We start from the raw sequence: 127,531 nt of genomic DNA, 5'->3' as shown, positions 1-127,531 counted from the left end.
ACTCCAATATTCCGATCATTATTGTCCCTTTGAGCTAACTGGCTATGAATGGCATGTAACAAACAATGTGAGAAAATGTTGCCTTAACATAACTAACATTTTTGTTCACTTTTACAGACTGCTCTCTTGTTTTTGGCAAACAAGTAAGCAAACAGTTGTCTGCTTATACAGAAGGCAAACATGGAGCAACATTAGTTTCATTTTGCTAAATATATGCCTGTGATCAGAAGCTAGTCCCTAATTTTCCCAATAGACTCTTTATTCCTGCAGCACGTGGTTTCATTAGAGTTTGTTTGTTGAAACGAAAGCTGCCTGCTGTAACTGGAGTTGAAACCAAAACAGTGAAGCTGTAGGCCCCAAAGGTCAATGAGCTGAAATATATATTTAAATTCCAGTATATAAGAAAGAAATTACCTTCAGGAGTCGTCAGGAACAACAGATTGGACTTATAATTCTCTACTCAATTAACTGCACTGACTTCAAATGACTCGCACTCAATAGTTAATATAAAAATATTGATTAATGCAGTTTTAATTTCTGCTCTGTTTGTGAAAACTTGTGTGCAGCAGAAAAAGGCTGCATTGCTTTTCCTGCCTCAGCACGATCACTTTCAGGCTCAGTCAGGCAGAAAAATGTTTGAGTCCCACAAAAACATAACCCTCACCCCCCAGGCCATGTGTCTGTGGTATTCTCATCACTAGCTGGCCTCCATCTACCCTACACCTCTCATTCCCATCTAATGACATCCTCTTAGGACACCCCCCCCTCCCCAAAACTCTCCCTACACATAAAAAGAGGTTTGCAAGGACCACCCCCTATTGCAGCCATACAGATTCCTGGCCTTCCCTTTCTGAATTGTTTCACCATGGGCTCTATTGTCCGAGCAAAGACAGAAAGTTGGGAGGAAGAAAGAGAGTGAAGAGAGGGGAAAATGTGCCCTCTCTATTCTTTGGGTTGGAGGCGTCCACCCACATCAGGGTGTGGAAATTCCGTTTCAGCTTCCTGCTTTCTCTCCAAGCCCTTTCCTTTTAGTCCCCTCACTCAGTCATCGCTGTCATGGGTTGTTTTTGGCTTTGTGGAACGTCCAGATTTTAATGCAAAGCGTTATCTGAGGATAACCCAGGAGCACTTTTACTCGTAGTAGGTATGAACATGTGGCAACATCATTCAAAGCTAAACAATCATAATAGAAAAACAACGCAGAGTTAAGCAAACTGAATACTTATAGGGAAACCTGTATTTTTCACACACGCACACACACACACGCGCTGCAGGTAATGAGTCAATGAGTAATAAGGGTGAAACAAACATTAAAGTTATGGTCAACAGAACCAATGAGCTGAAAGATGCTAAAATTTTCTATCCGGTTGTTCAGTCTGACGTCACTAGCCGTGTCTGGGTCTAAACTCCGCTGCAGGTCCATATATCAAACGATCACTATGGCATTATTGAGAGTTGAAAAACTGTCTAAAGTCTTTCATCTTTAATAAAATGATCAGCGTTCTGCTCTACCAGGTGTAACAATTGAGTTTAACATCCAGGCATCCATGAAAACGGAATTTATGACATTTAACGGAGTTAGAAGTTAGCAGGGAGTTAGCTCGCTAGCTTCTATCTAAATACAATATAGCATGTCCTGACTGCAGGGTTTTGAAAACAAATTAAAACGTACATCTCTGTTATCACTTCCAGCATAAATGAAGACAGAAAACTAAACAGCAGTGACGTTTGTAGGGTTACTGAAGTTGGGCTAGCTGGTATATAATGATGTGCTACGTGACCGCTAGCGACACAGCTGTGTTAGCATAATATAAACAAGCTAACTTTTTTTCCACTCGATAAAAGTTAACGTGAGTGTTCTCAGTGGTCAGAAACAAATGTAATCGCATGGCAGGATGCTGTAAAAGGACCAAACTTCAGCCAGGAGAACAACTGAGATAATCCATCCACAATACGAGGTTAGTCATTCATATACTGCTGCATGGGCTGGGCTGTAGTTACATCCTAAGGTTTTAAAAACTGAGCTTAAATAAATGATTAGCGGTAATAAAAGCCGAGGGAGGTCAGTGATCACTGACTTTTTTAGGAGCTTTTTGAGATCAAACAGAAGAAAATACATAACATTAAACATGTTAACAACACAAAAGCCATATTAAACGCAGACTACTTTAGACCCGGAAGTAGGAGTCGTCGCGTCATCACTGAACAACCGGATAGGCCTGAGGGGACTGGTGTAATGATCATATTTGTTGCTACTTTTGTGGTGCAAGTTGTGTTACTTAATCCATGATTAATTATGCCAAGAAAGCCGTGTTAAACAATATGAACCTTTATTTCCCATTCCTTAATTTCCATCAGTCTCACTCTCCCACCCAGGCCTTTCCAGCTTTCAAGATTCTTGAAGACTGTGATTTGCATTCACGCCATGCCCAAAGGATGTTATGGTTACTGTTACGATGTAAGACACCTGTCCTTATTAACCAATTACATACCAAGAACCAAGGACATTTGATGGGATCAGTCTTCCTCACTGGTATGGAAACCATGTGAAATCTCCAACCATACAGTCACTGATTACAGATACCCAGCAAACACTGAGTACAGCAAAAAAAAAAAAAAATTATCCATTTAAAGGTTTTTGCTTGTGTGTGTGTGTGTGTGTGTGTGTGTTTTCTTTTTTAAATCTGTAGACTATATTGTTAATTTATCTGCTGAAAAACTATAAAGTCAAAACCTTAACAGGAAATCTTCCAAATACTTGATACTACCTAATACCTAGTGTGAGGCAGTTGCTAATGATAGTGAGTTACATGAAGCTAAACTTGACCCCTATCAGCAGCCGTTACCTTTGAAAAGTAATCTCTCACTTTCCCCTCCTGTCCTGTCTTTCAGCCATTGTACGTTTGCCTAGCAGGCATACTGTGAGACAAGCTGCACCGAAACAGTTTGTGTTTGCTTATACTTTATATTACTTCACCACTTTAAAAACATACTCTGTTTATCTTCAGACAAGTTGTTAAGTGTTTGCTAACATTTGCTTTGTTGCAGTGCCTTCAAGTGTCCATAAAATCAGTTGTCATTAAATGTAAATTGAATTCTGGAATGGGTGCAACTGCATATGAATTCCAAAAGATTAAAAGTTGTGAACAGATGGCGCATGGAGCTATATGGCTCCAGGAGGAAAAGTAGTCTGGTTGATAATGACACTAAAATGGGAGAATTAAAAGTTCTGGAAACAGCCTGAATACAGACTGTATATAAAGAACTATGATAACAGCGACTACTGTTTTCAAGTATACAGTAAGCATCTTTGGTTGCTTCCATCTTGCACTTTTGAAACCAGATGGTGCATGAAAGAGTAGACCTGATTAGCTAATGCTAACACAAGCTAGATAGCTTAGCTAGCTGTCGCGTTAGTAGGGATTCAAGTTTTGGCTGGTAAAAATGAAACATACCCTGCTTAATGGGAAAACTGTAACCATGCAGAGAGCAAGCAAGGCTGAATCTGACTGACAAATCAGTAACACATAGCCTGCATTATTATCTATTTTACTTGTTACAAACTAAACATTTATCAACCCTTTAAGACCTACCATAGAACCAAGTCCGCCAGAGCTTATATTATATTTTTACATGTTGTTGTGCCATTTTTGGGAGCATTTCAAGTTGATATACATCAATACAACCATTATAGTCCAAATTCTAATAATATGTATGCATTAAGTGCATAATAATTACATAAATTGCAAAAAAGTGCAATAAACTACAAAACAATTGAAAATAGTTTTTGTTTTTTTAAACATATATTTCTAGTTAGAGGAATTTAAGAGGCTTAACCCTCAAAACTGTAAATACAAAAAAGTTGCACAAAATAGTTTCCCACCACAGGAAATTTATTTTAAGTGTCTTCATAGTTTTATTTTTGAAATACACCAATTTTTATATACTGCAGGAAAAACGAAAAATAAATATTATAATGCAAATTTGCAAAGAAAACAGCATATGCATCAAAATAAACTATTTCCAGCAGTGCAATATGAGTCCTAAGCATCCCAGAAACGACACAGAAAGTCATAAAGTCAAACATAACTTAAAAACTCAAAAGGCCATCAGGGCTCAAAAGGCCCTGATGGTAAAAAACTACATTTCCGCAAATTGACGTCACTTCCGGTTTCGGGCAGGTCATGGCGGACATGCGATAGTTCGTGCTGATGAACGTAGGAAGTGTTACAAACAGCTGCTCAGATCGGTAAAGCGTGTTTCTGGAATATTATTTTTTTTGTTGCTTCAAGTGCATTTTATGCAGTTTTTGCAAAGCTATATGTGGAAGGAAACCGTGACCTAGGACAAACTGATGGCATAAGATGTAAGTACAACTCCTCCGGTTTCATATGCAAAACAAATTATTGCGCTAGCTTATGTGGTTGCAGTGCTACCGGGATTTAAAAATAGTAACGCAAAATGGAGCGTGCCCGCTGCCACCGGCTTTAATAAAAAGAAAGAAAATAATGATTTTAGCAATATATGCAATGAGCACTTGGGGTATTTTCAAACTTCTATCCAGTCAACCTGATTACTGGTTTCACCTCCAATCCTTCGACTACATTAGTCTTTTGCAGATATCTATGTGATTGAGGTATCACACTGGCACAAATTGATTGCTAACTAGTCTGTCCCAACCAATTTGTTTACAATAATTACGTTTTTCATTTGCTTCACTTTAAGCGATCTTTAAATTGTTGATGTTCTTCTGATTGTCCCAAATGCTTTGCCAAGGGCATACATTATAACTCTGTGAGCGCTCCAGTGAAAGTGAAGATAACACATTATTTACCCCACAGGCTTGTAGCAAAGAGTGTTGATTTGTCCGCCAAGGTCATCTCCGATGCTCATCTAACAGCTCTAATCAGCCATATCAAATCTGGAGCAAAAACTGTGAACATCATAAGAACACACATGAGGATTGTACACACACCCACACCCACACAGAGAGCTTGATTATAGGTTGTATTGCATATTGGGCATCTTTATATTGGACTTTTCCCTCAGTCAGATTGTCTTTATGGATTATTTCAAAAGTTGTACTTCATCAAGACTCCCGCTATTCCCCACATTGTCTCTTTTTTTTTCAGCGAATTGCAGATCACAGTAAGAAAAATGTGAAGCATTATTATCAAAGACGGGGTAAAAACAAGCTAACAAAATACACATAAAACATTCTTTTAGCAAAATAAGCACAAGTTCAAAAATCTAAATTTAGTAATTGTTTATGTGACTAAAAGTTTAGGGAGCTTTAAGATCTTGATCTTGGCGTGTAAACACACCGAGGAACCTGGGCTGGGTCCGTGCAGATGGCAGAGCCTCTAAACTACTCAGAGTGTCAATTGTTTTCTTTTTTTACGAGACAAAGAAACTTTCTTTGACTCTCACAAATAGCTATTGTCTGGCACTTTCCGTCTGCTGGAGCCAGCAGACTGGTCAAGGAGAGGACCTCGGTTTGCAGTTACATGCATAACACGCTGAATTATAGGGTGTTTTTAAGACACAAGCTAGGCTTGGAAAGAGACAAACCAGTCCCTTTAACACACTAAAGGTCACTATCATTAGCACAGGAATATGTGTAAAAGTACATGATGCTGAGAGGTTATCTTAAATTGGAAAAGGAAGAGTATTTCGGTATCACAACAGGATACTGACAGACGCTTAAAGATGTAACAACAATGGACAAAGTAGGAATAAATAATCTGAGCTTACACAATTTTTATTGTTATTAATTTCTTTTAACAACAAATTTTCTGATTACAGTTAACTAGAAGCAAAATTGTAGAGTATGGTTAAGAATTCCTCTTAAAATTTCCAGGCAGCCAGAGAAACATCTTCACATCTTATACAAAATATGGTTTACGGTCATATTAATTTTGTGTTGGACCTCCTTTTGCCTTTGCTTGCTATAATTCTTTGTCATATATACAGGGAGTGCAGAATTATTAGGCAAATGAGTATTTTGTCCACATCATCCTCTTCATGCATGTTGTCTTACTCCAAGCTGTATAGGCTCGAAAGCCTACTACCAATTAAGCATATTAGGTGATGTGCATCTCTGTAATGAGAAGGGGTGTGGTCTAATGACATCAACACCCTATATCAGGTGTGCATAATTATTAGGCAACGTCCTTTCCTTTGGCAAAATGGGTCAAAAGAAGGACTTGACAGGCTCAGAAAAGTCAAAAATAGTGAAATATCTTGCAGGGGGATGCAGCAGTCTTAAAATTGCAAAGCTTCTGAAGCGTGATCATCGAACAATCAAGTGTTTCATTCAAAATAGTCAACAGGGTCACAAGAAGCATGTGGAAAAACCAAGGCGCAAAATAACTGCCCATGAAATGCCACGGTCCAGATAAAGGTCCCGGTACTTAGCCATTCCCCCTGGTTGGGCTCCAAGCCAGGAGAAGAAAACCAGAAGTGGACGAGAAGTGGACGAAGAATATGATTGTTTTTGGTAGGAGACAGATGTGTTTGACGGTGAATCTGAGAGGAGTGTAGAGGAGGCTTCTGCAGATGGTGAAACAGGGAACGTGGGGCAAAGAGCTGCAGAATCTTGAAAATTTTTGGCAAGACATTCTGTTTCGCAACCTGTACCAGTGAGTGGAGTGTAATAATAGGTTATGCCATTGCAGATCGTTTTGGCTATTAAATGTCGTCTGTTAACTTTATCCGACTTGGTTGCATCAGTCCTTATGAGGCTGAAAAAGAGGCCAGATTGAAACATGAATACTTTCCACAGTTCACCAGAGAAACATCACAGAACAACAGACTATAACATTCACTTGGCTAAGGATTTGCAAACATATCCTCAGAGGACCCAGAGAACTCAAAGACTGATTATTGTCATTATCTGTTGTGACTGTCACCACAAACAGTAATTCATGGAGAATTCTTTGAGGTTAAATTAACTTTAATTCCCATCGTAGGACTGAAATTATGGACAAACAAAATGACTATAATAAAGTCATCAGTATGGTTTTAAAGGAAGGAAGTTTATTTATTGTGCCAGATGGCCATTTGTTTAACTTCAATGTAAAATCATTTTACCTTATTTAATGCCATCATTTCCATTTTAATGACATTATTTTTACATAGCCTGTGAGTGCAGTGGTTCACATGATCAATTTTCCATGCATTAGACTCAACAGACTGTTTATTTACATGCGTTTTTAAAAGACTTAATTTATATTGGAAACATGTTTACTGTGTTAAGTTTTATTTCTAGATGATGATGTATATATTTATATTTTACCCTGTGGAGAACAGCAGGTTTCCCATTCTGAGAGACTTAGGTGTGTCCGTCTCCTCCTGGTATTCTGAAAAAAATTACTTCTGAGAGTCGTTTAGATCTGCTAAGGCGTTAGCAACGGATAACCCCGGATGTTTGACTGACAGTCAAGAGTCCGCCTCTCTTCCACCGGCTCTTGCCGCCCCTTTAACTCCCGCAGTCCTCCGTGAGCGGTTTCTTGTCCGCGTGCTGCAGTACGTCTGCTCGGTCCCATCAAACGAGCGGAAACAAAGCGCATAAAAGATCGCCTAAGACACAATGTGAAAGCAACAACTATTAGTGATGAATAATATAAGACGAGGTGTTCAATAAAAATTCTTGTTTGACCCTTTAACATCGGAACACGAAGGTATTTATAGCGTCAAGGGCTCAGTGCACCTGGATCCCGTGGCGATAACGCATGCCCTGGTCACACTGACCCGACAGGCTTCATGTGGCTAAATAGGGAAGCACAGAAATCCAATCCATGTTCTGACATACCAACCAGTTAACTCCAAAACGTCTGATGGGCCACGAGATGGAGCCAGAGAGCCACATAGATTTCAGAGAAACAACTTTGTGCTGATGCAGTGGGTGGCACTGACACGGCAAAAAGGTTGTATTATAGTATATTAAATATTCCCGGTAGCTTCATGTTGTGCACAGTTAGTTGTATGTGTGTGTCATGGTGTTAGTTTCCTGTTCGGGATTTCCTTGTTTAATTTTGCAATTCTTAGTCCATTTACACGCTTGCCAGTTTTGCTTCCTGTATTTGTTGTTCTTTCCCCCTTTTCTGATCGTTTGTCCTCAATACCTGTCACCTGAGTTTAGTCTCCCTCACCTGTTCCCTATCAGCTGATTGCTCACTTGGGAATAAATGTACTCCCAGTTTTAATTTGTTTACTGTGGAAAGTCCCCTCCCGTGTGTTAATTTGTGTTTGAGTGTGAACTCTGGACTATGTCAGGGACTTTAGCTTTTGCCTGCTCATCATTTTGATTGTTTGCTACATTATATGATTCCCCATGTATAACCTTTGCCTGCTTTTTGTTTTTTTAATTATAATTATTTCGACGTTAAACTTTAACTCTGTTCTCTGTGTGCCCTGCATTTCCATCCTCTTCCTCCATGTCTCTCAGAATAACCTGCTATATATGTTTATTATGTGTTGTCGTCTTTGCCTTTCTTTACGACAAATTGTTCTTACAGCAAAATCTAATTTTGTAGAGTTATTTTAGACAGTGGGGAATTCCAGAATCTAGAAAGCTATGCCAGCAACATGTTGATGTAATTCATCCTTTAAGAAGCTTCCAGATTAAAATTGTTACATCCTGCACAGTAAGACAGTATTAAATATGTTTTATCTACACAAAATATAACAGATATACCAAACTCAGGCATAAATACCTGAATTCAAAATTATGTAGAGTTCAAGAATCTGAGTCTATGTTCTTAACTTTAAGTTTACATTTGAGATCGTCTCAATGGGGATTCCAGAGAAAGTGAGCCATGGCTGTCCTCTGACAGTGCTTTATATGTAGGTAATTTTTTTTAAAATGTCACATGTATGATCAAATATTTCCAATCTGTTAGGCAGCAGAGTGAGTTTTAGGTAATTTCCTACAGTTATTACCCCATTAACACACACACACACACACACACACACACACACACACACACACACACACACACACACACCGCTACAACACCTTAAAATTTTCCAGGATATCTGCTTATGTTTGAAACCCTGGTTTGGGTGTGTTTACTTGTGGATTACTCCAATATTCCGATCATTATTGTCCCTTTGAGCTAACTGGCTATGAATGGCATGTAACAAACAATGTGAGAAAATGTTGCCTTAACATAACTGTAACCAGTCAGTGCAGGGTGGTAAATATAGTCCATGTAAATAGAAAACAAATTCATTCATCCTCAATGACTGGAATAACTTCCAGAATGGCAGAAACACCAGAAATCTATTCAATATCAAAAATATAAACACACTCAACTAAATACCTGAGTTTCTCATCTGATGGAAAAATAATAATATAATACATAAGATTTTTGTTCACTTTTACAGACTGCTCTCTTGTTTTTGGCAAACAAGTAAGCAAACAGTTGTCTGCTTATACAGAAGGCAAACATGGAGCAACATTAGTTTCATTTTGCTAAATATATGCCTGTGATCAGAAGCTAGTCCCTAATTTTCCCAATAGACTCTTTATTCCTGCAGCACGTGGTTTCATTAGAGTTTGTTTGTTGAAACGAAAGCTGCCTGCTGTAACTGGAGTTGAAACCAAAACAGTGAAGCTGTAGGCCCCAAAGGTCAATGAGCTGAAATATATATTTAAATTCCAGTATATAAGAAAGAAATTACCTTCAGGAGTCGTCAGGAACAACAGATTGGACTTATAATTCTCTACTCAATTAACTGCACTGACTTCAAATGACTCGCACTCAATAGTTAATATAAAAATATTGATTAATGCAGTTTTAATTTCTGCTCTGTTTGTGAAAACTTGTGTACAGCAGAAAAAGGCTGCATTGCTTTTCCTGCCTCAGCACGATCACTTTCAGGCTCAGTCAGGCAGAAAAATGTTTGAGTCCCACAAAAACATAACCCTCACCCCCCAGGCCATGTGTCTGTGGTATTCTCATCACTAGCTGGCCTCCATCTACCCTACACCTCTCATTCCCATCTAATGACATCCTCTTAGGACACCCCCCCCTCCCCAAAACTCTCCCTACACATAAAAAGAGGTTTGCAAGGACCACCCCCTATTGCAGCCATACAGATTCCTGGCCTTCCCTTTCTGAATTGTTTCACCATGGGCTCTATTGTCCGAGCAAAGACAGAAAGTTGGGAGGAAGAAAGAGAGTGAAGAGAGGGGAAAATGTGCCCTCTCTATTCTTTGGGTTGGAGGCGTCCACCCACATCAGGGTGTGGAAATTCCGTTTCAGCTTCCTGCTTTCTCTCCAAGCCCTTTCCTTTTAGTCCCCTCACTCAGTCATCGCTGTCATGGGTTGTTTTTGGCTTTGTGGAACGTCCAGATTTTAATGCAAAGCGTTATCTGAGGATAACCCAGGAGCACTTTTACTCGTAGTAGGTATGAACATGTGGCAACATCATTCAAAGCTAAACAATCATAATAGAAAAACAACGCAGAGTTAAGCAAACTGAATACTTATAGGGAAACCTGTATTTTTCACACACGCACACACACACACGCGCTGCAGGTAATGAGTCAATGAGTAATAAGGGTGAAACAAACATTAAAGTTATGGTCAACAGAACCAATGAGCTGAAAGATGCTAAAATTTTCTATCCGGTTGTTCAGTCTGACGTCACTAGCCGTGTCTGGGTCTAAACTCCGCTGCAGGTCCATATATCAAACGATCACTATGGCATTATTGAGAGTTGAAAAACTGTCTAAAGTCTTTCATCTTTAATAAAATGATCAGCGTTCTGCTCTACCAGGTGTAACAATTGAGTTTAACATCCAGGCATCCATGAAAACGGAATTTATGACATTTAACGGAGTTAGAAGTTAGCAGGGAGTTAGCTCGCTAGCTTCTATCTAAATACAATATAGCATGTCCTGACTGCAGGGTTTTGAAAACAAATTAAAACGTACATCTCTGTTATCACTTCCAGCATAAATGAAGACAGAAAACTAAACAGCAGTGACGTTTGTAGGGTTACTGAAGTTGGGCTAGCTGATATATAATGATGTGCTACGTGACCGCTAGCGACACAGCTGTGTTAGCATAATATAAACAAGCTAACTTTTTTTCCACTCGATAAAAGTTAACGTGAGTGTTCTCAGTGGTCAGAAACAAATGTAATCGCATGGCAGGATGCTGTAAAAGGACCAAACTTCAGCCAGGAGAACAACTGAGATAATCCATCCACAATACGAGGTTAGTCATTCATATACTGCTGCATGGGCTGGGCTGTAGTTACATCCTAAGGTTTTAAAAACTGAGCTTAAATAAATGATTAGCGGTAATAAAAGCCGAGGGAGGTCAGTGATCACTGACTTTTTTAGGAGCTTTTTGAGATCAAACAGAAGAAAATACATAACATTAAACATGTTAACAACACAAAAGCCATATTAAACGCAGACTACTTTAGACCCGGAAGTAGGAGTCGTCGCGTCATCACTGAACAACCGGATAGGCCTGAGGGGACTGGTGTAATGATCATATTTGTTGCTACTTTTGTGGTGCAAGTTGTGTTACTTAATCCATGATTAATTATGCCAAGAAAGCCGTGTTAAACAATATGAACCTTTATTTCCCATTCCTTAATTTCCATCAGTCTCACTCTCCCACCCAGGCCTTTCCAGCTTTCAAGATTCTTGAAGACTGTGATTTGCATTCACGCCATGCCCAAAGGATGTTATGGTTACTGTTACGATGTAAGACACCTGTCCTTATTAACCAATTACATACCAAGAACCAAGGACATTTGATGGGATCAGTCTTCCTCACTGGTATGGAAACCATGTGAAATCTCCAACCATACAGTCACTGATTACAGATACCCAGCAAACACTGAGTACAGCAAAAAAAAAAAAAAATTATCCATTTAAAGGTTTTTGCTTGTGTGTGTGTGTGTGTGTGTGTGTGTTTTCTTTTTTAAATCTGTAGACTATATTGTTAATTTATCTGCTGAAAAACTATAAAGTCAAAACCTTAACAGGAAATCTTCCAAATACTTGATACTACCTAATACCTAGTGTGAGGCAGTTGCTAATGATAGTGAGTTACATGAAGCTAAACTTGACCCCTATCAGCAGCCGTTACCTTTGAAAAGTAATCTCTCACTTTCCCCTCCTGTCCTGTCTTTCAGCCATTGTACGTTTGCCTAGCAGGCATACTGTGAGACAAGCTGCACCGAAACAGTTTGTGTTTGCTTATACTTTATATTACTTCACCACTTTAAAAACATACTCTGTTTATCTTCAGACAAGTTGTTAAGTGTTTGCTAACATTTGCTTTGTTGCAGTGCCTTCAAGTGTCCATAAAATCAGTTGTCATTAAATGTAAATTGAATTCTGGAATGGGTGCAACTGCATATGAATTCCAAAAGATTAAAAGTTGTGAACAGATGGCGCATGGAGCTATATGGCTCCAGGAGGAAAAGTAGTCTGGTTGATAATGACACTAAAATGGGAGAATTAAAAGTTCTGGAAACAGCCTGAATACAGACTGTATATAAAGAACTATGATAACAGCGACTACTGTTTTCAAGTATACAGTAAGCATCTTTGGTTGCTTCCATCTTGCACTTTTGAAACCAGATGGTGCATGAAAGAGTAGACCTGATTAGCTAATGCTAACACAAGCTAGATAGCTTAGCTAGCTGTCGCGTTAGTAGGGATTCAAGTTTTGGCTGGTAAAAATGAAACATACCCTGCTTAATGGGAAAACTGTAACCATGCAGAGAGCAAGCAAGGCTGAATCTGACTGACAAATCAGTAACACATAGCCTGCATTATTATCTATTTTACTTGTTACAAACTAAACATTTATCAACCCTTTAAGACCTACCATAGAACCAAGTCCGCCAGAGCTTATATTATATTTTTACATGTTGTTGTGCCATTTTTGGGAGCATTTCAAGTTGATATACATCAATACAACCATTATAGTCCAAATTCTAATAATATGTATGCATTAAGTGCATAATAATTACATAAATTGCAAAAAAGTGCAATAAACTACAAAACAATTGAAAATAGTTTTTGTTTTTTTAAACATATATTTCTAGTTAGAGGAATTTAAGAGGCTTAACCCTCAAAACTGTAAATACAAAAAAGTTGCACAAAATAGTTTCCCACCACAGGAAATTTATTTTAAGTGTCTTCATAGTTTTATTTTTGAAATACACCAATTTTTATATACTGCAGGAAAAACGAAAAATAAATATTATAATGCAAATTTGCAAAGAAAACAGCATATGCATCAAAATAAACTATTTCCAGCAGTGCAATATGAGTCCTAAGCATCCCAGAAACGACACAGAAAGTCATAAAGTCAAACATAACTTAAAAACTCAAAAGGCCATCAGGGCTCAAAAGGCCCTGATGGTAAAAAACTACATTTCCGCAAATTGACGTCACTTCCGGTTTCGGGCAGGTCATGGCGGACATGCGATAGTTCGTGCTGATGAACGTAGGAAGTGTTACAAACAGCTGCTCAGATCGGTAAAGCGTGTTTCTGGAATATTATTTTTTTTGTTGCTTCAAGTGCATTTTATGCAGTTTTTGCAAAGCTATATGTGGAAGGAAACCGTGACCTAGGACAAACTGATGGCATAAGATGTAAGTACAACTCCTCCGGTTTCATATGCAAAACAAATTATTGCGCTAGCTTATGTGGTTGCAGTGCTACCGGGATTTAAAAATAGTAACGCAAAATGGAGCGTGCCCGCTGCCACCGGCTTTAATAAAAAGAAAGAAAATAATGATTTTAGCAATATATGCAATGAGCACTTGGGGTATTTTCAAACTTCTATCCAGTCAACCTGATTACTGGTTTCACCTCCAATCCTTCGACTACATTAGTCTTTTGCAGATATCTATGTGATTGAGGTATCACACTGGCACAAATTGATTGCTAACTAGTCTGTCCCAACCAATTTGTTTACAATAATTACGTTTTTCATTTGCTTCACTTTAAGCGATCTTTAAATTGTTGATGTTCTTCTGATTGTCCCAAATGCTTTGCCAAGGGCATACATTATAACTCTGTGAGCGCTCCAGTGAAAGTGAAGATAACACATTATTTACCCCACAGGCTTGTAGCAAAGAGTGTTGATTTGTCCGCCAAGGTCATCTCCGATGCTCATCTAACAGCTCTAATCAGCCATATCAAATCTGGAGCAAAAACTGTGAACATCATAAGAACACACATGAGGATTGTACACACACCCACACCCACACAGAGAGCTTGATTATAGGTTGTATTGCATATTGGGCATCTTTATATTGGACTTTTCCCTCAGTCAGATTGTCTTTATGGATTATTTCAAAAGTTGTACTTCATCAAGACTCCCGCTGTTCCCCACATTGTCTCTTTTTTTTTATTTCAGCGAATTGCAGATCACAGTAAGAAAAATGTGAAGCATTATTATCAAAGACGGGGTAAAAACAAGCTAACAAAATACACATAAAACATTCTTTTAGCAAAATAAGCACAAGTTCAAAAATCTAAATTTAGTAATTGTTTATGTGACTAAAAGTTTAGGGAGCTTTAAGATCTTGATCTTGGCGTGTAAACACACCGAGGAACCTGGGCTGGGTCCGTGCAGATGGCAGAGCCTCTAAACTACTCAGAGTGTCAATTGTTTTCTTTTTTTACGAGACAAAGAAACTTTCTTTGACTCTCACAAATAGCTATTGTCCGGCACTTTCCGTCTGCTGGAGCCAGCAGACTGGTCAAGGAGAGGACCTCGGTTTGCGGTTACATGCATAACACGCTGAATTATAGGGTGTTTTTAAGACACAAGCTAGGCTTGGAAAGAGACAAACCAGTCCCTTTAACACACTAAAGGTCACTATCATTAGCACAGGAATATGTGTAAAAGTACATGATGCTGAGAGGTTATCTTAAATTGGAAAAGGAAGAGTATTTCGGTATCACAACAGGATACTGACAGACGCTTAAAGATGTAACAACAATGGACAAAGTAGGAATAAATAATCTGAGCTTACACAATTTTTATTGTTATTAATTTCTTTTAACAACAAATTTTCTGATTACAGTTAACTAGAAGCAAAATTGTAGAGTATGGTTAAGAATTCCTCTTAAAATTTCCAGGCAGCCAGAGAAACATCTTCACATCTTATACAAAATATGGTTTACGGTCATATTAATTTTGTGTTGGACCTCCTTTTGCCTTTGCTTGCTATAATTCTTTGTCATATATACAGGGAGTGCAGAATTATTAGGCAAATGAGTATTTTGTCCACATCATCCTCTTCATGCATGTTGTCTTACTCCAAGCTGTATAGGCTCGAAAGCCTACTACCAATTAAGCATATTAGGTGATGTGCATCTCTGTAATGAGAAGGGGTGTGGTCTAATGACATCAACACCCTATATCAGGTGTGCATAATTATTAGGCAACGTCCTTTCCTTTGGCAAAATGGGTCAAAAGAAGGACTTGACAGGCTCAGAAAAGTCAAAAATAGTGAAATATCTTGCAGAGGGATGCAGCAGTCTCAACATTGCAAAGCTTCTGAAGCGTGATCATCGAACAATCAAGTGTTTCATTCAAAATAGTCAACAGGGTCGCAAGAAGCGTGTGGAAAAACCAAGGCGCAAAATAACTGCCCATGAACTGAGAAAAGTCAAGCGTGCAGCTGCCAAGATGCAACTTGCCACCAGTTTGGCCATATTTCAGAGCTGCAACATCACTGGAGTGCCCAAAAGCACAAGGTGTGCAATACTCAGAGACATGGCCAAGGTAAGAAAGGCTGAAAGACGACCACCACTGAACAAGACGCACAAGCTGAAACGTCAAGACTGGGCCAAGAAATATCTCAAGACTGATTTTTCTAAGGTTTTATGGACTGATGAAATGAGAGTGAGTCTTGATGGGCCAGATGGATGGGCCCGTGGCTGGATTGGTAAAGGGCAGAGAGCTCCAGTCCGACTCAGACGCCAGCAAGGTGGAGGTGGAGTACTGGTTTGGGCTGGTATCATCAAAGATGAGCTTGTGGGGCCTTTTCGGGTTGAGGATGGAGTCAAGCTCAACTCCCAGTCCTACTGCCAGTTTCTGGAAGACACCTTCTTCAAGCAGTGGTACAGGAAGAAGTCTGCATCCTTCAAGAAAAACATGATTTTCATGCAGGACAATGCTCCATCACACGCGTCCAAGTACTCCACAGCGTGGCTGGCAAGAAAGGGTATAAAAGAAGAAAAACTAATGACATGGCCACCTTGTTCACCTGATCTGAACCCCATTGAGAACCTGTGGTCCATCATCAAATGTGAGATTTACAAGGAGGGAAAACAGTACACCTCTCTGAACAGTGTCTGGGAGGCTGTGGCAGACTGTGTCATTTAAATAATGCTCGGTTGTTTCTAAGGGGCCCAAAGTGAGCCAAGAAAATATTCTCCCTGCCCTTACATTACCACAACCAATTTAAACCATTGCTACACAACTTACTGTTCTTCGCTGACAGGACTGGTGCAGGTGTGGTCTTCTGCTGATGTAATTCATCTGCTTCGAGGTTTAATGTGATCCTACCTCACAAACCATCCTACCAGTTGTTTCTGCGCATGTGCTGTGTATGCGCACAACACAAAATTAGGTGGCAAACCGTCCTATCTTTGTGAGTATGAGCTCCAAGTATACTTTGAGGGGTAAAACTAAGTGGAAAACCATCCTGCCTTCATTAATATGAGCTAGAAGTATACTCTGATGGGTAAAGTTAAGTGGCAAACCATCCTGCATACTTAAATTTATGTTGGAATTATTGTGTGACAGCAGAAATGTGCATAAACTGTTGGACAGTTTGCCAAAATAGGATGGTTTCTGCAAACCTTGATTGCAATGAGTTTCTTTTTTTTTGTTTGTTTTTTTTTTGTTATTATTGTCTTGCTTTGAGCTCAAAGCTGTTTATTTGCATGATGTAAGAGAATTTAAAGGAGATAACACAACAACACAAAAATGTGAATGAATAAAGGCTGAAAAAAGAAAAACTATGTGTTAGAATGCACATACAAGCTTTTTTAAAGTTGCCCCAGACGGAGTATAAAAATCAACTTAAAGGAGAGATCGGACTTATGCATTCAACATTTTGGCTTCTTATTCACTTCAAACGTGCTGACCTCAACTTTTAAAGGTCCAACAGAAATGTCAGACAATTTCTGTGAAGCAAAACCTTAAACTGCACACTACATAGCACTAGCATCTACAGTGTTTACAAAATGATTAGATTGTATGACATGAACCCTTCTCAAAAGTGTGTATTAGTACTCAGTATACAGTGTGCTTCTTCTTCTTCAGTCCGGTTTAGCATGGAAGATGCATTTGCTTTGTCAGTTCATTATACACACAGTACAGTAGGCTAAAAGTATATGGTCAGGAGGTCAGAACAACAGAGTACAGAAAAAGATATTTGATATAAAAATAGAACAATGCAATTCTAAGTAGAGTAAGTACTTGTAAGGAAACTGGTCTTTGATCAAACCAGGGTAAAGTGAAGGTGGTTAAAAATAGCAAGGAGAGCCAAGGTCAGATATGCTATTAAGGCTTTCTTGCCAATGCTGGTGGGTGACACTGGGGATGGGGCTTCATCTCAGGCAGGTCTACTCAGAAACCGTTCAGGAAATTATGTTTCCTAGCTCTGGGACTGGGCAGATTGTTCCTATTTTTAGGTACTTCCTGGGGATCACTGAGGCAAAGATCTGGGGAATGATGTACCAAAGGTAATGCACAAGAGTAGCATCCTCTCTTTGGACACCATAGATGTCAATGGAGATTAAAAAAAAAGTGGAACCATTTCACAAAATGATGTGCTAAACTGGCTTAAAGGTCAAATCTAGTCAAGTCGTCAAGTCAAGTGCCTTTATTGTCATTTCAACCATATGTAGTGGTACAGTACACAATGAAGCGAGACAACATTCCTCCAAGACCATGGTGCTACATATAACATGTAACAGACAATTAGCAGAGGACTAAATAAAGTGCAAGCATGCAAAAATTGAAAAAACAAAACAAAATAAAGGGCTGCTGTCCCTTACCTTATGTAAGTGATGGTTATTGATAGAAATTATATATAAAAACTTAGATTTTAATGCAGAATTGCTGATATAATTTAGATTTAGTGATTCAGAGTTTTTGGGACCACCCTACTCTTTTCCAGCCTACCACACCCATACATAGAGCATAAATTTGCACTTATTATTTACTTTAAAGAAGTTGTAGATGGATAAAGACACACAAAACCACAAAAAGAAATTTACTGCAATGCCTGCAATTAATTAGCTGTTTTATAGATTTCAAGTAGCCAGGTTTGCCGTGTTAGTTATTCTCAATCGATATGTTAGTTCTTGCTCAGAGTATGAATGGGAATTTTTTAAAGTTTAAAGAGCTGCTCTGTCGGTATTCTTGCCCGGCTTGTAAGGTGGTAAGCTTTAATTTTTGGACCAGGTAGGCAGAGCTTGAGACACTTTTGTAAGGATGCATGAACCAAGACTGAGCTACGAGAGAGCTACTGCACACACTTAAGCTTTTTATAAAAGCTTCATCAGTTGAATGTCAAATCACCTGAGGGTGCTGAAGCCCTACACTGATTAAAATGGACACAGCATAAAACACAGGTTAGTGCTCTCTAGGCAGGTAGCTTGCAAAGGGGCTTGTAGAGCTAGCACCAATTGTAGGTATGCTAAAGCTAACTAAAATAGCAGACCCTATCTGAGATTTTTGAAAGGATGTGTAGAATCTGACTGAGAGCTAAGCTTGACTTATATCACTAACACTACACATCTGTTTTTGGCAGTCTACAAATTGTGGGCGTTGCATCAATATGAGACAATGATGTACTTTAGGACTGATGTCCAATGACAGCATGCACTCCCAAAAAGACCTGCAACAAAATTTAATTAAAACAGTAAACATCTGTTTTACTCTTTTAGTTAACACAAACAGAATCTTTCAAAGTGCATATATTAAAAGAGTCTTTGGACCTAAACATGTGATTACAAGCCAAATCAATTGCTGAGGTATGTGGCTGGAAATGTGGCAATGCTGGGGGAGAAAAAAGGCAGGGAAACGAACAGATGTGAGAGTTCTGTTGGCATTTACAGCTCACAAATGTCGGGTAGAAAATAGTGGCAACTTCAAAAACGTTTGAGGAAAATGTGGTAAACTGTTCGACTTGTTTACAATTTGTATCCGCCTTTCTCGTGTTTCTGCACAAGTTGTATTTTGTTAAAGCAGTGTGATTGTGTAACCAGTTAGTTTATCCTGCCAAGAAATTATATAATACTAAAATATCATTAAATACACACGTTGACATTAAAGTGTCAATAGAGAGCAAAAGAGGAGGAGGAGGAGGTCAAAGTGGATGAATGGGTCAAGCTGTTACAAAGGAGACTGCTGTAATCCCGCTCACACCTTAAACCTCCTCACACCTTAGTTACAAGGACGTCAGATCACATTTGGGTTTTACTGGAGGACAGCTTGAGGACACTAAGAACTTAACATAATCTGAACACGTGCTTTGAGTCTGTGTGCTTGTGATTGTGAAAAAAACATCCTCATCAGCACCATCAGTGATATTAGTTCTGGCCTTAAAAACTGCTGCAACTGGATACCAGCAGCTTTTTGCCCGTGTGTGCGCATTCATGTTAAAGGCTGTGTCTGTCATTTTTAAGCATGTGTGTTTGTCCGTGGCTGCGGGTCATCTCCGCTGAACAATTTGCCCAGTGAGGTGTGACCACAGGCATTGTGATGGTGGCCACACAGTGGACTACAGATGCAAAGAGTGAGAGAGATAGAAAAATACAGAGAGGGAGAGAGAGGGAGAGAGAGGGAGCGAGAGCAAGTGGGAGGGAGGGTGGGAGACTGGAACTCTGTTCCACACAGGCAAACCTACATAGGCTCAGAAACACGATCTCGCCTGCAGCACTCACACTCGAACACCGCTGGCTGTGGATCTTATTTCATACATCTGCGGGTAAGCACCTGACATGTTTTCACCGTCCTTTTCCTCCCTCTGTCTCTCTCTGTATGTGTATTTTAATCAGGTGGTCTTGACCAATAATAAGGTGTGTGTGGATATGACTCCTATAATGCAGGCAGTTGCATGCTGGTATACACACTCTAGCTGCAGTTTTACACACTGATACACACAAACATACTGGATTTCATCAAACATATATAAGATGAAGGGTTGTGGTTGATGCTGGTGTGCAGATTCTTACTAACATCTGGATTTCAAAGCTGAGTAATGGCTAAATATATGTGTATGTGTGTTCCTGTCAGTGAGGCGTCTGGATAAATCTGACATATAAAGATGTTGGCATCTGCAATTTTCACTCTTGTGATTTCGTTTAGCAGTTGTATCTATTTTCACTCACTTTGTTTTAGAAGGGTGTGCAAATGTATGTATGTGCGCTTTGGAGTTAGCAAACCAGCAAATGCTCTTGCAAGAATCTATTGGGGTTTTTTTTTTGAGTGTGTGTGTTTGTGTGTCAGACTGCCCATTTACATGTGAGAGCAACACGCTCCAAGAAGCCAAACAGCGTAATCCAGAAGGTGTTCAAATTCCTGGGATTAACAAGACGTCTTTGGCTTCAGCTGTCACCATGGCAAAGGCAGCCTGTGGAAAGCCTGTGTTTGAAAGCGTCCTCTATAATAAGCGGGTTCACTGCATTCATCAGCTCTAGAGCTAACACAAGCATTAACCCACTACAATGTCATTCTCAATCAAGAGATTGATGAGATCTATCTCAGGGCTGGTCAAACTGGGATTTTTTTTTAAAGAGGTGGTATTTAGAATACATTAGAAAAATACATTAGAAAAATACATTAGAAAAATACATTAGAAAAAGAATGCCAGAACCAAAAGATAATGCCCTGGAGTGGAAGCCCTGCAGGTGAAAATAGCAAGGAATTAATCTTGTTTGTAAATACAGTGACTCAGGATGTTGTTTGGTTGTCAAGCCAACGGGACTCGGTTGGGAGTCCAGCTTATGATGCTGCCTATTTGGACACATGTGGATGGGTTTAGCTATTCTTAGACATGAGAACAGCTCTCATTATGGTCAATAATGTCCAGGCACTATTGACTGGTTGCACAATTCCATTTGTGCACATGTTGCTGCGAACACATTAGTTACAGTCTAGGACAACAGATGGAGAAATTATTTTTAAAATGATGACAAATGTGCAGCACGGTGGCACGGTGGTTAGCACTGTTGCCGCACAGCAAGAAGGTCCTGAGTTCAATTCCACCATCAGGCCGGGGTCTTTCTGTGTGGAGTTTGCATGTTCTCCCCGTGTTTGCGTGGGTTCTCTCCGGGTACTCCGGCTTCCTCCCACCATCCAAAGACATGCAGCTTGTGGGGATAGGTTAATTGGATAATCCAAATTGCCACTAGGTGTGAGTGTGAATGGTTGTCTGTCCCTATGTGTTAGCCCTGCGACAGACTGGCGACCTGTCCAGGGTGTACCCCGCCTTTCGCCCTATGACAGCTGGGATAGGCTCCAGCGCCCCCCGCGCCCCTGAAAAGGATAAGCGGAAGTGAATGGAAATGGATGATGACAAATGAAGAAAGCTTCAAATTAAACAGGGGCAACTGTAGCTCAGGAGATTTGATGGTTTGATCCCTAACTCCTGTAGTCTGTATGTCCTTGAGGAAGATACTGAAGCTCACATAAGCGCTTGCTTATAGATTTATCACTTCTCTCCCTGTGTTGTTGCAAATACTGAATGATTGTTTATAATATTAGGTTTATCACAAGGAAATTTGTCTTACTTCCCGATCTAATAGAAATAATGCAGATTTAATGCTGCTTCCCACTGTGTCTGACTTCTTTGTCTCCTCCAACAACAGTTCCTCTGGTTGCCGGAGCCTAGAGGCAACTAGTCACAACACGGGTGTTTTGTCACTATTCTATAGGCTCTGTGCAATCAGAAAATAGCAATTTAAGGCAAAAGGGTTGTGCAGTTAACGACAGTTCTTTTAAAAATTGTCTGGGAATCTTAATAAAATTCTCGCTTGTGCTCTTTTGTAAACATGACTACAGTCAGCAGGTGGTTGACCTAGGCTACTGTGAAGACAGAAACTTTGCTTTGCCTAAAAGGTTACTATTTCCTGGCCACAGTTATTAGCCAATCACTGCTAATTTGAATAAAAACACTGTATGGCATCATGGCGACGTAACCACACACAAGATGTTGAAACGCTACTATGGAAGCAGAATTGCAAGTTGAGTTAACTGAGTGATTTCCTTTTTTTTTAGTTTGCAGTATTGTTATGGCATTTAATGCCACAGAATTCTTATTACACACCATGAGCAAAGACAATATAGTAGTTGTGAAAGATAATAAAGAATAAAGGAGGGTAAAGTATCTGAATATTTGCATATGAGGCTCTAAAGCACAATAACACAAATTTTTGATAGTCACACATTCAAATCATCTTGGTTGTTCAGTGCCTGCTTGATATGGAAAGCCTTCTAATTCCCAAGATTTAAAAAAAAATCCTTTCAAATTTAATACTTAAGTTTGCTCTTTAGATGGGAGATGGAGTTACATTTGAAAAACAGAGGGCCCAAAGGCACGTGGGAGGACGCACGTGCACTTGTATGCTATTGCACCTACACATAACCATGGAAATAATACTAGAGTGAAAACTAGTGCTTGTGAATATGTACACCCACACAGCAGACTCAGAAAACAACAACGATCACACACAACAGTAGCCATTTGCAGGAAGGTAAATTACTCCATTATCCTGGACTATGTCATTGATCCTCAGACCTTCCCGCGCTCATAGAGGGTTTGTTAAATAGTAATGACGCTGGCTGCAGTCAATTCATCTCTATTCGCGACTGCCCTCGCCATTTCAGTCACTCTAGAAAGACCCAAGCCTCCACTTCAGTTACAAGGTTTATATTTCTTGTTTGATTAACTTAAACAAAATTTTGAGTGCACTGATAACAGAAGGGGTTGTCCTGCGATAGTTCCAATTAATTTAGAAACAGCATATGTTTCATGGAGAAACGTGCTGCACCACATTGAAAGCTGACTGCGTGTCAGGTAGCTAATGGTCCCAGAGAAAATATGAGGTATGTGCTTTCTTGTAAACACAGACACGCTGAGACTAAAATGAAAGCCAGGAGTCTGTTGACAGAGTTAATAAAAGAGGTTCTGGGCAGCAAACTAAAATGAGCATCAAGGAGACTGCCGCAGAGTTCGCTCTCTTGGACTAACAATGTCACAATCGAATGTCAACACGGTGTTGTTCTTCTCCTCGCCTGCCCTTGTCTCTTGTTCTCGGTCCATCTCTCTCTATCTCTGCTCCGTTGAGCACACTACAGTGCCAGGCTCCCCACCATCTTTGTCAGGAGCAGTGAGACAAAACGCCAGCAAAATAAGAGAAGGGACTTGCATATTCCCCACAGCCACTTTTTTATAGCTCCTTTCCACTTGCTCGACTGCCTGTCAAAGAAGACAATGCCTACAGCAGGCGTGTATTTGATGTGGGGAAGAATGGTAACAGGAATGTTAAAGGCAGTGGCATTAAAGCTCAAGCTGAGTAGGATTTTGGAATAATTGGTGGTTTGTAGTAAGATTATAAGATTGTTTAAATTTGACTCTGACAATTTGTGGTTGAACATTACTTGTAGGCTGCTTTGTTTACATTTTAAAGCTTCAGTTTGGCTTCGGTTTTTATAAGGTCATGTGAGAACATGCACATGAAATGTGTCACCCGCAAAGAAATACTACATGACTGAAGTTACCCTCACTGTAAACTGCTTTATGCTGTTAATTATCACCGCTCTCATCTTTTTTTCTTTTCTTTTTTTGGCTCTGACAAACCTATTTTCTCACCACAAACCAAATTTCCGATGAATGGAGCAGCCCATCTGCCTCATTGGTCCTTTAAACTTTAAGGCACTTTAAAACTTTGTTGGAAAGAAAATGTTTATTTTGAAATATAGTTAAAAATGAGGAAACACAGTTGCTAGAAACACACATTCAAACGCATGCAACCTTTGCTGTGTATCTCCTGGACATCCTCTGATATTATGACTTGAAAGGTAATTTTAAAATTTTTCGTATGTTAGATGCAAGAATAATCCTGATGTTGACGAATATGCATGAAAAATGTCTTAGTTGTTTAATCCAAGATCTAGCAAAGTATGCTTTGAATTGCTTAACTGCTTCCGGTGAATGGCCTGAAAAAACGATATCATAGTAAATATCATGATTATTCGAGAACTGTGCAATCGCTACGCTAAGGAAAGCGATCATTTTACACTCGACATGAGCCTACATGAGTTTCCCATTTACCACACTGCAGGATACTAAATGAAAGTGATACTGAAGTGAAATATGAGAATGTTAACCAAAATAAATTATATATACTAACCCGCTGTGTAAATAATTGATGATTTATACATCAAATCAACAAAAGGGCAACTAGGGATGAAAGATAATTTGCCCCATGCTTCAACTAGATGTTTTTCCCTTTCTCTAAGCCTTTAAAAACTGCTGTCAGAATGTCTTGAAGAATTCAGGAGAGTGCAAGCGTGGGTGTGTGGATCTACTACAGAACAGTACATGTAGGCGAACAAGTTGTACTTACATGCAGAGTCAGATCCATATTCATCTACAATCGTATCACTCATATCACTGCATGCATGAAATGCGACTGTCTGCAGGTTGGCTGGGGCAAGCTCGAACACACAGCCATCTAAAAACATTCTCACCTCCTTGGAATTGGATTTTCCTGCTGTTCAGTCAAAATGCTAAAAGTGGGGAGTGTGTGGGAAGCTTCATGTTTGCCCCCCCCCTTCCAGTTCTCAGTCTTCATATCTAAGCATCTGACTGTGTGCTCTGGCTGATTTCATTCCTTCAGGCAGGGAAGAGAAGGGTTGATGGCTGGACAAAGCCCTGCTTTCCTGATCAGTGGAAGTAATCCAGAGACATCGGGATAAGCAGTGGCTTATTGATCTAAATTGTATGCGTGCTAAAGAAAATGGCAACACTTGAGAGATCAAAGTTAACAGGCAATGCTTTGAAAAAAAAGAGGGATTTAAATAAACTTGTCATAGCGGAAAAGAAAAGCTGACAATGAAGAGGAAGTGTGACATGCCTGATAAAAACAACGAGAGCACGGTAGAGAAGCTTGACTGTGATAGCAGTTTTCTGTGAATATTGATGCTTTTTTTTAAACTCCCACACAAAAAGACCTTTCTCCACTGCTTTAAAGAACAAATAAATCTGAGATTGAAAGAGAGCAAGACCAAAGCTGGGAGTTATTGAGGAGGGAGTTAAGTAAGGCTATGCATACAGGTTGTTGTTCTCACAGGGGAAATTCCTTGGGTGCTCCAGTCTTTTCACTGAGGCAACAGGCTAGTGACTTTGAACTATTCAATGCTCCACAAAAGAATAAGTGGTCTTTCTATTCTTCTCAGAGTCTAACCTCCCCCCAACCCAACTCTTATACATTATTTCTCAACCACTCCTTATAGAGGAGGATGTATATGAAAGGAAGTTCCTTCTCGAATTCATCAGTCCATGTAACAGCCCAACTGCTGCGACACAGTGAGCATGCGAGCAACAGCATGACATAAATACTGACCACGGCATCTGACAGAATACCGCTAATTGTGGGGTGTCCATAATACTTAAGCTCTTGTTGTGATTTGTGGCGGCTGACGTATTTTTTAAGCCTGCTAACTTCAGCAGTCGTTTGTAATGAGTGGCATCGTTTCTATACTTTTTTTTTTCAAGAATTTGCTTTACAGTCTGGAAAAACAGATCAAAAGCAGGTCATGCTCTAAGAAAAGTCAGCCTTTCAAAAAGTGAACACATGCAAATTCTATCAAGTTTTCATCAACTCAAATTTAGCCGCCAAAGAGTGGATGAAAAGTGTGTCACTGATGTCCTCTGTGTTCTTGTCTTCTAGGCCATATTTGCTGGCAAGCCAGCCGGACCCATCTCAGGGAGCAGGAGAATGGAGAACAACATGTGACGGATCTGCACACCACTTGTCGAAAGCATGCTTCGCCTCCACTGGACCTTGGCATTCTTCTTTTGGTATTTTTTGTTACTTCACAGAGAGGCTGCGGCTGACGAAGAGGCCCCCTGGGGATCGACGGCATCAAGTGAAAAGCCACCTGAAGATAAAGTCAGCTCGTATTGGTGGGCCCCGGCTCTGTCGAAGCTCCCTTCCCTTCCCAAACTGCAGTTCGGTATTCCCTTTTATGGGAGTTCAGATAGTAAAGAAGAGGTAGCTGCAGTGACCACACCTGCCAAAGGGCTGACAGAATCAAATGATCAAGCCCAAGAAGGCTCAGGATCTGGAGACGAAAGCATTTTTGAAGCATCTCAGTCACCCACCACTTTGACTCAGGGGCTCCTAACCAGCGTGACTAAGATAAGAAGCGAATCACCTCCCACAGGAACATCAGATTCTCCACACAGCAGCATAGTTCTGAGCGACAATGATACTCTTGTTTCCGACTCCTACTCTCCCACAAGCGTCTCTATCAGAAACACTCTGTTCACCAACAGTCCCACCAGCACTAACGCTCCTGAACAGAATGCAACACATACCCACCCACCATGGGACACAACATGGGTAGCTGAGCCCAGCGCGAATGCCACCGCACAACACCTTCAAGAGAAACACAGTGTTCCTCTGGCAAATGAAGATTTTTCTCCAGAGATCCCTTCAACAATAGCACCAGAAACCACAGTTCCCACTGCCTTGACATGGGCAGTAGCTCAAACCACGACAACAAACCCAGGACTCGTGGAGACCGCACTGACCATGGGACACAATCTGGGGCCGGCTGCTCACACTGCTACCCCAGAAACAATATTTAGCAGAGAACCACAAGATGCATCTGTTAGCATTACCCTCCAAGCTGGAGACTTCACTACATCAGAAGTCCACACAACTCAAAGCAGAACTGAGGCCTGGTCGTGGGCCATGGCAGAGGAGCCAGGGGTAATGTCTAGTGCCCCGGGGATCGATCATAAACCAGTCCTGGAATCCACAACAAGCACAACTCAGATCCAAAAGGTTAACTTACCAATTGGAGGTAAGCAAAGTTAAATCAATAGTAGCTGGATTGACTTGAAAGATGTGATCAATCATGTGTTGACAGGTCTTTAGTGTTCAATAAATGGCTGTCAAAAAGGCTGCAGACAGATTGGCTTGATCGATGACATGTTTGACATGGCAAGAAGTCAAAGGTCAGAAATTTGCATAAAACCCAGATCCAGATGAATCCTTGTAAACAGTCACTGAATACGAGATGGGAATCAGCATTAAAATTATTACACGATATTCAGCATTTGATAAATGGATTGCATCTAACTGCCAGCGTGATGATGGTTTTGAGACGTGAGAGTTGCTTAATAAGTAAAGCAATCAAAAACACGTTGAAACCATTGACAAAATGACACGTCTTCATTATATTTCCAAAGCATCAAGGGAGAAGAAATGATCAGAATGTGTTGAGTAAAGTGTTGTGGGTGGTTAAAATGAGATTTCAAGTGTTGTGTTGTTGTTTACTGGTTAAATCTATACCCCAAGTTAATTTCACATTGCACAATTGCTTCCAGTGAGTAATTTGGGCCACCCTACTAAAAGAAACTATCTCTTTAACCACCTATAATGTGTTTTCATCAGCAGATCAACTCCAACATTGTCTATGCTAAAACCAGAAAAGGGAGGTTATTTTGTCTAAATGTTGTGGGGGTTGCTGTGTGAGGAAGGGGGAAGAGGAGTTGCTCTCCTCGTGCGTATAAAGCGAAAGATGTTAATCTGAAATAGCTTCTGGTAGCCTTTATGTCGCAGGAGACCCTGACACGACACCGAGGCAATACTTTCTTATCCCTGGCCCATCCCCCAACCACTGGTGGCAGTCTGGGGTGTGAATACTTAACGAGCCCTCAGAGGGAGATCCTCCTCCAAGTACAGACACATTCATCATGTGGGGTCAAAGGTCGGCCCTGAAAATGATGAGTCGATTATTCTCAGCAGTTGTTTGGTGGATGGGTACACACAGCAGTGTCCTAGCTTGTGTAGGACACAACTATTTTCTGTTTCTGCAAATAGACCAGATATATGTTAATGTTGGAATTTACTTCAAATATAATTTTTAAGTTGTTTATAAAGTACAATTCGGCAAAAAACTTAATCGGGATGAAATTGTGTTACTTGATGTTCTTATAGATTCACTGTCCTAATGTCATTTTTTGGATTTAGTTAATTTAAATCACTAACTGAATACATTTTAAACTTAACTTTAGATACTCACCAATTACAAATATATTTAAATGCTGCGGTGTTTATACTTACCTATTAAAAAAACATCAGACTTGCCATTTGAGTAGTTTTCCTCCAGTTTTTGTATTTTGTGTGTTTATCACAAAATTGTAAATGTCTTCATTTGTAATTTTCTGCGCACTTTGGTTCTTCAAGCTCAAAAGCTCAAGATCAGCCTTTGACCTTGAAATGCATTTGTTTTGCCTTGTGCTGTTTACAGATTTGAGAATAGATTTTTGAGCTTCATCAAGATGCTTGCAGTTTATAGTGTTGTTATGTTGAAATCTTGAGATTACAGTTCTTCCATGAATGTTTTTTTCCACAACAGCAGTGTTGGAATGCAACCATTCCCAATCCCATATCACCCAGTCTGCTTTGGCTGACAGTTATTATGTTTTGTCTGCTGTGATCAGTATTGTCTGCACTTGTTTTTCAGCTGTGCGTGGTGTGGTGGGATACAGCACAGAAGGTGGGTGGGGAGGGCTGCTGTGTTCATGTATCAGTATTCTAAGCGCACGCTCAGCGAAACCACCGCCTCTCCTGTGGGACCATCCGCTCGCCGTCGCTGTTCATGGATGCTGAACATGCTTCTTGCCATTTAGTCTCCTCCCTCCTCTCTTGTGGCCATGTATATTCTCTCTGTACAGACGCAAACCCCTGTCACCTCGTTTCATGGATAAAAATGTCGGCTGTTGCTTTAAAGGTTGAAAATGCCCTGACGAGAAGCTGAGAAGCTTCTGATCATTCACAAAGAAACGTAAACCAGTAACATAAGACTAATTGATGTGCTAGTGGACTGGAGTCATGCAGTGTTTAAATTATTACACGTTACCAAAGGACACAAGTGGAGATTAATAGGAAACTAACAGCATAGCAGCTCTGTGTTATCATACTTTATCCTGATGTGAGCATGCTATCTGTGTACTGTCATTTATTTGAAAGCTGCATGGGGTGAATTGTTTCAGGTGTTGGACACCTTCGCCACAAAAGGAAAAAAAACAGGGGGGGGGGGAGTTACATTGATCGAGGGAGCGTTGCCCTTGAGGAGGCTGTCAGGTGTAAAAATAAAACAGCAATGAAAACATGAAAACAGCCATAGCAAGGTCAATTATGAGAAGAGAAAGTGGGGGAAAGAGAACTGAGGGGTGAAAGTGTTGGTTTTCTCAAACCACTGCTGCTAATTTTCATCCAAAAATCTGTCTTTTACCCTGCTGTCTTTCCCTTCATCCCTGTTTCCATTACCGCACTAACAGTCATTGGTGAGTCTAGACCCTTAGCACACTCCATTAATACCTGCAAGGATATATTGTCTCTGTGATCCAAGCACTGTACCCAACTACTAAAGCGTGGCCAATGACAGAGTAATTGATTATGGAAATGGATACAGAGCATGTGACATGAATATCTGATGGCCTTTTATAGATTTTACATGGAAAATGGGCTTTAGTGCAAATAGAGAACACTGCTGGGGCTTACATATTATGCTAATCTTCTCAGGCTTTACCAGCCTGGTTTGTTTTTAGGATTTGACTCACAACTCTTAGGCTGAATAAACTCCATGAAAAGAACTGGCTGAGGAACACATATTAAGCAATGGGGGTGATTTATTACTCTAGCCCAGACTGATTTTAAAGTAAGAGATGCTCTGGGTTCCTGTGTAGCTGCCTTAAAGATGAACCAAATTAGCAACAACGTGATGCAATTTTGTGCAAGTAAGTCACATTAGAAGCAAAATTCAAGATGAGAAACTTTATTGCGCCACTGTTATGAAACTAATTATTAGTACATTTCTTACAAACCATTGCATTCATTCGTTTCATCAAGTCACACAAGGCTTTTATAGCTAAGGAGAGAGTAATGGAGTGCAACATCATCTCCTGTTTATCATTTCTGGTAGCTAAAGATAAAGGGAAGCTCCATCATCACTATACACTGTGTTATTGTGGTACACTTATTTTTATTTTGGGTGGCCATAAATGAATTGAATTATATGAAGCTATAGCCTGTGGTGAGGAAGGCACTGAGACATTCCTTTTCTGCTGTGACTGAAAAGCAACTGAATGAGACTTTAAGGTCACGGAGACCAAAGAAAATTATGGATGTACTAATTAGGTAGAGGCATACATGATAAGTCAGCAGAGGTGTGGAAAGTTGAGCTGTTCAATAAGAAAAGTGGAAAGTTAGCACATCCATAGTTAGCTCATACATCCCTGTCAACTGTCTACTGTTTTATTTTGCAATTTCAGCAGTCGCTTTAAAAAGCTGGTCATCAGTTTGTGATGAGCTACAGATATGAGTGAACTCTCTCGTCACTCTCTCTTCCTCGTTTTTAGCAGATCTTGTTTTGACATTGTTATTTACTCGCTGCCTGCACTGCAGATCTGTAGTGATTTAGATGTGGCGTACACACACATAGTATTAGCTCCCTAAAAAAATCAAAATTATGAGTTGAACTTAACTGTGAATATTTTTACAACAATCAGAATAATAACAAAATTGCAGTGAGAATATATTGCTTACATTTCTGGCAACACAAAGTAATTTCCCGCTAAACCTAATAACTGGTTGCATCACCTTTGGCAGAAAAAAACTGCAATCAAGCATTTGTGACAACTGGCAATGACTCTTTCACATCGCTGTGGAGGAATTTTGGCCCACTCGTCTCTGCAGAATTGTTTTAATTCAGCCACATTGGAAGGTTGTTGAACCTCATGCCAAATCACCTCAGTCGGATATCAGCCTGGACTTTGAGTAAGCCACTCCAAAACCTTTATTTTGTTTATATGAGGCATTCAGAGGTGGACTTGTTAGTGTGTAGGAAAATGAGGAAAAGTGAGGCCTGCAGTTCTTTAGATGTTTGTGACCTCCTAGATGAGTCACTGATGCAGTCCCTGAGCCTGGTTGTGCCTGGTTTCTTCCTGTTAAAAGACAGTTTTTCCTTTCCACTGTCGCCAAAGTACTTGCTCATAGGGGTTCATCTAATTGATGGAGTTTTCTCTGTTTTCTCTGGATCACTGCAGTGTCTTCACCTTAAAATCTAAAGCATCTTGAGGAAACTGTTGCAATGATTTTGCACCATATAAATAAAACTTAACTGAATTGATTTGCTGTCCCTTGCCTGGCTTCCACAAACAGAGCTAGACCAGAGAAAAGGCCCAGGACATACACAGAGTTTTATACTATTATTTTAAAACCTCATAATGTTAAACATTAACAAGCATAGCAAGCGTATGTAATGAAATAAAAAGGTAATGTGTAACATGTCCTCATCAAATACAATATTTTTTCCTACTAATCATTTGTTCAGATAGACCGCAATATAATAACATAAGCAAAGAAGACACTTAAAACTTAAAATACAAACTTGTAGTGTGAGATACTGCTGGGCGTACATGAGCTATATTGTCTCTCTTTTTTTTTCTTACTCTTTTTGGCTGAACTGTAGCTCTCGCTGTGTGAAACCGATTTATTGTAGGACTTTTTAAACTAACAGATGACTCGGGTACTATCTGCTTGACCTAGATTAGTCTCTAAGATAGAAGGCATTGCCTTGTAGCTGTTCTGATTTTTTTCACAACTCATTATCTTCCACTTTATTTGGTATTTATTTTTTCATTAATATTAATTCTGAACTTATAGCCTAAAACTGTACCTGGTATCCCTGGCTTCATTACATAGTCAGCTCATCCGGTTTTCCCAACAGGTTTATTCAGCGCTCTAAATCTTTTCTTCTGTCTTTGTGACTGTTGTAACACACAATTCCTGCGTGGGTGGCTAACTATGAAAATATTTTGTGATTCAACCATACTGAGCTAAAGGGTTGAATAATGCCATGTGTAGTAATAACTACACATGGCATTTTGTGTAGTTATTAACATTAGCACTCTCTCGCCGTCTTTCTTGCATCATTTTTCCTCTTTGTCTCCTTTATGGAACGCAGCAGCTCTAGACACAGTCTGGATTTGCAGTGGACCAGGATGTACACACCCATGCACATACACATAAGGATGTCAATGTAATTAGACCACACAGGCCTATTCCACTGTGCTATGCTATGGATGACTGAATACAACTAAGTGGGTGATAGGCCGATCCCTGACAGAACTGGGTTAAGAAATATAGTTCTTCCATTTGCTACAGTGTTAAACCTCAGATGTGCTTTGAGCAGAGAACAGAGAGGGTTAAGTTTTCTTTTGGGTATGCTAATCTCTTTAACTCAGACTACTTTAAAGATGCCAGTGCTATTTAAAATGCTATTTTAATTAAATTGATCACTTTGAGATCTCGCCTAGGTTAAACTGCACGTGTCTCCCCAGATCTGCCAGGCAAAGAGGATAAGGAGGATGAGAAAGGTGTGGTTCAGTCGACTGCAGACAATGATGGTGACATAAGTTTGGCAGGCATTTCCACGCCGTCCAATGAGCTGCAACAACAGACAGGTGAGCAAACACATCCCTCGAGATGTAAACAAACACTGTCTTCCTTCAAAAATCGAATCCATTTTAGAAGCATGTGTTTGCACTGTCATACTGTTAGGAGGACAAGCAAAAGTCTGCATGCTGTTACTTTCAGAAGCCATCCTCTAAATGTTTGCGTATGTGTAAATCTGTCAGAAGACTGGGAGAAACAATTACCTGCATCCATTGCCTGAGGCTACTAATTGCTTCCAATGGGAGGGGGGAAAGTGCTCATCCAACAGATAGGGAGCAATGCCCAACCACTGAACAGACTTCTAGGTACTACTTCTAAAATACACAATTATTGATCCAATGATAACAGTTTCTATTACAAAAATAAAACACACAGTAGTGCAAATCTTGCTGGCCAATGATTATCATCATTAGTCATCTTTTTGCATTATAACAAAGCAATATCCACTTTTGAATTAAATAAAGAGAATGAAAAAAATAGAAATAAATGCATTAATTCTACTTGGTCGATGTGGATTTTTTTTTTATGCTACAGTTGTCTGGAACCATGCTGTCAACAGTTTTTTAAAAAAGTAATTTAGAAGCATTTGCATCTACTTCAAACATTTCCACATGTCACTGGTTTTTATTAATAGCACGAATCTTTACAGCTCAAACAGGCAAAGTCTGATGGAAGCATTTTGGCAAGCGAGTACACATAGAATAGTACTCACTAGGAAATCCAACATTGTAGGTCACTGTGGTGCTAATAAATAATAATAATAGCAGCAATAACAATAAGAATGCCTAGGCTATACAAAGAACACGCTACAACTGGATCAAACCTCTTTTCATCGCCTCACTTCACATTAAAAAGAAAAAAATCAGATCAATTGTAAGAATGTGTTACAGTATAAATGTGAAATTCACATATTAGTCTAATTATTTGTGAATCATATACAGCTGATTTCTGATCAGATATCTGTTGAAGAGATTCACTTTCAGCCCACTTCACAGAAGCAGCTGTAACCCACATTACCTCACCCAGAATAGCCAATACTGTCAAGTGGTTTTCAAAAATAGACTTCAAATGTGCCACCTGCTGAATATGGCTCGCAAGTAAGTAAATGAAACAATAATATTACTAGTGTGCGTATCTGTTATTTAATAGTGTTCTCCCTAAAGCAAAACAAAAAAAAACAAGGAAGAAAAATAAAATAAAATAAATGTGCTGATGAGAATGTCTGCTCCGCATAAAGTTATCGTAAAATCAGGCCCGCTGCATTGTGTAGAACTGTTTAAGTGAGAGATAAAACCTCAGTCGTACAGGTCCCAGCACAACTGGCCCCTCCTTAGTATGCATCGGATTTCTCCATGAGCTCCCACGAAATTACTTTTTCTGAAGTGAGCCAAATTGAAGATGAAGGCGATCAGAAGAAAACTACATGGTTCCCTTAGTTTAGTGATACAGAATCAACATGCTGTGAGTTAAAGATGGGCGTGGGGTAGCTGGAGTCCACGTATCATCAGAAGAACCCTTCTACTTCATTATCTTAGCTGGTAGACATGTGAGGCACCTCAGGTGAGACCTTTGAAAAAATATTGCCGTAAACAGTTTATTTTGGGACACCACGAAACAAACGATAGCGTAAAATGAAACAATAGACGTTTTTATATCGTCATCTGATATATATCGTTATATCGAACAGCCCTAGCTACGGGAATGCCAGTTGGTGGATTGGTCGACTCCTGAATGAAATGCTACTAGTCTAAAAGGTAGAAATCTTCTAAACATTTGTGACTTTCCCCTACTTTTTTCCCAAGCCCCACCTAGAAGTTCACATCTGTGGATTTGGAACTCGACTGGATGATTTAAATACTTATGTTGCATAAAATCCTGAGTGTAAACCTCCCTCACTAGAGTTCTGGTTAGAGAATGGCAAATAAATCGGAAATCTCTTCTCCCTTGCGGCACTGTCTTGTGACAACCATAAGTAACCTGCACTGTTGCCAATTAACTATAACGACAAGCAGCTTGCTGCTGTCACATTTTCGAAATCTGTTGTTGCTACTGCAATGAAGGCAAATAATTATTGTTACATAAGCTGTCACATAAACAGGAGAAGATGCGAAAATTATCCATTCATTCAGATTCGATGCCTTGTCTTTGTGCGGAGGTTTTGTCTGAGCTCCAGAGGTGACACAGCTTTATTACTGAACGTTGCCATGCTAACACAAAAATGCTGAACATTGTGAAGTATGGGAGCACTGCCACTGTAAGCATTTTACAGTAGTGTGCTACCATTAACGGCGAGCTCAAAGCACCATCGTATGTCTCACAGAGCTGCTCATTTTACATCTGTGATCCCAACAAGCAGAACAATTCTCAAGTAATTAAAAGATTATACTTTGTTTTTTAATAGTTCTAACCCCTCAGAGTCCACAAAAGACCTCTTGAAGTCTTTCTGTGTAAAAGGTTCCCAGCATAAGAGGCGAGAGTGTGTCAGAGGCAAGAGTGAGCAGCCGCCGGCACATACCAAACCCTCCTGAGGCCGCTCAGTCGGCCAGCAGCTCAGATGGGACTCTTATTGACATGAGGAAACAAAACAGGGCGATCATTCAATACCCATCACGTTTTCCACTCGGCCTGCCTCAGTGGAATCCAAGTCATTGCCCTGGAAAGCAGACAAGTGGGCACACAGGTCATTGACATAATGCATATACTAAAACACACCTACTTTATCAGTGGCTGCCACATTCAGAATGTCTGCAGCCATGGGTTTGTTTAATACTCGAACCACATTCCCCACACAGCGACTGTGTTCTGTGATAAGATGACATAGTTGGAGTCAGTGCGAGTACATAGACTGTTTCTATGCTGCTAGTGCGATAACTTTTACAAGATTAAACATAATTTTATCTTATTTTTATTTGATAATAATGAGTGTGTAAGATTTGTTTGCTTGTTTTTTGCATTTTGCACTGATGCAACATGGAATTTGAATTAACCAGTTAACCAATTATCATTTCACTACACTGGAGAAAGGGTTACTGCTGACCTTGATTAATCTTTAGATATTTATTTATGCTTGCTGCATTGCACCAGTGCTTGTCAGCCCACCACATTTGTCCGGACTTGAATATCGTGTTACAGACATTACACATTCCCAGACAATGACTTCTAATGACACTAGTGAGCGCTGACTTTTCCTATAATGGCATCATGAGGTTGACTTTTGCAGCACTGAGTGCTGCACAACTAATATTGCATGTCTTTAGCATTCCCGTTTTGTCAGACTAGCAGTCCAAAAGTCAAGGGTACTGTAAATATAATGAGACAAAACAGGGACTGTTATGAAAGTAATAAATGTTTGACCACTTCGTGTTATATGTCAAAAAGGTGGTTTTATTTCTGTCCTTTTTCTAGGCAGATAATCAAGATTTCCTTGGAGCGCTTTCAAATTTAAAGCATGTCGCTGTTCCACACCCATCGGGGCTTGTGTTTATAATTCAGCCATTCTGAATTATGGCAAATTAAATGTCAGCATGGAACAGGATGTTTAGTTCTATTTTGCTTAGCAGACTTAATGGTTGCACAGAATGTGGTGTGAAAGTGCTGACTGCAGACTTGCACATCTAAATCTCTTTCCTGCTCTTAATAATCCAGCATCATCATGAGAGGGAGAGAGAGAGAGAGAGATGTGTAACAGAGCCACGTTGAATGCATCTTGCTATTAAAGCTTCATTAAGACTTAAGTGAAAAAAACAAAACAAAACAAAGCCACTCACAAAAATCGATCCTTGCGTTTCCGCCCGCTGCTCTGGATCAGCTCAGGGTGTGAAATAAAACTGCTGCATCACATTTAGAGATGCAGAAGTGAGCCTGCGGTGGGCTCGTATTTCCTCAGGCTCAATGTTTTCATCAGTACCTGGGGCTGTGACTCAGCACTGAGGTCAGGAGATAAATGTGAATAATGACAAAACAAACACAGGCAAACAGCAGAGAGGTGCTTTTGCTAAAGCGCTTGTGAAAGTCCTTTTCTGCTCATAGGGATCTGATGATGGCTTTGTTCACAAGTAGCTTACAAATCCATGTAAATGCAAGGATTCACACCCCAAAATGAACGCATATACAGACACAGGTTTTATGGAAAGCACAAAATAAAGGAGTTTTCACGTTGGAGCAAAAAAAAAAAACCCCAAAAACTGCTATTTCCATCTGGAGCTGCTGACATATTAAACGTAATAGAAACTGCAGCTGCCATACATTGAATCTATATACTTGGAAAAACACCAGGAAAAGCACAAAAATAAAGCATGGGAAGAGACTTGTAAAACTCAGGGCTGTCAAAGAGAAAAGTGGATTTGGTAAAGAAAACTGTCCCTGTTCAGAAATAACAAGCCCACCTATGGGAGTTTCCCTGTTTGCAGGCGGGAGTCGAAGGAAAATCAAAAACAAAAGAATGAATTAGGTGACCAGGACAGGGTGGGATGGGAAACGCAAGAATATAACCCATAAAAGACATGTGAGAAAGAGTTCAGAAAACCACATGAATTCCGCTTTTATTTTTACTCAGGAAACAAATTAGACATCTTCGGCCTATAGGCAAAGATTTGGGGGGGTTGCGGTTCTGAAGTCTACACATTCATGTTCTTAAACAGGCATTTAACATTACCACCGGATATAATGGATTCTCCAGTTAACGCTAGATGGGTTTCAATTACTGTTGCAGACAAAAGTAGTGGGAGTGCCTTTTATCTGCACTTGGGCAATATTTGAATCAATATTGAATCACTTTCTGACACGTAAATGATTCCAAAATATATCTATGAGTGTGCACTACATTAAATCTGCCTGCTGTGTGATTTAATAGGCTGTCAGTTTATCCTGCCCATTTGTCCCTGTCTCTGTGGTCTCTTTTAGCACCTGAATTTTTATGGTGGAGTTATTGTCTCTGATAAGCCTGCAGCAGAATGACTAATGATCCTGTGTGTGTGTGTGCAAATCCCTGATATGCAGTTAGAAGCTGTTTCTCTTCAGCTGCATTTGAATACATATTCTTTATAAGCTTCCATTGTTAGCATGGGTCCTTCTTTTTTTGTTGTTGTTTTGCTTTTTTTCATGGTGAACACAGTATCGGTTGTGCTTTATGAAAAAGAACAAGCACCAGTTTGTGGAGCTCAGTGATGCAGAGACTAGAAGGCTGAAAAAATGTTTGTCTGATTGCCCATCTGTGAGGCATTATGCTGTGTGAAGTCCCTTATGTACATCCTTTTCGAGTAATTGAAGTGCATAAACATGTACAGGGTAGATGAGCTTTGCAGACGTCTCTGCAAATTTTGTACAAACACACATATGCATGGCTACTCCTTAATTTACAAAGCCAAGCCACTTCCTTTGCAGTGCTAAAACATGTCTAACAAAATCACAATTAACTATAGCTGCATGGAAACTCCAGATGGCTTACGTAACGCAAGAACTAGCTCTTGTGGTTCGGAGTGGGCTGATCTCACTCACACACACTCACATCACACACCCACACTCAGCCACACATGCATACCTCTGCTTTTGGGCCTCGCTCGGTTTGAACAGCTTACAAGATTTTACACAGGATTAGCACATTAGGAGAACGTTCCCCATCCTGGGCCCGAGCCCATTTGTGTTCTGACTCTGATAGTTTTACTATTAAATGCTTCTGTGTATTCTCATTAGAACTCCATTAGTGCATTTTCAAGTGATATAAAAGTGTCCGTACATGTTTACAGCTACTGTCAATTCAAAGTTTATGCATTTTCTTTTTCTCTGTTTTTATGAAAACTCATTCAGTTAATAATGTTCCAGAATCATCTCTACTTTTTTCTTTTTATAGACCTTCCCCCTGAAACTCCCCATATACTTCTGTATACTGAAGACTGGATGTCCACCTCAACCAACGTCGCTAAAGAAGGCTGTAATCGCTCCACCACCACGTGGGATTCCACAACCTACATGGACATTAAGCCCACAGAAAACGCCACTGTCATCAACCAGTCAAGTAGCCCCTTTCTGATCCCAGCTCCACCGATGTTGGTGCCCTTGTACACGGACTGGAACAGCGCTATGGCCACGTGGGGCCTGGCCTGGGAGGCCCACATTTACGGCGCTGGTTGCGTCTTTGCGATGCTGACGATTGCCTCAGCACTGAATCTGCTCTGCTTACCACTGCGATGCCCAACTGGTTGTGGCTACTTTGCTCTGGTTAGCCTGTTCCTATTAGCTGCTGGTTGTACCAGGTCCTTCTCACTCCTGTATGATGCCTATGGCCACGAGGACCGCCTACCCTCCACAGAGGCCTCACTGATGCTCTACGAAGCACCGTTTCCCTGCCTCACTGCAGCTTTTGGTCTGGTTTTCCTTCTCCTGTCCATGCGCTCACGGATGCAGCTTTCCTACTCGGCCTTTCAGAGACCCTGTTTCCTGGCCTGCCTGGTTGTCCTGCATTTTGCAGCTGCGTTCGGTCCAGTTACATTTCTGAAGTTCTACCAGCAAAAGCCGCCTCTGTGCCTCTTTCTGTCACTCATCTCCCGGGGAACCTTTGTGGCACTGGCAACTTTTCTATCAGCTGCCTATTTTGTGTTCTATATCTACGTGCGGGCAGACTCGAAGCACATCTATCACCTGAATAACACATCTCCAACGCCTGCTGAGCGCTACAACCGCTGCCCTTTTGCTGAAAGCAGGGAGTGGGATCGTGCTGCTGCAACGGTGTGTCTTTCAGCATTGTTTTCATTGGCGTGTGCAGGACTTCAGTTATACGCAATGCTCAATGCAATGGGTGTTGTGGGTGGAGCGGAGGTCTTCCATCCTTGGCCGTGGTGGGCGTTCCAGTTTAGCTGCAGACTCTGTGAGCTCGGGGTTTGTCTCACCTTAGCCTTAGTGGTTGCACAGCCAGTTTATTGTTCTGACCACCTTCCAGCTGCTGGAAGTTGTTGGACCGAACTGTTGGCATCCAAGTCACCCATCCTGCCTGGGAGCTACCAATGGACCCTGAGTCAGCAAGAGAAGCTAGCTATTGTTGACACTATTGGACTTGGAGAGACTGAGAGTCTCCCGCTTTACACTCTGGTGGATGAAAGACTTGGCAGCAGTCTGAATGGCCTGGACCTCCTCTACCACAGTAACCGGGCTTTGGCTTACCGAGACCTGGACATGGATTTACAGAGTTCAGAAAAACCTGAAGATACAGGTGGCAGAGAGCCTTCAGGTGCATCTTCATTCACCAGTGACTCCACTGCAGACCTACGTCCACCTTCACCCATCAACCTACGTCGCAGCATAGATGAGGCGCTCTTCAGTGAAGCCTTGTTTCCCATGAGCCTCTTCAGCCCTGCTAGGCCTTTTCAGTGCAGTGACCAATCAGTAAACAAGCACTGGACACTTCCCAGCAACGGACTCTGTGATCCCGTCTCTGCCGACGCTGGCCTTTATCGGACCTCCTCCTGCATGGAGATAGCCTCTCAACCCCAGCCACCCGAATCTGAGGGTAATGGTGTTGAAGGTGCTCCGCCATCTCCCTCCCTGAGCTCTTCTTCCAGCTGTTCATCACCTGAACGATGGAGGGGAAGCTCTTCCTCCTCTTCCCTCTACCGAGCCTCTCTTGGAAGCTCGCTGGTCCTCTGCGCAAGCCCAGAGAGACATGCACGACAGCTTCTCCAACAAGGCCGCACGGGTAACGTGGCATCCTCTGGCCACCAGGGCCATGCAGACCTGCAGAGGCACTATCACACATTGGGAGCAGCCTCACAAGAGAGCCTGGATCTAGACACGTCGACAGAGGCAGACCGATCTGTCCAGGAGGAATTCATCAGTGTTTGCAGACAAATCGATGCTTTGAGCATCTGCAGTGAGACTATTGATTTATGAAGTAGTCTGGTCAAATGAGGGTTATACTGAGGACTTTAGGGTGACTACTATGTGCAGCAAGCTGACTGTCCAGGAGTTTTACAAATTGATAGTGCATGGTTAGCGGTGTATACACTATGGAAGAGCTACAGCTGCCAAAATATAGTTTTTGAAAGGCTTTGTTATGTGGTAAAAAGATAAAAGGGTCTAAGTGCCAAGAATGTCAAAAGCCAAATGGCAATTTGTAACTTTTACATGTTTGATAAAAGCAAGTGACATTTGATACAGTCGTTTAGTGAGTGGTGATCTAACAAGAACTGATTTGTACAAATAATTTTATCGCATTCCAACATTCCAATAGATAGTACTGTGAGTGAAGTAAGCGCTTATTAAATACTACTGAAGTCAGACTCCTTCCAGTTCTACAAAATCATCAGTCAAGTATTTCAAGCTTAAAAAACAAAAACATACCACTAAGCTACGCATTTGCAGTTATGATGCAGCAGTGCCCTCTACCGGTATTAAGCACAAGCTATTTGTCACATGCTTCTATATAAACAATCCAGACAGCATATTAATGACCAGCTTACTAACTTATTTATGTTTATCTATAACTTTGTCAACATATTGTTTAATAAAGATTTGTTTTTATAGTAAGTTTGCTTACTTTATCTTGAAACAAATAACTTGGTTCATACAAAAAGACAACAGCCCATACATGGTTTTATTCATTTATTCTTTTTACTTTGATGAACAGCAAAAGCAACGTTCCTCTGTCGAGTGTTTTACTGTAAACATGTTCTGACACAACAGTCCTCAAATTCCCCTAAACGATTTACTACATAAAGTCTTTTTAGTCCATCTAAAAAAATTAAAATTAAAAAAAATTAAAAATTAAATTGCAGTTATCTTGTCATTTAGATTGCAAGTTGCATAAGCAACCGCTGTGTTTTGGCAACGCTTGTGAGGCTGATAAGGCAAAAAAAAAAAAAAACTACTTCAAATAACTGTATTTGTGCCTTTTTAGATGGACCAACAGGACTCTGTACTTGACAACTTAAGACGTTTTAAAAACCTGAATTACAACTTTAGGTGGGGAAACTGAAAACAAGCAGCAGTCATTTCCAACTACAGGTATACAAGTCTCCATATATTTTAATGTACTTTTTGCAATTCAGCCCAGCTGCAAGATCATGTTAGTCAAGTGAACCCTGCGCAGGGTGTAATACATTAGCCAGTTAGGAAAACAATTCTTGCTTACACTCTGGGCCACAAAAAACAAAAACATAACTTTGTATGAAAATGTTAGAAAATAAACCTACTCCTACATAAGCTTAACGATAAAAACAAACAATGAGACTGTTTCAAAGCAAGAAATGGAGTCAAGAAGGTCTGTAACATTATGCATTTCAATGCATTTTCACATAGCCGTCTTACAGCTGTTACCCACCCCCGTTTCAAGGCATGTCTCCAGTGAAAAGACACTTTAAGACTCCGAGAAACTATGCCACGACGTGAAAAGAGCAGGAACAAACAAGTGAGAAGCAACTTGTTGCACCAATTTTGGTTTTTAACTTATAAAAGAAGTGTCAAACGAAGTGTAAATACACTTGGCAGTATGTATGCAATTAACGCAGAATATAAATACAGCCACGGTTGGCTTAGTGAAAAAAAACATGCATATCAAAAACCCTTCATGCTCATTTCAAAGCCCCCCTCCCCGAGACTATACAGGTTTAATATAAAGCTTTTGTTGTTTTTAATATATCTAAAAGTATTCAAAGTACGGGCAAAAAAACTCAACTATTTTTGATTGACACATTTTTATTGTTTTTTTTCTCCTTTAAATATACCTGATCTTCGGATTTTGGTCCTCTCCTTGCTCAACACATGAACACTACACATCGAGATGGGACACTGGTTATTCGGCTCAGTATGTCTAAGGGGTAAATGAATATTCACGAAGATAAAAAGGTTGCAGGTCTGACCTCCATCTACTGTTGACACTGGAGGAGACAAACTTGACCAGATGACTACCATGGCCGTGTATTTCTGACTGCACGATACACCGAGTGAATGAATGCTCAACTATAAGCGGCTACTCTTCGTGCAGCGCATACCTGTAATGATGTTTGCCGTGATCGACTGCCACGCTGCACAAATAGAGCAGAAGTGTTTCTCTTGTTGTTTGCATGTGTGTATTATTCTGGTTCCAAAATGGGATGTTTGAGGCAACTCGCAGGTAAACATCAGGGGGAAATTAAGAAATAAAGACAAAAAAAAGGATGCTGATGGGACCTGCGCACAATGACTGTTGTCAGCTCACTAACAGAAACAGGACAAATAAACATAGCGCACCTTCACTTTGTCTGTCCCCACACACACACATACACAAAACTATATCACACATTCAAGCACACTATTCTTAATTCAACCACTTTGTTCTCTCACTGCCATCGACACGCACATATAACTGGGATCGGGCTGTATAGCTGTGATACAGGTGTGTGTGTTTTTCCAAAGACCCTGATGCTCTGCTTCTTAAGTGCAAAATCCAAGGTGTTCAGAGAGTTAGGTGTCAGTTTGAAAATTCACACTTCGCTGCGATGCCCCTCCTCCCCCTTCTTTTCCCCCCTCCCTCTAGACCAGCCGGGTAAGATCAGAAAGAGCAACAGTGAATATGATGCTGCAGAGGGGGTGTAGTTGGCGGCATGTGTTCTAGCAGAAGTAGCGATATAACATTTGGTCACTGTAAGATTGGGAAGGTCCTGTGCACTGGGTGATCCACATGTCACACCCCTGTTCAGTAAAGCCTCTTCTCAAATCTGTGGAGGCAAAGAAACACCAAATCAGCTAGTTCATGAAAGGATGCATGGGCACTGTCTGTGCTACCGCGTATCATGCTTTACCCTCCATTTCTCTCAGTGGGCTCACATATTACAAAATGAAACTCATCTTTTCTGAGGTAACATCAGGCAGGCAGCAGCAGCAGTTTCTTATCGACTTCTACTCTGATTTTTTTCTGTTTGCTGCTCTTTAGAAACCAGAAAGATTAAGAAACGGCTGCCCATCTTTTATATACAGTCTACACTCTACACTGTTTATATCAAGTAGCTAAAATATGACTAAAAGAAAAGACATTCTTTTGTGGGTTTTTGCACTTACGAGTGGAGACCATGAACACCACCCTCCACCTGTGCAGATAAGGTGCGCTTCTCAAACTTCAACTCTCCAGAGTACATCATGGAACTGTATAAAACATACAAGCACCATCATACATACTGCTTATAAAAGCATCTCATAACCTTAAAAAACACACACACAACTCACCGAAGGACGGAAAGACTCTTTGCCCCAATATCTTGGCACCCATGTTGGATTCCTGCTATCAGGTATGGTACAAACTTGTGAATGGAACCCTTGTCCTGGACTGAGCCCGACACACCCTGGGCTACTTTCACTTTGTCACCCTCACTGTGGACAACATATCACCAAATTCATATACATCCCAGTGGTTCACAATATTACAATAGCTGTAGCTTTTAATAACCTCACACATACCTAAAATAGCGTTTCTGACTGCTTGTGCTTTTCTCCATTGCATCCAGGGAGCCCATACCACGATACTTTTTCAGTCGCACACCGTCTGCAAAGAAGTACTCTCCAGGAGCCTCAGTTGTGGCTGCTAGCAAGGAGCCCATCATAACTGGAGTGAGAGCAAATTTCTTGTGAAAGAGCGCTCCACTGTATAGAAATCAGACATTTCTAAAGACCTATATGAAATATTAGCTTGAACAAACTGCACGTCGCCATCTCTTAAACCTCACCAGTTGATGCACCGAGAGCTAAAGCCTTCACCACATGGCCCACAGTTTGAATGCCACCGTCAGCGATGACTGGCACACCGAAACGCCTAGCATACTCTGCCACCTTGTACACAGAGGTCCCCTGGGGTCGTCCACATGCCATGACTAGAAAGTAGAAAACACATCAAACGTGACTGCCATGTTGTTTTAAAAACACCGTTTTTGTTCGTTTGTTTGTTTTAGTATAAACATGACCTAGTCTGAACATGAGACCGGTCCCCATGGCAACACAGAACAGAGGCCTCGGCAAATCACCATGACAACTAGGAGTGGTCTCAGGGTATTAGTTTCCACTAGCAACTGATGGCCTTTTCATCTTAGCAAAGCTCATTGCCGGAAAAAGGATCTGCATAATTTTTTATAAATACTTATCACTACACTTAAGTTCTATCATCATATCACGGTTTCCACACTGAATACCTTCTTGTGTGATGCAGATGGAGCCGCAGCCCATGCCGACTCTCAGAGCATCCACGCCGGCATCAATCAGATTTTTGGCCTGGGCTGCTGTGACCACTGTAGGAAAGGTGGAAAAGTGAAAACTGTCAAGAAATGTGTGCAAAAAAAAAATATATCTGTTTATTTTGTTGTCATTTATGTTACTTTTCATAAAGGGACAGCCACATAATACTCACTCCCCACACCAACAGACTCACCATTTCCTCCCACCACTTGTAATTCTTGATACTTCTGCTTAATATAGTTTATCATGTTGATCTGATACACCGAGTTGCCTTGCGAGGAGTCCTAAAAAAAAAAAAGAAAGAAAAAAAAAAAAAAAAGAAAGAAAAAAAAGAAAATATATATAAAAAAATATTTATGGTTTAAACATAATAAGTTTAGACCATAAAATACAGTAACACCTAATAAGTCAAAACAGACATTTGAATGGCGTCGCCGTGTGTTTTTTTACATGTGGTTGTTTTTTTCCTGTTTAATAATATTCAACATTGCTATCAATACATTTTTCAAAAAAAATGGGTTTAAAAATATAAACAACTGTGGGATACTGTTTGTCCGTGATTTAGACAGGGGGAACAAATTGTGGCAGGATCAGCCTGATGTTATTTGTATCCCGCTGTAACTTTACTGAATAAAGAGCTAACATCTCCAAAATGTCAGGAGTAGTTAGTCATTACAACAAGTGTTTGTGAACTAAAAATCAAGAATGTGGGATACTGTGTGATTTGAAGAGCCCAACGCCTGCTCCCGACGAAGGGAAAACCAACTATGCAAGGGAGACCTACCTTGGCACTTGTGCAGGTGAAGCCAAAGGGAAGATATGCTTCACCATATTTTCTAGTCTTTGGCTTAGAATGAAGTTGGTTTGGAAACATATTCAGCTATGCTTCATCTCCTGCTTTGCGTTTGTGTAGGTGCCCCGTGCTAGCAGTGTCCAAGTGTTGTTGTCCCCCCCCCCCCCCCCCTTTTCATTACCGCCCCCCCATTACAATGGCTCTGCACCCCTAGGGGGCGGACCCCACGGATCCATGGATTTATTTGTGGACTTAGTCACATATCTCCTTGAGAATTTTACTCTGTAATAATTAACATCTAAGCTACAATTTTAAAACAAAACACAGCAACAGGAAGTATGATTTGGGCTATAACATCAGTTTGTAATTTACCTGCAATACTGAATCGCACCACAAGGTGGTACCCATTCCATTTAGTTGTGTTTAGTTACAGTAGAGTGTTCTACACAGAGTCTGACAGTTTCTCACCATGCATGAATAGTGCCTGTACTCTTTTTCGAGATCTAATCAATTCAATTTTATTTATATAGCGCCAAATCACAACAAAAGTCGCCTCAAGGCGCTTCAGACCTGCCATTATATGGCCAATATTAACAACAGCCACACTGCTAGGCTCTTCAGTGAAACCAAAACATGTCACAGGTTTCACATCCTGTCGCCATTTAACACTAGAATCACCGACAGACCCCTTAGCATTTTAAAAATGATGTCAATGTTAAAATAAAACCCCATAATCTCATATTGCATCTCAATTTCTGTGTAGCACTCTGTAGTGTCAGTTTTAAAATGCAGTCAATGACCAGTTCAATCCCTTTCAATGTAAGTGCCCTGTTTTAATACTTTCTTAACGTTAGTACCTCCAATTAAAAATCAGTTTTTTTAAGTTTACTACAGTAGTTTTTTTTTCTTTTCAAGGCTAATTATTTAGATGTCTTATTGCGCTGTTTATAGTACTGTTTTTTTATGAATTCTAAAATATGTTTTAGCTATACAATAATGTAAGAAAAACAAAAACAAACAAACCTTAAAATAATTTCCAAAACTATTAAAATATAATCTGAAATATTTCTTAATGAGAAAATTATAGAAATTAGCCATGTGACTGACAGTGGCTGCCATTTAGCTACAAGCTGCTCTAAAATTTGAAATGAATCTTCTAAGTAGTGCCGATGGGGGACAGTTTTTATGACTGTGTAATGACAATAAAGATTTATCTTCTCTACAATACATCCAAGTATCTGTGATGTGACCGATCATTATTAAAGCACCGACCACAATCTAACTTTTTAAAAAGCACCAACCAGTACAACGACATCAACTCCAGCTTGCACCAGCAGGTCCAGTCTGTATTTGTCGTCCTCCCTGGTTCCGATAGCAGCACCACAGAGAAGCTGTTTGCGTGAGTCTTTGGAGGCGAGGGGGTACTCCCGGTTCTTCTTTAGATCCGTTCTGGCAATAATGGCCACCAGTTCATCGTTATCATTTACAATGGGAAGCTTGCCTGGTTACACAGAAAGTCGGGCTATTAAAATACAATAACCAAAAAGAAGTCCAACATCTATTACACAAATACTTTTTCTTTAAATTCACCTTTTTTGCTGCGCTGCAGAATATCATTGGCTTCTTTTAGTGTAACACCAGCAGGAGCCACTACCAACTCCTCCCTCTTAGTCATAGCCTGAGAGAAGACGGGGTCAGTGTAAAAATAATCGGGTAAAGCCAAGTTTTTATAAATGACAGAGTTTCTTAAAAGCAACAAGAACACACACCTCCTCCAAAGGCTTGCCACGGTCTTTCTCAGAGAGGAAGTCGATATCTCTGGAGGTGACAATACCCACCAGTTTGCTGCCCATTTTTCCTGTCTCTGTGACAGGAATACCAGAGAAACCATGTCTAACTTTGGCCTCAAACACATCCCCGACTGTGTGGCGTGGACTCATAACAACTGGGTCTGTAATAAAACCCTGTTCGAACCTCTGGAAGCCAACAGAAACCAAAACAATTATTTTCCACTGTACATCGGTAATGTGGCAAAAAAAACAGCAAAAGCCAAAACACACTACACAAAAAAAAAAAAAAAAAAAAAAAAAAATCGTGAGCAGAAGCAGCAGAAAAACAGTAAGTAACACACACACACACACACACACACACACATAAATATAACACACATGTGACGCCATTACCATAGCCTATATAGGGACAAGATGGGACACCATAACAAGAAAAGTCAAGAGCATGAATCACACAACAGCTGAATTATGTTGGTTGAGGTAAAGGTTAGCACTAGGGCTGGGCCATATTATACCGTTCACAGTAATACCGGTACAATGTTAGGCAACGATAAGAAATTAAAATATCGCGATATATTATGGGTAACGCGCGCATGCGCAGTGCCTTTGTTTTCATACGCACATGGCTGAAAAAGCATGGCGGTAATGGAGAATGAGAAAGGAGAAAGCGGATTGTTGAGTGAAACGGATGAACCAGAATTAGTTTGTAAAAGTGGTGCCACTTCAGTGATGTGGAACTGGTTTGGCGTTTGTCCGTCAGATACACAACAAAGCACATTTTGTTGTAGAACATGCAAGCAGCCGTCTTTATTATTTGTCGGACTAAGGCGCTCGTAAATCTGGGAGTAATCTGGGTCCTAAACTCAGTCCGATTCAGGTCCCAAAGTCAAACGAACACTGCAGCATCACTGAGAGTTAAAAACGGTCTAAATTCTTTCATCTTTAATAAAACTATCAGCATTGCTGCTTTACCAGGTGTATGAATGTCTATTAAGTTTAACATCCAGGCATCCATGAGAACAGAATTTATTACACTTAACGGAGTTAGAAGTTAGCAGGACGTTAGCGGAAGTTAGCTCGCTAGTTTTGCTAGTTACCTAAGCATGATATAGCATGTTCTGACAGAGATTTCTGAAAACATTCAAACGTACAGCTCTGCTATCACTTGTAAAATAAATGAAGACAGGAAACTAATAGTCATTAATATACTGCAACAACACAGGAATAGAGCAGCTGTGATAGAATACAGCATTAATGAATCAATGGTACAGAAGTGGAGGAAGCAAGAAGTATGAGTTGAATAAAGTTTGATTTATCCGACTGCTTTGTTTCGCTTAATGTGCCTTATAATCCCGTGCACCTTATGGTCCGAAAAATACGTATTTGACTTTATATTTGGCACACTGCAGTTTAATGTTGCAAAGCACCTCTTTTTAACTTCAGTGGATAATTTTTATATAGCTTTAATGCACATAAAAAAAATAAAAAAAAAAAAACAGCTGCTTGTTTAAGTGAAAATAAATGGATCGAGTTTTTTTTGCGCTAGTGAAGTTGTGGAGTTGTATTTTGTCTCGCGTCAGTTATATCGTTATCGCAAATTTTCTAATATATATATATATATATATATATATATATATATATATATATATATATATATATATATATATATATATATATATATATATATATATATATATATAGTGATAAATATTTTTGGCCATATTGCCCTGCTCTAGTTAGCACCCTTTAATGTGTATAAATATTTGTATGCAGTCACAGTTTACCTTGACCTTGCGGACCTCGTTGGCTTGGAATTCTGGTGTGCAGTTGTGGTGAATAATGCCAATGCCTCCCATTAGCTACCAAATTTTTTAAAAGAAAAAAGAAAGAAAGAAAGAATGAGATGTGTGCTTTTTGATTAAACAGTTACAGAAAAAATAAAAAAATAAAAAACTGTGTCCTTAAGATGCTAGTTTCTTACCGCCATAGCTATTGCCATGGCCGACTCTGTCACAGTGTCCATGGGGGAGGAAATGAGAGGGGTTTTCAATGTAATCTTCCTAGTCAGTGCTGATGTCAGGTCCTGAAAGACAAAAAAATAGGGGATTGAATATTTTGCATGTGGTCCACCAGGGGGCAGAATGAACTAGATAGCCATGAAGGACTTCACTGTAAATATCCTTCAGATCAGACACCAGAAGGACACAACAAGGTTAATACAAGCAAACTTTTATAAAAACGGGAAAACAATGGAGCCAATTTTAAGCTTAAAAAAAATATTTTAAGCTTTAGATTTAGTTCATATTAGATATGAAATGCCTCCAAATTAAAAGACACTGACGTAACATACTGCAACTGTTGTTCCTACCAGGGAAAGAAACATGACACTGTCTGGAAAAAAATAGGGATGAGCCACACTACAGTGTCCAACGACCAGGTTTACTTTTACTTATCGCCGATTCCCAAAACAACCAGCACATTTCGTTTCAATCCACTGGCAGAGTGAAAATAATAACATTCCACTAACATGGGAAACCAGGGAAGTGGCTCAACAGTATCTGATGTAGACATAAACTATAGTGGGTGCTTGCAGCGTTTTCTTTAGAGGTTTATGGTGAAGGCCAGAGAAAATGCCTAACGCCACTTTGCCAGAGCACACAACTGCACCAACCTGCTAAATTCTACTGTGAGGTATTAAAGAATGTGAGGAAGACCATGACTGCAAACAATGTCCCAAAACACCACCACCCTCAACACACAGCACTACTTCATGCTTCTATGCCTCAAAGTATTTAGACTTATTCACTATTCAAGGTTGTGCAAGCATTTGTGTTATTTAAGCATGAATAGGTTCACTATCCTGAGAAAAACTAGGGCAGACCAAGACTGTGGAGAAAACAACTAGAACATAATATGGCAGCCAGGCAAATATGTCCCATAGTAAAGAAAGCACTCTAACTCGTAAGGAAACAGAAAGAGATTAAAACTAAATTAAACCTTCAGATAGACGAAGCAGAGGAGAGGGATTTCCCGTAAAGCCCTGAGATTAACCCCCCTTTTGCCTGCTGCAAGATGAGTAACTAACCGGACACAAATGTGACCACAAGGGTGAGGGAGCAGCCAGTGGGTGACCACATTGGGGGGGGAAAAAAAAAAAAAAAAAAAAAAAATAGCAAAGCAGAAAGAGACCAAAAGATGCAGACTGTTTTAAAAGGGCAAAAATATGACTCAGATTCCTTGTTCACATGTGTACGCTACTCACCACTTCGTCAGAGGTAAAGTCGATGAAGCCAGGTAAAATCAGGAAATCGCTGAAAGACATAAGCAAAGTGCAAAGTAAGGGGCTAATAGCAGCAGTTTAGCAGTATTGTGAGGTCTAAAACTCCAACAACACCTCAGAAATATTCCAGGAGATGGTGTTCTATATGTTTCAGTGAAAGCTTGTAATGGCATCCCTAAGAAAACCAGATGAATTAAAGGATTTCACAACTTTGAGGAGTATCTCAAAGCAAATGGGGTGTACTGAACAAACTAATAAAAGTACTACAGTTTTTGATCTGTAGTGATAACAGAACTATTTAGATTATCAAAGAATGTGAATAGACTTCTGATTGTAATCAAGGCCTTGTAATAATTTTTTTAAGTCACTTTCCTACAGAGTCACTCCTCTCCTTCTGTGTAATATTTTAACCAAGGACAACAACCCATTTTTGGACGCTCTTGCACCACATCGTGGTTCCCAGAAAATTACAAAATGGCATTGCGGCTGAGTACAGACACTAAGTGCAGCTGGGTGCGCCCTCTACTTGGTAAAAAGCTACAGTTGACCTCTTTTCAGCTCCTGGCCTGTATAAACACAATAAGAGGCAGAAAGATGAGTGAAGCAGCGAGCGCCAGACGTGGGAATGATGTGTTTATTTTTCAGCTCGAGTCTATATGTATTTTGTGGGTTTTTTGAGATGTTTATGTAAGAGAGAGAGAGGGGGGGGGGGGGGGGGGAAGCAGGGGACAAATGGAAATAAGGAGGAATAAGTGAAGCTTTATACATCTAGTGAATGTTGGAGGAAACTATGAGGTAACAGTACACAAACATAAAGCGGGTCTAACTGAGAACAGGAGTAGAGAAATCTGGTAGAAGGCTTTGCCTACCCTCACTTTAAAGCACAAAACGGGACAAGCAAAATGTCCAGGGAACATCTGCTGTCATTTAGCAGAAGCCACAAACCGCAGCTGCAGCACACAGACTATACTGTCTGCTTACTGCTGACCCCAAGTCAGCAGTAACCTGATTGCCGTGTTGGCTTTGACTCCTAAAGAAAACACTGGCTCGGCCATATCGCACAGGTTGCATTTGAATGTTAAATGTAGACAAATCTACCATGCTAATGGTTTCAAAGTAAAACCAAAGGCCACAACAGGCCTTCACCTGTCAGCTTTTTCCCTGGCACTGAAGTTGTATAGTTGTGTGTATTATCACAGGTTTTAGCTGCACTGTATTATTATTATTAATATTATTTTGGTTTTAGTTAGATTTCAGAGCTTGGTTGAGGGTAAAACTGACACTGATTTTGAAAGACAAAGCACAGAAACGAAGCTCTGAAGGTATCAAGGTTTGTACAGCACTATGTGCCCACACCCTACAATCCTATTATTAAAGTTAATTGGTACAGGTTAGATCTCTGTATCAGAGTCACCTCCCTTTATTAAAACTGACTATCAAAGAAACATTTCATTACTACCTAAAGATCATAATGTCATGCTTAAAATATTCCATCCTTAGCCTGAGGTAACTTTGGCTAAGTGTGACCCCACTCCATTATCAGGTTCTAGGAGAATGCTGCCATGCAAGTTCTCCTTACCAGCTTTAACATTTAAAATGATTTTGAAAGTGTACACTCGGCTCCAAGTCTCAAAAGTTCACACATTTATTTATATAGCTTGAATTAAACGGGTTAATTAAAGCCTGTAGCTTTGTGTGGATGGCAGTGACCTCATATGCAACCACAGTAAATACCCTGTTTGTGTCAGAAAGCTGCATTAGAACAGAGACATGTACAGGAAGGAACCTGTAGATGTACTGAACAGTGTCGGCATCTAAAACTCATTTGTGTGCTCTTAACACTGCCTTGAACAGACAGTCGGTATACAGGCAGTCGTGCACTGATACTTTGAGGGCCATTACAGGAAGAAAAGGTGTGAAAGTAGACTTGATTGGAGCAAAATGTTGACACGTCGCATTCAGAACAAGGTTGCTGCATCTGGTATAGCAGGAAGCTGCCACTCACAGAAATCTGATTCTATCTTCCTGCAACTGTGTATCAGTTTCCCTGTTTGACTATTTCCTCCAAGAAAAAAAAAAGTTTGTAATCAAATATTTTTTTCATTCATATAATAAAAAAAATAAAAAAATAATTTTTAGGTGGACTATATATGCTGAGTCAGCTATCTGCATTGCGTTAATTAGGAGGTCGAGAAACTGATCTGAATTTCATTCTTATCAATTACCCCTGAAAGTCACATGATATCAATTCAGGCAGTCACGTTTGCAACCTTTCCCTCCACACGTGATGCACTATAGGGAACTTATGAATGCAGGCAAGATTAAATTGGTTGTTTAGTGCCAAACAACCACTACAACTTAGCTTGCTTTGTTCATTTATGGTTATGAAAATAAAAGGCTATTTACAAGAGTTAATGAAGGAAAATAAGTCTACACAAAATCCAGCATGTGCGTGTCTATACAGCATGTCATCAGAATGTCAAGCAGAGGAGTGCAAGAATTGCAAGAGGTCAGAAATGAGTGCTTTTATCAAAAGTATTCATGCTAAAGAGCACAAGCTGCTCCATCATGCTTTCTGCATTTACAGGAGAGGTCACATACTTTGATGATTAGTTGAAGTTAATAAAACAGCGATGTCCCGTGAAAGCAATTTTCATTCCCATGACCCAAATCAAGTTAAGAATTTCACAAAGCCTTATATCTACCATCTGCCTTCATGCGCCGCGGTTCATGGGATTTTTGATATAGTTTGTTGCAGTCAAAATAAAGTTGCTGTAGAAGAACAATTATTTGCTTCTCCTCTATGAATTCACTATTTAGATAGATCAAGGATTTTCAGTTTGAAGGTGACTGTTTTTTTTCTTTTACTCACTTGTAAGTCAACCCATCTCCTTTAGAGCATAGCTCTTCAGCCGTTTGACCATCGGAGACAACACACTGTTGGTCAGATCTGCCGGTTCAAAACGTGTTGGCCATTACAAAGCACTGGTGCTTACACTCCACCCACAACTTCGCAAAAAGGTTGGTTTTTTTTCCTTTTTTTAAATGAGGAAACCTTACTTTGAAATTAATGAAAACATTTTCAAGAAAAACAAACGAAACAAAAACTTTGCAATGAAGGGAAACTTACTTGTATGTTAGACCACCTCCAGTGGAGAAGAGCTGCTGTGCCGAGAGCCCATCATCGGGAATGTAGCCTGTGCCACCACTTATTAGGTAATCTGCCATGCTGTCAAATGACCAAAACAAAGCCACTTCAATCAGCTGTTTTAACGCCAACACTCAACATTAGGATGTTCATCTACAGACAGTGTAATGACGCTCTGCAGGAAGACTGCACAGCCACTGTGCAGGCAGAGCTTTGGTGGGTGACCTTCTCACAGGAAGGTATAACCATGGCAACATCAACATCCCCAGCCAGCCTGGGGTCAGTGCGCCTGCGTGACAGGTGCTTCCCCCATAAATAATCCTGTACTAAACTTGCAACCTTGCTGGTGGTACTTAAGATGAGATCACCTTTTAAACCCAAAACAGGGGACACTCGGAAACCCACAACACTTCTACGGGTAAATACCACAGCTTAGCCACAACTCACTAAACTAAAATAAAAATCGAGTCTCTGCTGAAGGGAGATGTGTAATAAAAACATTAAACACGTTATTATTTAATAACTAATCTAATGCCAAACAAACCGCACACGAGGCAGATAACGGTGCACTACTCTCCACACCATCGCGTGTGAAGGAAACCATGGCCGGGTGACCCACTAACATATAACTGCACCATTCCATATTAGCCAATCATGCATGCTTTCGATTTTCAAGGAATGAAATGCAAAACAGTAGAGTTAAAAGATTTGGATTAAATGTCAGAAGAACACGGTAACCTCAAAACGCCGTGTCATCTACACTTGCACGATAACGTTTACTCCCCTAGTGACCCACATTGCATTATCAGCTAGCAAACATTAGCTGCTTGCGCTGCACGCCGGGAGTTAGCAAAAACATGGCAGTCAGACCTGCCTTTGTTTATACAGAGATGCGACTATGCATCATCCGTGTAACCTTATCCATGCTATCGAGGACCCTCCACATCGCTCATTTTCCAGAAGCTATAACGGATTATTACATTTTAGCAACACTTAGCTCACATGCTTATGAATTACCTTGGGTTTCAAATCACTACTCATTTAGGCTTAGCAAACGTTAGCTAACAGGTGAACCTTGCTCCCAAGGTTGGCGTTTGAGTATTTAAACCACGTCGGGAAAAAAACGCATTCTAATACTTGGTAAATATTTTGGTCCATTTCTATATTGAATAAACCCTCTGGTATATCAGGCGATCGGTGATATTTCAGAAGACTTTTTGAGCGAGTTTGGTGCTGCGTTCAGTGGCATATGTTGCATTTTCCTAAAGCATGTGGTTGCATAAAGGTTGCAAGACCTTATCTAGCATTTCCAGAAACGTAAAGTTTAGTTTGTTTACTTCTACTTGAACCAAGTTCATTGCGTCTAATAATATTAAAATTATGTGAGTAACACCGTTATAATTTAGCTGTTCAAAAATACATAATCACTCAATGAAGTCAGTCTGTCGAGTCAAGCTATTAACCTAAAGTAATAGTAAACCATTACCAGTATACGTAGGACTGAAAGCCTTATCACCACGAGTGTTTTAACAACCACCTTGTACTTGTACTAAACACTAAGCAGTAATTATAAGTAATAAATTAACTGATAAGCTGGCCAAGTCAATCAGTCGTTAATGTTTAACACAAATAATGTTTTCCCCAATAGCGTCAGATTCAGTTTTAGATACTCTCGTGAATATTCATATTGCCCCCTTAAGAGTAATGCCTGCACGAATAAAATAAACATCCTGCTCACAATAAAACAGTTATTTTATAAAAACAAAAACACACATCCCAAAGTTTTCACGCACTGCATCCTGGTTATATGCTGAACTATACGTGCAGACATGTGGGAGAAACCATTAGCATTTAGCATTAGCTATTCTCTTATTTTAGCTTCGCTTGTGGGAGAAAAAAAACAAGGCTCCCGACACTCTAAAACAAGCTTCTTATATCTTTAAAACCGGTAAGCGAAAGCAATTTAAACTACGCATCTTTTCTGCTATGGTAAACTCAACATCTTTTACAGATTACGGTTAGCTAGCTACCTCATTGAGCGGATGCCCACGCTGGCCAAAAAGGAGGTAACTTTCCAGCTGTAGACTGAGAGCAATTAAAACAGAAAGCAGTTTGTTCCCGTTACCTCGAAAGACAAACTGGATTTTTTTAGCCAAAAAAATAAAAGAAAAACAGCAGTCTTTTGTGGCTCCAAGATGTAAACGTCAGCGATGAAGCCAGTCAAGAAGTGATTGCCTATCGCTGTCTTCAGACAGTGCGTGTTGGTGTTATATATTAGCAGCAGCGTCACATCCCCTCTCCCCTTCAGGCAAGTTTAACCCTGTGCTTCCTGTGACCCTGAAATCAGGAACAATATCTGGAATCAAAGTAGCAACACGGGCTCAGGTGAAACGTTTACTACACGGATGTGCAGCCAGACTAGTTTTATCACTAACATTTTGTCAGCCTGCCCACAGCATAGTGACAAATCACAGTAATAACCAGGCAATCTTTATATTCAGCTTTAAACACTGGCAGTTTTTCTTTCGCTTAAAAATAGCCCCTTTTTTGTATTGTTGGTAAAATCTCTAATTGTGTGTAATTAGCAAACTATAGTCTATGTGTAAGTCATCCTCATGTGTTACTACTAAATATAGGATATTGGTGTAAATACAAGCTTGGTAGAATAAGGCAGAAGCCTGAATGGTGATTGATCCTACATAGTGCGTGAGCATGAACTTTAACAAAGTGAAAGTGGAAATCAGGTGACCATAGACAGTTCTTTCATCATATCAGGTTGAAATACAGATGAGACTTTTAAGGCTTAATATCCTTAACCTAGTGAAACATTGCCTTGAATTTAAATTTTGGTCACATGCAAAGGTTCTTAACAGGATTAAGTGCAATGAAAGGCCAGCACTAACCACATTTCATTCACATGATAACATTTGAACATTTGAATACTTTAACACACTGTAACTCAGGCTGGCTATGCTGACTTAAGGAAAGGACCTTTATTGAACAAATGTTGTGATCTTTTGTTATTTACTTACAATTTTTTTTATTAAGAATGCAAAATTCTACCACTGAAAAAAATACCTTACTCTATGTGACATAGTCATTAAAAGTAAACATAGAAAACAGCTTACTAGTAGAAAACATATCTATAGGTGTTTTGATTTCTAACAAATCAAGCAAGTTCAACTACAACGGAAGTAGGGATGTCTATTTTAAGGATGCCAAATAGTTCCTAAAACTGTTCAGTACACATCCACTTATACTGAACTGAAATTATAAGGAACATCAAACTACTCCATACAGTCAGTGTATGCATCCATACACTTCTTGACAATTTGACAGTGTATTGCCAGGAGCATAAATGTTTTGCATGGCATTACTTTCATCCAATTATATATATGATGGTGGGTGTCTTGTATTCTCTGGAAGGAAAGAATTAGGCTCTTTAACAATAACCCAAACCAGGTCTGGCACAGTCAAAAAAGGTTTTTCACATGGATGACTTCACCAACGTCAAGTATGTTCCAGTTTATTATTAGATATATTCCAGACTTTCAGGAAACAGGCTGAGTTGTTCATTCATGCACCTCACAGCCAAACATAACAGCATGTTTGCTAACAGCATTTCTTACATATTTTGTGAAGCTTGTTAAAAGGTCTTTATTGCTTTGCAAATATGACCTAAACCTTCATCAAACTAGATGAAAAAAGCCTAATGAGCGCTAAAAGAAAATTTCTTACACGTGACTTGCTTGTGAAACAATAGCTACAACCAAATGTTTGCAACTAACTGTTGATTAGTCTGCACGTGAATTAAATGAATTTCTCCCCATAGCTCTGTACAGAATAGCTTCAGCTCCCAGATGTTTGGTGTTGCCTTAACCAGCTCGCTTTAGGTACCACCCTAAGCATTTCTGTTGACTCGAGATAGGGATTTTGGCGTGCCTGTTCCAAAAAATGACCTTCTTTCTTATCTGAGTGGGGGACTTTTTAGAACACCGGGTTGGAGATTCAGTCCAGATGCCTCTACATTCTTTGTTCCTTCTATGACAACATGCAGAGCTCATCCATTCACACAGCATTACTCTGATAGCTATCTGGCTTGTCCATTTTATCTTTAGCAAACTGCGGTGTTTGTTTTAGGGGGCAGTTACTTTCTCTTTGAAGCCCTCTCATGCACACTATTGTTGTTCAGTGCTGTCCTGATGGTGGACTCTTCCCATTCTGATCCATCACACCATATTATCATATTGACTGAGAACACTTTACTCTAGATTTGCATTATTGATTTCACACTATAACACAAAGTTAGTTGAGATTCTGGAGATCAGCATAAACCACTGTGAATTTCATCTGCTTTGGTGCAAGTGAATGTTGCAGGTACACTGGAGAGGCAACAACAAGACAACCCTCCAAAACAGAGTGGTTTTGCAGGTGATTTCCACACACCATTGCTCTCTGCTTATCCCTCCTGAGTTTTGTTTTTTTTTAGTTTTGCTTTTTACCCGTATCTCTGTCAGCACTAATAGCATGAAGTGGTAAGTGGAGCCTCTACATATTGTCACAAGAATGTTTTCCTTGCAAGGAGTTGAGCCATCACACAAGGAGAACTGGACTGGGCTGCAGAATGGCTTAAACTCTATCTGCTGCTTTGTTTGAAGAGGAACTAAGCAAGAACCTCCAGAAAGCTACTCATACATTTTTCTGACCAAACTGTCAGAAACAGACATATATAAGCATGCCATAAGGTCCTGATGTCCTTTAGTGGCACCTGTACTCACAGCCCAGCACTGTGCAGCTCTGATAGTGCTCTTTCTGTTCTTGATCACACAAAGAACCAGATGGCCCTTTCCAGCCCTTCTTGTGAAACAGCCCATCTCCCAGTATCTCTTTCACGCTCTTGAGAGTGTGCTGAGAGACAAATCAAACCTTCTTGTAACAGAACGCATAGATGTGCCATCCTGAAGGACCTGTGTTGCCTAAAGGGGTGTCTAGTACTACTACCAGCAGTGACAATGACACTAACAAAAATAAGTTATTGAGAAATATCAACCATGAAGGATGGGCACAGTCTTTGGCCACTTTCTGCAAAACCATTCCCTTTGTGATGAGTGTACTTTTGCAGAATTAGAGAAAAGGGTTGACAAAATTTAAAGCACCACTGTATAGATGTTGTTTCTGATCCACAAAATATTTGAGACTGATATTATCACCAGACAATATTCAGAATCACATTTTATGCCCTTAAATCGACAGTCCTTCTTTGTTCTGTGTTAATCCAAGGCGAGAGTTGCTAGATATGTTTGCAAAGGTGACTCAGGGGGGATCCTTTTCCTTCTCTGTGTTGTGTGTCAAATTAAATGTGGGTCATTGCAGATATGGGTCAGTGGTTCCTTTATGCACTGTAGCTATTCTAAGCGCTTGCTTTAGCCTTGTTTATCCTCCCTGCAGCATGCTGCTCACTCCTGCCTTGATGGTGCATCAAAGAGTTGTGAGTGTGTGGGTGGGTACAAGGGGCAGAAGGACCAGGTTAAAAATAGCACATGACAACCTATGACAAGCCATTTTTATTGTATTAGCGCCTGCCCATAAACTCAGTGTTGTTGTCTGCATGGCCTCCAAACTACTAAGAATGCAGCACATTGAAAGCATGATTTAACCTCAAGCACATTTGTGTGTGTGGACATGTAAATTGTTCCAGGTACACAAAGATTATTTACATGAAGCAACCTTGCAAAGCTGCAGCTGGTAAGAGTGAGCTGAACGTACATCACCAAGAGTGGTAACTAACAGCAAGACATAAATTTTCTCTTGCAGCTGAGAAATTGCAGCTGTATTTGAATCAAAATACTGTCTAGTTTGATACCTGAAGGTGTTTTTTTTTTTTTCATATTCTATCCCAGTCACCTACCTCTCTGGGCCTAAACCAGCCTGGATCCGTGTGGCATTGTATCGCTGAGCTGCAGTTTCATGACCGTGTGAGCTTTGCCGGACGTAACGTTTTAATTCCCGGGATGAAACATTGTTACATGAGCGCTGAGTGTCCCCTACAAATCTTCGATAGTCCGCTTGCTGGCTCTCATTCTCTCCTTCTCGAAAGTGCTCATGCCCAAACCCCTCCATTGTTTGTCCAAGACCAGACTTGGAATAACAGATCCTTGCATTGAAATTCAACTTAATAATATCAGAGAAGATATCCAAGAGCTGAAAGCAACATGCAGGCCAAAACAGAGAAGATTGCTTTCTTTAAACCCCTCGATTTATATAAATGTCTTCACCCAAGTTCCGTAAAAGTTAGTGACTTCCAAATGCAAATTCTTCATTTGTTTCTTGATAATCTAATCTGAATTCCATTTTGTCTGCTCTGTTTACCCTGATGCTGCTCTCCAGTCAGGTTATGAAGCTACACATAGGTATTCCCACAGAGATAACAGAAAAACCCTTCTCAGTCTACACCATCTGTCTGTGAACAGGATGCACCTGCTTACAAAAAAGGCTCCAGCCACCTCTAGGCGTGTCAATAGAGGGCGTCACCTTGGAGATTCTCCCAGTGAGAGGGTGTTGCTGTGGAAATGCCAGGAACTGCACTTTGTTTTGGTGAGGCTGTTGTGCTCATGTCTTCGAAATCTTAGTGGAGGTTTTCAGTCATGACAGAGGAGGGCAGTGGAAAAATGATGGAAGAGCACGGTAACAGCCCCATATTGTACTTATGTCTGGGATAAAGCAGTCATTGCCCTGAGCGTTGAATACAGGTTGAGTGAGTGAGTGGCACTGTCCTGCTGAGTGCTTCCTGGAGCTCTCTTTATGTCTTGCCCGCTCTCTATGCACGGGTTAATCCTGCTTTCTATCAGCACGTCATGTTCACAAAGAGGATTTCAGAATTAGTCGGACCAGCTAGAGTGAACGTGCTCTGCAAAGAGAGCAACATATTCAAATCAAATTCAAATTTTATTTGCCACATACACAGTCATACACAGTACGATATGCAGTGAAATGCTTACACAACTGCTCGTGGCCTAAAGAAAAAAAAGGCTATGAATAAGATAGGAAATAAATCGATCGTGGCTCAAGAGTTGGGAGTTCGCCTTGTAATCGGAAGGTTGCCGGTTCGAGCCCCGGCTTGGACAGTCTCGGTCGTTGTGTCCTTGGGCAAGACACTTCACCCATTGCCTACTGGTGGTGGTCAGAGGGCCCGGTGGCGCCAGTGTCCGGCAGCCTCGCCTCTGTCAGTGCGCCCCAGGGTGGCTGTGGCTACAATGTAGCTTGCCATCACCAGTGTGTGAATGTGTGTGTGAATGGGTGGATGACAGGTTGTGTAAAGCGCTTTGGGGTCCTTAGGGACTAGAAAAGCGCTATACAAATACAGGCCATTTACCATTTACCATAAATATGAAAATTAAAAAGGGTAAATTTAACTGGGAAAGAATAAGATAAAATATATAAATTAAAGCTGAAAATAAAATAACTGTACAACAAAATACACAATACACAAATACACAGTATAGAAATATATAAGAATGTATGAAGAAATATAAATAAATATATATACAATAACAGCAGCTGTACAAGTATTAAATGGAAATGAAGAAATATAATGTCAAGTGTTGTGCAATCCACATTTCTGCAAAAACCACAAACACAAAGCAACATTTATGGAAATATTTGGCAAAGGCAGCTTAAACTTGCATTTCTTCGTGCTGGAAGGGTATGATTTTACAGCTTCTCCAGCTTTGTGACGACCTCACAGAAGGTAGTAGTTTGCATTCCAGAGATATCAGTCTGTATAAAAACAACTCGGGTGTAATCATTCTCCTTACTACTCAAAGGCCGAGGTCAGACCAGCAATTTGAAACAACTTGTATTTCTACTTTAACACTGCAGAGCATTGATTGCAAAAGTTTAAGTGTTACATAATTGCTCTGAATTTCACTTTCAAGTCATAATCCTACATGGGTGCAAGTCCATTATGTTTGTCTTGTCATGTCAAATTGGTTGTTTATTGCAAAGCAAAGGGCAAATCTCAAATACATTTAGCATCATAACAGTCAGTCCAATCTAAATGTTGTTGTGCATTCAGTGAGACTTTTATAAAGCTTTTTTATTATTGACTTCAAGGAAAAAATACCAATAACATTAAAATAGCCACTTCTTTCCTAGGCATAACCTTATCCTGACATGACCACTTTAAACTGTGTGGTTTTTATCTTAGGTGGTCTTCTAATGCTAAACTCAAACCCCCTAAAATAGGTGGATAAATGTGTCACAGATGGCGATAAAAAGCATTTTCACAGGATTCTATTTAGCCCATGTTGCTTCAGTTGATTGGGGTTTGTTGGCATTCATATACACACAGCTTTCTTGAGGTCCTGCCACAGCATTTCAGTCAGGTTGAGATCTGGACATTGCTTGCAACATGATGATTCTTCTATTTTTTAGTTATTCTGTTGTAGGCTGTCTACGGTGCTTAGATCATTGTTCTGCTGCATGCTACCCCCAAAATGACATGTACCAGTTCAACAAATGGCCTTTTATAATATAAGTTAAATATAAACTGGTTTCTAATCTGAATGAATTTGTGCATTGATCCCGCTTCCCTCTCTGAGAGCTCATTGCTTCTGTAGTGCCTGAAAGTTATCTAATCTGGTATTAAACGGTTAGTGTCACATGCAGGAGAACTAGAAGGATCACACTCTTAATTTCACATGTGCATGCCCTTAATTTGTCCCTCATAATTTGATTACATTTATTGTAATGGACATCATGTGAACAGTATGGGTAGTCATTGACTAGCTGTGATAAATCAGAGTCATAAGATTTAACACGTGAGTAACAAAAGAGCGCTCCTTGTAAGGCTAAGTTTGTATGTTTGAGTCTCTGCGGATGACATATTCCTTCAGATGATCTGAATTCATTTCAGTTAGAAGAAACTAAAATTAATGTTCTGAAAAGATAAATATAATGTCCATCAAAATGTTATTTTAACTTATCTTATTTTATCCAGGTGTTAGGAATCAAGCAATAAGACATAAAAGCGGACTTTTATTTTGTCCAGTAGGAAAAAGAACAAAGCAGTTACAATAACTGACTAAAAGAAGAAAATAAAAATACTAAAATGTACAAAACAGAAGTGATAATAAAGACAAATGGAAAGGTAAATGGGGGAAGATACTGTGCTTTCACCAGACACCAGGGGTTGGCAAATACATTTAAATACAAAAACTCTGAAAAAAATGTATCAAGTCATCTTTAAAAAGAAGAAAAAAGCTGAAATGTAAAATCAATAATCAAAAATATGAGTACATGTAAGTAAAAGCAAACCTAAGGGAGGGTTAATATGCAAACTTCAGCAAACTCAAACAAATGCAGAACCTCGACTTGACTAAATGAAATGTGGTGCCAATGTTAATAACTGCATACCTTCACCTTTTCCTGTACTGACATGCTGATATCTCTATTATGTTACAATATAATAAATTATATTAAAAAATAGACATACTAAAGTGTGGTAGCCCTATTACAGTATCATAACAGTAAAAGCACAAATTTAAACAATAAAATGAATAATAGCTGAATTATATTTAGCTGCTTCAGTAAGATGCCTTGGTACTATAAATACGCACTAACTGCAATAACATACTGTTTTACATCTGGATAGAATGGATATATTGTTAATGTTATTAGTAACAACCCTGTTTTTCCCTCTATGGGAAGTTTACTGTAAAGATCCTTATTATTATGTAATACAACACTGTTGATACAGTGTTGTATTACATTTCTCACTGATATTCAGTGCCTAAGTCTTCAGGCCGTTCAATATTGCTTTGTTAACTGTAAAGTGCTGCCATCTAGTGAATCCAATGTGCAATTATTTCAGATGCCATCATTTCCTTAGCAAGGTTTGGCTTCCTGTGTTTCATGTGTTTTCTTACAGGTCTGTTTCTGTTGATTCAATGATATTCTTGCAGTGGGGAAATCAAAATCTTCTTCCAGTCCATAAATCCTAAAGATGATGGTTATAAAGTGAGTCAGCTGTAAGATGTTGTTAACCAACATAGTTACTTCCTCAATTTTTATGATGACCCAAATAAAATTGGATGAATTCTGCGTAAAACAACGAATAGCTTCTGATTCACAGTCTCGTCTGGTTCTTTTCCTCCCATTGTTTCATTGCTTTTACCAGATAGCCTTTCAGCATTTAGAGTAAACTCACCAGTGAGTCACAGAGCCACAATTTATTTAGCATTGTGCAAAAAAAGAAAAGAGAGAAAAAAACTACTTATGTAGTTAAGCTATGAAGGAAACAACCAATCAGTTATGGACTTTGTTGCCCTTTGTTTTAACTTTTTAATGATTGATTAAGGTTATGTGAAGTGAGGTATAAACTTTTTATGGCTTCTCAAATGAAGCATGACAGAAAAAGTTTGAGAAGCATTAGCAAGAAAACCGTACTGACCTCTAAAGAAATAAAACTGTATTAAACTGAGAGACAAAAGTCTAGGCTTTAAAAAGGAAGCCAGAATTATTTATTAACTGCATGTATGAGCAGCCTGAACCTTTCTACTTTTGCCAAGAAGTAAGAGAGAATACTAAACATGTGAAAAATATATGGAGTACATGTAGTGCCACACACTAAAAATCTGAGAGTCTAAACCGGTCATTATCTATTGTCATTCTTTTTAAACTAACAATTGGTTTCTATTAATATAGTTCCAAGTCAGTGCTCTCTTTACCAACTGTTACAACATAGAAGATCCCTTTTTACCTCAGTTCTTTGCATGCCCAAGCATCTACAAGCTGCTTAGACAACTCCAAACCTTTTTTTCAACTTTAGGAAATCATACGACTGGATTCAATGAACAGATATCATAATGAGATCAGCTCACAGGGAAAACTATTTTCAATGTTACTTGTGAAAGTACATATTTGTTTTAGTTACTGTGATATGTTACTGGTTAACATACTCGAATGAATAGAAAAAGAGTACAACTGAAAGCTTAGACCATACAAAGTTCTGAGCTAAGATAGTGAAAAGTATGAAGTGACCTCGATATATGTTGCTCTACATATTTTTCTGGTATCTCATCTCAGTTTTAACATGAGCAAAGTGAAAAACCTCCTGATAAACTGGTCTAAACTCGTCCATCAAAGTGGTTGTGTAATAACCATTTTTAAAGTGGTTATTACTCAAGTCCTTTATAATTTCTCAGCTTGTGACTCAGTGAGCATGTAGTAAATAGATTGAGCAATGATTTCCCTTACATTTCCACATTGATCTAAGACATAAAGCCTCACCGTCTATAGGAGCCCTAAATGAAGAAATGAAAACATATGTTTGCTGTTTACGAAGAAGTTTAGTATCCTAATAAATGAATAAATAAATAAATACATAACTAATTAAACACATAACAATAAGAAAGTTGAGTGTTGAGTATACCGTAGGCTACATCAAGAAAATGTTATAATTAATACACTAAGAAAATGTCAGTATGAAAGGCCTAGATTTATTTTCTTTATAAAAGAGCACAAAATGGACATTTTAGGTTTTTGTCACATTCCTGAATTTTTTGAGACACAGCTTTCACTTTTGTAAAACAGAGCCAGTCAAAATGGATGTCTGAATGTGCTGGACAAGAGTACAAGGAACTTGTGTGCAGTCCATACACAATCACTTTAAGGGTCAGCTAATTGCCAAATGTCAGCATGCTAACACACCATTCTTTAACCATCCTACAAGATGTTGGAAAGTACACATTAGGCTTTCCAAACATCAGCATTAGCCAGATAACTTTAGCATTTAAGTTACAGTAGTTAGCACTACTGTTAACAGCCACACAAGTTCTGTCCTTACACCGACATGATGACTTGGCTTTGGGAGGTTAACAAACTCATTTTTATTGTAACCCTAATTGTAGTATCTTGTTATACTTGGAAAGAGACTAGAAAATGTCACAAGTATAAATGGCTATGTTTATTAAGCAAATATACGCTCACTGGCCACTTTATTAGGTCCACCTTGCTAATACTGGGTTGAACCGCCTTTTGCCTTAATTCTTCATATTCAACAGTATATTCAGCTGGAAAGATCTTGTCCATATTAATATGATAGTGTCACAGTTGTTGGCTGTACTTCCATATGATTACAGTGTACTCATAGTCATGTTAAGAAAATTGACATATTAGAAGTTGGGTACACTGTAGTCATAAAGGAAGTCCTTGTCAAAACAATGCCGCTGGACACTTTTTGGGCACTTATTTTGCGTTATATAAATACCCATTTATTCAGTGCTCCTTCTTGATATAAAATTTGCATGTATAAAGTCACCAATCAAATCTTTTTTTCTTTTATTTTTTTAAGATACAAGCTTATTTAAAAATGCTTTAATTTTTTCCCCTTTGAAAGAAGTTGTTAGTTATGGTTTTACTGCTGTTAACAATGCTGTTATCCAGGCTAAGAAAGTTCCAGATGTACTAATAATTCAATAAATATTGAAAACATTTTGGCAGTCAAACTGAGACCTGAGCATTACAGCAACAAAAGCCAAGCATGTCCTGACAAGGTGAAAGCTCTCTGAGAAACACAAACCGGCAAATTAAAAAAAGGTTTTGTTCTATAATGGAGACAGCTGCTTAAGGAGTTGAAGAGTAAAGCTCACTAAATAGTTTTGACATTTATCTTCGTACTTGCTTGTATAAGGAACCCATTTTTATCCAGCAAGCTAAAAAAAAGAAAAGAAAAGAAAGAAAAAAGAAAAACCAGACAGTGAATTCAAAGTACTTTCATCGAATAGAGGTGTTTTTCCCCCATGACATGTAAAGAAAATCTTGTGGTTACTGAATCAGAGTTAAAATTCATTAGCTTCTGCACAATGAGAAAAAGACTGCTCTCTCAGTGATGTTTGCTAGGATGTTTAATTTCTCGATAAGAACGTTTTCTCCATTTGAAGGAACAAAAGGTATTTAGAGTTTGGTGCACAAAGAACACCAAGTCCTGAAGAGTAGGACAGGTTGGATAACACACGTTAATGTGTTACCTAAAGAGGTAAGTATTATTTCTCAGTTGCAGTGAATAGATAGAAAATAAACTGTAGGAAACTAAACAGAAGAAAGAAGAAGAGAAATAACAATTTAACATAAACCAGTGACACGCTCCAGGGCCTGATCCACTCGGGCCTCCTTGGATGAGGGTGTCTAGTGATAATGGCCGGAACACCCGATGAATCCAAGGTCCACTACTGACGATGTGTCCCAAATTTAAAATGATAATATAGATCAGATCTCTAATCCCTAAACCTAACAAAGGAAGGAAAATGGCAGATTAGCCTGGGTAAAAGACCGAAAGTTGCGACACACAACGATGTGTGCTGCTGGCAAAGTTTCTGGGCTGCCTTTCCTCATAACAGCCGTCCCTCAAGAGTCTCTCCATCTAAAGCAATGCAGAATCAGGGACTGTAACATCTAGTCCTTTCTACTGAAAAAGGTGGTAGTACTGATGCCTCCTAGTAAGAAGATCCTTGGTTAGAATCCAGTCTGTTGGGGCAGCACCCTGGCTCTCTCCCTATGACTGAGATAGGCCCCAGCAACCAAGTTACCCTGGATAGACAGACAAAAATGAGGAGGTGATCTAGCAAGTAGCGGTGTGCGATTCAGCATATTTTGGTATCGATCCGATACCAAAATAAAAGCTGTGAACTGGTAAATACGGTCCAGTATTGCTGATACTGATACCGATACTTTTCAATAAATAAGGGGGATGCGTAATTGAATCGCTAAATCTCAATTAATTTTCATGACCTTAAGTGTTTTTTGTGATGTTTCCTTTTTTATTATTAAATAGTTAAAACCCAGGACATAATTAGGACAAAGTTTGTAATTAAAGAGAAAGTGCTTTATTATCTTTTTTTTCCAGAAAAATCGTAAATAAAAAGTGCACGCAAACCAGTAAACACATTAAAACAAACAAGAAATGTTGAGAAACTATAATACAAAAATTACAATTAAATTTCTCAAGAACAAAAACAACAACTGGTGAAAATATAAATAATATGTAAACAACTTAACAACCCCCAAAGCGTCTAAGTCACATCACGTGACGGCGCAACATCTAAACACGAGAGGGGGAGCAAAGTGTGCCCGCTCTGCGCTGACACAGGAGCGGCTACTCCGGCGACCTGGCTGTTTCGTCTTTGGCGAAACCAAAGCATTGGAAACAAGAGCGGAACTTAAAGTAAAGAATCGATCTCACCGGGCTAGTATCGATCTGATACCGTTACCGACTTGGTACAGATACAATCGATGTTTGGATCGATCCGCCCAGCAAGACAATAACTTAAAGCACACAGGGTAAATCAACAATAGTGCTGTGGCACTGTGTGCTCGTTGATCAAGGCATCCTAGAGATACTGAATCGGGAGGAATGGTTTCATGTCATAAAAAAATGTACATGTTACGGCCCTAGCAGGGCCTCCTCCTGAAGGTGCCTGTGTGGGCGTGTCCCACCACCTCTTCTGCCTGAGGTGCCACCTTTCCCTGTAACACAGCTGACTCACATCAGTAATTAAAAGTATTTAACCCCAGGGAAAGGTGAGCTCTGGGCCAGAGTGCCATTTTGTGTGGTGTTTGCAGCTAGTGAGCTGTGTGTGTTTTGTGGTGTTTGCAGCTAGTGAGCTGTCTGTGTTTTGTGGTGATTGCAGCTAGTGAGCTGTGTTTGTGGTTTCCAGCTAGTGAGCTGCGCTTTCCTTTTGACTTTGCTTTATTGACCAACGCCTGAGTTTTGTTTGTTTTTCTTAAATGGTGATAGCGGCTTGTCCGTCTCTCTTAGTTGAGCTACTTTAATAAAACTCTTTAATTTAACCCTTTTGCCTCCTTGACTCCTTTTTCTGACCTGGACACCTTTTGTTACTTCCCCCTCACCGCCTAGACCCCTCAGGGGAACGTAACAAGTGGGGGCTCGTCCGGGATCGTTGAAAAGGGAGTTTTGAGTTGGAATTGGTTTTTGATTATCTGGCTGTTTTTTACCTTTGGAGATTCAACTTCCCAGTTTAGTTAGGTGAGTGTCCAGCTGAGCTTTTGTTTTAAGTTCTTCCTTCGGGCACTCTTTTGTTGTTTTGCCTCTTTTATTTTCGGAGTAATCCTGGGCGGGGATTAGTTCCCTGTTGGGGGTAGGCAATTCAGGGCTCCAGTCGCTGAAGTTTCGCCTTTCAAGTTGCCTCGAGCCCGGCACGCTCCAGAAGATAGGTAAAGTTTGTTGTGCTTAGGAACTGGGTAAGTTGTGTTTGTTTAGTGTATACTGCAAGAGGTAAGTTGGTCAGTTAAAGTAAGTTGTGTAGTTTTCCATTAATCGGTTAATTTTTGGGTAGTCTGTGTGAGTTGGCAGACAGGTGTGGTAGTGTCCTAATTAGGGTGTTTTCTAACCCTTCTCCGGCCCCCAAAATGGCTGATGAAGCCATCAGTGCACAGGTGTCTAGAAGCTCGTTTGTAAGCAATAACATCCACCTGGTTCCCGTTTTCTGTGAATCCAGTGTTGAGAGCTTCTTCAGTGTGTTTGAAAGCATAGCAACTGCATTACAGTGGCCTGAAGATGTGTGGGGGGTGATGTTGCTGTGTAAATTCACAGCTAAGGCTCAGGAAGCTTGCTCTGGTCTGTCTATGCAGGACAGCCTAGTTTATGAAAAGATTAAAAGTGCCGTCCTCCAAGCCTATGAACTTGTGCCTGAGGCCTATAGGCAGAACTTTCGAGGTTTGGAGTTGGCACAGGGTCAGTGCTACCTTGACTTTGCTCGGGAGAAGGCAAAGCTTTTTGGTAGGTGGTGCTCTGCAAGCCAGGTTAACAGTTTGGGGTCGTTATGTGAGCTCATGCTTGTGGAGGATTTTAAAAACTCTGTTCCTGAGTGTATTGCTCTTTATTTAAGTGAACAGAGGGTTTCCACTTTACAGCAGGCTGCCATACTGGCAGATGAGTTTACCCTAACTCATAAAACAAATGCTGTAGAATATGACATCCCTTCTCACTACAATACATCTTGGAGAGCTAGGAGGGAGCCAGCTAACGAGGCTGAAAAAGTGGTGGTTTCAAGTTCCAAAGCAAAACTGTGTTTCTTCTGCCACAAGCCTGGCCATGTGGTTGCTGATTGTGTGAAACTGGCACTTAAGCGGAAAGCGTATCGAAAGGGAAGAAGGCCTGATTTGAAAACAGTCACTCATGGTTCTCAAACTAACAAGGTTGTCAGGCCCAGCAAAGGACCACACTTGGGGCATAGTTGTTTAAGGGGCTCCTGTGGTCAGTGTAAGGGATCAATTAACCCTGAGCGGCCGCTGGTTGACAATTTCCCAGGTCAGGGGGACAGGCTGTGTATAAAACCACCAGTAAGACCCGCAACCCTGGCTAACAAACATGCCTGTACCGGTGACTTGAGGAATCGTCTGCAAAGTGTTGCAGAAAGGTCTTCTGACTGCCTGTGTTCTCCACATGTGATGGCTCAAAAAAGCCCTAGCCATCACATGAGACATTGTTTTGAGGGTCTGGGGCCACCTTCAGTAAGTATTTTGAACCCATTGAGATGGGGTTGGCAGCTTCCGCTGACAATGCCTAACCGTTGCTATGGGGTTTGGTAGGTGGAAAACCTGCAATTTGGTGATGCAATGGTTACGGACTTGATTAATCATTTTGGTTATCGAGATAATTTGACAAACCACGGGTTTGTATTTATGGGAGGGGGTGTTACGGCCCTAGCAGGGCCTCCTCCTGAAGGTGCCTGTGTGGGCGTGTCCCACCACCTCTTCTGCCTGAGGTGCCACCTTTCCCTGTAACACAGCTGACTCACATCAGTAATTAAAAGTATTTAACCCCAGGGAAAGGTGAGCTCTGGGCCAGAGTGCCATTTTGTGTGGTGTTTGCAGCTAGTGAGCTGTGTGTGTTTTGTGGTGTTTGCAGCTAGTGAGCTGTGTTTGTGGTTTCCAGCTAGTGAGCTGCGCTTTCCTTTTGACTTTGCTTTATTGACCAACGCCTGAGTTTTGTTTGTTTTTCTTAAATGGTGATAGCGGCTTGTCCGTCTCTCTTAGTTGAGCTACTTTAATAAAACTCTTTAATTTAACCCTTTTGCCTCCTTGACTCCTTTTTCTGACCTGGACACCTTTTGTTACTTCCCCCTCACCGCCTAGACCCCTCAGGGGAACGTAACAGTACACATGGTAAAATCTGAGCAATTTATAAAGTATCAAAATATTGTAACTGAACATGTGTAATAATGACACTTTTTTTAAAAAAATGTACAGTGCTCCATTGTTACTCTAAAAGTAAGTATTTAAAGGTTCGGTCAAAGAAAGATCAAATTAACCTCTTTTTGTTTTTATTGTAAAATAATGCTTGTTTTGGCATGTGATAAGCCAGGGTTGGATCTAACTCAAAAGCCAAGCACACCACACATTTACTGGCGAATGACTTGGTTGACAAGTCATTACCCACCTTGGTCAGTCCTCCTTTCTGCCTTTAATAATGATGCTGAATTACAAAATTACCTCGCTTTACGGACATGTGTTATCCACTATGACCTAAAACTAACTGAGCCAATAGAGTCACATGAAGGCCTTTACTAATTTGACACAGAAACTGAGCTAGTGGCTGATTCCTCCATTCATTATTTCATTACTGCAATAACTTGACATAGCGTCCTGCCGTGCCACAGCAAGGAGGAGTTCACAGCAAATTTGCTTCCATTGCATTCAACCTTTTGCCATTTCACACACTTCGTCAACTGATGTGTGAACATGTTTCAGCTGTTGGTGCTGGTGCAGGGCATACGAAGCATTTGTAAGATTTTAGAGCAGCAAAACTGAAAGCTAAAATCTGATATTGCCACTTCTTAGCCATGAAGACAGGCAGGATCTGGCATGTTGGGTTTCAAGCAGCAAATTCTTGGCATAGCAACCAGCCTCAATTTTGTAGACCTGCCACATAACCTTAGTTCATTTTGATGAATTGTGGTTGGAGTGGCTGGTTTGGTGGAACAGCACTGATGGATGCAGGTGTTCTTAAGGCGGCTGACCAGACTGACACCCAGGATTTGGCACAGGCACCTTATCTGTGAGATTCGAGCTTGTCCATGCCCTCATTTAGAAGGAGCCAGTACTTAGAGCCATACAGAAGTGTAGTAATAATGAGAGGTTTTCCAGTTGTGTGGCTTCTAAACACATGATGTGAACTTGTAAGCAATTTTGAATGATCATAGTGGAACTGTAGGGTCAAGTGAATTTGGTCCCTGTCACACAGGCCTAGACACTGGTCCACAACGATTGGTTTTTGGGGGAAAATGTATATTTCCTAACATTGGCAAGTTGGCACGCACTTTACCAACCTTTACTACTGCTTGTCAGGTAGTCCACTAAAAGAGAAAGTAAAAAAAGAGAGTTGCTACAAAGAGAGCAGCAACCAAAGCAATCATGAGGTTTTTGGTGCTGCACACTCTTTGCAACCGACCAGCAACAGCCAGCAACCTCCAAGAACCACTGCCAACAAATCTGGGAATGCATGTTTTTCCCCAGCAGCTGGTGGCTTCCCCAGCAAGCTAAAATCTTTTTAAGGTTTCTCACTTGACATTATGCACACATTGCTCAACTGATGTTCAAATATTAGATATGATACAACCAAAAACATTTTATTGATTGCATGGCTGCCTGTAGTTTTTCATGTTTGAAACTTACTATCTTTATCAAACTAAGTGTGATGCAGAGCAGAAACTACACCTTGGAGAACAGCTAGACAAATGTTGTAGACAAGTTTAATTTGGTCAACAATATGCTAAAGACCAACGCAATTACATTTGGATGCCAGTTTCTCTAGCGACAGGGTGTCACTGACAGTAGGGCTGCGTGACTCTTTATCAATCACTCTCCCAGCAACTACTGGAAATTAGTTGGGGAATCTTCATTTTCCCTCATTTTGCCTGGTCTCTAAGCCCGAGTGTCACGATTCCAAAATGGCACATTTTTGCAAAACCTGAATGTAGTCAAGAATAATTAACAATTGCTGGTCATTAAAAAAAAAGAATTTAGCTTTAAGGAAATTAACCACAGTCCACACACTTAACTGTCATTTTTTTTTTCACTAGAAATCGTTTACAAATTTCCCATATCCTTATCAGATAATGTGTCAGTCGTGAACTGACTATCGACACAACAATTAGGTCGAAAGTGATTTGAGTGCTGTTAAAACAGGAAATTAATCAACAGCCTGGAAAACCCAGAACTCTCCTCTTCGTGACGTCGTCTATCATACCACAGCAGAGAGTGAGAGGGGGAGTCAGACCGTGCCACAGCAGAGAGTGAGAGGGGGAGTCAGACCGTGCGGGCACAGCAGCGGGTTGGACGAAGAGTTCCTCACCTCGCACGAAGAAACACTGTGTGAACTAACAACTTAACTGGTTTCTTTGATGATCTGTGCCGTGCCGTGTCGTGCCCGCTGGAGAAACAGAGCCTGCACAGCTTCGAGAAACGAGAGAGAACAACGGTTTACAGATCGGTGGATATTCCGGTATGTTATCGTGCCATTAGAAACCATGTCCCAGTCTTTAAGAGCCTTTCGGTTAAAGTACCGACAAGCAGCATTTAATGTCTGTGTTTTATCGCATTGAAAGCCATGCGTCTTTCGCTTTCTGACTGTTGCCTTGAGTCGTCCCTTACTCTTTTATTTTTCACTTCTTTTAAGTAAATTTGAGCACAGTGAATAAGTGAAACTATTACATCCGCATTGAAAGTAACAGCTGCATCGTCGAAAATGTGTAGAGACGTAAGGACTTTAGATTATTCCTCAGGGTAAAGTTGATTCTTCCAGACGTTTGCAAACGCAGCACGAATTATCTTCCTGTTGATGTATGCCGGTGATTCAAGCTTCCTTCCTAGATCATTTCTTTCTAAAACAGAAGGCTTTTACTCGTTTACTGTGTCTTGTGGTGAATTTTGTACTGCGGTCATCGAGATATAAACAGTGATCAAAATGCACATGAACTGTTTCAAAATTCAGCTACCTGCTTGGCTTCAAAAATCTGTAGGCTGGTGTCAAACATGCATAGATCAATGCATGTTTTTGTTTAGGTTTTTTTGCCTCAGCTTTTCTTACAAATCTTTTACCTGATTTTTTTCCCCCCTTTTTTTTAAAATCTGCTGTAGAATAGGATTACCAACTGTCCTTTTTTGCACTTATAGACTTATAAAAGCCTATATGACATTTTTTTTTAATTTCACCATTCATTAACCGCACAGAGAAGGCTTCGTTTAAATATGTTAAAGTTTTCTTTAAGCAAACAGTATTAAAGTTCTTCATGACTGGTCCAAGTGTCCTCTTTTTTTTTTTTTTGGAAATCTAAATATGGCCCCCCTGCTGTAGAATTAATGTTTGTCTGTCATCAAAATCTGAATATTTACTTCTCCTTTTGCAGGCAGCTCTTCCTCACAGAAACCATGGTGGCAGCCATCCTGAAAATGTATTTCTTTGGAACAGCACTTTCCGTCCTTGCAGTCCTTTATGAAATTGCAGACTCCGTTGGTGGTCTCATGCACGTGCAGGACCATCACTACTTACAGGAGCTGAACCAACAGACAGAGAGGGACATTTCTTCAAACAACTGGAGAGGGCGGCCCGTGACTAAAAACATTGGCTCATGAGAAGATCGTCATGTTGTAGTTTTTGGACATGTTCTGCAACTGTCTGGAAGGACATGGGATGTTCACTTATGTGGATTTATGGTCCAAATGGTTCTTTCTGTTTGGGCACTTTTTTGTAGCCCATTGTCTGCTGTCATGTCTTGTAGCAGCTATTGTGTAAAACCACTACTGAACACAGAACACATTCCTTGTGTTAAAAGTACACATTTTGTATATAATTTTCTAAGCAAAGTGAATGAAAACATTGGGGGATTTTTGATGAATGTCTTTGATGTGTGTAAGTTTATTGCAGCATGTAGAAGTCAGAGTACAAGGTGTGCGTTTCAGTTTGGTAGTGATCCAGCAACTGAACTTGGAGTCAAAAAGAGAAAAGCAGGCTGCCATAAAACTAACAGGTCTTAACAAAACATGACTTCTCTAGAAAATGAAAAAAAGAAAAAAACTTTCAGACTTCCAGCAAAAATTGCGCAACAAGCTCTCCACTGTGTAAAGATCTGTCTGCCTTTTTGTTGTGAGTAAGGTTTTGTGAATCAAATATGTGTTGCGCGACAAAGCTGGGAAATGATCTGTAAAAGCTGAAAAGCACGACTCTGTGCAGGATTTCAACGTGAATAAAGGTAAAATGTTGTAAATAACATTTGTTCTTCTTATCAAGCGCAGATACCATCTCAGGCTTTTCAGGAGACAAAATCAGAAAATAGAAAGTGAACAGTGAATCACTGTTGGGAGCTAAATCAGAAAACCTCTGGTCACAGAAAAAGGAAATCATATTAATCAAAGAAACAGCATTTTGGGGGAATTTTAACGTGAATTATATAAGAGTTTTGTGGTTTACCACTTTATGATCTCTAGTTCTTTCAAGTGGACAAAATAACCATTGAAGCTTGAATGGTTTCACTGCACAAAAGACTTGGCTCTCAGTCTTTGATTATCCCAAGGGCTTTTAAAGTGTTTTTGGGAAGCAAACCCAAGCACAAATAAAACCAAGTCAGAGACAAGTCATTACAAAGAAGTTTTTTGTGTTTCTACACACCCTTAAGTTCACTTCTGTGGTTTCTGCTTCTGTACCCTAATAGGATATGGGATAATACATTTAAGACACTTTACCTTTAAACCTAATTGGAACCATGTATTATTCTACCTATTATAGAATTCAGTTCATTCATCCAACCATTTTCTTCCACTTTTCATGGGACAGGCCACGAGAGCAGCAGCCTAAGCAGCAAAGCCCACACCTCTCTCAGAGGAAAACTGAGGCCTTCCCAGGCCAGCAGAGAGATATAATCTCTCCAGCATGCCATGCGTCTGCCCCGGGACCTCCTTCAGGTGGAACATGCCACTCAGTTCAATTCAATTTTATTTACATAGCGCTAATTCATAACAACTTTTTCCTAAAGGCACATTATATTGTAAGGTACATTAAGCTACAATATTAGAAAGAAACTCCAGCAATCACAAAACTCCATTTCAGCAAGCATTTGGCGACAGTAGGAATGAAAATGTTTTATCCCTATTATCAGGAAGAAATCTTCAGGAAAAGCAGGCTCAGGGAGAGGAATCCACCTTCCGTAAAGACAAGAGAGGGAGGACAAAAGACACACTACAGGAAAGAGAGGCAGTGTGAAATAATTGCTAATGATTAAATATTGTGTTGTATAAACATGCATAGAAAGAAGAGATAAGACTGAAGTGCAAACACTTAGTGCATCATTGGGAAGCCCTCAGCAATCCAAACCTACTATAGCAATAATTAAGGCAGCATTCAGGAACATCTGATCAAGCCTTAACTATAGGCTTTAACATTAAAAAAAATATTAAGCCTTATTGTAAAGTAGAGAGTTTCTATCGCCTGAATCTGAACTGGGAGCTTTTAGAGCGAGCTGATAACAACGAATTACAATAGTCCCCCTGCAGAGATAAGTTCCTTGCCAAGTGTCTTAAGAAGCTCATTCATCATATCAGCAGTGGGATGGTTCTCTAATGTTATTGGGGTGGCACACCAAAAACTGAATTTCCAGTTTTATTATGCTGATATCAAATATACGTTACTTGAAAATGGCAAAAATGAGAGAAAGAAAAAAAATCATAAGCTTAGTTAATTCCCCGCTATTAAAGTTGATATCACTGAAAATAGGCACATATGAAAAGCGAAGAAGATTTTGAAATCCATAATAATCAGTTTTAATTGATTGATTGACTGGAAGTCCAGCCATCGCTTTAGATTTTCGGCAGAGCTAGGCTGAAGCAGATTAAGATTCACTCTCCCACAAAGCAAATTTTGGGTGGGTGGCCAGAGCCCCCCACTGACCACCCATTGGTGGCGCCCATACTTATTGCTGTCAGTTTTCCAATATCTCGAGTGCTTTTTCATTATAAGGGTTGTAGTTGTACCTAAAACCAAGTCATTAGAGGTGACTCATCATAAGATTATGTTTTGTGTTTTTAACTAATGTGCCACACTTCAGTTCTCACAAATTATTAGATATCTTGTTTTACCACTTCAGTGGTTTCGGTTTCCTACCCTTAAATGCATACAGCACCATTATAATTAATTTTCTTTACCTTTAATCCTAATTGAAACTATGTATTAATTCACTTTCTATATCTGTTAAGATGAAAGTTCCTGTAATAGTTCACATGGTGTCTTGGAAATAAAAAGGTATTCCAAAGGGAAAGCCTGTTACAGCTGCTTTCACCCCGCGGTGAAAGCACCTGTGTAATTCTGTGGCACCGCCCCCCGGCCAAAAAAACCCAGCCCTCTGATTCCTTAGATCTGACTTGTTCAGGACATGACTATGAGGTCGTAACAACTTAACTAGATGAATCATAGCCATAATTCCCTGAGGTATTTTGCCAGCATAGCCTATCATGTTCATACATGTAAATATGTAAGAAAGAATTGTGTATGTTTCTGTTATGTGTCCTGTGTACTGTTTGTTTGTATATGTGTCTTTCTGGCTGCTGTTTCAACCAAATTTCCCCTTGTGGGACAATTAAAGGATTATTCTATTCTATTCTACACATCTGAAAGCAACACAAGTGAATACATGTCGACCTCTTGCGTTAACCTGCCCATACTACTGCGATTTTATGTCACATTAACGTCTCTTATTTCTTTCAAAGCTTGCCAGAACTTTTCTTTTGAAGCTGTCCTTAAAATGTCCTTAACTTCTGTAAATGTGCATTCCAGTTGTTTTTTGTTGTTGCTAATTCATTTGTTAATATATTGACGATAAGTGAACGAATCACGAATTAATCTGTTGTTTTAAGACAAACTTTTTTCTCCCTGCAGTTAGGTCACCAGGATGCGGGCAGAAGCACCTGCTGGTGGTGGAAGTGCCACTTAGCGCAGCACTTTTTATGTTAATGACCCGTCCAAGCACTTCCCACACCCACTTACCTTTAGAGTACAACAAAAGTGAGTCATTATTGCCAGGGATATCGGTCAGTGGGACTCTTTTTTCCCCCCATTGCAGTCACATCACTGTCGACATGATCTGGAGACATTTGATGCTTTTGGGGGTGTCCGTCGTTCTTCTTATGAGAGTTGAATGCAGAATCAAGGAGGGAAAGACGCTGACTTTCCGCCGGACTCAGCATAGTGAGAGCCAGGACCAAATGCGCCGTCGCCCCAGGAGGGATGCCAGCAGCTCCCCAGGCCTTTCCAAGCCTTCACATGGTCCTCCCTTCACCTCTTGTCGGCTCCTTCTCACCCCCGCCGAACACGAGGTTCTGGATGATAACACACACGAGGTGAGCTGCAGCTTGGTCAATATAGGCAGGTGCAATGTCCGTCGTGCCTTTTATTTAATGTAAAGGAGGAGATTCCAGGACTTTGAAGTTGGTACCCGTTTTTATTTGTGTTTGCAATGCTTAACAGGGTTTCTCAACCAAGTGAAAGTAATATAAACACGTATAGTAATGTAAGCCCGTATACTCATTTGGCAAAGAGTATTATTGGGAAAATTACAGGAAATTGTGAGAAGAGATCTAATTTAGCTCGTTAGGCCTGTTTTTGTGATGTGTGAGTTTTTCTCCTCTCTCTTTAGACAGGTTTTAATGGTGATGATGGTTCCTACGTAATTCTCACATGGGTTGGTGATGATACAGGGGTGAGTAGCTTCTTATACAGAAGGTTTATTGCATATAGCCTCTTACATGTCACAGGGGCACAATAGAATTCAATGTAGAGTTTGTAAAGGAAAAAAAGTGCCACAACACACAAATATGCATCAATATACGATAATGAATTAAATATAATTGAGGCTGATTTTAAACACAGCAAATTCTCCTCATTCTTTAATATCCGTGGGTATGTCATTTCACAATACCCCTGGTTTTATCCTTATCTTACTAGTTCTGTCAGTGACAACTGGAATATAGTAATGAAGTGTTAAGGAAAAAATAAGAAAAACCTACATTTCATTAGCTCTGACAGTGGTCACAATCTCTGAGCTTTCCATCTTGTACTTTAAGGATTTGTTTGTAGAATGAAAGCACAGATTTGACCAGGTTTTTGCGCTTTAAGAGACATGTTAGACAACATGCTGGTTTAAAATAAAAGCCAAATTAAGGTGTGCTAGAGTGGATCATCTTAATCTATCTGTGACTTTTTAACCCAGTGTTTAAAGTTGTAACTATATTTCTTCATTTGATAGGTGGTCTTGGTGCTGTCAACAATCAGTGGTCCAGTTCATCCTTTAAATGAAGGAGGCTCCTCACGACTTTACAGAAGGTGAGTTAGAATCTGATCAGCAGCTACCGTGGGCACCTCAATCAAAACGTAACCATCTTTCCTCTCTCATCAGCACGGATTATGGCAAATCTTTTCATGACATTTCTCAGAGCATCAACCACACCTTTATTAAGGAGGAATTTGGAGTCAGTGTTGGACCTGGGATCTCTGTAAGTAGCACTATTTTACACTCTTACTAACACTTTTCTGTGGGTGTGCAATGAAAGAGCAGTTAGTGATGGTAAACTGCATTGCATGTTTGGCTGTGGACCTTGTGATGTTTTGACATGAAGGTGTGAAAATATCATGTATGCTGACATCTAATCAGCTTGAGTCTTACCCACTAGTGTTCTTAAAGTTTTGTTCACAGACTGATTATATTGCACGGAGCTATGCAAGCAGAATCTTTAGCTGAGAAAGTGGATGGTTTTCTTCTTTCTTTCTTGAAATCACTAGTACAGAGCTTGCATGCACTGAATTTTAAGCAGACAATTCTGCACGAAACTACAAAAAGTTATTGACGAAGCTAAAATTCTTTCTCAAATTTCCATCTCTGAGCAGTTTTCCATTGATTTTTACTGACAGGTGATTTTAACAGCCGACACACCGGTGCTTAACAATCCAGGTGGGATTATCTTCACCTCCACGGATGCTGGTGCAACCTTCAAGTTCATCCAACTGCCCTTTCACCTGGCGCAGCCAATCGTGTACCACTTCCTCAACCCTGACTATCTTGTGGCCCTCAGCATTGATGTGAGTCTGTTGAACTTTTAAAGTCCCTTAGTGGTTTCCGTTGCTTTGTTTAATATTCCTGGCTATCACACAGACACACATGTTTATCATCCACACAAACACACATCAGGAACACTCCTTAATGTGTAAACATTGCTCTGTTTCCTGACTTTCAGGGCGGTCTTTGGCTTTCTCTGGACTTTGGGGCCTGGTGGACAAAAGTTCACGATGGAGTGCATTCTTTCTCATGGTGAGAATAAAGAAGGAAAAAGAGTTATTCAATATATCAAACAGTGATAGCTCTGTGGCACAAATATAGTAACAGCACTGGAAAATGCATAATGACATGCGTAACATGTGGGACTTTGAATAAACTGAGATGATACGAGCAAGGTTTTTATGAAGCAATAAATGCTTGTTTAAAAAGAAACATGACCTATTAAAATTGTGACATTTTGAGGTGTTTGTAATTTTTTTCCTTCCACTTTCCATCAGGGGAGCTGGCATAAATTTGTTCTTCAGCTGCAGTCAAGTAGATGCAGGTAAGAACCTGTAAAGCTGTTAAAGGGTTTTGTAAAACTGGTGCAATTTAAAGATCAGACACTTTGTAATACAGGCTTGTCTGTATTCTAGTGTGTATATATGTTTTTATTTTGTGTGTAACAGGGTTTGCATAGTCATAAGAATTCTGCTTTTAATGTTTAATCTAATCTGCATCTTTATGGCTTTTGCAGCCAAGTTAAAATCTTTATTATCTCACAGGAAAAATCCTTTGATTACGGGGCGGCATAAAAGCTATTAAAGTACAATAAAACAATAAAGCAGCAGAAGAAGCTCAAAACTGACATGCTATAAGCACATTGCAAAACAACTAAATAAATTACCAAGTTGTGTGAGGAACTGAGGGGTAGAGTATAGTGTATTGAGATTAAGTTTGATTTATAATTGCTAAGATGACTAAATCCATTAGTAGAGCAGCGCTTATTCTTAGACAGCTACATGAGAAAACACTATTGCCTTACCCTCCACAGCTTTTGATTTGGTGGATTTTTACACTGAAAGTCCTTCTTGACACAACCCCAAAAGGATCTACATCTCCTTCCAGGATCAAACCAGACAACTTTCACTTATCCGTCAGATCACTACTCTTGTGTACATCAGAGCCTAATTTCACAAGCTCAAAATAAATATAAGTACTTTTTTTCACTCAAAACATTTATTGCTTGTGAGGGTGCATGCTTTATGCGGATGAGCAATGAGCTTAAATGTGTTTAAGGCAAGTGCACATTTCTTATTGAACTTATTCGTGTTATTATTGTCATTTGCCGATACAGTTGAGGCAGAGGAGAGGGGAGATTTAATCCTGAAAAGAACAAAGGACCTGGGGAAGACCTTCACCATAATCCATGAGGACATCTACAGTTTTGGTTACATAGGAGCGTTTCTCTTCTTCTCTGTTATGGAAGACCCGGTAAGATGGCTGGATCATTTTTTATACACTTCGGTCTATCGAGTAGTATATATTCCATCTATATAGTCATGCATTATTTTTCTCCTAGAGATCTCCTCGTGTGATGTATTTCTCATCAGACCAAGGAGATACTTTCAGTCAAGCACTCCTGCCTTCTGCATCCACTGAGCAGGTGAGAGAAAATATCAACCATCATTTCTGTTGAGTGTGTTAGCAACAACATCTAATATTCTACAGGTAGGTCTGGGAATTGAACCAATTATGTTTGGTAGTATTCAAAATGTAACTGTAGCACGAGGCAGTCAAATGTATGATCTTGATTACTTCTTAAGCGCTTAAAATAAAGTAAACCTGACTTCTTCTGACAGCCTAGCTTCACTCCTTACCTCACGTGACCCTCATACCCTCATGCAGCCAGTCAGTAACTCTTGGGACAACCTCCAAGGCGATGATCTAACTCATCAGTTTTTAGAATTAAAGAAGTCTCTTGGATGAGCGGCAAAACGTTTTCACAAACAAGAAGAAGTCAAGTTTACTTTATTTTAAGTGCTTAAGATTACCATGACCGAGACGACCAGGGATGTACACAGATAGATTGTGCTTACTTATCATTCAAACTAAAAGAGGATCTGTTCTGCAAGAATTCAGCTCCATTTTTAATCTTGGGCTCTACTAGAGCAGCTTTGTTTGATTCAAAGTCAAAAGTATTTAATATTTATCTTTGTGCAGATTCCCAGTGGTCTCTCTCTTTAGGCCAGCATAGCATGAAGTAAAATCCAAGAGCCTGTGCAGATTTCCTTGGCTTTAGTGTTGTTAACATTTCTATACTCCACCCTCTGTATATAATTTCATGTCTATATTAAATACAATACAGATGCACCTCTGTAGTGTAGAGGTTAACACATTCACCTTACACGGTAAAATTAACTTGTTCAGTTCTGGGAGAAGAAACAAGCTCAGCCTCACAAGTAGTGTATTCCTAGATCTGATCCAGACTCTGGATAAAAGTGGAATCTGTGCCAAACCACACATGTGGATCCATTTGCTGTATGTGGGAATCACGTGGGCGGCTGAGAGTACTTAAAAAAAGCAACTGTGGGACAGAACTCATAAATTGTTTTGATAACAGCAGCATTATGTACAATGTAGCCAAAAAACCTCTTGGGAGGCTACAAACAGTATGAGACCTCATTAGAATCACAGTGAACACTGTGGAAGTGGTAGTAGAGCTTATTAGTGTCTTCAAGTACTAAAGAGTTACTTTAAACTAATCAAACTGGGAGATTTTGAGGTAATGCAAAGCATATTATAGCACTCTCTTAATGAAAACAGTCTAATATGTTAATAATGTTTTGGTGTTGGTACCAAAAAATATTACCAAAATTAGGGCAGTTTCTCAAGGGTCACCCAACACGGTAGTGCAGTAACAGGCCGAAAATGAAATCAAAAGTATGGCTGATGATTTTTGGAGTCACTCGACTTCACACACCATCAGCTTTTGCCCTCAGGCAAATCTGATGAATGTACAGCAACGTTTTCGCTTTCTGATGAATCTCCAGTAGATTCATCACATTTGTCTGAGGGCAAAAGCTGATGATGTGTTCCCTCAGGCAAGTCTGGTGAATTTGCTGTAGGTAGATTCAGGAATTTTTTCAGATCTAATTGTACTGTAGGTACTGTACAATTAGATCTACTGTAGGTAAATTCATCAGGATTGCCTGAGGGCAAAAGCTGATTATGTGTGAACTCCACACATCATCAGTTTTTGCCCTCATTATTAATCCCCTCCTGCACTAAGTATATAAAAACAGATTGTCTAGTCAACACCGAAATTTAACCTTCCACTACAGTGCACAGCCATTTGTCTGCTTTTTTTATCAGCACATATCACTGACCCTTCAAAGATATAGTATTTTTACTGCTCTTAGTTCTTAGTAAGTTATTAATAAGCAAGATGTGGTTCTACCCTTTCCCTCCCAGCACAACACAGTAGCTTTAAATTGAATTGAATCGGCACTTATAACAAATTTTCTTCAAATGATAATTGAGATGTTTATCGCACCGCTCCGTTTGTCTTTGTGTCAGGTTTATGGGTGGGGAACATTAAAGATAAATGCAGATACTTCATTCATACTAAGGAAGTTGGTTGATATGCAGAAAAAACATCGGTGGCAACATTTTCCCTTTCAGCACCAGCTGAACACACACCTGCTCTGATGAAACACCCACACATCTTGTTGACAGCACAAACACACATTCTGTCTCAAGAAGATTAGACAAGATTTATAGCAAAAAATTGAACGAGTCATCTCTTTTGTGTGTGCGTGTTTTTTCACGTCTGCTCTCGATTTTCATATGTGTCTCTGTTTGCAGTTTTATTCCATCCTGGATGGAGATGAGGATATGCTCTTCCTGCACGTGGACAACCCGGGAGGTATCAGACATACATAAACCCGCAAATGGGACCTTTTAATATCTTTGAAAATGTTTTCCATTCAAAAAGCCACATCTATAAAAATTAACCCTATGACTGACACATATTTGCGAACGTGTCCTCACAGCATATCAGTTTTTTTTTCTGTTGAAATGGAAAACTTCAACTGAAAAGACAAGACTGGTTTAACAAGTTCTTGGACTTGCTGACAAATCAGTCCATAATACTGAGTGTGTGTTTGTCCATGCAAGTCTAGATCTCATGGCTTTGTTCCTTTCCATCTCTGTTTTTATCTCCCTCTCCAACTCGTGCCCTTTCTTTTCCTTCCTCATTCAATTGGAAGGAATTTTATTCTCTTTTTAGTATAATACAATTTTTGGCTCACACCTGCTTGAGACAGTGGTGCATGGGTGGTGTGGGGTGACTTTGTCTTTTGCTGGCTGAAACGAGGAAGACTTAGGTTTCACTGCAAAAGCTGATAAGCATATCTTGGCATCGGGGTGTAACACAAATACACATGCACACACGAGGACACACATTCAAAAGCTTAACATGTCCCCATCACCTCCCTCAGGTGATGGAGAAATGTTTTATTATTATTATAATTTATTTTGTTAAGTCACTTAACACTGGCCTATGAATCATTCAGGCACAAGAATAGCACCTAACTCAAGGTATTAATCAATGCTTTTAACACTATCAGCCTTGGTTTAACCTCCTTAGAGTCCAGACAACAACATTATTGCAGTATTGGCTTTCAAATGTGCTAGAACTTGTTTTTTGGGGGTTTTTTTTGCATATGTTTCAATAAGTAACTGCACTGATTTACTATTTTTCTAGCAAAATATAAAGACATGAGTAGTGGCTTGAGACTTCTGCAAAAATTCAACTCTTTACATAGGAGAGGTTAAAATGTGTTGTAATTTTGCGAGATACATTCGTGCTTTCCGTTTTATTTCAGACACCTTCTTTGGGACCATGTACACCTCAGACGACCGTGGGATCTTGTTCTCCAAATCTCTAGAGCGCCACCTGTTTGATGGACATCGAAAGAGTGACTTCACCAACATTACTTCACTGAGAGGAGTGTACCTCACTAATAAGCTAGACGTTGGTAAGATTCTCCATACAGGTATTGTATGCATCTTCTGTCTCGTAGCTTTTCGTACATGACTCCTGTAAAAAATGGCTTTAAGCCAAAAGCTTTTGATTCCAACCCCCAAAATGTAGCCCCCAGTTGTCTGTTTTGTGACACTTTATGAGTTATAAGTGTTTGAATTGAGGAGATTGGACAGGCTGTCATGCCGCTTTCAATTTAGTGCTCAACCAATAACATCATTGTCTGACAGAAGAGAACACGACTGTCATCAGCAATACTGCAGTGCGGTGTTAAGAGAACAAAATATTACCCAACATTAATGAAACTAAGGAGCTGATTGCTGACGTGAAGAAAAAACAAAGACAAAGATCCCGGTTTGTAACACCCGGAGCAGGTGGACTCCACCCTGCTCATAAAAGCTACAAAAGAAAGAAAGAAAGAAATTAGTAGGAAAACTTATTAAACTTTACAGAGAGGTTGTCATGGCACATGCATGGCCTCAGCATTGTTGAGCAGAGCACAAAAGCCAGGCTGTGAGACTTCTAAAATCATCCCATAGGAACAGAAGCTCAGTCTTTTCTTTTGTTTTTTTTTAGAGTAGCCTAAAAGCAAATCATTTGATTTTTCAATAAACAGCCATGAGTTGCATAATGAGAGTTATATCTAAAATCCTGATTGAACTTACTGAATATTGACCGGAATACTTCGTTTTTCTTTCAGATGGCCGTATAAAATCTGTCATTTCATTCAACAGAGGAGGGACGTGGAGACCGCTTAAAAAACCCGAGAACATAAATTGTGGAGACAAGATCAAGAGTGTATGTTACATAGAAAAAAAATTAATTTATCTGTCTGTATGTATGTGTTTTCATTTTGATCTTTTTTTTTCTTTTGCCAGTGCAATCTCCATATACATGGGGAACACAGTCGTAATAACCATATAGTTCCCATGGTGACCCTGTCTGAGCCGGCTGCTGTTGGTCTGGTTATTGCGCATGGTAATTAATTTGTAATTACTTTCAGTGCTTCAGTCCAAACCATTGTCCAAATACTGTGTAAAATGCACACTTATAGATGATTTCCTGTTTTTAACAGGCAGCGTGGGTGATTCTCTGTCATCATCGCAGAACCCCGACGTGTTTGTTTCCTCAGATGGAGGTTATAACTGGAGGGGGACGCTGAGGGGTCCTCATCACTACACTATATTGGACTCTGGGGGTCTAATTGTGGCTGTGGAGGCCCATCGTGAAGGACAAGTCAAGACTATCAAGTACTTTATTCTCATTTAAAGACCACAGGGAAGTGACAGGAAGTGTTTTCTTATATTTAAAGTTTTCTCTTTTTCTACTGTTTTTCACCACCAGATTCTCCACGGATGAGGGTCAGTGCTGGAAGCTGTATAACTTTACGGATCAGCCCTTCTTCTTTGCAGGCTTGGCATCTGAGCCGGGGACCAACGCCATGACCGTCAGTGTGTGGGGCTTCCGGCCCGAGGAAGACGGCCAGCCCATGTGGGTAGCAGTCACCATTGATTTCCAGAGTCTCATTACCAGAGAATGTAAGTCTAATAACATCTACGATTACTGTGCACTCTTTGCTCTTCACTGGTTTCTATGGCATGTTGCCACCTGGTGGTAGGTTCATGTGAGTTGTATTAGCTGTTTTCCGACTGCAGAAGCAGGGATTTTCCACAACCTCTAAAAACCTGTAAAAACACATCCCGCTTGTTTTACCTCTGTTTATGACGCAGATTTGAAGAAGAAAACAGACCTGTTTGCATTTTTTTTTTGTTTTCTCCTCTACAATTTGTGTGAGATGCTGTAATTAAACCACACCCTTTTATCTGGTGGTGAAAAGATAGATACTTTCCCGGGACTTTCGATATTTCCCCTGTGGCATTTTGCCTAGTTGTATTGCAGATGCTGTTTTGCACTTGCATTAGTAATCTTATGTAAGTGACGTAAGTGTTGGGACAGACTTATGCGTCACTAGTTTGACTAACATTGCCTAAAACTGCTTTATTTACATTCTAGGTTTGGTTTTGTTAAACCTGCATTTTTTAAAAGGATTGTTAGTGACAGTTAAATAGGTCATCACTGCCTTCATCAGGTAATGACAACGACTATGAAGAGTGGTTGGCTCATTCAACAGAAGGAGGGGACTCGGAAAGAAATGGATGTGTCCTGGGTGTTAAGGAGACCTACAGGAGGTTAAAGAAGCAATCTCTATGCCGAAATGGGCGAAGCTTTGTGGTGATGAAAAAGCAAAGCCCTTGTCTGTGCACCAGAGAAGATTTCTTGTGGTATGTTGGATTGTTTTGTTTTTAAATGGTCCTGTAACGTACTACATATTATTGTAAAAACCTTTCATTTCATTACATTTTGCTTCCAGTGAGCCAGACTCTTTTCTTTTTTCCCTCTTTGTTTTTAATGACCTTGAGCAATAGTTCTCAAGGCTTTCTGAAGGTCTTCTAAAGTTTGTCTTTGCACACTGGCCACTTTTCCACTCATTTCCCATCACTATTTGACCATTTTTTAAGCCACTTAATGATGTGATGAAAGTGGGCAGGTTTCAAAAGAAGTCATGGAAAAACTTAAAAAAAAAATACTATCTACAGTATAGATGGACAGTATATGAACATCATGTTCTTAAGAAGTATCTCTCAGGTACATTATATTGGACTCTGGGACTGAGTATTTAAAAACAGACTCACTGTTTGGCGTGGCCAGAAATGGGCTCAGTGGAAGTGTGGCTGAAGTACGCTAAGTTACACAAGAACTGAACTGAAAATCAGTGGTACCAGGTCTTATGGAGTGATGAGTCTTAATTTGAAATTATTGGTTCAAGATGTCATCAGTATGTATGGATGAGATCAGGAAAGGTACAACAGTGATTGTCTAAAGCCATCTGTAAAGCACAGTGGATGCTCTGTCATGGTTTAGGGTGAGGAAAGTATTTGATTGCCAGTGGCTTAAATATTCACCATGTCAGTGATCCAAAGCACACAGTGAATGCAGTAAAAGCATACCAGGATGGAAGAACACACAATGGAACACTATCAGTCATGGATTGGTCTTCCCAGAGCCCAGACCTCAGTATTATTGGAGCAGTGTAGGATAATCTTAAAGGAGAATGGAACAAAAGGCAGAAACATCCAAAGAGCTTTGAATGTCTTTCAAGGAGCCTGGAGATTTATTCCTGAAAACAACTTAAAGGAATTAGAAGAAGGCTTGCTGAAGAGAGTACAGGCTCTGTTGAAGACTATAGATGGTTTTACTCAGTGTTGGGCAAGTTACTTTGAAAAAGTAATTAATTATAGTTACTTGTTACTTCTTCAAAAAAGTAACAGAGTTAGTAACTGAGTTGCAAGATATTAAAAGTAATTAATTACTTGAAAAGTAACTATTGCGTTACTTAAAAAAAAATGTTTAACCCTCTGGGGTCCAGGGTATAATTGGCCATTGTTAACTACTTTTGATTTTCCCTCTACATTTCACCTTTAAAAACTATTTACTTTGCCTTGTTTGGTATCATCCTTTTCAGCACAACCTTACGTGTCTGAATTTACAGTTATGTTTTCATTTTGACATACTGTATTAACACAACTGATCTAAAATCAGACAAAAAAACATAAAATCCGAGTAGAAAAAGTTATATTTTTTTACTGTAACAACCACAGACATGTTTATTGAATCATATTTCATAACTTTAAATGCAAATATAAATTGTCAATTTTACCTTTTACCTTTAAAAAAAAACATTTTAAACTATTTACATAACAATCAGCTTTTCTGCATTCAATAAGATGCCACGCAAATTATTTGTGCCACTCCAAAACAATTATTCCTGTCCACTATAAAGGAGAACATCACAGCCTGATACCTGCAGGTCTGACAGCAGCAGGTGTATCACTGCTCCTGTTTTTTACCTGGAGACAGCAGTCATCTCATTGTTCTGACACACAACACAAAACTACCCACAACCCTACACACTAACTACACAAGACAACACATTAACTACACACTCCAAACATGCTAAACGTCTCACATCTCAAAACTCGCGCTCTCTCTTTTTCTACTGTCTTTCTCTCTCTCTCTTTCTCTCTCTCTCACTCCTAAAACTATCCCGTCTTCCTAAACAACCACATGTCATGTTGTCCATATCATTTTTTGATTGGTCGACATGGTGCATTTTTCCACCAACATGAACGGGCTGGTTTTTGCTGTTGTTTTTTGTTTTGTTTTTTTATTTTGTGGTCATAAGCAGAGAGTGCTTGCTAGCGCTGTCCTTAGACAGTAAACGTGACAAAAGTATTCAGGAAAAAACACCGAGTATATGTTGTTTATCATGACTCTGGTTTTACGTGGTCTATAAACACAATTTGAAAACTGGTATATATCACCTTGTTGCTTTGTCATCTTAAATTGGTCATGTGATTGGCTCACCACGACTACTTTATTCCTCCTCAGTCAAACAGCAGCACTCATGCGATTGTTTTGCCCCCTTAGCTCCAGGTGTTGTGCCAAAAAGTGATTGTCTGCCAGAAAGTGATTGCCGAGTGCAGCTGCTGAAAGCTGTAGCGCATAGTCAGCTTCTTCAATGCAACTGATATAAGGTGGAGTAAGCTGAACACAGCTTCAGCCGTCTGTTTGTTGAAAAATAGTAACGCGACCGCATCACATTTTCTTGTTAGTAACAGTAACAGCGTTGTAACGATAGAAATAGTAATTAGCTAGATTACTCGTTACTGAAAAAAGTAACGCCATTAGTCCCATCACTGGTCTTACTAAATACTGACTTTCAACCTCGCCAGAGTGTACAAACTCTATTTCCCATTTTTCTAAAAAAAATAAAAATAAACAAGAGCTTAGTCAAGACTTTTGCACAATAAATAATAATATATTACTTTATCTTAGCTGTACAATGATTTGAAATTCTGAGGCCTTTGCTTACATCTCAGAAGTTCAAGATCAGCTTTTTGTTTTGCATTTACTTTTTCTGTTTGTTTGCTTGTTTTCCTTTTTAATGAAGAAAGGCGGCATTGTTCTGCTTTTGGCCTCTAGTTAATGGCTGTGGCTTTTAAATGAGAGTGTAGCAATGGCAAGTGTGACCTGAGTGCTTTCCTTGCCAAGGATGAGAAAGCAGACGATCATGAACTTCTTTTTGCAGCAAGCGACCAAGAGAGACCAGTGTTCTTACGGTGTGTAAAGCATAATGCTGCTCTGTCTGGGAAACGTGTGAATCACTCAAGCACAAAAAAGGCAGCTAACTCAAGGGATGCTGTGTCTGCACATAACAGACAACAAAATTAAAACAAAATTAAAACATTTTAATTGCATTCTTAGCCAAAGACATAGCTTCAGCCCAAAACCCAGCATTACTGTGTTTTTTTTTCCTTATGTACTGCATTTTCATGTGACTTTGCACATTTTTTAAAAATTTGCTGCACCCATTTTCTTGCAAAATATAGAGTTTAAGAAGAGAAAAGCATTTTGTGGTTGCACTAAAACTCTTTTTTTCTCCTTTACTACAGCGACTTTGGTTACTATCGACACATTAACACCTCAGAGTGTGTGAGACAGCCAAACGCTGCAAATAAAACCTATGAGCTCTGTTTGAATGGAGAGGAGGATGAGCTTCTGACAGAAGGGTAATTGCCTTCATAAAGCAAAGAGAAACACCACCTTTATGCACACATGCAAATCTCACTCTATTCCCTTTTGTCTTTGTAGGTACCGCAAGGTCCCGAGTGATAGGTGTGAGGGTGGGTTCAGTCCTCAGCTCATAAAGCAGACAGTCAAAGCCTGTGGTATTAAACCTAGTCCTGCTCCTCCTGCAATGTCCACATCTTCAGTCACACACTTTGACACACCGGTCAGTAGGTTGATTGTGCTCTTTCAGTCTTTGCTTCATTTTATAAAATTGTCTTTGTTTGGATAAATATCAACCTTTTCGTGTATTTTCCAGCGAGAAAAGCTGGTGTTGATCCTGGTGTGTGCAGGAGCAGTCATCATCGTCCTCATAGCTATTGTTTCTGCTGTGATTGTTGTCAAGAGAGTGATTTATAGAAACAGGTGAGTCACGCATACGGTATCTGCTGCATGTTCAAATTTAAGCACACTGAAAGCTCTGACCGTGGTGGTCTCCTGCTGTCTGCTACAGTTCAATTCAATTCAATTTTATTTATATAGCGCCAAATCACAACAAAAGTCGCCTCAAGACGCTTCATAGATACAGAGAAAAACCCAACAATCATATGACCCCCTATGAGCAAGCACTTTGGCGACAGTGGGAAGGAAAAACTCCCTTTTAACAGGAAGGAACCTCCGGCAGAACCAGGCTCAGGGAGGGGCGGAGGTTCTGCTGCGACCGGTTGGGGTGCGAGAAGGAAGACAGGATAAAAGACATGCTGTGGAAGAGAGACAGAGGTTAATAACAGATATGATTCAATGCAGAGAGGTCTATTAATACATAGTGAGTGAGAAAGGTGACTGGAAAGGAAAAACTCAATGCATCATGGGAATCCCCCGGCAGCCTACGTCTATTGCAGCATAACTAAGGGAGGATTCAGGGTCACCTGGTCCAGCCCTAACTATATGCTTTAGCAAAAAGGAAAGTTTTAAGCCTAATCTTGAAAGTAGAGATAGTGTCTGTCTCCCGAAGCCAAACTGGAAGCTGGTTCCACAGAAGAGGGGCCTGAAAACTGAAGGCTCTCCCTCCCGTTCTACTTTTAAATACTCTAGGAACAACAAGTAGGCCTGCAGAGCGAGAGCGAAGTGCTCTAATAGGGTGATATGGTACTACAAGGTCATTAAGATAAGATGGGGCCTGATTATTTAAGACCTTGTATGTGAGGAGCAGGATTTTGAATTCAATTCTGGACTTAACAGGAAGCCAATGAAGGGAAGCCAAAACAGGAGAAATATGTTCTCTCTTTCTAGTCCCTGTCAGGACTCTTGCTGCAGCATTTTGGATTAGCTGAAGGCTTTTCAGTGAGTTTTTTGGACATCCTGATAATAATGAATTACAGTAGTCCAGCCTGGAAGTAATAAATGCATGAACTAGTTTTTCAGCGTCACTCTGAGACAGGATATTTCTAATTTTAGAGATGTTGCGCAAATGGAAGAAAGCAGTCTTACATATTTGTTTAATATGTGCGTTGAAGGACATATCCTGGTCAAAAATGACTCCAAAGTTCCTCACAGCGTTACTGGAGGCCAAGGTAATGCCATCCAGAGTAAGAATCTGGTTAGATACCATATTTCTAAGATTTTCAGGGCCGAGTACAATAACCTCAGTTTTATCTGAATTAAGAAGCAGAAAGTTAGCGGCCATCCAGGTCTTTATGTCTTTAAGACATTCCTGCAGTTTAACTAATTGGTGTGTGTTATCTGGCTTCATGGATAGATAGAGCTGGGTGTCATCAGCATAGCAGTGAAAATGTATGCTATGTCTTCTAATGATGCTGCCTAAGGGAAGCATGTATAATGTAAACAGAATTGGTCCTAGCACTGAACCCTGTGGAACTCCATAATTAACCTCAGTGTGTGAAGAGGACTCTCCATTTACATGCACAAATTGGAGTCTATTAGATAGATATGATACAAACCACTGCAGTGCAGTACCTGTAATACCTACAGCATGTTCTAATCGTTCTAATAGGATATTATGGTCAACAGTATCGAATGCTGCACTAAGGTCTAGCAGGACAAGCACAGAGATGAGTCCACTGTCAGAGGCCGTAAGAAGATCATTTGTAACCTTCACTAAAGCTGTTTCTGTGCTGTGATGAGCTCTGAAACCTGACTGAAACTCTTCAAATAAACCAAATACAGGACACCGATATATCGTTTCTCCAACCTTCGACTCCAGGACGACGAAAACTCCACTGCAGCTGATCATGAAAGCGGCACGAGCAGCAATAGCACAGCCTGCCAACAGGACTCAGATGATGTAAGTGTTATTTAGCACTCCCAAAGGGTTGATTGATCTCTTTGTCTCTTCTTCAGACTCCTACTGAAAACGCTGCATTCGGATGAACAGAATCAACTTTTTGGGATTTCCTTACCAGCATGATTGAGCATGCATCGAGATGTTATTTAGCACTGTTTTATAATGTTTTCCAGATGGTGTAATTTTTCTCACACATACATTTTGTGTTCTCTTTTTTCTAGGATCTCATTGAATGACACAGCAGACATGATTGACACCAGCTGCACTGAAATGGACTGCATGTTGCCTTGATTTTCTCTTTTTTATTGAAGCTCCCCAAATGTTTGAATGTCTTAATTTATTGAGCTGACTTTGCTTTTTTCACTCTTTGTACATATGTATGTTTTCTTGATTTACATGTTTAACACATTGTACTTCTGTACAACATAAAAATAAAACCAAAAACAGAATGTGCATTTAACATGAAACAAATTCTGCATATTATGGAGTCTTCATCAAAATGTTACAGGTTAAATTATACTCCAATAAATTTCTGCTTAAAACCTGTCCATTTGATGGCGGTGTTGACGCTTTTATCGCTCTCATGTACTTTTAAAATGACTGAAGAAGAAGATGCAACAGGAAGTTGGTGTGACATGGTGAAGATTTTGTTTTTGACAGATGACTCACTACTAAAAAAAACTACAAAGAGACATGGGACGGTAAACCGTTTCTAACAAACTTAAAAGTCAGTAGTTAGTGTGACCACTTTTATTCTTCAGAACATAAACTCTCTTGGCCAATCACTGACAGCATGTTTTTGCTGGCGGACTAATCTCTGATGGTACAAGCTCTCCAGGACTACTGGTTGAAATGCAACCCCAAACAGAGCCTCTGTATTACAGATGTCTGAAGATTCATTCTGTTGACTACCTCTGTACATATTGCGGACAATTTGAGTAAGAAATTTCAAAACTAGATTCATGACTCCATAAGAACTTTTGCCACTGATTTTCAGTCCAGTTCTTGTGTAATTTGGCACACCTCAGCACTTTCCCACGTTTCCCTTCCTTAATATCGGCTTCTTCAGAACCCCCCTTTCACTGAGACTTTTTCACTGAGGCTTTAGTGAAGCATGTTTTGCACATTTCGTCAACAGTTGCTATAGGAAATGATGCAATTGGAAATGATCTGATTGGCTAACACACTGTCAGTGCACTAAACGCATACCATGATAGACAAACAGTACTTTTGCACATTTCTGATGATTCCTCTCTTAGACCATGTGTCAGGTCTTTCCTGGATTTCTTCCTATTTTTTAAGGACATGACTTTCCCATGCTGTGCATCTCCTGTAGATATTTTTGAGGTACATGTATATTTTTGCTTGTTATATTGTTGTTTGAAATAGCCCATGTTCAGTTATTTCCCTACTCTTTCCAAATCCAGTAGGTTATATTCCCATTTGAATCATTAAAAAAAAGTTAAAAAGTAAAAAGTAAAAAAAATAAATAAATAAATTAAAAAAAATTTTTTTTTTAATTTTTTTTTAAATTTTTTTTTAAATAAATTAAAATATATATATATATGTATATAGTAATTATTATATATAATTACCTTATTAATTACGGAAGCTGCTCCTTTTTGTACTGTCCAGGCCCTTTATTTCCGGTTCGTCTTTCCTTTTTCCGGCGGAGTGGCGCCTCTTTTTCACGGTTTGCTGCTCCTCCACAGTCCAGCTGTCATGACGCGTATCAGCGCCATCATCATAAGTTAGTCAGCCTGTCCTAAAAGAACCACACCGGAGAGTCCACTGGTATTTTGCTACGTAAACAGGTGAGAAAGTCGTGAACATTTATCTCAAAGCTCAACTACGTATTTGTCTTTTGTAGAGGCTGAGATGCAGTCATTCCAGTGTCAGTGAGTAAAACCTGTCAAAGACGAAGAAGTTATCCACGGGGTTAAAAGCTAGTTAGCTTTTCAAAATATAGCTTTAAAAATGCATTACGTGCTTACATACGTTACATTGTTCGTTAATTCGGTCGCAATAACTAGTTATTAGAAAAAGAGCAAGGTCACTGTGTTTCGGCGTTAGACACTCCTATAAATAACGCACAGCACAAGCTAACTTCCCCCTTTAGACCACCCTATAAAGGCACGCAGATATACACCATTGACTGTAGAAAACAGTCACCGATGTGCACATACAGACACCTACACTTTTATTTGATATTACAGGTTGTCGGCTGTTTGTAAAATATTCTGGAGAGTCGCAAAGATGATTAGGGCTACTGGTAAGTCAGATATATTTACTATAAATATTTAAACAAACATGTTTGCTATCTAAAACCATTTCGCATCAGTTAACCGCACCTCTCCGTTTTTCCCTCTCTTCGCAGGAATTATCAAGTTGACAGTGTTGGTTATTGCATTCCTACTGGCTGTCTTCCTGGCTTTTCAGCTATTCGAGATTAATACGGATTTTAAACTGGCTAATGTGATTTGTGAGTAACCTTTCCTGTAAAACTGGATTGAACAGCAGTGTAGGTGGGAGATAATCATCGGTAAAGGAAACAAGACAGTCATTTACTTTGTTTACTTTCTGTCTGCAGGGACATTTTAAGTCAGGCATGTCCTGCATCTTGGTTAATTTATTTCTTTATTTATTGCGTCATCACTTTATGGCTTTTAAATAATCTTTATTTATATACAGGAAAAAGACAAAAAATGTCAGTCACAGGTTTCAGTTCATGATATAATGGGTTGTAATGCAATATATATGTATTGTTTGCTACATATATTATTAATAAATTATTCATTTTAATCGATTAAAGTCAGTTGTGAGCCGCCAGCCAGTATTTTATCTCATAGGGCCTTCTCTTCTTTCCTGCCTCCAGGAGGGTTATCTGCCTGTCTGGCACAGTTTTAGAAGAAGATGAAACATTCATTTCTTTTGTGAACTTAGAGTTCATTATCATGTTTTGAAAGTGTAGAAATTTTTAAAGAATGCAGCTTTTTACCCTCTCGAGGTTACTTAAGGGTGTGCGTTGGAGTTTGCCCAACAAGTCTACATATGTTTTGTTGACTTGGAGAAGGGATTCGACCATGTTTCTTGGAGTATCCTGTGAGAGATGCTTTGGGAGCATGGGTTGTCTGGCCCATTGCTACGGGCCATTTGATCCGTATACAACCGCTGCAAGAGCTTGGTCCACTAAGCCAGCAAAAAGTAGGACTTGCTCCCGGTGGCTGCCAGGGCTGCCCTAAGTCACAGATTCTGTTCATGATTTTTATGGACAGAATTTCTAGGTGGAAAATCTGAGGCCATGGTCCTGAGCTGGAAAAGGGTGGAGTGCCCTTGTTTACAAGTGAGAGGAGAGCGGGAGATCAATAGACAGACTGGTGCTGTACCAGTCTGTTGCGGTGAAGAGAGAGCTGAGCGTATATGCGAAGCTCTCGATTTAATAGCCGATCTACGTCCTTACCTCACTTAAGTTCATGAGCTTTGGGTAGTAACCAAATGAACAAGCTTGTGATTTCAAGCCGCAGAAATGAGCTTTCTCCGACGGGTGGCTGGCCTCTCCCTTAGAGATGGGGTGACGAGTTTGGCCATCCAGGAGGAGCTCAGAGTAGAGCTGCTATTCCTCCACATTGAAAGTATCCTCTGCACTCCTATAACTGATGGTTGTAATTTTTTTTTTTATGCCTCTAGTTTATCTTGACATAAAGAAATGTTGCACACTTATTACTTATCTGTATTAATTGTTGCTACTTGGATAAACTTTTATAAAAATATAATAAAAATCTTATTTATATTCCTAATAATAAATATATTAGATATTATAAAGTCTACTTACATCTACATCTCCTTTTTTGCTTTTCAGCAAGATCTGTGCCAGCAGGTGTCCTTTGTAAGTGTTCTCAATTGTTTACTTTTTTCTTTTTATTCTCTATTACTCATGTGTTTTGATATGCCTCTGTCTTTTTTTATCTATCTCTGTAACAGACAGAACAAAAATGGTAATAAGGAGCTTGTCTCAGATTGTAATGTAGCTAAATCCTTTTGAAAACATCTAGATATTGAGTTTAACTGTGTGTTTTAAGCTTAGCTATTGCATTAGTGTGCAAATAGACCCCTTTAGATGAGTTCAAGCTGTACCATTCCTTGATCACCCGTATTTGTGCCTGTTTGTGAAAAGCCTTAAACAATGTAATTGGACTGCCTGTGACCTGATACTGTGCTGTTTGGGCAAATTTTGTGTTCTCAGCAACGAAGCCTGTCAGGTATAAATGTGGGCTGTCCAAGGCATGTTCAGCTGGACATTTTGCCTTCAAGATGGCAAGTGGTGCAGCCAGTGTGGTCGGGCCCAGAATCTGCCTGGAAGACAAAGTGTAAGTAGGATGTGAGACAGTGTGTTATAAGAAAGAAAGTGTTGTCTGATTATTCTGGGCTGTCTGATTATTCTGGGCTGTCTGATTATTCTGGGCTGTCTGGAAATCTACATTATAGTATGTTAAACATGTTATGAAGTGCCATCCTTCTATAAATCACCCATTTCCTTAAGTTTATATGCTTTTATATTTAAATGTATCCATATGTTCTCCCCCTTTCATATTATTGGTTGTAGAGTAATGAGCGGCGTGAAGAACAACGTGGGAAGAGGAATCAACATCGCCCTGGTTAATGGTGACATTATCCACTCGAGTACCCCACTTTTAATTCCAAGAGTTACAAACCTAATTCTGAAAAACTGTATTTTTGTTTGTTTGTTTTTCCATAGGGAGGACAGGGGAAGTTGTCAAAACAGAATATTTTGATATGTGGGCTGGAGGTGAGTATACTTGAGAACCTTTTTTTTTTTTTTTTTTTGTAGACATTTACAAATCCAGTTCATACAGTTTGTTAACCGTGTGTCACTTTGCATAGACGTGGCTCCCTTGATTAAATTCCTGAATGAAATTGAAGATGGGACCGTTGTGATGATGGCTTCATTTGATGATTCCGCAACAAAGTAAGAGCATTTCAGCTCACATGATCAATAAATATGTTTGCTGTTTCTAGTTGCGGGGATGGTCATGAAATAATATGTCTTCTTTGTTATATAGACTCAATGATGAAGCCAGGAAGTTAATTGCTGATCTTGGCAGCTCAGCTATTAATAATCTGGGCTTTCGAGATAACTGGATCTTTGTGGGAGGGAAAGGCATCAAGACCAAGAGTCCATTTGAGCAGGTAAGATGATGCACAAAATCCCATAGTTAACAAAAGCTGGAAACTAGATTATTAGTGACCTTATTACCATCTACACCATCTTAATGTGTGTTTTCTTCAAACATTCAGATCAAACCACAAGGCAAACCACAAAGAATGCTGATACACTTGCTCTTCTCCATAAAGGCTTTAAAGGCTTACACCCACTCCTTCACTAGCACACTTAAGCATACAGACACACAAAAACACATTCATTCAGGAGCTCCAACATCAGAACCCTTTTTCCCCTCACACTAGTGTCAGAAAGCACAACAAGAAGTAACAATTTTGTTTTATGCCTTAGTTTAGATTGTATGTAGGAATGGAAATCGAGATCCAGATATCTAAAATTGTCCGCTAATTTCCGTTTGTGAGTCAGAGAGGGAACATAGTGACGCAGTCTACAGCGTGGATATAAGTATTACTTTTATTTAAAAAGGGTGAGAGCACAATGGTGAAGTGCAAACTACATCCAGGACAAAAAAAACAACTGGATTATGCTGTGAGCACTTCAACTCTTTGTGCGCACCTGTACAGATAGCATACTAACGCTAAGCTAGCCACAAGAGTGATGTTTAAACTGAATGAATGCTGACCCAAGCCCTCATTAGGAAATGGATTTGTGTTTGTGTGAGCAGTTTATTTTAAAACATCTGTTTTTCTCTTTTGAATATTTAGAATTGCTCATTATTAAGACAAAAGTACTTCTTATCCTACTACTCAACTAATCAATGGAATAATCAGTAGAATTCCTGATTAATAAAAGATCAATTATTGTAGCCCTACTCTTTATACTCTTTAAATGTAAACTGCCAGCAAAGCTACAACACATTAGACAAAGAACAAAATGAGAAGGTACTTTCAGCAGCTCCTTTATTTGCTAGTGTATCACCACCAGTGTTGCGTAAGTTACTTTAAAAAAGTAATTAATTACTAATTACTTAGTCAATATTGTATTTAAAATACTCATCTAATTACTGTGTCAGAAAAGTAACTTAATTACTAAATAAGTAATTTAACTAAATACTTCTTACAATCCCTATAAACCTTGAGTGGGCAAACAATAGAGATTAAACTCTTTAAATAATAAATATATTTTTTTTAAAGACGGCGACTCAGTACGCAGCGGTCGCATCTCTTCCACAATGTAGCCTGCAATCATTTTTTTAAGCTCACCTTCAGACGCTTTCTGTGCTGCTGAAGTAAAATCAAGTTTTGCCTGCTGAGCAGGATTTGCCGCGGTGTTATCCATGGATGATGAACAATGACTCATCTATGCCAGGGGTCGGCAACCTGCGGCTCCGGAGCCACATGCGTCTCTTTAGTCCGTATAGTGCTGCTCCGCGTGGTTTGGGAAAATAAATTAGAAGTATTTAGCTGAAGTGTATTTTATTTATGTTAGTTCTTTTTTACCTTGTAGTTCTAAATTGGAAGATTATTGTGATCTTGAAATATAAAAATAAAATTATATTCTATTATTTTTTTCATCAATCAAAATAAGCGTCACACTCGCGGAAGCCGGTGTACCCGCCGAAACGCCATGCATTTATCGAGACTTTCAACCCCAGGTAGGCCAATTATGGATCCACATTATGTCAGCAGCTGTTCTCCACCGTGAACTATGTTAAAAACAAACACCGCTCACGCCTCACAGATGACAGCTTACAGTCCTGCGTAAAGATGAAAGTGACTTCGTACAGCCCCGATTTGCAGACGCTGTGCACAGAGGTTCGGGAACAGAAGTCCCATTGTAAACATACCACGGCAGACCCGCTGCTTTTTAGTATCTCTTTATTGACCACTTTTTACACACGGTTGCTGCAGGCATACAGCCAGCTGTAGCTTTTCAGCTCACAGCCCGATGCATACCAACAACAGCATAGATAGCACAGACGTTAAGGCCGCGAGGCGTGATTGCGGGTGCTGCTCAGGTGCGTCCGGCCCCCCCTGCAGTGGCGCTGCAGACCACGCCCCGCTGCACGCATTAACCAGGTAAAATACATATTTAGGCAGAATTTTGCAAATATCTATTTTTTCTTTTTTTAGCAGCATAGTGCTTTTTTTTTTTTTTTTTTTTTTTTTTTTTTTTTTTAAAAGTCAGGTCAAGGCTCCAAAAGCCCAAAGGCGATATAACAGTTTTTGTTTGCTACATGGATCTTTTTAGTTCAGCTTTCCTTTTGTTCTATTTCTTAAAGAGTTCAAAATGTGTTAATTACATAAATAAAATGTAATTTTCTCTGTAGCACTTCATGGATTTCATAAGCAACACACTTTAGTTGTTCAAACAAAGCATAAAGGTAAAAAAACAATAGTGTTATTCTCATTTTGATGTCAAAAAGTATTTGCAGCTCCCAGTGTTTTCTTTTGCGTGGAAACCAGGTCCAAATGGCTCTTTAGGTGTTAAAGGTTGCTGACCCCTGGGCTATGGTCTCGTGTCTGGCGCTTCCGTAGATTACTCGTGCTATTAACAGCAGCCGATAGTTGTTTCTCTCCAGGACATAGCTTACATATTACTGTAATATTCATGTCTGCTTGTTTCAGAAAAGTGAAGAGACGGGAATATGTCCATTTCATAAAACAGCCACAGGCTTCAGCCGAGTCCGACATCTTCTGCTTTAGAATACGACTATGCAGCAAACTGGCGCGAAATGACGTGCAGCTGCACTACAGCGATGTTAAACCGGCAGAGTTTACTTCTACGTTTAGAAGATAAATTATTGAAATTAAATAATGATATTTAGCGAGTTTAATTATTTAACACAAGTACATTGTAAGTAACTGTAATTAAAATACCTAAAAATGTAATTAGTTATTAGTAATTAGTTACTCTTTCAGTGGAAAAGTAATTTAATTACAGTAACGCGTTACTTAGTAACAACAAACCTTATCTGTCTATGACAAAGACACTTTTGGAAACAAACTCTGTTTATCCAGTCTTGGAACGGGAACTCGGGGCTTGTGACACATGGGGCTTAGATCGTGTCCCCTCTCAGCCTTGAACCAGGGATCATTCGCACATCAGATGAAAAATCCATACACCACAGAGCCATAGAGCAAAATATGAGGATGAAACAGCTTGACACTTTGTCTTAGTAGCCTAATAGAAATAATCTTGAGAAAATGATTCTGCTGAAATGTCAAAATCTCTTGGGAGATTACATCCTGCTTGTTTTCTTTGATCTTGGTGGACATTTGTGCGTGCGCACCGGATCTACAGGTCAACTTACATTGTTAAGTAGACCTGTAGAGTCGGGAACAGCTTTGTGAAACACGTGAACTGCAGACTAGAACTTATCTGCCTAAGGGTTCACTCAAGCCCACTGGAGGGCTCTGCAAAGTCTAAAACTCGTGTGGATGGTGGCACAAGAGTAGTTGCCCTATTTTATGTATACATCAACATTTAGTACAAGTAAGATGGTAAATCTTTAAATCCCCAGAGGTTCTTTTCCTGGTTCAGTTAACATAGTTCTGCAGCATGTTTTGTTCAGAATCTTCATTTAAAATCACTTATGGTATGCTCCGTGAAGTTGAGTTTCCACTTGAGGAATCTGTTGTATACAACCTTCTGAAATGTTCCTTGCTGACACAACCAAATGAAACCCTGCTGTAACGTTACAGCAGTGCAAACTGTGTGAGTCACACTAATATGTTTTTATGCTCGGTCGTAATTTGCAGCTAAGTTAATTTTACTTGTGGAATCACTGCTAAAAGAACATCAGTAGGCTTTTTATTACTAAGAATGCCTAGTGCACACAATCAGTCATTCAGGGATTCATATTTTGTAGTCAGATATTCACTCTACAGCCTGTTTGTCATCTTTAACCACAAACCAGTTTTGTTGGTTGCTGGTCCTTGTCTGTTCTTATCATAACATTTTACTATTTTTATGTCATTAGCTGTTAACAAGAGAGACTTTTATGACTTTAACCTTTAACATGTGTCTTATTTTTGTTTTCTCAGCATATAAAGAACAGCGCAGAAACAAACAAATTTGAAGGCTGGCCTGAAGTGTTGGAGATGGAAGGCTGCATACCGCAGAGGCAGGACTGACCTTTAAGGTGCTGCCCACCTTTGCGTTCACTCTTGTCTACCCATGTGTTCTCACCTGTGCTGATGTTCCTATCTTGATGAGACTTTACAGTTGTTGCACTTTTTGTGCTCAGAAAGGCCATTGTACACCTCTTACCCAGAAGCCTTTTATCTGTCCACCACAGCAACAATCTCACTAAAGAAGACATTAGCAGGAAGAAGGAGCTGCTGTGATGATGCTTCAATCAGAGCAGGAAGCAATGTGGGAAAGGAAACTTGGTCCCTATTGCACTTCTCCTTCTGTTTGGATGCTATTAAATAGATGCTAAAGCTGGTTTACGAGTAGACTGCACTGATCAAAAGGCTTTAATGATTTGCTCTCAATCACACTTTCTATCTTTAGATTCTCTTGGGACTTGGTTGTGATAGTGTTGCATAATGGCAATGGTGACCAAAAAGGACGTAGTAGATCAGATTTTTGGGGGAGGGGCGGCTAATTTTTTGATAACCTGTACCCTGCCTTAAATAACCATTTTTAGATCTGCTTGTTTGTTTGTTCCATGTTTGTTGTTAAAAATGTGAATTATTATTATTATTTTTTTAATTAGATTTGAAGATTTTATAACCAAATGTACCAAATTCACTGTGATGTTTTGTATATATTTGTTTAGAGACAGAAGCAGTTTTGAAAGGGATTAATTTAATGAGTATTTGAATACTAATATAATTTCTTAAAATAAATGATCTTGTTGACAATGTTTGTGGTTGATTAAGTGTTTTGTAGCCTCTTGAAGTGCAGACGTAGCTTTTTCAGTGTGTCCACAGCAGTTGCACTGCTATGTGGTTTTTCTTGTTCCCTTGAAACAGACCTTGTTATTTAAACATTAGGTGTAGATGGATTGGATTTCTGTTTGCTCACCATATCACTTTCAAACAAGATAATAGAGCGTTTGCTGTTTCACACTGGCTAGGTGTGACATTCTGTCTTCTCTTCAGCTTAGCTTCTATTTGGGGTAAGGTTTAAAAATCGTTGGTGGCTTTAGTATAACACTGAACTAGTTCATGAATATTTCCACTTGTTTTTGAATAAAAAGGGGAACTTTTTAGAGTAGCTACCAAAAAAAGGAGTCATTTTGCACTATTGTTGTACAGCTATGTTAGAGGTGCTGTAGAAGAATACAGTCACTGAGTTGTTGAACGTTTTTTCCAAACTCTTTAAGGCTGTAAAAAAAACAAAAACAAAAAAAACACAACAACAAAATAAGCCTTTTTTAACATAAGGAAACACCGGCTCTCAGAACGAATCCTTAGCCCATGCGATCATAGTTTTTACAACGTATTCACGCACTACATTTCTATTTGCGTTCACCTTTTAAACAACTTCAGATCACACTGTGCGGTTTCCTTTCCTCCCACATACAAGATCGTTTCGAAAACGTTTGCGCAACACTGTTTAAAAGTTGCACATTTTTCTTTCTTTTTTCTGTTGAAGTAACAAAATAAAGAACTGATCAACTTCACTTTTCACTTGACATAACTTATCTCCAAGTGCAAAACAACTTCTAACTCTTAAGTCTCTAATGCTGTCATAAGATTGTATTTTATTTTATTTTTTTAAACCTTTTGTTTTGAAAGCAGTCAGTGAAGGGACTTTACACTCACTGGCCACTCCTAACAGTCCATGTTGACATTATGGCATCACACAGGTACTGCAGTTTGACATGATTTGAGCTTTATGGCACATTAACACAAGCTAGGTTCATCAGTTAAGCTGCTGTGTTTCTACAATGTTTAGTTACGATCGAAAGCGGGCCAAAAAGAAAAATATCCCCCACAAGCCTTAACCGTTGATACAAGGCAGGATGGATCCATGTTTTCACATTGCTTACACCATATTCTGACCCTACCATCAGAATGTGCCAACAGCAATCGAGACTCATCAGACCAGGCAACGTTCTTCCAGTCTTCTATTGTCCAAATTTCATTGCAAATTTTAGCCTCGGTTACCCGTTCTTAGCTGTGTGGTCTTCGTGCTGCTGTAGCCCACCTGCTGCAAAGGTTTATCAGCTCAAAGATGTTTGGTCATTCTGCTCTGATGTCTGGTATCAACAAGGTGTTTCTGCTGCTCTCTGGATGTTTTTCCTTTTGCACACTATTCCCTGTGCACCCGAAATGAGATGGCTATGTGGGAAAATCCCTGTAGATGAGCAGTTTCAATGATACTCAGACCAGCCTGTCTGGCACCAACAGTCAAAGTCAATTAAATCACGTTTCTTCCCCATTCTGATGCTCAGTTTGGACTTCAGCAGGCCATTTTAACCATGTCTAGATGCTTAAATACATTGAGTTGCTGTCATATGATTGGCTGATGAGATATTTGTGCTAATAAGTAGCTGAACTAAATAAAGTGGTCAGTGAGTATATAAACAAATTATCTATAAACTTTTAACTGTTTTGATTGGCAAGATTTAGCTGCATTGAGATTTATTTTGCTCACGGGACATTCCTTGTCATTGTGTTGAGTTAAAGTATAGCGGTGTAATTACTAGATCATTGTGTTTAGAGTCATATTTACAGTAAATCAGCACACCTGTACCATATTGCCCTTTCAGTCTTTAAAAATGTAACAACTGGTTAAAGAAACACTCTTTGTAGTGACCTGTAGGGAGCGCTATTGCCTTATTTTTTTTCAGGCGGCAGGCCATATGTTTTGTAGTGACTTCCATCTTTGCATGTTGTTTTGCTTCAGCTGTACGGTAGGGTACGGTAAGTGTCCGTCAGTGGCTTTGCTCCTTCCAATGAAAGATCCGAGGCCTTTCTCGTACAATCACGTCTGTGTAGCAGATTCCATCAGCACTGCTGTAAATATCCCATTAATGATGAAGTTTGGCCTACTTTCAACTAAATATGCAATTTCTTCCTCTTGAATAATTAACCTAATACATGAAAAAGTGATAGAAAATGCTGTACCTGCTTGCATGTCTATTGAGGGTGTGAAAATTGAGTTGCCTAACCTCTCCTGGGGCTTTCTCTTCGTGTCAGCGTCACATTATAGTGGAAAATCTTTCGGTCTCCCTCCTCAAAGCATATTTACTATCTGCATGCTCTGCACCATGGCAGCAAGCCAACAGTTCTTTAATTAGTCACTTTTTTTGTTTTACACCTTCTGCCACTGAAGTGACCTCCTCATCTCCTCTCAACATAAAAGCTCTCCCAGTAGTGGAAGAATCACAGTGGGGTATTTTCTTTGATGTCATCTGCGCAGCACACATACATCCCACATCCCCGTTGTAATTTATATGCACGTGTGTTTTTTAAAGGGCAACATTTGTTTACCAACTGTTCCATATGTAGTAATTTGTGCGTGACATTGTTGCCTGCTATGTTAGGACGTAGTATGTTACCGTTTTTCTTGAAGCAGTTAAAGATGTATCTGCATGATGCCTTCAGAAGGGTAGGCTAGCCAGTGCTCCCGTGGGCCGAACCTCTCCAGGGCGTCATGTTTCGTCATGTTCGTGTTACATATGAACACAGAAACGTCTAGTGCGAGCATGAGTGCTAAACTATATGAACACAAGAGGACTATTACTGTTTTTTAGCACGTAGAACAAAACCCTGTTTGAGATTCCCTTCTTGTGTGTGTGTTTTTAAAACAAATCTGTCCACCACACAAAGGTGGTTGCCTCTGAAAGAACCTCAGAAGCACTAAATTTTCAGATTGTGACCCCTGACCTCTGCCCTTTAGCCTTTTGACCGAAACACCCCGAGCTTCTCATTGCATCAAAACAAGCTTCGAAACAACCGTCTTCTATTTAACATGAACCTTGTGATTAACACGCATCTCTTCCTGACCTAGTTATGAGACTCTAACATGCTTGCATTGGTATTTTCTGTAGATGCACATGCTCATACACTCATTTCAGTCCAGTACTGTACCTTCCCTTGACCTCTGTTCTGTGAGTCTGCTGACCAAACATCCCTCAGTGACCTGAACATCGCAGCTTTGGCCTCTTGAAAACCCATTTAGTCTCTGCAAGATTCAAATAAAACAGACGACAAGTAGAAATCACCACTTGGGGTAAAATATGCATTAAAGCATCTATTACGGTCTATGTTTCCTATCATATTTTGCTAATATTGCATCTTGTCAGCTCCCATCATACTACCAAAGCACTTAAATTTCACCTTTCAATGCCTTTTGTGGCTATGAGCTGAACTTTGTAAATTCCACTTAACATTTTTGCCCTGTACGTGACTTTTTGAGTATCTTTTTGGTATTCGAATGCTACATGATCTGCTAAGATTTATGGACGACCTGATTTGTCGCTAAATTTGTGACCTCCCTCCGCTGTTGTCCCAGTCAGGTTGGAAACTATTTTTTTATGGAAACATTGAACGATATTGATGTTGTGAAATTAAATGGTTTACGAAAAGGTGTAAGATTGTTAAGCTCTATCATATTAATTTAAAGGACTTCAGGGAAACTTGAAGGAAAAAATATGAACCAACCCACTGGTCTACAATGGCACGGATTCCAAGAAATAGCCTAGGCCTCATATGTCATAGTCTGAGATGGACATTAGATCACTTATTCAGCTTTTATGCGCTGCTATCAGTTAATTGTTCCATGAGCAATTTAGAGTTAAGGGCCTTGCTTAGGCTTCAGCCATAAAGACCTAAAGGTGATCATTTGGCAACTGCTGATTGCAAGGGGAAAACCGTCTTTGAGATTGCTTTGTTTACTAGCGCACTGCTATAGTTGTTCAGTTTGAGTGGAAGACGCTAATTTATCTGCAAATACTTGCCAACAATTTGCCAAGTGGTAGTGAAACTTGAAAGACTGCGAAGCAAGATAGAAATGGAGAACGTCTGCTTTTAAAGGCACAGCTTGCTTTAACCCTATGTGCTGCACATTTTCCAGCTTCACTGCTGTTCTGCTAGTAGTTTGCAAGTGTTTGCAGACAAGTCAGTTTCTTGCACACCAAGTATGACTGACGTGACAACAGCAATTTGATAGCAACCAAAGCAATCACAAGGAGGTTTTTAGTTTTGGTTTTTGGGATCTTCTTTTTTTGCACATTTTTGCCTAGCGACTGGAGGTGGGCAGGCGGTTGCCAACCAGTCTCTCAGCTTATATAACTGAGGCCCTTGTAAAGACCCTTTCTAGGCTCTTTTCTGTTTTGAAGTCTCGGGTTTGACATTTTGGTAGTTTGATAGTCTGCTTGAATGGCAGTCATGCCCTAAAGCATCCTCTGTTTTATTGTCTATTTTGTCCTAAATGGGAACATCATTTCTAAAATGAACACTCTGTTTAATTATAAAAGACCTGAAACCACGTGAAACTAATTGAAACAATAAACTCACGGTGAAAGTGTTTACTGAGGTTGCAGAGAAAGAGAGAAGTAGACATGCTGGGTTTTAAAAGGAATGCAGGTTTAAAGCACTTCTGATAAGACCTTGAGGGTACATCATTTATATATAGTCTATGTTTAACATGTAAACAGGAGCTAATATTGAACCATTAACCCCTGTTATTAATGGACTACCTCTGTTACAAAGTTCTAAGCTCTCCTGGGTGACTAAGTAAGTCATTAGACTACTATAAAACTGCATACTCAACTGCTACTAATACTAGTTGTTAGGGTTGTGGTTGGCCTGAAAGTTGCAAAGTGCCTTGAGCTTAAAAGTTTGATATGTTAGGATGGAAGGACTCGTGTTCCGAGCAGTGTCCTGACACTAACTAAAAGTTGGAATATTTTAGTTGCCACATTGACCTTGTTTGGTCTTAATCAGTTCTTTGTCCTTCAGTTTACTGAATCACTTATTTGAAGCCCCTTTCTAAGTCGTGTTGTTTTTGTTGCTTTATTCCCACCTGACTTTGCTTTTCATTCCCCCCTTAGAAGATATTTTGTTTACCAGAGTGTTATCAGAATATTTGGCATCCTTCTAAAAGTTTCCCAGACTACACCATCCAGCTAGAAGGACCTGAATCGGGGCAACTGCTCTCCTAACATAAACACAGTTATTTGTGTGCTTTTATGTTGTCTGGAGGCTGTAACCACTCCCTTATAATCTCTTATCTGATACTGGAATAGCTCAGCCCTTATGTTTACTACCAGCTCTTTAAAGCACCAAGTTTTTTCCACAACTTTTCTTTCTTTCGCTCTCTTTTTTTTAACTTATCTTGACACCCCCTTTAAACTCATTCCCTTTCCCCCCTCAGTCTTCTCAGTGACCCCTTTGCCCTTCTTTCTACCCCTCCTCCAATCCTGTAATTGCTTCTTCAACACACACATACACACACTCAACCAGACAGCTGTGTTTACACTCAGTGGGCCTGTGGGAACTTCCTGCTGACCTCAGCACAGACAGACAAGCCTCATGCAGACACCCAACCAGATCGATAGCTGATCATATGGATCTTTTCACAGCATCTAGAGATTACTAAGCGGACCCTGGTCAAATGCACACAGACACTCAAACACATGGGACTGATTGCCAGCGCAATCCAGAAGAACCAGATGGAAAACTAAAACTGTTTTTCCGTGTACTTTAAATTATACTTCTCTATTGCTGTGTAAGTGGGTGTGTTGTTTTTCTCATGGATTTATATAATCCCAGCACAATTTAAGGGCAGCCCCAAAGCTAAATCAAGTCTTTGCACTAATAACACGCTAAGAACTGAAATAGCAGTGACCTTTTCACCCTCACTAATGACTAACACAGCTCATACTCAGCTACGCACATGGTCTCTTTGGTCTTCCCTGTAAAACAAAGGTCTCATTCATAGTTGTCATTTCGCTTCCTGAGCTACTTCTGGCTCAGAGTCAGGAAGTCAAAGTGGATCAGATCACTGCTGGTAAAAAATTCATGCTACCCCTGACGTACTCCAAACTCTAAGCTCTTCCTTGGTATTGTAACAGCAGCAGCTTTGCTGTATTGTGCAGAGGCCATTGCCAAATAGGTGAATACTATCTTTCTCAGCAGCTGGATTAGATGCATGTGCTTTTAGGTAATTTGGCTGCACGAGCTTATGACTACAACGTGAAGACCTTCACATACTTAGATTTTCATTAAATGTTTTAGCTGTGCTTCAGAAATGCTGTGGGTGGGTTTTCACAAACAAATTGAAACATGAAGAGTTTGACCCAGAGTTGTTAAAGAGCCGTTTTTGTCTTTGTTTTCAACCGATGTCTGATCATTTCCAGCCCAGGGGGATTTTTTTGTTTCAAACGCTTCTCCAAAACATGCCTCAAATTAAAAGCATAGAAATAAACACAGTATATACAGCAACCAAACAAGCATGAATACCAGGGCAATGATATGTTGAAATCATGATATTCTTGTCAAGTACCATAAGTCAAACAACCAGATGATGACAAAGCAGTCATGGTAAAAAGAAAGTACATCGTCTGTCAAGTCTAAAGCTTTATATATCAGGACTCACAAACACACACAAATCATGTGGTCTTTTCCAGGGCCCTACACTACGAAGCAAGTTTAATATACCCAAGTGTTTTTCCATTTTTCTGGATTCACTAACACTTGTAATCTGGATAAGTGGTCACATGAAGCTGCTTGTCAACTCACTAAGTTAATCCAGGGTTTCACCTGCGTGTTTGCATGAAAGGCCTAGTGTTAGAAGCATCTAACCCTTCTAAAAGGGATGCTTCATGAGTCATATGACTCTCCTTCCCAAGAAAATGATCCCTACGAGTGCCACCTACTCCAGCCAGAGACATTATCAGAAGATGACAAAATGGTGACCAACGAAAAGGGCATGCGATTAATGCTGCAGAAAATCGTTAATCTGGTGATTTAATGCACAGAGTAGTAAAATAAACATTTTAATTCCAGTTAATTATTTCACGGCTGAGTGTGCCGTCAGTGCTGCTGTTTATTTCTAAGGTGACCGCTGCACAACGTTATACTGGTTCCATTTAAACATTGAAGGTTACTTGATAAAGGAGATGGTGGAAATCACTTGAGTTTCTCTACAGAGGAAAATTGAAGTGATTTGATTGATTGGACAGGTATTTATGGTGTGTGTGTTCTTGTAGCTGCACTTGCAACAGTCTAAAGTAGCCTTTGCAGCAGATTAGCATCAAGTGTAACAGCAATTTATGCATTTTCTGCATCACTAAATTAATACGTGCAGCACTCCTGTGACAATACTACACGCCGTTTGTGCTTTACTCTGTGGTTTTAGTAAGGTACGACTTAACAACTTGCACATGTAAAGTGTATTTCACGTAAAACATGCTGTGCATATAAGAATAACTAAAAATGTAATGCTTAGAGCTGATGTTTAACCAAAACTCTGCAATATAACCTGCTCCTGATAGTTCTGGTTTTTATCCTCTCAGCTGCAGACTCGGTGTGTGCAAGGGTTTGAGAGTAAAGATTAAATATAAACAAAGAAATCAAACACAGGCTTAGTTTGTGTACAAAATTGATACAAGGTTTACATGTACAATGTTGAGATAGCGTTTTAGGATCAGATATTCATGGTTAATGAACAACGAAATTGTTGTAAAAATGTGTTGAGCCAACAGGAAAAACATCAAGGAATAAAGCGGGGTCTAAGAATCCATATTTCTTACTGATACTCATCAGGGAAACATTAAGTCATTAGATGCTACTGACAAACTTCACACCCTCCTACTCTCTGCGTAGAGGTCTGTGGGATCTTCCAGGAATAGCGATGCTATTTTCTGGAGAACTGACAGGTCAGTAGGCAGTAATTTCATACCTGCTGATGTCTAATCTGGTTTGGTAAATTAGGTAAATGCAATCTGAGATAAACAGTAATGAAGGACATATTCCACTGTTTCATTATTTATTTGGAAAAAAGTACACCCCGTGACTCAGTAGGTTGTAGCAACGATAACTTTGTGCATTGTTTTCAATGTGTGACTTTATCAGGAGAGTTCATAGTCAACCCAGTGACTGCAAAACGCCCACGTCCTGTATCTGCAAAACAAACCCCTCCACCACCATACTTGACCGCTGGTATGAGGTATTTGTGCTGATAAGCTTGTGTTTCACCAGATGTGACACTGTAGATTATTGTGAAACATCTCCACACATCTTATCTGTCCAAGGGACATTGTTCCAGAAGTCTTGTGGTTTGTTCTGATGCAACTTTGCAAACCGAAGTTATGCTGCTGTTTTTTCTTTAGAAAGAAGATGCTTTGTCTTGGCAACTCTACTAAACAATCTATACTTGCTCAAGCTTTTTTCAGTTGTACTGTCATGAACATAGCATTGAACATGCTAACAGAGGCTTGTAGAGTTTGTCATGTAGCACTTGATTTTTTTTTTTTTGTAGTTTCTCTGAGCATTGCATAATCTGTCCTTGGGATGAAATAGCTGGGACGTCCACTCCTGGGAAGACTGGCAGCTGTCTTTTTTTTTTTTTTTTTTTTTTTTTTTTTCTTAAATGACATCAGAAACAGCAGTATGCGACATTACGTGATGGCAGAGCTTCAGTTCATCCTTTGTCATTTTTTTTTTTTTTTTTTTTTTTTTAATAAATAGGACAGGGGGAATGAATGAGAGAAAGAGGGGGAGAGAAAGAAAGAAAACCAAAGGGGAGAAGAGACGGTGAGAAGGGGGGGGAAGAGAGAGAGAGAAAAAAAAAAAAAAAGAACTCCTGGGTCACCTGTATGGAGAAAAAAAAACAAACAAACAAAAAAAACAAACAGAGGAGACAGCAAACAACAAAGAGCAACATAATAATAGAGAAAACAAAGCACCATCACAATAAACTAGCTAGCCATAGATATCAATATTTACTAAATAATAAACGATATTGTGCAGCACGCAAGATAGACAGCGCACAGTGTGCTTTGAGGTAGCAGCCAAGAAAGCTTTAGTCCGCGTCTGTGAATACCCATGTGTGCATACCTGTGTGGATCAGCATGCTTGCATTCCAAAGGTTTCTCCATGTAATGATCTGCTAGGGAGTGTGGGGGGGCCACAGCCCCGTCCTCCAGGGTGTGAAGCGGGTATGGAGGAGATCAAAACTCCAGATATCCAGAGGCCCCCAGAACACAAGAGACCATGGAAGACCAACAGAGGGGCAGCCGCGCCACTATTCCAGTAAGAGCTGAGGAGAGTCCCAGATGAGGGCTCGCCCAGCAGCCGCGGAGCAGAAGTCAGGGGGAGTTGCAGTGACGCGCCCGTGAGCTCCGCCGGCCCCCAGCTGCGCCTGAGTGACCGAGCCCCAGGCCGAGAGGCCGGGGGCACCCCACCTCCAAAGGGGGCCCGAGCGAGCCCCAGGCCCCGACAAGCGGCCGCCAAGGAGTGAGCCGGTGTGTACCCGGACGCCCACCCCCAGACACAAAGAACCACCAACACACCGACACCTGAGGGAGTCCGCCACCGGCAGGGGAAGTGGTGGTGGGTGGAGATAGGCCTCCAAACCTTGGAGGGCCTGAGGTGTCCCCAGAGAGGTGGCGTCTGATACCCAACCTGACATATAGACACAGACATACAGGCACACACAGACACAAACATCCATTCCCACCCTCATGCTCTCATATGCACTCACTCCACACTCAACCAACGTGGAGACAGACATAAAGAGACGCTGTACACACAATCACACTCCCCAAGCGTACTCTACAAACCGGGTCTAGGTACCCTTGCCCCTGGAGGGGGGAATTGCACCCAGACCCAGGTGGTGTTACCCTTTTCCCTGCGGTGGGGAGAGGCAGACCACCCCGACTCCGCAGCAGCAGGGAGGCCCCACACCCCAGACCGCAGTCGGACGGCCAACTCCTCCTACTAGCCCTCCCGCTCCAGCAGGCCGCAGAGAATGGGGGTGGGAGAAGACTCCAAACCTCCCTCCACCCGCTCATTGTAGTGTTGATGCATATGTGTTCTAAGGTGCAATTAAAACCCAGGAGGGCATGGAGCTACCTGCCATGGAGCAGCAGGTAAGCGCATAGTCCCTCCTGCTAGCCCTCAATGACTAAGTGTATTTAAAATTGAGAGGTGGGCAACGACGTCAGGGGTGAGGTATACACCCTGATGGTAAATTGGACTCCGTGATTGTGCCCACCCCCAAGATCCTATATGTATGTGTAATGAGAGTGTGAATAATGTGAATGTCTAAGTTGTGGGATAAAATTGAGGCAGAGGCAGCCAGAAGGGGACAGGGGGGGGGGGGGGGTAGCCTCCTCTGCACCCTGGTGACATACCCCCACTCCAAGGCCCTGCATGTGTGGGTGGTTGTGGAGGAGCGGGAAGAGGGAGGCAGCTGGAGATGGGGAGGGAAGGAAGGGAGGGGCAGGTAACCCCTCCCTGGGGCCAGCTCCCCCGCTGACCCCAGTAGGCACTCCCACCCTCCGCGACCTGCCAGGGAAGGGGGGCCCAGGCCCATCAGACCGGGGCCCAGTGCAGTGGCGCCCTCCGGCTCCACAGAGCCCTGGACAGTCCACCCAACCCCACCACAGAGAAAACTGCACCCACCCCACCATCCACACATCTTCCAGACTACATAAGACGGTAAACGCCCAGGCTGAGATCTTCCTCCACCTCTCCTGTATCTCCCCCTCCCGCAGAGAGTTCCTGAAGAGAAGAAAGCTCCTGCAAGATGTGACCATCCCCCCCACCAGATGAAGAGCCCCCCAGGCGGCTCGACGCACCGGCGGCACCCTGCTCCAGGGCCGGGCCCCCATGCACCCACCCGCCCACAACCCCGGCAACACACCAACCAGGACCCAAGCCCCCGAGGCCCGGCCCGGGCCCCAGCCCAGAGACGGAGCGCCCCCAGAACCTCACGCCCATCCCGGACCCACCCAGGGGCAGCCAGGTTGCCAGGTCAGTAACCCACGTCCGTCAGCACAGACCCTCCCCTAGCCCCGCTGCACGCAGCCGCGAGGAAACAGTCACCTGAGAGCCAACAGAGCCCCCAACCGGACGTGACCGCTACCCCGGGTTGAGCCCCCCAAGGAAGATGCCTCCGGGGAACCCCCCGACGCCCTAAGCCTGTCCCTACCCCCTCACCAATCACAACAGTGAAGGCGGGACCAAACTATGACCCCCCACCCCTACTAGGGGATGGAGCTGATAAAAGGGGCCCAGAGCAATTGATCTAATGTGGTGGCAGAGGCTGTGTCAAGACTAATGTAATCTAATAGATAATTTCTATATTGGTTAGAATTAAGATTATTTTTATTTTTCCAGTTCATGAGGACTGTTTTCTTGGCTATGCATAGGGCGGTGAAGATCATATGGGCGATATTCTTTTCTGAAGTGACATTATCTAAGCTGCCCAGTAGACACACTAAGGGGGAAGTTGGAATGTTACATTTCAGACACTTTGATAAGTCTTCACATATCTCGCGCCAAAACTTTTGCACTGGTGGACAGAACCAAAGAGCGTGGATGTAATTGTCTGGTGTATTGCCTTGACAGTGTGAGCAGTTGTTGGAAGATGTAAAGCCCATCTTGAACATCCGATGACCTGTATAGTGCACTCTATGAAGTATTTTGTATTGTATTAATTGCAGACTGGGATTTTTAATTAATTTGAAAGTTTTTAAGCAAATCTGAGACCAGAAGTTTTGGTCTAGGTTGACTGATAAATCTGCTTCCCACTTTGCAGTAGGAAGGGATATTGATTCATCTAATTTAGAAAGTGTTCTGTATATTTTAGATAATAATTTGGGGGATTTAAGAGTAAAAAAATGTGCCGCACTTAGTGGTGTTTGTAATTCAACTTGACTGAGGTTAAATTTCTTTTTTACTATGGATTTAATTTGTTGATATTCTAAAAACCTTGTCTTGTTGATCCCATATTGTTCAACTAGTCTGTCAAATGGAATAAATTCTGTTCCCTCTAATATATGTTCTAAGTATTTAATTCCTTTACAACTCCATTCTGGGAAATTAATCATATTATTGTTTTGTAATATGTCAGGGTTATTCCAGATAGGTGTACGTTTGCATGGGATTAATGAAGACTCCGTTATTTTTAGAAACTCCCACCATGCTGTTAGAGAAAAGCTGATGTTGATACTTTTAAAGCATTCATGTCTTTTGATGTTTGAGCTAATAAATGGTAGGTCTGAAATCTCTAGATCCTTGCATAGTGCCTGTTCAACATCTAGCCAGGGCTCAACTAAGAAGGTATGTTTTAACCATTCTGAGATGAACTGAAGCCTGTTGGCTAAGAAGTATTGGTGAAAATTAGGCAGATCTAATCCTCCTCTATCCTTGGTTCTTTGTAGCGTTTTTAAGCTAATACGCGGGGGTTTATCTTTCCAAAGGAATTTGGAAATATATGAATCCAGAGATCTGAACCAATCTTGTGATGGTTTGTTAGGGATCATCAAAAATAAGTAATTTATTTTTGGCAAGATCATCATTTTTATAGTGGCGACCCTTCCCATGAGTGATATGGGTAAAGATTTCCATCTAGTCAGATCGCCTTCTACTTTCTTTAGAAGTGGGATGTGGTTTAGTTTAGTTAAGTCTGAAAGCTTAGGAGAGACATTAATACCTAAATATTTAATATTTCCGGATTGCAGTGGGGCAGAGGAAGAATTATGGAAGGAGCAGTTAATGGGGAGAACTGTAGATTTTGGCCAGTTAATTGAATAATCTGAAACTCTTGAAAACCAGTTTATTAAAGTAATTACCTCAGAGAGGTTGGTTTGTGTGTTTTGCAGAAAAAGCAACACATCATCCGCATAGAGACTGATTTTATGTTCTATGTTCTTACATGTTATGCCCTTAATTGTTGTAGCCTGTCTAAATGCTGCTGCTAGAGGTTCGATAAAAATTGCAAAAAGTGAAGGGGAGAGTGGGCATCCCTGTCTGGTGCCCCTCAGGAGACAGAAGCTGGAGGATGTCTGGTCATTTGTTCTGATACGAGCCGTTGGGGAATTGTATAATATTCTTATCCAGTTTATGAAAGAGTTTCCAAAACCAAATTTGTGTAAAGTTGCGAATAAAAATTTCCAATTAACTCTGTCAAATGCTTTTTCTGCATCTAGAGATAATATTATGGTTTCGATGTTTTTATCGTATGAGTAGTCTATTAAATTAAGTAATCTACGAGTGTTTGTTGTGGAGTGCCGACCTTTTATGAAACCAGTTTGGTCAGGATGAATTAAGAGGGGGGTCATTTTCTCTAATCTCTTTGAGAGAGCTTTGCAGATTATTTTAAGGTGTACATTTAAAAGAGAAATTGGACGATAGCTTGAGGGAAATAAAGGGTCTTTGCCTGGTTTTAGCAGGAGACTAATGTTGGCAGAATTCATATTTGGTGGTAGTCTGCCCTTTTCCTCGATTTCCTGCAACATGCCGTGGAATACTGGTGCCAAAATTGTCCAGAATTCTTTGTAGAATTCTGCAGGGAAGCCGTCTGGACCTGGAGCCTTATTATTGGGCATATTTATCAGGGCTTCCTGGAGTTCACTTGGCGTCAGTGGCGAATCCAGTTCCATTGCTTGACTGTCTAGTAATTTTGGAAGAGTTACGTTGTCAAGAAACAGATCAATTTCATTTTTAGATGGGTTTATTTGTGGTGAGTATAAAGTTTCATAGAAATCCCTAAAAATGTTGTTTATTCTTCCAGGATCATATATTGTGTTCCCCGATAAATCTTTAGCAGCACATATAGTTGTTTTTTCTTTATTTATTTTTAGCTGGTTAGCTAGAAATCGACCTGATTTGTTACTGTGTTCAAAATTCTGCAAGCGAAGTCTTTGTATAAGGAATTGTGTTTTTTTATTAATAGTTTCATTTAATTCTAGTTTTGTTTTGCATATTTTGTTCAATGTTTCCTGATCTTGGTGGGACGCGTAGGCTTCTTCTAGTGTTTTGATGTTTTTTTCTAATTCCTGAATATTTTTGTTTTCTTCTTTCTTTTTGTGTGATGAGAAAGAAATTATTTTACCTCTCATCACAGCTTTCCCTGCTTCCCATAGAACAGAAGCAGATATTCCGGGAGTGTCATTAAAGTCTAAATATGAAGTCCATTCCTTTTTAAAGTATTTAATAAAGTCTTCATCTTTAAGTAGTGATATATTAAATCTCCAGTTTTTACTTGGCGTAGTATTATTCTTGTGCATTAGTGTTAAAGATACAGGAGCATGATTGCTGACAGCTATAGGATGAATCTCAGTGTCTGAAATGTCACACAGCAGTGAGCTGCTGACCAAAAAATAATCCAGACGAGAGTAAGAGTGATGAACATGCGAGAAAAAAGTATATTCCTTACTGGTGGGGTGAAGAGAGCGCCATGCATCGCAAAGACCAAAGTCGTTCATATACTGTTTGATTATATTTGTGGACTGCCAATTACGCTGAGTTCCTGTTGTGTTGAGCCTATCCATTTCTTCATTTAGTCCAAGGTTGAGGTCACCGCCAAGAATGAGTGTGCAATCAAGGTGTTCAGAGAGTGCACTAAAAAAACCGTGGAAGAATGAGGGTTCATCAACATTTGGACCATATATACTAACAATACATAGTTTTTTGTTCAATATTGATAGTTTAATAATTAGAAATCTACCCTCTGGATCTATAACTGTATCGAGTACTGTAAAATTGACATTTTTATGTATTAAAATTGCTACTCCCCGTTGTCTAGAATTATAACCGGCTGCAAACACGTTAGGAAACTCAGGTGTTTTAAGTTCATTTAAACCTGTGACAGGTTTGTGAGTTTCTTGTAATAAAACAACATCTGCCTGTAGTTTTTTAAGCTGGTTAAATATTTTTAACCTCTTTCCTCTGGTGCCAGCTCCATTTACATTCCATGTGACAAACCTCAGCATGCCCTTAATTGTGCGTGTATGTCTAATGATGTATGCTGGGTGTTTCGTTTAGACAGGTGGAGAGAATATGGAAACATCCCTTGTTTATAAATAGAAAGAGAGAAAGAAGTGTGGTGAGAGACTCCATAAGTCTGACTATGTGTGTGAATATTCACTAATATGAACAAGCGTGGCTTGCTTATGTGTCCTGCAAGTCTGTGCGTGCTGTGAGGCTGTTGTGAATGTGCTGCCGTTGAGCTGATGTGTTTGCGTGATCGTGTTGTGAAAATATGGAGAAATAGAGGGTGTTGTTTGTAGGTGAGTGGGGAAGTAGGTGACCACAGCAGTGAAAGACAAGAGAAAGAAAGACTGGCAGCTGTCTTGAATGAGAGGTGGTCACACTTGCTAATAATTAGTTAATCTCGGTGCATTTGACTAGTGCTGCTACTTACCCTCTTAATTCCTATGAAAGTAGTAAGGGCGTATATAGTTTTTCACACACTGTTTCTATATGTCAGTATTTATTTACTTTATTTAATTTTTCATGAAATAAATAATGGCGTGGTTTAATATCTCATGATTTGTCCTAACATGTAAAACCTTAGACTTTCTTTTTACCATGACATGAAAAATATTTTTGTAGGAACCCTTCCTGGAATTGTATTGTTATTGTTTGCGGTGCTCTTTGGAAAGGGTACCTATATACATATATATATACTTTAAAAAATTCCAAGGCACTCTTGGCATGATCGTGCTTTACCTAAAAAACCCCAAACTGTGTCAGCAAAAATGTTTTTCCTCGAAAAAAGATTTCAGAGAGCCACTGCCTACAGACATCGTCACATAAATGTATGAATCATAGCTCTCTCTATAATTTTCAATTTGACAATTTCATTAGGGGGTACTGCGGAAGAAAAAATAAAGTCATAACACACACAAACAAACCTTTTATAAACACTAGAGCATTTGACTAAATTTGCCAGTAATGAAAAGTTTCACTTATGTGCTTTCAATATTGAGTGGTTGCACTTATGGTTTGCAGGTTGTGCCTTTGAGCCTCATGTAGTTTGATTAAAATTTCAAAATGGCCATTTCTGCCTTGTTGTTTTCATCTCCATCAGTTTTAAGTGATTTTGCGCAAGCTGTCGGGAAATATATGGCTTTAACCACAAAGTCTGCCTCATTCATTTTGCAACAGTCTAGACAACACTCCTCACTACTTTGCTTCACTGAGCACTATCACTTCTAAAGCCATCACTCCTTTCCAAACTAATGTGCAGTGCTTAAGGGATTCAACATGTTTGACTTTCAGTTTAGTATCATGTTTGCACCACTCAAAATAACGGGCCGAATTCATCATATGCATTTTAATTTGGATAGTTTATCCTAAAAGTTTAAAGATGGGATTCATTTTTTTTTCTGAAAACTACTTGGAAGGGCTGGATGTTCTTTTTGTCTTCCAGCTACCACAATCATTGATTTTGGCAACAGTTTATACTCTAATGTCTAACATAATATGTATTAGAGTGATTACAGTTACAAAGTGACTGCTCTGCCAGCTATCAGGCTGTAGTTTTATAGCAAGCTAGTGCTGCCTTTTCCCATAAACACAGCTGCCTCATAAATTACACTGCACTTTGTATCACTTCAAATCTTGCATGTCCTTCACTGCGCAACATACGCTTAAGCACAGAATACTATAAAACAATTGAATGAATGCTATTCAAATGAGTTAGTATCATTCTGCTATATCCCTTATGTGTATGGAGCCAAGCAATGCATTTCTCTGTAATGCACTTCAGTTGGGCTAGATACCATTTGTAGCCTGGTACATCTTCCCTTTATGTTTTGGCACACATCACAACAGTTTGAATTGAAATGATGTGTGTGAACCCATTTTTGGTACAGGGCTTGTATGTGTTTTGCATTAAAATGTTCAACCTGTTATTGAAAAATACCACATTAGGCTATCCAGTGCACTTAAATGCCTTGAACAAACTAACATATGAGCTGGGGGGAAATCTGTTGCTACTTTTGCCATGATTCAATGTGTTATTGAACAGATGCCAAATTTCTGCATACTTGTTCTCAGAGGCTTTGACACAACTGCATTGTTTAACAACCAGGGAATAAGAACGGGGTATAGTTTCATGCAGACAGGTAAATAGCATGAACCAGAAGCACATATATATTTATAGCTTAACCTAGTTTGCTAGATTAAAATACAATGATATTAATAAAACTTGTCAATAAAATAACGAGGGTAGAATATCATCGTGAGTACTCCCAACTGTCTGAAGTGAACAAAAATTATGTTTGTGTAAATTGTCCAGATTCCTCAGTCTTAGAAAAGGTCTACTGTGTTTACAGCACAACTATAGGTACAAGCCATGAAACGATCGAGCCCCCAGCTCATAAAGTCTAAAGCCTACAAGCACGCAGAGCTAGAAATTATTCAACTTATGAACTGTTTCTGCATCAGCAGGCATGCTCGCTGATTCAGAAACAAAACCATGGTAGCTATGAAAAAAATTTGTGCAAGGGAGGCCCCAGACAAGGGCGAGTCGCTATGGCGGGGGTGGGCACAGCCTTGTGGTTTCAGTGTAAGTCATGTGTCATGGTGGATACAGACTGCACACCCACTCTTTGATTTTGATTTTTTTCATCACAATGTTTAGTTTGGAAGGAAGGGGGCTTTACTAATCCAACTGGAGAGTCCAAGGATGAAAGGGAAGGTGGAAGGAGGGAGGGAGAGAAATGTAAGCTATATTTAATTGTAATGCTCCTCGCAATTAAATGTAGATTCTATTTTTGGCTATGTAAGCAAAAGAAGAAAATGCATTCAGTTGATTATATCAGCAACCACACAGGTCCACAGAGTTCTTAAACAATCCTATAGACAACTTGTTTACATTCTTTTAGTGGGCAGTGTGTACCAGCACCACATTGAACCTGCCACGAACAATGTTTGATTACTGTGGAATCAGTTGCGGGTCCAGCATGGCAAGAATTTACGACTCTGCAATCATCCTATCTGCCATCTTATCAGAAAAACAATATAGTGTAGTCTGTGTGTGGAGACTGGTACTTTTCTCCAGATTAAATATTAAATCTTTTGGTGTAAGTTATTTGGTGTTGTTTAGGATCATGTACCAGCTCACATTGGCAAGCTGGAATTATCACAGAAAAAGTCATCATATTTACAATGTAGTCTTTCAAACATGAATAATAATAGTTTTATAGTGAATCTGAACCCATTTTCTACTGAACAGTAAAGTGGTTTTCTATCATATGTGTTGAAAATTCCTCTGGCCGCAGTAAGACAAGGTCATGCAAAATTGTGAGATCTCACTATGCTGCTATACTGCAGTGCTGTTGAGATGGAGCTCTTTTGTAGTGTAGCTCATGGAAGGATTAATAACCACAAAAATGATGTCAGTTTGACTTTTTAAACAATGCATAATTCACAAAGCATAAGCACCAATAGAAATGTTGTATCAAAGAAGCCAGAGTCTGGCTTATATGAATTCTTTAGCAAGAGTTCCACTTATTGTATCACTGTCTGTCTTTCTTGAATTGACAGAAGTTGTATTGCTGTCTCCTCTGGGCTGAGGTAGAAGATCAAATACAAGGCATGAGATCAAATGACAATACCCAGAATTCAATACAACACCATGAGGGAAACATTTACAATCTTTTTGCTCTCTAAATATTCTCAAATGTTCAAAGATATCCTTTACAAAAGCGTGTTGCATCTCCTGTGTACAGTATATATTCAGTGTGCTGTTACTTCCATGATGGTTTTATGCGGTGAGAAACAATCTTTTAACATGAAAGCCAAATCGGTTCCATACAACAACTGTTTTGAATGGAAAGGCCTCAACTCAAACAGAGCCAGAGTCCACTATTGGCTGCTATGTTGCTATACCATTTGTGCTGCCAAGGTCCTGCCGAGCCAACTGTATACGCTGTAGGTGACAGCTTGTCACAGTTTACAGCGCTGTACAAATGCAGGACTGTCTGCTGTGTGTTTTTGCCTCCATAAAAAGGATGCAGGTGTGTAGGCTTAACCTCCACTTTCACCTCATGGTATGCAAATGTACACACATAATGTAGATCCTGTTAGGGTTGTGTCACTTTACATTTCCCAGGTGAGGCTTGTTAAAAATAACCACAGGCTGTTTTCAGCCCCAAGGCCCAACTATTTTCAAGTTGTTTTCATTAAATAGGTTGATGCTAGAGTCTCCTTGTATGCAAACTGGACTCACACGCACTGCACTTGCAGCAAGTTAAGCAACGAGTGCCGAATATAGAGCACGATAAAAGGATGTTTATGTACATTTGTTGCAGCAGAAGTTTCATTAAGAAAGATCTTTTAGAAAACCTGCAATGTTAGTCACTGTAGCTGACTGTCCTCTGAGTCATTTGTTTGCTTTTCATAGTGACACAAGGAGTGGAGGTCACTGAACCTTCAGGAGGTGTTGCAATCTCTCTGCCAAGCAGGCCAATGAAAATCCAGAGATACCTGGCGATAGGAGAGCAGGGGAGTGGCCCCAGTGCTTGCTTTGGCAAGACAACTTCTTGTTGTTCTGATATACATCTGTGTAGCAGAGGGTGTGGAAGAAGAAGAAGAATGTTTAACAGGACTGATTAGGTAATTTAGAAAAACACGAGGGGGGCGTTGTAAAGTCTGGTTCCACATGTTTTGAGGTTTTTCTTTAGCCAGAGATGTTTTTGTTCATGCTTATCTATAAGTCTGTGTTTAGGTTCCATTGTTTGCATGTAATCCACCACCGCAGAACCACATGTGCTTCATGTCAGATCCAAAACAGCCCAGCTCAGATCTTTTTTCACAACAGAGCTGATCTCTGGCCCTAACAGCAAATAGCCTCCCATGTTACACGAGCCATGTGGAAATACAACACCATTTGGCCCGAAGTTGTCCAAATATGGCCCACAGCCCATTTGCTCACGCCAGCTCGTGCCTTAAAGCCTAGCACAAGAAATCATTCATCATATTCTTAATTCAATCAACAGCAGTTTCATTACTTGAGCACAACAGAGACAGATAACGGTGGTTCTCATTTTCCCTGCTCTGTCTCTTCAAAGTATTGAAGTGTTTTTTCAATGGCAAATGTAATTACTTGCTGCACATCTAGTGTAAAATGCTAATAGCGGCCAAGGACAAAACCCCCTCTGTCTCTATTGGCTTAATACAGGGAATGTTTTGTGAGCCATAGAATCAACTCATTTAGGCTCTATTTGCCATTACTATGTGACCTCCGTATCAAAGCTATCATTTTCTCTGGCATTGTTCGAAACCTTCACCGCTGTTTCTCCCACACGCTCCCTCCTCCAGTAATCTGCGTCAGTTTAGTGATAATTATAGCTTACTGGAAGAGATGTGGCTGGCTGTGAGCACTGCCTCTTGGGTAAGAAAACGGCTGGAAAAAAAAGCAAAACAAAACAAGGAGACTTCCATTTTCCCTTTTCCTCTGGGAAACAAAATGCAGAGCCGTGTGGGTGACATTCAGGGGTAAACAGGATTGCTGCTGCTCTGCTCTCCTTGTCTCTGTTTCACTTCCAGCCAAGAAAATGGGGCCGCAGGGGTGCATGACTGCTGCTTTCATCACTTTGATCCTCTTCTTCCTCACACAAACAGTCAGGAATTCACATACTGTCAATAACTAACTGGTGAAGTGCTTTGAATGGGAGCTGTATTAATGGTTATGGTTTCTAGTAAGTCTTAGAGTGTGCGTCTACCCTCTTGATACTGAGTGAGCGTCTGCAGCACATACAGTATATGCATGTGTGCAGAAGGCTTTCACTGGCCTGATCCTGTTACACTAATGGTCGAGGGCTTGCTACCCTTTAATGGCATGCATAGTTCACCGGGGACAGCTGGATGACACAGGGAAGAATGAAACACACACACACTCACGCATTCAAGAATGTCACATGGTTACACACAGGGCATATACACATATGTTGCATAAAGCATCAATGGACTGTTACAGTGAAGGCCTTTAAATCACTTGTCTTTCATTTAACAAGGTCTGCCATGCAGCTCCTTTTTCTTCCTCATATCTTTCAGCCCCTCCTCTTTGAGGCTACTTTATAAATTAAGGCAATCACTATGTGGGTTTCCACATATGGCAGATCTTGCTAATGTACAACACATGCAATCTTGCTAATCTTTTTCCTCTCAAAATACATCCACATTTTTTTTAAATAGATGAGAGACTGTAAAATTTAACTAAAATCAGGCTGCAGAGAGTAAAGAAAGTGCATTCTTTGTTGACAGTGAGAGATCCTGGTAGAGCATCTCAAAACTGTTCAGACATTACGATCTCTAATTATTATCAAGAATAAAAGTAGATCATGTAAAAAGTGCACAAATATAAAAGCTCAGTAAGTGTTTTTGCTTCTTTCATTTACTATAGGAATACTTCCCCTTTCGTTCTATATTCAGCTTTGTAGCTTCCTTCCTGTAAGGAAAGCAAAGCACATCTTTGTTGTTTATTTGCACAATCCGTAGAGCATTCTGCTGCATACTGGAATGAAAGTTGCCTACAGGTTTAAAAAAGGGGAGTATAGTTGGCTGGTATCCCGGGATGGGCTGGGAAGATGTAGAAGCACATAGTGTTCCACTCTTCTTTCCTTTAGTAAATAATTTTAGGATAGTTTTGAACTACACATTTAATCCTGATGTTTAACATTTGTATATTGTGTTTTTTTAGTGTTCAGAATTAAAAACTCTGGAGATATAATTATGTCCTTTTTTCATATGGAAAATTGACCTGTGCTTTTTTAAAAACAGGCCCTAGACAGAGGGGAAAGCTCCACTGTCTTAAAAATAGTTGAAACTGAAGGGAAACTTACCAGCTCTTGGTCTAATAAATTTGGGAATTTGGTTACGGTTTTGCATAGGTTCCAATGTCAGGTGTCTGCCCGCATAGGTCTTTTCTTTCCTTTACAAGCTGTACAAGTGGTGTGGGACCACACATGGAAAAGTAGTGCACAGTTTTGCATTTCCATGGGAGTAGCTCTGTATCATGTCCACACCTTCAGCTCTTTGGGATTCAAGTTTATCAGGTGTCAGCAAGCCAGAACTGCATCGCTACAGGCCAAATAAAGAGCCCAAGCTCACCCTCCACAGCAGGAGGCTGAGCCCAGCAGCAGTATTCACAGCACCCAACAGAACAACAACAACAATAAATAACGATAATGAAACAAAAAAGAAAATTATTGTCAGGACATTTTTATTACATAAAAGTTCACAGAGGAAGGCTTGTAGAGCAATTAGGACTTTGGACCCTGATCACTTCAGTCATTTTAAAGTTTAATCCAGATTTACATATTATTGCAGTACTGCACAGCTAAATATGTGAAGTGGTGTACTGCGCTCTGTGGATCCAGAGGGGCCCGCATAAAATGTGATAGACTGTCGCAAGTGATGTCACTTTTATCCGGGTCGCTTACTGATGTAGACCCCAAGGGAGAAAACCTCTCTTTAGCTCATTCCTCATTTCCTCTAGTTGATCACAGCTGCTACTTGCATAACACTCCTGAACCTTCAGGAGTGCGACTAAAATGAAGCATCGGAAAATTGCATAAAACTGAAAGAATTTTTTAATTAGAAAAATAACAAATACTTCAAAAGCAGCGACAAAGAAAACACTGACTGCAAGGGTAAATCAGTACTGTAGCTCAGTGATCAATTTGCAGATACTTGAAATATCAGCTTTTTACAACACTGCAAAGTCGAAGATGGTAATTAAAAAAAATTCCTCATTATGTTGATAGACATCATGATTTAATGGGCATTACGTTTTCTGCAAAATGACTTTGCTTTTGCAAATTAGCATTGTGCAAACAGACTAGGATGAGCACTTGATTTTTTTACACTTAAGACTCTTTCTACCTATAAACTAATATCACCTTCTTTGCCCTTACTTTTGTAAAAGTCAGCACCTGTATGTGTGATGTGTTCAGTAAAGATTTAAAGGTAAGAACTGCTCAGTGACATTTGATAAACTGAATATTTAAAGCTTGCATGTAATGTCATTATTTTGAATCAGATATTGGCTCCGTATATGATAACAAGTTACTTTTTTCAAGTTATGAATTTGAATTTCAGCTGATGGTGCTTATATTTAGTCAATGAATTCCACCTTTATGCTAATACTAAAGGTAGTATCAAGAGTATGCTGTTGGTGTAGGGGATGGAAATCAGCCACAATAACTTGAGAAATATTGGGTTACATTTTGTAGGTATTCTTAGATTTTAGAGCCTGTACTTTTTCATTTTTACCTGATTAAAGAAGAGTAAAGTAAGTCAGCTTTTAACAGAATACTTTTTAACTCAAGTATCTTTACTTCTACTTAAGTAAAGGATGGCTGTACTTCTGATCACCATGCAAAGAGCAAAGCTACTTTAAACAGGTGATCCATGCATGGAAAATTTCTACTAGTTGGACAGCTGTAGCACTCACTTCAGTGACCGCTACCTTTGCCCTCGCTAAGTGTGCTTTCTAATTTTGTCCACCTCGTGGTCTGCACTGTGGATGACCACAAAAGGCCCGGTGCATCGTCAAAGAGATACGTTTCTACTATCAGCATCTTTAGGATCATCGGGAACTGAGAGGCAGCCTCTCTCAGTCAGTGCTTGCATTATTTGAAACCCCCACTGCTATCACAACTGTGAGAAATGTGTGACTCAATTACTTCTTGTAATGCTTCTTTCTAATCCTGCTACTGATTACTTATCATCCCACTTCTTCCATGTTGCTTGGTATTTTTGTCGAGCGTCAGGCTCTGCAAATTACATTTACCCCCCCACATGCCCCTTCCATTTCATATATTGTATAACAGGTCTGGCTGTTTCCCAGTGATTATGCTGGTAGAACAAACAGTGTCTCTAATTTACTTAGGGAAATTGTCTGACCTAGTGGAAAGTGGATGTTTGTCTAGTGTGAAATGTTGGGTAAAAAAACAAACCCTCAAAAACTCCAGGTGCCCAATTCTCACTCATTCATTTGAGCCTGGAAGACACAGGCAGGTAAATGTAAGTGCACATACTCACTCACAAGAGAGAATACAAAAACTGCAATGTTTTCAACATATTAATGTCACGCTTTATGTGAACTTTATTACATAAAGTTTAAGCCATACCAAGAACCAAGTGAATCAGTAAAGGAAGAATAATTGCATAAAGCCAGTCTGTGTTCAGCTTGAAATAATAATTGCAGTGTTTGTTTTTTGTTGATTCTTTTTTTTAATTTTTAAAACTTCTAAGTCAGTTCTGTTAACATCACTCTGGGACTCATTGAAAGCAATGCTAATAAGGTATGGGTGACATCTGCTTCTTCTTCCCTTTTCCCTATCATCCATTTTTCTTAATTCTCAGTCTTCAATGGAGTGAATCTCAGCGTTGTTAATTACAAC

At 40.0% G+C, this 127,531-nt stretch overlaps 4 protein-coding genes and 1 long non-coding RNA gene across 10 annotated transcripts; 4 read left to right on the top strand and 1 right to left on the bottom strand.

The window, feature by feature from the left end:
- The first annotated feature begins 19,926 nt into the window (after nt 1-19,926).
- Nucleotides 19,927-41,297, top strand: prrt4b (proline rich transmembrane protein 4b). The gene is made up of 4 exons (XM_085437846.1): nt 19,927-20,008; nt 25,977-27,117; nt 32,666-32,788; nt 38,629-41,297. Exons 2-4 carry the CDS (start codon nt 26,070-26,072, stop codon nt 40,659-40,661), a joined length of 3,204 nt encoding a protein of 1,067 aa, XP_085293972.1. The 5' UTR covers nt 19,927-20,008; nt 25,977-26,069; the 3' UTR covers nt 40,662-41,297.
- Nucleotides 41,298-41,357: 60 nt separating this feature from the next.
- impdh1b (IMP (inosine 5'-monophosphate) dehydrogenase 1b) lies at nt 41,358-60,283 on the bottom strand. Of its 5 annotated transcripts, none has more exons than XM_085437847.1 (16): nt 59,889-60,283; nt 53,963-54,061; nt 53,705-53,782; nt 50,815-50,863; nt 49,534-49,635; nt 49,337-49,411; nt 47,532-47,738; nt 47,353-47,440; nt 47,064-47,263; nt 45,163-45,253; nt 44,927-45,022; nt 44,468-44,611; nt 44,202-44,346; nt 43,971-44,114; nt 43,806-43,889; nt 41,358-43,465 (listed from the first exon to the last, which is right to left on the bottom strand). In XM_085437847.1, the coding sequence occupies exons 1-16, from the start codon at nt 60,098-60,100 to the stop codon at nt 43,444-43,446; spliced, it is 1,836 nt and encodes a 611-aa protein (XP_085293973.1). In that variant the 5' UTR covers nt 60,101-60,283; the 3' UTR covers nt 41,358-43,443. The 5 variants fall into 5 exon arrangements, with proteins under 5 accessions (XP_085293973.1, XP_085293975.1, XP_085293976.1 ...); XM_085437849.1 differs by lacking the exon at nt 59,889-60,283 and adding an exon at nt 56,011-56,273; XM_085437850.1 differs by lacking the exon at nt 59,889-60,283 and adding an exon at nt 56,106-56,273.
- Nucleotides 60,284-73,221: 12,938 nt separating this feature from the next.
- On the top strand, nt 73,222-75,267 carry LOC146689619 (uncharacterized). The gene is made up of 2 exons (XR_014916137.1): nt 73,222-73,502; nt 74,407-75,267. It is a non-coding gene; the product is annotated as an uncharacterized LOC146689619 (long non-coding RNA).
- Nucleotides 75,268-78,124: 2,857 nt separating this feature from the next.
- On the top strand, nt 78,125-93,602 carry LOC146689618 (sortilin). Its single transcript, XM_085437015.1, has 21 exons — nt 78,125-78,385; nt 78,682-78,744; nt 79,291-79,367; nt 79,441-79,537; nt 79,953-80,120; nt 80,276-80,349; nt 80,595-80,641; nt 81,434-81,570; nt 81,659-81,742; nt 83,944-84,004; nt 84,966-85,118; nt 85,824-85,921; nt 86,002-86,101; nt 86,199-86,373; nt 86,468-86,661; nt 87,213-87,405; nt 90,637-90,753; nt 90,836-90,977; nt 91,071-91,177; nt 92,976-93,056; nt 93,278-93,602. Exons 1-21 carry the CDS (start codon nt 78,125-78,127, stop codon nt 93,345-93,347), a joined length of 2,499 nt encoding a protein of 832 aa, XP_085293141.1. The 3' UTR covers nt 93,348-93,602.
- Nucleotides 93,603-94,736: 1,134 nt separating this feature from the next.
- fam3c (FAM3 metabolism regulating signaling molecule C) lies at nt 94,737-103,069 on the top strand. 2 transcript variants are annotated; one of them, XM_085436706.1, is made up of 11 exons: nt 94,737-94,870; nt 95,273-95,328; nt 95,434-95,538; nt 96,916-96,942; nt 97,300-97,423; nt 97,660-97,718; nt 97,813-97,863; nt 97,959-98,043; nt 98,138-98,264; nt 102,243-102,340; nt 102,497-103,069. In XM_085436706.1, the coding sequence occupies exons 2-10, from the start codon at nt 95,313-95,315 to the stop codon at nt 102,330-102,332; spliced, it is 684 nt and encodes a 227-aa protein (XP_085292832.1). In that variant the 5' UTR covers nt 94,737-94,870; nt 95,273-95,312; the 3' UTR covers nt 102,333-102,340; nt 102,497-103,069. The 2 variants fall into 2 exon arrangements, with proteins under 2 accessions (XP_085292832.1, XP_085292831.1); XM_085436705.1 differs by having other exon boundaries at nt 102,243-103,069.
- Nucleotides 103,070-127,531: the final 24,462 nt, after the last annotated feature.

This window comes from Copadichromis virginalis, linkage group LG17 (assembly GCF_057382275.1).
Source record: "Copadichromis virginalis isolate Kocher_CV1m ecotype Utaka linkage group LG17, C_Virginalis_male_GT1.1, whole genome shotgun sequence".
Lineage (NCBI taxonomy): Eukaryota > Metazoa > Chordata > Actinopteri > Cichliformes > Cichlidae > Copadichromis > Copadichromis virginalis.
This window is presented reverse-complemented; position numbering and strand designations above follow the sequence as displayed.

Coding starts and splice junctions, on each gene's coding strand:
- prrt4b (XM_085437846.1), top strand. CDS start 26,070: ATGCTTCGCCTCCACTGGACCTTGGCATTCTTCTTTTGGTATTTTTTG. Junction 27,118..32,665: donor GGTTAACTTACCAATTGGAG/GTAAGCAAAGTT, acceptor GTGTCTCCCCAG/ATCTGCCAGGCAAAGAGGAT. Junction 32,789..38,628: donor TGAGCTGCAACAACAGACAG/GTGAGCAAACAC, acceptor TTCTTTTTATAG/ACCTTCCCCCTGAAACTCCC.
- impdh1b (XM_085437847.1), bottom strand. CDS start 60,100: ATGGAGGGGTTTGGGCATGAGCACTTTCGAGAAGGAGAGAATGAGAGC. Junction 47,441..47,531: donor GTGGCAAGCCTTTGGAGGAG/GTGTGTGTTCTT, acceptor GTCTTCTCTCAG/GCTATGACTAAGAGGGAGGA. Junction 44,347..44,467: donor AGCTCTCGGTGCATCAACTG/GTGAGGTTTAAG, acceptor CTCTCACTCCAG/TTATGATGGGCTCCTTGCTA.
- LOC146689618 (XM_085437015.1), top strand. CDS start 78,125: ATGATCTGGAGACATTTGATGCTTTTGGGGGTGTCCGTCGTTCTTCTT. Junction 80,121..80,275: donor TTGTGGCCCTCAGCATTGAT/GTGAGTCTGTTG, acceptor CCTGACTTTCAG/GGCGGTCTTTGGCTTTCTCT. Junction 81,571..81,658: donor TCTCTGTTATGGAAGACCCG/GTAAGATGGCTG, acceptor TTTTTCTCCTAG/AGATCTCCTCGTGTGATGTA.
- fam3c (XM_085436706.1), top strand. Junction 97,424..97,659: donor ATCTGCCTGGAAGACAAAGT/GTAAGTAGGATG, acceptor TATTGGTTGTAG/AGTAATGAGCGGCGTGAAGA. Junction 97,864..97,958: donor TTTTGATATGTGGGCTGGAG/GTGAGTATACTT, acceptor CACTTTGCATAG/ACGTGGCTCCCTTGATTAAA.